Source organism: Biomphalaria glabrata, chromosome 10 (genome assembly GCF_947242115.1).
Source record: "Biomphalaria glabrata chromosome 10, xgBioGlab47.1, whole genome shotgun sequence".
NCBI classification, from domain to species: Eukaryota; Metazoa; Mollusca; class Gastropoda; family Planorbidae; genus Biomphalaria; species Biomphalaria glabrata.
Window position 1 is genome coordinate 33,628,646 of NC_074720.1, and position 138,987 is coordinate 33,767,632.

General features: G+C 34.6%; 10 protein-coding genes and 1 long non-coding RNA gene across 37 annotated transcripts; 7 read left to right on the forward strand and 4 right to left on the reverse strand.

Moving 5' to 3' along the window:
* The first annotated feature begins 3,384 nt into the window (after positions 1-3,384).
* On the forward strand, positions 3,385-46,491 carry LOC106070564 (uncharacterized). Of its 2 annotated transcripts, none has more exons than XM_056044263.1 (12): positions 3,385-3,934; positions 30,824-30,948; positions 32,907-33,078; positions 33,533-33,719; positions 34,052-34,105; positions 34,316-34,454; positions 35,390-35,505; positions 36,421-36,499; positions 40,023-40,164; positions 40,739-40,868; positions 42,037-42,192; positions 43,206-46,491. In XM_056044263.1, exons 1-12 carry the CDS (start codon positions 3,651-3,653, stop codon positions 43,224-43,226), a joined length of 1,605 nt encoding a protein of 534 aa, XP_055900238.1. In that variant the 5' UTR covers positions 3,385-3,650; the 3' UTR covers positions 43,227-46,491. The 2 variants fall into 2 exon arrangements, with proteins under 2 accessions (XP_055900238.1, XP_055900239.1); XM_056044264.1 differs by lacking the exon at positions 3,385-3,934 and adding an exon at positions 23,299-24,035.
* Positions 46,492-49,875: 3,384 nt separating this feature from the next.
* On the reverse strand, positions 49,876-55,759 carry LOC106067690 (uncharacterized). 2 transcript variants are annotated; one of them, XM_056043409.1, is made up of 6 exons: positions 53,829-54,740; positions 52,687-52,790; positions 52,448-52,536; positions 52,140-52,248; positions 50,600-50,725; positions 49,876-50,443 (listed from the first exon to the last, which is right to left on the reverse strand). In XM_056043409.1, coding segments are annotated over exons 2-6 (480 nt in total). In that variant the 5' UTR covers positions 52,688-52,790; positions 53,829-54,740; the 3' UTR covers positions 49,876-50,288. The 2 variants fall into 2 exon arrangements, with proteins under 2 accessions (XP_055899384.1, XP_055899385.1); XM_056043410.1 differs by having other exon boundaries at positions 49,876-50,496; positions 52,687-55,759.
* A 4,903-nt stretch (positions 55,760-60,662) lies between these two features.
* LOC106076895 (uncharacterized) lies at positions 60,663-68,266 on the reverse strand. Its single transcript, XM_056043407.1, has 6 exons — positions 68,108-68,266; positions 67,224-67,315; positions 66,691-66,776; positions 66,491-66,599; positions 65,849-66,061; positions 60,663-61,391 (listed from the first exon to the last, which is right to left on the reverse strand). Exons 2-6 carry the CDS (start codon positions 67,312-67,314, stop codon positions 61,213-61,215), a joined length of 678 nt encoding a protein of 225 aa, XP_055899382.1. The 5' UTR covers position 67,315; positions 68,108-68,266; the 3' UTR covers positions 60,663-61,212.
* A 1,368-nt stretch (positions 68,267-69,634) lies between these two features.
* LOC106076451 (uncharacterized) lies at positions 69,635-72,680 on the forward strand. Its single transcript, XM_056043408.1, has 6 exons — positions 69,635-69,819; positions 70,220-70,320; positions 70,703-70,776; positions 71,067-71,121; positions 71,231-71,353; positions 71,907-72,680. The coding sequence occupies exons 2-6, from the start codon at positions 70,236-70,238 to the stop codon at positions 72,098-72,100; spliced, it is 531 nt and encodes a 176-aa protein (XP_055899383.1). The 5' UTR covers positions 69,635-69,819; positions 70,220-70,235; the 3' UTR covers positions 72,101-72,680.
* Positions 72,681-74,456: 1,776 nt separating this feature from the next.
* LOC106061859 (uncharacterized) lies at positions 74,457-84,821 on the forward strand. Of its 5 annotated transcripts, none has more exons than XR_008780052.1 (5): positions 74,457-74,673; positions 76,253-82,862; positions 83,026-83,080; positions 83,205-83,333; positions 83,972-84,821. It is a non-coding gene; the product is annotated as an uncharacterized LOC106061859 (long non-coding RNA). The 5 variants fall into 5 exon arrangements; XR_008780051.1 differs by having other exon boundaries at positions 76,253-82,601; XR_008780053.1 differs by having other exon boundaries at positions 76,253-79,991; positions 82,305-83,080.
* A 1,281-nt stretch (positions 84,822-86,102) lies between these two features.
* Positions 86,103-101,852, reverse strand: LOC106076754 (uncharacterized). Of its 6 annotated transcripts, none has more exons than XR_008780049.1 (7): positions 101,698-101,851; positions 97,998-98,082; positions 97,519-97,625; positions 90,016-90,098; positions 88,745-88,979; positions 87,385-87,588; positions 86,103-86,635 (listed from the first exon to the last, which is right to left on the reverse strand). XR_008780049.1 is itself a non-coding variant. In XM_056043401.1 (7 exons), the coding sequence occupies exons 3-7, from the start codon at positions 97,592-97,594 to the stop codon at positions 86,385-86,387; spliced, it is 759 nt and encodes a 252-aa protein (XP_055899376.1). In that variant the 5' UTR covers positions 97,595-97,625; positions 97,998-98,082; positions 101,698-101,849; the 3' UTR covers positions 86,103-86,384. The 6 variants fall into 6 exon arrangements, 5 of the variants coding, with proteins under 5 accessions (XP_055899376.1, XP_055899380.1, XP_055899377.1 ...); XM_056043401.1 differs by having other exon boundaries at positions 88,835-88,979; positions 101,698-101,849; XM_056043405.1 differs by having other exon boundaries at positions 88,835-88,979; positions 97,939-98,082; positions 101,698-101,849.
* Positions 101,853-104,365: 2,513 nt separating this feature from the next.
* Positions 104,366-111,701, forward strand: LOC106076083 (uncharacterized). Of its 2 annotated transcripts, XM_056043255.1 has the most exons (7): positions 104,366-104,474; positions 104,768-104,907; positions 105,774-105,868; positions 107,429-107,526; positions 107,670-107,772; positions 107,969-108,157; positions 111,190-111,701. In XM_056043255.1, exons 3-7 carry the CDS (start codon positions 105,787-105,789, stop codon positions 111,480-111,482), a joined length of 765 nt encoding a protein of 254 aa, XP_055899230.1. In that variant the 5' UTR covers positions 104,366-104,474; positions 104,768-104,907; positions 105,774-105,786; the 3' UTR covers positions 111,483-111,701. The 2 variants fall into 2 exon arrangements, with proteins under 2 accessions (XP_055899230.1, XP_055899231.1); XM_056043256.1 differs by lacking the exon at positions 104,366-104,474 and having other exon boundaries at positions 104,710-104,907.
* A 2,726-nt stretch (positions 111,702-114,427) lies between these two features.
* LOC106070565 (uncharacterized) lies at positions 114,428-119,925 on the forward strand. Of its 8 annotated transcripts, none has more exons than XM_056043260.1 (7): positions 114,428-114,509; positions 115,246-115,394; positions 116,408-116,511; positions 116,662-116,756; positions 117,429-117,531; positions 117,924-118,103; positions 119,149-119,925. In XM_056043260.1, exons 3-7 carry the CDS (start codon positions 116,430-116,432, stop codon positions 119,385-119,387), a joined length of 699 nt encoding a protein of 232 aa, XP_055899235.1. In that variant the 5' UTR covers positions 114,428-114,509; positions 115,246-115,394; positions 116,408-116,429; the 3' UTR covers positions 119,388-119,925. The 8 variants fall into 8 exon arrangements, 7 of the variants coding, with proteins under 7 accessions (XP_055899235.1, XP_055899236.1, XP_055899238.1 ...); XM_056043261.1 differs by lacking the exon at positions 114,428-114,509 and adding an exon at positions 114,659-114,870; XR_008780027.1 differs by lacking the exon at positions 114,428-114,509 and having other exon boundaries at positions 115,062-115,394; positions 119,149-119,438; positions 119,837-119,925.
* A 577-nt stretch (positions 119,926-120,502) lies between these two features.
* Positions 120,503-125,674, reverse strand: LOC106062303 (uncharacterized). Of its 4 annotated transcripts, none has more exons than XM_013220567.2 (6): positions 125,514-125,674; positions 125,131-125,260; positions 124,721-124,806; positions 123,579-123,687; positions 123,042-123,245; positions 120,503-122,633 (listed from the first exon to the last, which is right to left on the reverse strand). In XM_013220567.2, exons 2-6 carry the CDS (start codon positions 125,207-125,209, stop codon positions 122,389-122,391), a joined length of 723 nt encoding a protein of 240 aa, XP_013076021.1. In that variant the 5' UTR covers positions 125,210-125,260; positions 125,514-125,674; the 3' UTR covers positions 120,503-122,388. The 4 variants fall into 4 exon arrangements, with proteins under 4 accessions (XP_013076021.1, XP_013076022.1, XP_013076023.1 ...); XM_013220568.2 differs by having other exon boundaries at positions 125,131-125,257; positions 125,514-125,663; XM_013220569.2 differs by having other exon boundaries at positions 125,131-125,257; positions 125,518-125,661.
* Positions 125,675-125,877: 203 nt separating this feature from the next.
* Positions 125,878-130,187, forward strand: LOC106062304 (uncharacterized). Of its 5 annotated transcripts, XM_013220576.2 has the most exons (7): positions 125,879-126,178; positions 127,588-127,650; positions 128,037-128,125; positions 128,358-128,440; positions 128,797-128,848; positions 129,062-129,199; positions 129,660-130,187. In XM_013220576.2, the coding sequence occupies exons 3-7, from the start codon at positions 128,047-128,049 to the stop codon at positions 129,884-129,886; spliced, it is 579 nt and encodes a 192-aa protein (XP_013076030.1). In that variant the 5' UTR covers positions 125,879-126,178; positions 127,588-127,650; positions 128,037-128,046; the 3' UTR covers positions 129,887-130,187. The 5 variants fall into 5 exon arrangements, with proteins under 5 accessions (XP_013076026.1, XP_013076030.1, XP_013076027.1 ...); XM_013220572.2 differs by lacking the exon at positions 127,588-127,650 and having other exon boundaries at positions 125,878-126,173; XM_013220573.2 differs by lacking the exon at positions 127,588-127,650.
* Positions 130,188-132,138: 1,951 nt separating this feature from the next.
* LOC106079659 (uncharacterized) lies at positions 132,139-136,792 on the forward strand. Its single transcript, XM_056043257.1, has 6 exons — positions 132,139-132,348; positions 134,493-134,588; positions 134,826-134,920; positions 135,278-135,380; positions 135,600-135,800; positions 136,226-136,792. The coding sequence occupies exons 2-6, from the start codon at positions 134,498-134,500 to the stop codon at positions 136,462-136,464; spliced, it is 729 nt and encodes a 242-aa protein (XP_055899232.1). The 5' UTR covers positions 132,139-132,348; positions 134,493-134,497; the 3' UTR covers positions 136,465-136,792.
* The last annotated feature ends 2,195 nt before the right edge of the window (positions 136,793-138,987 follow it).

Below are 138,987 nucleotides of genomic sequence, written 5' to 3' on the forward strand. Positions count from 1 at the left end.
GTTAGAATTATTTCCCTTTGATGGTATTAAACGAAATTAATTATTTACCACTATAAAATCACTTTTTTTTTCTAAATTGATTTATGTGTTGTCTTCGACCATAAAAAAATGTTCAAAGTATGAACTTTATTCGATAGTGTGAAGTGAGAGAAACGACGTGCCCAAAATTTGTGTCTGACAGACAGACAGACAGACAGACAGAGTGTGTTGATATGAGCTTTGTAAACAGGTAATCAAGGCATAATAAGTAGATCGCTATAGTATCTCTTATAACTTATACACAGAAATGTACAAACATTTTGCAAAAAATATTGTTTTTTTAAGCGAGAATGGCAAATTGTGTACGTTGATTAAAACGATGCTAAACTAGTTGGACCAGAGTCTACTTAACCATGTTGACTTACTACAAGGACGAGGGACATAGAACGAACCCAATCAGCAATCGATTAGGGTACGACAAAGGTAGTTCTCTCTGACCTAATGATTTATACAGACAGTTGATATAAAGCTCATCTGTTTCTATGGCAGACAGTTAACGAGGGTGTGACCAGCATTAGAGTTGAGTGGACTCAGGGCCAAGGGCCAGGGGTCTCCTAAAAAATCCATAATTTTCAAAATCTGAACCGGTATTCAAACCTCAAACCCCATATTGATTATCATTTGAAAGACCTTATGGGTCAACAATTTTAAAGACCTAAGTGGTCAACCATTTGAAAGACCAAAGTGGTCAACCATTTGAAAGACCAAAGTGGTCAACCATTTGAAATAATAATATTTTGGGCTAGAAATTCAGTCCTAGAATAATATCGAGGTTAGCTTGAATTTCTTTTCATCTCATATTTAACATGATACAAAGTTCCAAACTGAGATCAAAATTGACCCTCTCTCGCAATGCTCTAGATTCCAGATGAGAAATTTCTATATTAGTCGATTCCGTTAATTTTAATTTTGGGATCTTTAGGGCACCTCTGAGTTCACTCAGCTCCGATGGGTAACTGACATTAGTTCGGGAAAGGTAAAGACGGTTGGTCGTTGTTTTGGCCACATGACACCCTCGTTACACGTAGATGACCTTCTAGAGCATCTGTCCCGTAGATCGCAAGGTATGAAGGCGGAACGTTACTTTCTATTCCGCTAATACCAATCCTAGATTATATATATATATATATATATATATATATATATATATATATATATATATTTCAACTTTTTCTTGAATCTTAAAAATACTACGAGACAATTGACTTAAAGCTAAAGTCAGTATTAGTCAAATAGAAACTCTACCTTGTTTCGATGCTACACAAGCTTGATCAGATCAGACTATTATAGCCCAGTGCTGGACGCGATACCGTGAGTGGTTTAGCAATATACCTTGCCACAAGTATATGTGTCAGTGAAAATAAAGCTAAATAAAAATAATTTTTAAAATACCGTCTTTCTAAATTCTAATGGAAACTACAATTCAGTAGGTGCATGCTGAAAGTACAACCGGACTTAAATGAATACTTTATGTAGGCGCGAAAAGTAATTTTTTTTTATCGGCTCCTTACACCAGGTTGATAAACTGCAAAACAAAACCAGTTTAATGGACATGACATTCTTACTAGGTTAGTTTCTGCTTATTTCAAACGATATCCTCCCCTTGTTGGTAACCAAGGACACTTATTGCGTCAGGTTTCGTATTTAAAAAAAAAAGTGTGAACAATGTAACTAAAGCATTCAAACATACGTCAGCGGCGGATTTTTTTTTTGGGGTGGGGGGTGCTGAGTGGGCACGTGCAGGCCCACTCCTACACTATCATTTGTTGCGACGTATAATCTGGCAAAATAAACGATTTGTGTGAATGACTGCATAGCAATTAAAACGTTTAATATATTTTTTTAAAACTATTTCTCACATTTATTTCTAGTCTTTTGGTTCCTCCCCCCCCCCTCTCAAACTCTCTGCAGCTCTAAAAGATTAGGTCAAGTAATATTGGAATCATAAGTCAACATATGCAGTAGAAGAAGTATAAGTAGATCCCCAAGTGTGCAACGGCTTAATCTGCGTCAATTTGACAAAATATATAGGTCGCAGCTAGGTCTGGGTACGCATGTGAAATTATGCAAACATGTTTTATCTTCGGACTCAAAGACAATGCTTTTCATTCTTATTAAATAGATATTTCGTCTCAAGTGATTTTGCTATATTTAAAAAAAAATATATGGGCTGAAAAAATGAGATTAAAGCTCGTAACCTTTTTTTTTTCAAATCTCTTTTTCAAACCTTAGTTCGAACTCAACGATGTGTGGTAGCCTGTTTTATCAAAATGATGTTTATAACATACGTTAATAAAATGAATTCCATTCTTATGCAATCATTTCTCAAAGTGCAAACGCTTTATCGTAATACCAAGAACCCACATACCTTTGAAGATTTATCAAATGCAAAGCTTAACACAGTAATCTGTTCTTTGTTTTAATATTGATTTGTACCACAGGTTTACTATCATCCGAAGGTAGGAAAATGTAGCAAAAGAAACAAAAAAAAAAGAAAAAAAAGCAATATGCAGAAATGTTGAGGCGATATAATGGTAAGGGATTTTCTTATGGGCCTCAAATGTGTGTCAATCTTCGTGAGAGCTCTCCATTTGTGTCTTTCAGAGGCCATCGGTTGCCAGAGACGCAAAGACGAAACAAAAACTTATATCGATTCTTGTGGACAACGGCTATGTGGGCATCAGAAAGGGCAAAAAATGAAGACGGTCGCAACTGGATTTGCGAAGACATGTGACAAACACTGCATTAGTCCATACTCTTCCGGCTCGAAGACATAGCCTTATAATAGAACCCAACGAAATAACATAAGTGTCTATGTTTCATTTGACAAATTAGAAGTCTTTAGTTCTAATTGTTTCTTCAAAACTTTGCAGATTTAAAATAGGTTTAGTACAAAATGATTTCTCTAATATACGTTTAAACAAATTGTATTCCTGCGGTACAAAAAGTTATAATTTTCCATGAAGTATCTCCCCCACCCTTCCGTTTTTATTTTCCATCTTCTCGTGAATTTTGGTATCAACATCTCTTTTATTCATTTTATCTGGTAAAATATTTATAATAAAAAAAACACATATATACCCCCCTCCCCCAATAAATCTATAGATCCGCCTCTAAAACACACACAGTTACATACCGACACTTATGCATGTATTACATTCACACATACATAATGCACATACACACAAATACCCTGGTGTACAAACACATTACAGACTTAAGAGCCGTTCATTCCATCTGCCAAACGAAAGTTGTATATCATTTTAAGATCCTGTCACCGAAAATTTGTGTCTGCCTTTAAATTGCACTATAAAATGTGGCCCAGGTCTTTGAGTTTGTCTTACACTAAGCCAGAGTCGAGGACGTTACCCAATACCAATATTGGCATCTTAATTCTCTCCTATGTGTGAATTCATTGTATTCATATATTGAATACTTCTTCAGAACAAGACTGTTTCTATGTGATGGAATATAATCATTAAATGTAAATTGAGACTATTTTACTGAATACTACTGAGTGTTATTACACCTATACCTATTATTTCAAATCCGTGATTAGAATATTAGACTAAATTACATAGATTGATATCAAGCCTATTAGACCTTAAGAAATGGGCAATCCAAACATTTTTACCATCTCCAACGAAGAGTCCTTCAAAAGAATAGATGACCAGATCTCTCCCACGAGCTTCAACGGCAAAGGGGGTATTCTGAAAAGTTTCCCACCTGCGTCTAACGGCAAGATAAACACCAACCCCAACGGACACGCCGCTTCGGAGAATGGTAAGCTGAACGGCATGGAAGGACTTGGAGCCAAGCGCGTCCGTCACAGCATCGTGTCCATAGCCTCAACTGTGGCCTCGGATTTGACCCCAGACCCTTCATTGTTTAAGAGGTAAGTTTGGTTCAGCAGTTTTAGAAGTGTCGGTTTCCTACGTCTAGCTCCAGCTGGATGACAAAAGGTGTTAGGTTCAAATCTTTAAGGGGGAACAACTCGTAGACGTTAAAGTGGTTGTGTTAATTAGAGCTGTGGTTTCGGAAATAGAAAGGAGTTAAAGCTTCGTGAAGGTGTTTCTGCCTCAAGAAGCACTGACCCAAAATCTGCCGGCTTTACACACTGAAAACATTTATTTTCATTAGAAATTACTTTATCTTAATATTATGATAGGAACAGGTTTTGATTAAACTGCATATCTTTTTTTTTCCCTTTTTCTATCTCTTAAAGAGAAACTCTTCCCGCTTGGGTTGAACTTCAATCTCAAACCCAATACACTGACTGCCGTAACAGACCAAAGACGTTGTATCTAAACTGACTGTAGGCCTACACCATAAGATGTATTAAAATATTCATAGTAAATAACACATTGTCTAGTTGTTTTTTTTTAGCTTAATAAAAATAATTGTATAAAAATATTAGTTAGTTTTAGAATTCACACAAATATAAAATTTTTAATAAAATGATTTTTTTTTTCTCATATTTCTAAATAAAAATTGACTTTAGTTTAAAACTGTCCAGCCTTAGTTTTCTGTACTGAGCAAATGAATCTGTGATTTTACATAGCTAGACTTTGATATATTTCAAATCCAGGTAAAACCTGCATTTGACGTCATCAAATGGTGTGTACTTGTTAGCATGACTTTGTTGTTTTTTTCTCATTAGTTTATCTTTCAGCTTGATTACACCAGGGTCAACGGCAGGGAGCGGCGGAGTAGAGACCTAACGTTTTTATATCAAGTTTAAAGATTCGTTCTGTGCTCTTTAGTCAGTTGTTTTAAACTGTAAACGGAAAATCTGTGACATAACTCGGTTAAGTGTGTGAAATTCAAACTTGTGAGAGGAAATTTAGTTGGTCACTGCTATGAACAGATAGTACTCTATTCATCTAGTATTAAAAAACAAAAATATATATTTTTTATTCATTTTTCCCATTTCCCGTTCATGAATAAAAAAAACCACTAGCCAATTTGTTAATTAATTAGTGGTAATTAATTAGTTTTGTGTAACAGTAAGATTAAAGGGGAGATAGATCTTGCAATATTGAGCAATAGGGCAGTAATTGTGTGATTCTTTTCCTCATATAACCTTTTTGATTAAAGTGTTTTCTATTTTGGTTTTTTTATTATGACGTACCGCTTGCTATGTATAGGTTCGTCATTTCCTGTTAACGTCTTCCCTCTATACAGTCATGTGATCAACCAGAAGGGTCTAGAGACGTTCCGTCGGTTTCTAGAAGGCCTTCGGGGACGTCGGGATATAAAGAGCGAAGATGTCGCAATCAAGAAATCTTTATTGAGAACTGTCCAGACATAAACGAACTAACAGAAACTGTTACCTCATATCTATCATTCTGCGAGGAGTTAACAATTCCAACAAAAACAATACAAGTCTATGGAAACAATAAGCCCTGGATGACCAAAAAAATCAAACACCTTATTACTGAAAAGAAAACAAAGTATAAGGCTAGCAACGAAGAGTTTATAAATGCTAAAAATAAACTGAGAAAAGCAATAATTGAAGGGAAAAAAACATACAAAGAAAAAATTGAGAATTTCTTTGCAAAGAACAACTCAAAACAATGCTGGGAGGGATTAAAGAAAATAACAGGCTGCGCCTCAAAACGAAAACAAATTTTAGTGGCTGATGATGAGAAATTCGCCAACGAACTAAATTATTTCTATTCTCGTTTTGACAAAGAAGATTTTGTTGAACTACACAAAGAACTTTTCAACACTCTGTCCAAAGGAAAACAAGAGCCCTACGTCAATTTTGTAACGGAGGATGAAGTGACATTGTTATTTAAGAGAGTGGATGTAACAAAAGCTTGTGGACCGGACAAAATTAGTGGCAAGCTGATCAAGCTATGTGCGGAGCAAATTTCTTCTATCTTCTGTCATATCTTTAACCAGTCATTGCAAACGTGCGTAATTCCAAACATCTGGAAAACTTCAGAAATCATACCAGTGCCTAAGAAACCAAAAATAGATTGCTTAAATGATTTCCGCCCAGTAGCACTAACACCTATTGTTATGAAATGTTTTGAAAAATATATTCTTAAACAACTTGTTGCAAAAGTCAATAACAGCCTAGACCCTCACCAATTTGCATACAAAGCAGCTAGAGGAACTGAGGATGCCATTCTATTGCTTTTGGACCAGCTTTATAAGCATCTCGATATACCCAAAACATATGCACGAGTCCTCTTCGTAGATTTCTCCTCGGCTTTCAATACCATACAGCCACATCTAATGATAAACAAACTGAGTAACTTAAATGTAAGCCCTTACTTGCAAGCATGGGTTCTAAACTTTTTAACCCAACGGCCCCAGTATGTTAAAGTCAACAACACCAAATCGTCAACTCGAGTACTATGTACGGGTGCTCCACAAGGTTGTGTACTTTCTCCTGTGCTATACACTCTTTACACTAATGACATAAGAAGCATCTATGACTCAGTTAAACTCATTAAATTCGCTGATGATACTGCCATAGTCGGTCTTATTTCAGGAGACGAAACTCAGTATCGAAGCTCGATAGAAGAGTTTACAAACTGGTGCACCGACAACTTTCTAGAACTGAATGTAACAAAAACTAAAGAACTTATAATAGATTTTAGAAAGAAAAAACAAACTATACGTGAACTGCAAATAAACACTACATCTATAGAACAAGTAAAGGCATATAAATATCTAGGCATTATCATCAACAACAAGCTTTCATGGGAAGACCACCTTGGAACTCTGACAAAGAAAACAGCCCAGCGACTCTTTTTTCTATACAAACTCAACAGTTTTAAATTAAACAAGAAGATCCTTGAGACATTTTACGGCGCGACAGTACAAAATCTGCTAACATACGGAATAAGTTGTTGGCAAGGCAACGCCTCATCTAAACTGTTGCAACGTCTAGAAAACATCATTAAAAAAGCATCAAAAATTACACTCACAACATTACCACATTTAAAGGAACTTTTTGAACAAACGTGCCTAAGAAAAATCGAAAAAATCTTGGAAGACAACGGCCACCCGCTCCATCAGAACTACGCCAGGTCGTCGCGAAGTGGGCGACTGCTGTCAATCAAAACAAGAACGGAGCGGTACAAAAACTCGTTCGTACCTCACTCGGTCAGACTCTATCACCGCCACTCATTGATCAGGGAACATGAAATGCACCAAGATACCTGTGTGTAGTCGCTGAATGAACTCTTTATGTTGTCTGTTGTATTTATATGTATTTTTCTGTTGTGTTGTCTTTATATGAGAAACGAGTCCTTGTAATCACAACAAATTTCCGTAAGGATCAATAAAGCAGTCTTAGTCTTAGTCTTAGTCTTAGTCTTAAGAAGGATTGGTTCAATACGGCTTGGTTTATTTCAGTGCGGTTAGGCGGTGTGGTTCAACGGTGTGGTTCCGTACGGCACATTACGACGGTTTGGTGTCGAGTAGACACCTCATGAGCACGGGACGAAGTCAAGACCTATTATCAAGTCGGGCACAAGGAAGTCAATGAAGTGTGAAGTCGGAACAGTTGAAACCAATACAAGCCCGGGACGAGACGGAGAGGCCAGTAGAGCGGTACAAGAGTTGATACAGCTGTACAAGAGTTGATACAGCAGCACAAGAGTTGATAAAGCGGTACAAGAGTTGATACAGCGGTACAAGAGTTGATACGGCGGTACAAAAGTTGATACGGCGGTACAAGAGTTGATACGGCGGTACAAGAGTTGATACGGCGGTACAAGAAATGATACGGCGTAACAAGAGTTGATACGGTGGTACAAGAGTTGATACAGCGGTACAAGAGTTGATACAGCGGTACAAGAGTTGATACAGCGGTACAAGAGTTGATACGAAGGTACAAAAGTTGATACGGCGGTACAAGAGTTGATACGGCGATACAAGAGTTGATACGGCTAAGGTTTTCATCATATGATTCGATTGTACTACAACCAGCGATTGTCATTAATGATTTTTCTTCTGCTTATCTTATCGATTCTGGTAGGTTGATTACTGGTTGATTACTGGGCCCGTCTGCGTCCTCGTTGATAGATGGGCTCTGAGCAGAAAGTTCTTAACTGATAGAAGATTGAGGCTAGCTCAGGTTTGGAAGGATATGTTATAGGCAGTTGGTAGAGGGCTGTCTAAACTGGGCAGTGTTCAGCTGGAGCCAGATACTGGGACGTTGGTGCTGGAAATTAGTAGCTGTGCAGTTTAAAGAAGGCGCCAGAAATATTAGTGGACCTGGTGGTAGAGAAACAGTGGCGTAGCTAGGGGGAGGAGGGGGCCGAATTTGAAAATCTTCACGGGGAGTCCCCAAATGAGTTTTCAAAATTACTTGTTTACATTAAATATTACGCAAAGGGAAGGGGCCCCCAAAGAGGTCAAGCCCCCTGGGTCTTCAAATGATGTCAAATTCCTAGCTACGCCAGTGTAGAGAAAGTGAAGGAGAAGGAGGGAGGTCTTGAAATATTCACTTCGAACGAAGTCTTACCACAGAGATGGAGCAAAACGTACGCACACAGACTTGTTGCATTAAGGGGAGAGAGAGAGGGGGGGAGGGGAGTGGTACCAGACCATACGACGTGGCAACGAGCTTTTGGTCTAAACTGCCCACAGGTTGTGACGTTGCAGGTCAATGCTCCGGCCTTCTATAACTATTGGTCTCGAGTGATATGTGACACCAAAGTGACGATCCGCTGGGGGTCGAAGGTTGTACAGGCAATACGTACATGTGGATCCCGCCTCTCTGGTCAAGGGGCGTTGTGCTGTCTTGATTCCCTTTTGCTAAGAGAGCTGAGCAGGGGAGTGTGGTGTGGTAAGGGTTGGGAAGAGGACAACTTTCTAATAGTGATGAGTGGGGTGGCGAGAGGTATTGGCCTTACTAGAGAGGGTAACCTGACAAGTTATTGAAAGTTTTAAGTTCAATTACTTTTAACTATACAATTGATAGTTTATTATGCAATTCTAACCAACCTAATGGTTAGCAGTTTTGTAATTTCTTATTAAATTGGCAATAATTACTAAAATGGTGTTATGACTATTATTAGACCACTAAAAAATTATTATTTCATCATTCTAAAACAAAACATGGTGAATACATTTGCTGTACGAAGTATAAAAAATAACACACAACTGCTTTATGCTATGTTTATCTATAATGTTCCAGATAACAACCAATTTTTAAAGCAACATAAATGTTGTAAGGGGAGACAATCGAATAAATTTGGGTACACAAGTGGTCGTTTTTATTTCTTAAGGTAACGTCCCCTGTTTAAAATATAACAATCGCATTATAATGAAGCAGTACAAAACATTGCTTGCTGTTCGTCACTTATACGATGTGTATGTTATTGATATTATCATCACACATTTCCTTTTTTTAGAAAAAAAAAAAAAAACAACACCGACCTATATAACCTGATTGATACACACAATCTTTCAGTTGCTCGAGGACTCAAGGAGGGGGATACCGTTATTCTCTTAAACCTGGGCCCACGCGTACCGCATTTGCCACTAAATGGGCGTTTGTAGAGGGAGTGTCCATGGGTTTCAAGACAATACCTTGTCCACCTACATCTGATTGTTCTCATTCTTTGGTCACTTTGTTTTGGTGGTTATAATTACGGCAATGTCTTCGATTTCGTAGAATAAGGATGAGTGGAGTGTTTCACATGACTACACAAAACTATAGGATGAGTGGAGTGTTTCACATGACATGACTACACAAAACTATAGGATGAGTGGAGTGTTTCACATGACTACACAAAACTATAGGATGAGTGGAGTGTTTCACATGACTACACAAAACTATAGGATGAGTGGAGTGTTTCACATGACTAGACAAAACTATAGGATGAGTGGAGTGTTTCACATGACTACACAAAACTATAGGATGAGTGGAGTGTTTCACATGACTACACAAAACTATAGGCAGAGTGGAGTGTTTCACATGACATGACTACACAAAACTATAGGATGAGTGGAGTGTTTCACATGACATGACTACACAAAACTATAGGATGAGTGGAGTGTTTCACATGACATGACTACACAAAACTATAGGATGAGTGGAGTGTTTCACATGACTACACAAAACTATAGGATGAGTGGAGTGTTTCACATGACATGACTACACAAAACTATAGGATGAGTGGAGTGTTTCACATGACATGACTACACAAAACTATAGGATGAGTGGAGTGTTTCACATGACTACACAAAACTATAGGATGAGTGGAGTGTTTCACATGACTACACAAAACTATAGGATGAGTGGAGTGTTTCACATGACTACACAAAACTATAGGATGAGTGGAGTGTTTCACATGACTAGACAAAACTATAGGATGAGTGGAGTGTTTCACATGACTACACAAAACTATAGGATGAGTGGAGTGTTTCACATGACATGACTACACAAAACTATAGGATGAGTGGAGTGTTTCACATGACTACACAAAACTATAGGATGAGTGGAGTGTTTCACATGACATGACTACACAAAACTATAGGATGAGTGGAGTGTTTCACATGACTACACAAAACTATAGGATGAGTGGAGTGTTTCACATGACTACACAAAACTATAGGATGAGTGGAGTGTTTCACATGACTACACAAAACTATAGGATGAGTGGAGTGTTTCACATGACATGACTACACAAAACTATAGGATGAGGGGAGTGTTTCACATGACATGACTACACAAAACTATAGGATGAGTGGAGTGTTTCACATGACTACACAAAACTATAGGATGAGTGGAGTGTTTCACATGACATGACTACACAAAACTATAGGATGAGTGGAGTGTTTCACATGACTACACAAAACTATAGGATGAGTGGAGTGTTTCACATGACTACACAAAACTATAGGATGAGTGGAGTGTTTCACATGACTACACAAAACTATAGGATGAGTGGAGTGTTTCACATGACTACACAAAACTATAGGATGAGTGGAGTGTTTCACATGACTACACAAAACTATAGGATGAGTGGAGTGTTTCACATGACTACACAAAACTATAGGATGAGTGCAGTGTTTCACATGACATGACTACACAAAACTATAGGATGAGTGGAGTGTTTCACATGACATGACTACACAAAACTATAGGATGAGTGGAGTGTTTCACATGACTACACAAAACTATAGGATGAGTGGAGTGTTTCACATGACTACACAAAACTATAGGATGAGTGGAGTGTTTCACATGACTACACAAAACTATAGGATGAGTGGAGTGTTTCACATGACTACACAAAACTATAGGATGAGTGGAGTGTTTCACATGACTACACAAAACTATAGGATGAGTGGAGTGTTTCACATGACATGACTACACAAAACTATAGGATGAGTGGAGTGTTTCACATGACATGACTACACAATACTATAGGATGAGTGGAGTGTTTCACATGACTACACAAAACTATAGGATGAGTGGAGTGTTTCACATGACATGACTACACAAAACTATAGGATGAGTGGAGTGTTTCACATGACTACACAAAACTATAGGATGAGGGGAGTGTTTCACATGACATGACTACACAAAACTATAGGATGAGTGGAGTGTTTCACATGACTACACAAAACTATAGGATGAGGGGAGTGTTTCACATGACATGACTACACAATACTATAGGATGAGTGGAGTGTTTCACATGACTACACAAAACTATAGGCAGAGTGGAGTGTTTCACATGACATGACTACACAAAACTATAGGATGAGTGGAGTGTTTCACATGACATGACTACAGAAAACTATAGGATGAGGGGAGTGTTTCACATGACATGACTACACAAAACTATAGGATGAGTGGAGTGTTTCACATGACATGACTACACAAAACTATAGGATGAGTGCAGTGTTTCACATGACATGACTACACAAAACTATAGGATGAGTGGAGTGTTTCACATGACTACACAAAACTATACGATGAGGGGAGTGTTTCACATGACATGACTACACAAAACTATAGGATGAGTGGAGTGTTTCACATGACTACACAAAACTATAGGATGAGTGGAGTGTTTCACATGACATGACTACACAATACTATAGGATGAGTGGAGTGTTTAACATGACTACACAAAACTATAGGATGAGTGGAGTGTTTCACATGACATGACTACACAAAACTATAGGATGAGTGGAGTGTTTCACATGACATGACTACAGAAAACTATAGGATGAGGGGAGTGTTTCACATGACATGACTACACAAAACTATAGGATGAGTGGAGTGTTTCACATGACATGACTACACAAAACTATAGGATGAGTGGAGTGTTTCACATGACATGACTACACCAAACCTGTAGCGACCTTTATGTTTTTACATCTGATGCATACAAAGTCATTATCTGCCCGGGGGGTGGGTCTCATTTTAAATATATCTTTTACGTCGTTTACAGGGCTTTTCTTTGGGTCTCTAATGTGTGTCCCGCGGCCTTCGTGAGAGCTCTCCAACTCTCTTTCAGGAAGTTTTGGACGTCATAGGCCTGTGCAACGTTGCAACGAACTATTGGTCTAAACTGCCCACTGGTTGGGACGTTGCAGTTCAGGCTATCTATAACGAATGGTATTGGTCGAACCCTCGACATTTGAGATACTAGAGATTATAGTGACGTTTTATTAACATTGCTATTAAGACATACTAATATGTGAGGAATTCTAACTTTAAATAAATATTTCAATCTCATTTCTTTTTGTAAGAAACGTAGGCGTATATCTAGATCTAGATTTAGACTTTGACGATTTTCCTAGAAATTTAACGGCTGATGTATATCGCTGAGAAAAGAATTACTAGCTCGTTGGCCACATGGGTAAAACTCTAGTTTGACCGTTATAATTTTTCAAAGTAAAAAAAAAAATGTAAATTTAGCCATAGTGTTCCGAAGTTATACGACAAAAGAGTAAATTAAAGTTGTTTCAATCTTATTGAAAAAAATATCTAATCTTTACGAATATTTTTTACGTAAATCTAATAAAGATTACATCTAGAAGGAAATCTAGATCAGGACTACATCATACGAGTCCTAAAGCAGAAGTTAAGGTCTAGCACTAGATCTAGATGTCCATATAATGATTATAATTGGAAAGTACTCGTCTAAATACGATGACACATTTGACGGTGTTGACGGTGTTGAAATCACGGTTTCGATATCTGGTATGAACTAGATATTTATTTTTATTTTATTGTATATTTTACTATATCCTATAGCTGTATAAAGGAGGTATTGTCATTAAAAAATGTAACTTAAAGTGTAAATTAAAAGAAGGAAATGTGAAACATTGTGTACTATCATACAGCCCGAATTAAAGGGAAATGACGTCATCTAAAACGAAGCTAAAAACATTTTGACACCAAAACTTCAGACCTAATTACCGAAGCTTGAAAGTATAACCATTGGAAGGTGTTCGGGCCTTGACATAGAGTCACTCTCACAGCAGTGTGTCATCTGACAGCTATCTGATGTGGGGTCATTGTCTGGCTTTCAGGTCAAGACAGACATAAGTAGTGATGTCCTTACCAGTAAGTGTGTATGTGTGTATCTATGCTTAGAGAGTGTGTTTATATAAGAAGAATTTAAGTTTAATGGAGAGAGAGAGAGAGAGAAAGAGAGAGAGAGAGAGTGAGAAATGGGGGAAAGAGAGAATGAGAGAGGGAGACAAAGGAAAACAGTGAGATAGAGAGAAGACAGAAAGCGAAAGAGATATGTTTGTGAAAGAGAGACAGAATAGAGAAACAAAGAGAGAGAGAGATAAAGACAAGACTGGGAGAGCGGGAAAGATATATAGAGACAGTAATAGAAAGAGTGAGAAAGAGACTTGGAAGGTTTCTATGCTGCTCTGTCAAAGGCTATAAAAAATGAATCGGGAACCCAAGTTCACTTAGGCATTCGCTTGGCTCATGGGCCCTTTCACCACAACTTAAATAAGTAACTGCCTTCTCTTTTAACCCCTGGACTGCGACCTTTTTTTTTTTTACCACATACTCATTACATACTACCCAGCGACGCCCCTGCGCTTTCAACTTTAAAACCCTCAATAATCTCTCGCATTTTTTTTCCAGCGTATTTTGTCTAAGGACTAACTAAGGAAATACGTTTTCTAGAATCCTCTTTTATCTAGAGATCTTTAATCTCATCTGCTTTGCCGACATCGGCCATCTTGCACCAGTAGTCTAACGCGGTTCTCAACTCAGACAGGCCTACCCTCTAAAGTCGTTAGGGAGAGGTTTTACCCGATAGAATATCTTTCAGGTTTCAGCGTTAATTTCCGCCAGACTGAGTTGTGTCGTTTTGACTTCATATTTATCACTGACACAGACCGTCCCTTGACATAATATTTTACTAAAAAGCTTATATCAACTCTGTCTGTCTGTCAGTCAGTCTGTTTGGTAAAAAGGTTGCACACGGTATATCTCCCACACCCGATCTCGGATTAAGTTGAAATTTTGCACAATTATTTCTTGTACCTGACAAAACAAGAATACACACAAAAAAAAACATATTAGCTGATTAACTATTGGTAATTAATCATTTTATTTGATATCTCGAACAATGGAAAAGATAAGATCATAAGAGTAATGAGAAAGCTAAAAGAAAGACAACTCAAAGTAACCATCTGAAGAGGCTAGATCTATATTCCAGGTATCGAAAACAGTACTGGATTTCATATAGTCAACACCTGCTCTGAGGCCCCCCCCCCCAACCCTTGTTTGCCCCCCCCCCCCATTGCTTCCCCACCCCTTTTCAATAAATTATTCCAATCATTTTGAAGAAAATGCAAAGGAAAAATTGCCATATGTCGATTAAAAGGGCCCCGTGTCATAATAGCTTAAGAATCTATCTAGTCTAAATAAGGTCTGATTGACAAAAATCATTGCACAGTTCCTCTGTTAAGTGGCGTTTGAGTGTAGCATCCACATGATATCTTGTGCATCCAACTCATCAAGAAGTTATTTCCTTTTTCCAAAGTTGTACACTATATTATTGCTCAACTACGAACATTGATAACAAAACCTGTTTTTAAGATCTGTAAGACGACCTATGTACTATGTCCAAGTCCAAGTGGTACAATAGCTGGGACCACTGCAGCACGGGACGGAAAGTCTGAAAGGTTCCCAAACGCCCAAACAGGAAGGACGAGTGGTGGCAGCTAGACAGAAAGGATCAGGCAATTTTTGCACGCTTTCGCACGGGACACTGTCCGATAGGAACCTACTTCGGTAGGATCAAAGAGAACCAGATACCAGATGTCGTCTGTGTCACATGGAAGACGAGACAGTAGAGCACATCCTCTACAATAGCAGGGTGCTCATAAGTACAATCGACGATACGACTAGTCTGGAAACAGATAGAACTGGTGCTTGCGGGGGTCTTGCCCAGTACGAAGACAGGCAAATCCTGCAGAACACTGTCAGATACCTAGACCGTGCAATAAGGGATTAGTCTCAGCATCAAGCCTCAGTGCACGGAGGTTCACAAATATGCTTAATCCTCGTATTGTTGCATTTATAGGACAGTGGAAAATGATGCGCCAATACAATATAGTTCATCCGATATGAATAAACATTACCATATTGGAGCTAGCATGTCCAATGTACAAGGTCTTGGCCTCTTTGTCCCAAAAAAAGAACAACAAATTAACTATTCAAAACTTGGCATCAAAAAAGAAGAAAAAAAAGGATGTCTAGCCCCCTAGCATCTCTTTTGAAAGCAGATTCATTCATTTTAATGATTTAGAAAAGCAGAAATAAGCATAACAAGTGCTGTTCTCTAAATAGGGAGAGAAGGGATTAGTAGATTTTCAATATTTCATAAGACAGTGTTTCTCAAACATTTACTTAACCTTACCTAACCATACAAAACAATGTCGTTCCGACCTTGGCAACATTTACCGTGGGGGCGGGGTGAGCGCTTACCAACATTTTTCTGGCTGAAACATAATTCTTGTTTGTCTTTAAAGGCGAAATGGCGCTTCCTTGATATTCAATTCTAGTAGCTGAGATTCGTACTCTATAAGATAGAATCATCCTCCAGCAAATGTGCTATTGTCTTTCTGCTGTGGATCACAAAAACTCAAAACGATGTCCCAACTCCCTTTCCCTTCGCTTTGTGCTCAGATGGGTGCAATGGCTACCCTTAGATCTCTAAAGTCATCATTTGATCCTTGAAATTAATATGCAAACTATTTTTTTCTTGATAATTAACTTTTTAAAAACTGGATTAAATATTTAATAAAATTTATTTCTTCTAAAAGGAAATGGAATTTGGAGTTGACACTGGAATGCTCTTTTTTTGTTCATTATGAATTATTTTGTTTTTACTGCTCTGCTCATTAGAAACAATATTTATTGTACTGCCGAGTAATATTTCTTTCATTCAGTTATGAAAACTTGTACATTTCTCCTGTAGGACGGCAGGAGATAGATGCACATTTTTTTCTCTCTTCTCCATTTTAGTACATGTACAAGTCCAAAGAACAATTCATAAGAAACATTTTCAAATATAATTCGAATCGAACCGTGTCATAGCTCTGTCTATAAAATTTATAGTTGTAATAGAGTACGAATTATTTTTACAAAATTTAATTTTCTTATGTACATTGTTTATTTACATTTCATCTTTCCTCATAGTTAGTGTAATATACTAAGTCAATTCATAACCTAAGAAACAAGGCTTTATTTCAATAAAACACGACTGATACACACAATAACACAGTACAGACTGGTCACAATTCACAGACTACGATAATGCGAACACGATTACAAATACTAGCACGATTACAAGCACGGGTAACACACAAGTTCATTTAACGATCACTCCATTCACCCCTCCTTTATTTCTTTCTGGGTCTTAGGTTATAACCATGCGTATGAAGGGAAGGATCCGGAGGTATCTCTGGCGTAGACTTTTTCCTTGCAAGTCGTAACTGTCCTGTACGGGACTCGAGTCAATATTGGCCTCTGGCATTGGGTGGCTCCCCTGTGAGTCACTGATGACTTCTGGCTGGTTGTACATCATTGGGGTGGGACTCTGTGAATTACTGATAGTTTCAGGCACGTAGCGACTCCCTGGTGAGAGATCCAAAGAGTCACCGACCTCTTGAGGCAGAATACCGTTCTCTGGTTCGAAATAGTCGTTCGTGGAACTTTCCTTTGGCGCCAGGTGCCTAAGCGACACTGTCTCCTCCCGGCCGTTTGGAAATCGTATATGGGCGTACTGTGGGTTGCAGCTAATAAGTTCAACCTCTTGTACCAATGGGTCAAATTTTGAAGATCTTACAGGGGATTTTAGTAATACTTTGCCTGGGTTCTGTAGCCAAGTAGGCAAGGATGTTCCCGTTGGCGATCTTCTGTTGAATTTGAAGATCCGTTCGTGTGGAGTTTCATTAGTAGAAGTACACAGTAATGATCGAATTGAGTGAAGTGCCTGGGGCAACACAGATTCCCACTGTGATAGTTCCAACTTCCCTGAGTCAACTGCTAATAAAATAGCCTGCCACAATGTTTTATTCAGCTTTTCTATTTGCCCATTTCCTTTGGCATTATAGGGCGTTGTCCTGCTAGTGGCTATGCCCTTAGAATGTAGATATTCTGTAGTTTCTGTGGACATAAATGATGTGCCACGATCAGAGTGGATGTAACTGGGTGTTCCAAAGAGGAAAAATAACTGGTCGAAGCACTTTATTACTGTCTTAGATGTCATATCAGGACAGGGAAAAGCGAATGGAAACCGCGAATATTCGTCAATCATTGTTAACAAATACTTGTTGCGAGTAGCTGATGGCAAAGGACCTTTAAAGTCAACACTTACTCTTCCAAACGGCTGTGTGGCCTTTATGAGCGTACCTGCAAATTCCTTATAGAATTGCGGTTTAATTCTATTGCAGGTTCTGCATTGTTGAATGGTCTGTCTGACCTCTTCAACCGAGAAGGGTAAGTTCTTTGACCTGACATAATGTAGAAGTCTAGTGACACCTGGATGACACAGGTAGTCATGGTACGTCTTCAGGCTACTTTGTTTCGTCATGGTTGCACAGTGCCCTCTAGACAAGGTGTCTGCTGCTGTGTTGGCGTTCCCAGGTCTATACTGTATATCAAACTTGAAGCTTGCTAGTTCCAATTTCCACCTTTGTATCTTATCGTTTTTAATTTTCTTGTCATGAGTGTCTTTAAATATGTATGAAATAGACCGCTGGTCCGTAATAAGGGTAAAATGATTGCCACACAAATAATGCTTCCATTTGCGTATGGCTTCAATTATTGCAGTGGCTTCTTTCTCTATGGCAGATTGATGCCTTTCAGTAGGTGAAAGAGTTCTAGAGAAGAATGCAATAGGTCTTCCCTCCTGATTTAAAGTGGCAGCTACTGCGATGTCAGAAGCGTCAGTTTCCACAATTAGAGGATGGTCATACTTTATGGTGAAAATTGCTGCTTTCTGCAATTCTTCTTTCAAGTCTTCCAACGCTGTTTTTACTTCTGTGGGTACAGGAAAAATTTGATTTTTCATTATAGGATACATTTTGTCGGAGAAATTTGGTATCCAGTGAGCATAATATGCCAAAAGTCCTACAATCCTTTTCTGAGACTTCAGATCTTTTGGAGGTGGCAAATCTCGCAGAGCTTGAAATCTATCAGGGTCCGGCTTCAAATGCCCTTTGGATATTTCATATCCAAGCAGCTTTACCTTCTTAGTAGCAAATACACTTTTACTTTCGTTGAAAGTTATTCCGTATTCCAGAGCTACCTTCTGAAAATGCAACAGATTTTTGTTATGGGAGTCTACATCTGTACCACATATTGTTACATTGTCGACATAGGCAAACGTGTCAGACAACTTTTCTTTTTCTATAATAGTGTCTATGGTTTTCTGGAAGCAAGCTACACCGTTAGTGACCCCAAAGGGTATTCTGCAAAACTGGTAGATTTTACCACAAGCTTCGAAGGCTGTGTATTTCTTTTCGCTCTGTTGGATAGGTATTTGGTGATAAGCACTCTCCAGATCCAATGTGCTAAAGATTTCATACATGGAAATTTTCTCCACCATTTCATCCACTCTAGGCATGGGGTAAGCGTCCAGGTAAGTGAATCTATTTATAGTTTGGCTATAATCAACGACCATTCGCTTTTTGTGCCGCTCATTGGTCGTGACAAGGACTTGAGCTCTCCAAGGTGATTTGGAAGGTTCAATGATACCGTTTCGTATCAATTTCTCAACTTCAGCTTTAATAAATTGTGTGTCTTGGAAGGAGTAACGACGAGATTTAGTAGCAATAGGTCTGCAATCAAGGGATAAATTTGCAAACAATTGTGGTACCTCTACCTTCACAGCATTGAGCGAGCAGACATGAAATGCAGGTCGACCACCGTTGAATGGAATTATCAGTTCTTTGTGTAATGCGAGGAAATCTAACCCAAGCACTACATCAGTGCAAAGTTTATCTAGTAACGAAAGTTTGAATTGATTGTAAACTTCCCCTTTGTATTTTAGCGATGCAAACGTGTGGCCTCTTGTGACGCTTGACAGTTGAGATGACGCCATAGAAATTTTGTGCTTTGAACGTGTCACTGACCAATCGTACTCTCTTGGTATGTTTGAAGAAATGTAGCTTTCCCCGCTACCTGTATCTATTAGGGCTTTTAGGTTCACGCCATTTACAGAGATGTGTACTGTTGATTTAGTTAAACCAGGTACAGACGAAGTAGCAATTAGTGATGTTAGATGTGTAGAGTCCTTAATGCAGCTACAATCTTTACAAGATTGTCTTTTAATCTCGTGGCTAGGAGATGTTTTGACTTTTGTTTTGGTTATAGGAGTGTTGCGAGACCTGCAAACCTTTGAAAAATGTCCATTTTTCCCGCACGAATGACACATGCAGTCTTTGGCAGGGCATTTCGCTCTGAGATGCCGACTACCTCCGCAAAAGAAACATTTAGTATTCACTGCTGCGATTGTTTCTGAGTCCACCATTTCTTCGGTTGAGATTGCCGATGACGAAAGAGATGACTCTACCAATTGAGACCGAGTACTAAACGAACTGGATTCTTTTTGGGCCATAGAAAAAGAAAAGTTGTCTGACACGTTTGCCTATGTCGAGAGTCTTGGCAATATCTAAAGCCATTTTCAAGTCAAGGGATCTTTTCTCAAGTAGCCTCTGTCTAATTACACTCGAACGCATGCCGCTAACAAAGGCATCGCGAATGGCGTCCTCTTCATTTTTGTCAGCACTGACAGCTCAGAACTGACAATCTCTGGCCATCACTCTCAGCTTGTGTACAAATTGATCAAGACTTTGATCGACTTCTTGTTTGCAAGTTGCAAGCAAATGTCTGGCCAATGTTTCATTAGGGGCCTTCACAAATAAATTCTCAAGAATAGATTTTGCTTCTGAGTATTTAGAACAGGTAGAAATATACTGATATAAGGATGGAGACACAAAGTTGCATAGCAGGTCAAACTGTTCGCTTTCACTAGCCCCTACCTTCGTTGCGAATCTGTCAAAACAAGAAATCCAATGTTTCCATGTAACTGAAGCATTAGTTGAACTAGGATCAGCATCCAGTCTATTGGGACGCAAAAACTTGTCCATTTAAGAATGGTTTTATTGAAATAAATTGTAATATACTAAGTCAATTCATAACCTTAGAAACAAGGCTTTAATTTCAATAAAACACGACTGATACACACAATAACACAGTACAGACTGGTCACGATTCACAGACTACGATAATGCGAACACGATTACAAATACTAGCACGATTACAAGCACGGGTAACACACAAGTTCATTTAACGATCACTCCAGTTAGTTACATTATTTGAAAGTTAAAAGCAACAAGTTCATCTCCATCGTAAATATACATTCAAAACTCCAAGGTCAATCTAAAGATCTCGCCTAGTGTGAGTTACAAACATTCCTTTGTCTTGTCGCCAAACTGGATTCTTTTAGGGGGGGGGGGGGGTAGCAGGGGTACTCAGTGTTAGAAATATTATAAAAGGGGAACAATAATGTCAAAAGTCTGGGAACCACTCTTCTATGGAACCGTGGTCTGTAGGGGTAATTTCGAAAGGAGCTGTAACACATAATATTATATGAACAATTTGGAAAGGTCTATAATAGCCCCATGTGTCATGCAAGAAAGATTGAGATGGATATGCGTCACTTCGCTAGAGAGAAGATTTAGTATTTCATTGAAGCAATGGGCATTGTAGCCTGTAATGAAGATTTAGCATAAACTTTGGCACAATGCTATATTAAAGATGATTTAAAACTATCTCAGCCTCTTAAGTCACACAAGAAGTTGCACAGGGAAAAGATTGTCTCTCGAGACGTAAAATGCCACAGAGAGAGAGAGAGAGAGAGAGAGAGAGAGAAAGAGAGAGAGAAAGAGATAGAGAGAGAGAGAAAGAGAAAGAGAGGGAGAAAGAGAGAGAGAAAAAGAGAGAGAGAGAACTATCTCTAATATACAAGGACGATTTTATGGGATCTGATCATGTGTGACGTGGCTTTCCGACCCAATAGTTTTATACGCAAGCTTTCTTAACACTATCCGATGTATTCAAATATAAACACAAATATAATGTCCAAAGGATCCGGGAAATGGAAAGCCAAAAATAGAGGCTTAGCATGGCGGCAAATCTTCGTCTAAAATTTTTTCCAATTGTTTCCTCCTAGTCTGATGGCTTTGATTGATTAGGGAGTGACGGCATGAATTTAGTTTTAAAAAGACGTCTTGAAAAGTTACAAAATAATTACCTGTCTATTAGTTTCTAACCCGATGACGTATTCTTGGATTGTATGACCTAAAGATTGATATGCGGATTAAACAATTGAGACTAGAAGCTTCTAGGGCTTTGATTCGCAATAGAATAATGTGTTCCTGGTTTCCTGGTAGAATACGTCACTCTTGACCTTCGTTGACCCTAATGCAGTGTGAGACCAGGTAACCTAGTTATAAAAAGTTTTGATTTTTTTGATTGTTTATTTTTGGTCATTAAAATTAAATCGAGTCTTTTCTAACATGAAAAAATATCGAAGATGATAATAGGAGACAAAATAATACTGAAAATAATATCTTATCTTATCTTATAAAATACAGACGTTACTTCACAACAGAAGATGATTTCGTCCTACTCGTGTTCATAGGTTAATCTAGTGATGCATGTTAACTAATGACTTAAATTCTGCCAAGTCATTGGTTTTCCTGGCTAGCTCAGGCAATCCATTCCATGCTTTAATAGCGCTAGGGAAGAAGGAGCATTTGTACAAATTTGTCCTATCATTTGGAACGAGGAATGGGCCTTTATCTTTGTGTCTTTTTGAGTATTTTATTAGACAGAAGCTGAATCTATAACTCTAATGGACTGTCCACTGTCTAGACAATTGTTGTTTTTTTCATTCCTGATTTACATATAACGAACTGTGTCGTTGTCTACCTCCAAATCACGTCACCAAGTCCATCTTGTTTGACCAGTCACATTGTAGACAAAAGGCAATCTCAAGCAAAATGTAAAAAATCCTTTAAAAAAATAAAACTAAGCTTATCTTAACGTAGGGACTCCACACTTACAAGTATATCTCTCAATAATGTAGAAGTTATTTCCCTAACTCGACATTAAAGAAAATCATTAATGACCAATAGTTAAATGACTGATTGGTTCATTTTTTTTTTAATTTATTCCGGTTCTGTTAAATTTTCAACTTGATCTGAGAATGGGTGTAGAAGAATTAATGTGTACATTTGTCTCAGGGGACCAAACCCTACTTATAGATCTGTAAATAATGACTGCGGTGTAGATCTCAGAAGTGTCCGAGCTCTTTTATTATTATGGCATCTGCGAGGCACTTTGGTAAGTGGCTTGATCTCTTACAAGTTTCATATTTTCAAGGATATTTTTTGGTCTTGATGTAAGATAATAAAAAATAACGAAAACAAATATTCGGAAATGAAAGTCGCTATTAATTAAACCTTTTTTTTTTCTTTAAACGTAAAAGGAATAATTCCGTTTCCCACTCGTGTTTGGCAGATTGTTTCAATCAAAACACACCGAGATTGTGGTGATGCTAACTTTGTTAAATATAGAATCGGGAAGATCCGAACGTATAACAATAGAACGTGTAATATTTATTTACCAACGTAACATAAGGAGTCTAATAAATGAGCCCTGTCCAAGAAACAGAGTGCCTCCTATAGCACAGAGATTTAATACACATTATTCACGAGGGGGGCACATTTTTAGGTAACCAGGGCGGAGAGAGAAAGACAACTGTATCCTAGAGCAGAAATGTGTGTGACCAGGTAAATAGCAGGAGTATCACTGACCAGGCGTAAATGAGGACACAATAATACAACACTCTTTTTTTTTTATTTGAAGGTATTTATAAGTGACACCATGACTACTTAAAAAACAAACGTAAAATAAAAGAATAGGGGGAGACGGGGGAATGTAGTTTATATTGTCAGGGCAGTGGAGGAGGAAATGAGGGACACACTTCATTGGAAATGAGGAAACAACGAGAAGCGGACAAGGTGAAAGACTATAGGTGATCAGGTTGGGGGGGGGGAGGATTGTGTCTGTCAGTCAATTTTTCATCTTTTACCCTTTTTTTATTTTCATAGAGAACAAACTTTCCTTAAAGCTTGACAATAGTTTATAGTGCTTGGTGTGTTTGAATTCCATTAGTGTTGCGGGTATTTCCGAGGATATATTTATCTATCTACCAAACAGACATATATAAAAGAGAGACCCAATGGAAATGTCTGTTTTCAAAAGTGTGAGTCTCGATTGTTCAGTGCTACTAGGCTCCAACATAAACTTTTGACAATAGTGATATAGTTTAAAAATCATTGACTAGTGAACCAATAGATCGAAGTTATCTGATTGGCTGTTTGTTGATTTTCTCAATGGGGAACTCTAAACGTAACATTGACCACAATAGAGAAAAAAAGAAAAAGCGACACTGTGATACAAAGTGAGTATAAAACTACAATATCAAAACAAGATATCTTTACAAAAATATCAAAGCAAGATATCTTTACAAAAAATATCAAAGCAAACAAAATACAAAAGTAAGATATCAAAGTTAAATATCAAAATCAAGATATCTTTACAAAAATATCAAAGCATAGTTTGAGATCAGCGCGGTGGCTTGGCAGGCTTTGCTAGGATGTAGCACGCCGGCTCCTGATTTTTCCTCAGGTTGATTCTCGAAACCTTTCCCTTATTTGGGTATAGCTGTAAGACAGCAGAGGTTTGAATCCAGATTAACTTCTAGGTGGTTAGCCAACCAAGGCTAACAAGTCCATCTATCTATCTATCTATCTATCTATCTATCTATCTATCTATCTATCTATCTATCTATCTATCTATCTATCTATCTATCTATCTATCTATCTATCTATCTATCTATCTATCTATCTATCTATCTATCTATCTATCTATCTATCTATCTATCTTTCTTTCTTTCTTACTTTCTTACTTTCTTTCTTTCTATGTGTGTGTGAGTTATAATCAACAGAGACCCCACAGTCTGAATTATATAAGTGTTTCTGTGTCTATGCCTCTCGTTTCTTGTTAAAGGATATAGCTCAATTTAAAACTTCTTTTCTTGCTATGAGATATTATTGCTGTATTTAAAAATCTAAAATTCTAAACAAACGCTTTAAATCTAATTAGAGCTACGTTTTCAACCTATAGTTTTCATGGCTTAAAACATCTAGGAACGCGGTGGTGGATTGGTAACGCTCTTTTCTTGCGAGGCTGAGGGTCCCGGGTTCGAATCGTGATGAAGATTGTTTTTAAATTGAAACAATATGATATGCTCCTCTTTCTGACCTCTATTCTACCTGTCTACTTTGTATAGTTACAAAAATTTAAGGTAGTGACCAGTTGACCTAAGGCGCCATTGATGACTTCCTTCTTAAAACATTTTGTGCTTCTAATAAGAATCTGAAAATTACCGCTAGATATAGATAAGTAGATAGATAGAGATAAATAGATAGATATAGATAAGTAGATAGATATAGATAAGTAGATAGATAGAGATAAGTAGATAGATATAGATAAGAAGATAGATATAGATAAGTAGATAGATATAGATAAGTAGATAGATAGAGATAAGTAGATAGATAGAGATAAGTAGATAGATATAGATAAGTAGATAGATAGAGATAAGTAGATAGATAGAGATAAGTAGATAGATAGAGATAAGTAGATAGATATAGATAAGTAGATAGATAGAGATAAATAGATAGATAGGACAAACTAAAATATAACAGTCTTACAATTGTACATAGCTTATCTTCCCGCTGCCCTGTTACCGTTCAAAACGTCTTCACTACACAATAGACAGCCCTAGGAGCTGACAAAATGACAGATTGACCGACTGTCTGTTGACATCTACACTGCACATTCCGAATACACAGTAAATAACTTCGACCTTTAATGTTTTCTTTCGTTCTTTGTAGTCCTCGTTAAGCCTCGGCTCCTCACTAAACAAGATCTAGTTCTTACCAAACGAGGAGTGAGAAAAATACTAAGATACAAATAAATCAAAATATATTCGTAGATAAACAATTACTAAAAAATCAAGCAAATATAAGGCTTTATTAAAAGATTTATTTTTTTTACAAATCAAACAAGAACATAAAACAAAAATGCTATTTAATTTTAGTTAGGCCAATATTAGAAGATACATCCTTTGTTAGGGATCCCTCGGCTTAAGAAAACTTAAAGAAACTTGAAGAAATACAAAATAAAGAGCAGTGAGATTTATAAAAATATTTCAATTTGATTAGAGTAACACCTTTTAGTAAAATCACTAAACTTAAAGACACTTCAGGACAGAATAAGAAAAAGAAAAATAGCTATGACATATACAACACTAAACTATGACTCACAAATAGAAATGCGAAATCTAATGAAATACTCTGAAAGATACAAATATTGAGTCACATTTATTATTCTGAACGCTAGAACTAATTGGTATAAGTTTTTCTTCCCTAGTGCCATTAGAGAATGAAACGGCTTGACATGTGTAGGACGTAATATTTTTTTTTAAGTAACGTCTTTAACGTGTAAGATACGATAAGATACAAACCCTCGGAACACTTGTAGAAAAAAAAACAACAACCTGTGGGATGGTAAAAGTACAATTAAATGTTTTACCTCCCCTGGAAATTTAATGTTTTCTAAAATGGTGTTTATATATGTGAATACCTAATGTAGAAATATTAATATCTTAAAAGGCCTACTCTCGTTGTTAATCAATAAGTTACATCGGATTTTCAAAACAATTTTGTCTGATTTGGATCTAATATGATATTGTCTCATCATCAGGAATAGAAACGTTTAAAATTCTCAATGATAAATTAGCATTTTATTGAAACTTCATTTTTTGGTATTTATGTAGGTTTTTATTGCAGACTATACTGAAGTAGCTTTCGTGTACTGAACAGTGAGCTAAGGATCCTTGGTCTGAAGTGATGTAGTGATATATGTATATAAAAGGCTTGTCTTTGAGTCCTAAAATTAATAAGGAATTCAGTACCCCCAGCTGTGACATACATGTTTTGTCACACCCAGCGCAGGCATAATCATTGTCCGCCGGTTTGTTAATTTAGATTTTCTTTTCGACGTTTACGTCTGTCCTCGGCAGCGGATATTCTTTAGGTACCGAAAATGTATCCCGCGGCCTTTGTGATTGACCTCCAGCTGCCTCGTTCTGAAGCCGCATGCTCTGTTTTATGTCAGTTAAAGCAAGTTGGTGCCTTTTTTTTTTTAAACTCCCATTGCTATCTTTAATACTATTAGAAAATGACTGTTGTTTCTTGAAGTATAAACACATTTTATACCATTAAAACAGCCTGACCTTTGCTAACAGCAAGATATAGCAGGATATAGAAACATAACAAAGTAAAGATTCCCTTTCAGATCTTGCGGTCTATAGGGCAGATGATGTAAAGGTCATCTGTTTCTGTGGCCATCAATTAACGAGGTTGTCATGTGGCCAGCACAAGGACCAACCGCCTTTACTTTCCCCAACTTATGTTAGGTATCCATCAGAGCTGGGTGGAGGCGCCCAAAAATCTCGAAATAAAAAAATCCCTTTGTTCGGAAGCCAAGCGCTTTACCGCTCAGCCACCACTATCCTTGTTAAGGGAGGTAATTGTTAGTAATTGATAGTAACATGGACAACTTACATTGTCAACACAGCCAGTCTAGAGTTTCTTGCATACTTCTGTGATACATATCTTATCCTATATAGAGACATGCAACCAGATGCTCTCTTCTATGTCAGCTAAGGTAAATTGGCGCCTAAGCTGGTATTTAAAGCGTTTCCGTGGGGTACCTCTGTTACGTGGAGCACCTTTCAGCTCACCAAAAAGACTGCCTTTGGCATACGTTCGTACCCCATACGGCATACGTGCTCTGCCCACCGTAACTGTCGGACCATTAGAAGTCCCTCTATACTGTCCATACTGGCGTTCGCAAGGATATCGCTGTTTATCGTGCGGTCTTGCCACTGCATGCGGCCTCAAACGAGACGACTGGAGCTCACTCACAAAGGTCACTCGGGACACACATTTGAGATCAAAAGAAAATCCGCTGCCGAGGACAGGCGTAGACGTCGAAAAGTTAATCTTAATCGACCATCGGCGGACAATGATTATGCTTGCCCTGGATGTGGCAAAATATGTAGGTCGCAGGTGTGACTGCTTAGCCACGGGAAATACTGATTTCCTTTTAATCTTCGGTCTCGAAGACAAGCCTTATTATAGAGACATAGAGTTTGAATAGTATTCGTAGTAAAGAGTTACATTGCATGTGGCAAGAAAAACCCAGTTGAGACCTACATACCTTGCATTATTCAACGCGGAAAAGTACAGTGACATTATTTTATAATTAGATTTTCAAATGTAGTATTTAAAAAGCAGATGCTATATTTAGAACAACTATTCTGAAAATATTTCAGTTTCATCTTAGTGACTAAACTATTATGTTGGTACTTCAGTGTCGGGACATTCTGTCAGCGATTATGTTTACATGTAGCTAATAATCTTCTTAAGAGTAGATAGAGCTTGATTAAGGAGCTGTGACAAACACGTTAATTAGTTTACTTCCACTAGGAGACACTCTTTTCACAATACAAAATAAGGATGAGTTTCTAACGCTTCTGGGTTGTTTACCTTTGAGATTCTAGTTTAAAACATGTGCAAATGGTCCGAGATTGAAGAAAACTTTTGGACAGGGCAACTAATTACAACAAGTTAGCAGCAATTTAGCATGGATAAATACCAACAAATTATTTGATGTGTCAACTTTGCATATGGTTAATAACACTTATAAGCTTTGTTATAGGGAATGGTGGCCGAGCGGTAAAGCGATTGGCTTTCGGGACCTAGGGGTGTCGAGCTCAAATCCAGTTAATGACTGTGTGACTTGTTTATTTTGGATTTCATGAAGCCTCTGAGTACCTAAACGTTAGGGGGGAAAATGTGGATGGTCATTGTGCTGGCCTCATAACAATCTCGTAAACAGTCGGACATAGAAACAAATTCGGTTACAGAAGGACCAAATGCGATGTTATAATTAAAATGAAAGATTCATTTTTATAAATAAATAACGTTTTTTATTCTGTGTGAGTAACGATGCTTTTGTTTTGTTTTTGTACCGGCCACACAACGTTGTTGGTAACCGTAGGTCAGCAGTATCATGCGAACAATAATTGATTTAACAATGACTTCTAGGGTCTTCAATGTTACCTTTTTTTTGTTTTTCTGTTAAATACATGTGAAAACATTACAAGATATCATTATGAAACGGATTATCATGTGTACAATTTTCATTATTTGTACATTTTCATTACATGTACGCTTGTAATTATCTTCTCTTTTGACCAAACTTCTGTAATAGAATAGATAAGCTAAGATATACATACTCATTATATGCACAAATACATTATATTAAAATGGTATTGTTCGTAATTTTTACATTTCCACAATTAGTACACATTAACTATCAGTACCTTTTCTTAAATCTTCTATTATTCTAAGACCTTCTATTACTTCAACAATGCGGACATGTGTTTTTTTCTCAAAATAGAATTAATCGACCTTCACCTTAGTGTAGAGCCTGACTCATTTCTTTATTAATTTCCCGAAAGAATCCAGTCCACTAATCCAGACCTCTTTTCTTTTTTTTTTTTTTTTTTGTATATCGTTAACATTTAAGGAAACCATCAGTTTGACTTAGGACGCCATGTAGTACTGTGTACAAACAGGTTCACGACTACTCCAAGGGTTTCCCGAGTTAACGTACTGACCTGACCCACTGAGAGAGGTCCACCTGACAGACCTGGACGTGTGGCCTGGAACGTGCTGTTTGAAATGTAATAGGAGGAAAAAAAATTCCATCGCTAAAATGAAAACAAAAATATGTTTATAATAAAAAACTAATGAAATGTAGGTCTAACATAATTGTACAGTATTGGAAACTTTTCGCGAGAAACAAATCAAAGTCAATGACAGAGACATAGAACTTCAATGTTGTCAGTTAGATTTGTTTTTAAATTTGAGCTACTAAAAGCTTGGAAAATTAAATTCCACAGAGCTAAAATATGCACACAAATTACTATTTCAGGGTATAACTTATTAACACTTTCTGTACACTATGTGTTATCCATTACATTATGTTACAAATGTGAACATGTCGTTTGTGTAGTTTGAAGAACAAAAGATTGATCGTTGTGTTTGCCACACGATACCATGGTAATTATGAACTTAAAACAACAATATATCAGGGTGAAATCTGTAGATCGGGCTTGATTGACGAGTGATATATAATAATACTTTTTTTTACGGGGCTTAAGGTTCGAAACCTCATGAGAGTCTGAGGTCTGTTGTTTGAGATGGTGATTAGTTGTTTAGTCCCATGACACTCTCTTTCTAGTCACAATAACATAAGCGCTCGTCTTCCTCAGGAAAGTGCTGTCTCAAAAGGAAGGTTTTGAACCGTAATGAGTGGCTATATTCCTTATCCTTTATACAACCACTTTCCATAGAACAATTTGACTTTGAGAAATCGAAAAAAAAATTCCTTGTAACCTCAATGACACAAAAAAAAAAAGAAAAAAAGATTGGCTTCGCCTCTGATCATGACGAATAAAAGAAACAATTCTCTTTTTTTAAATGAAACATAAGCTTATATGACCTCATCGTATGTCTTTGCTTGTAGCATTCTCTTCTGACCTGAACCCAGTACAGACATAGGCTAGAACATATCACATGACTTTCACACTCGATGGCCTGCTGCGCTTAATCTTTTCCAGCGAGCTCATTGGTCTAAAATACATGACGATTTTTTTTAGAACCTTTTTTCAAAATAGTTTTACTCCGCGCGTACTCTAGTGTGTTTATGTTTTCGAGTATAAGTATTTACAGCAAATAGGGGCGTCATACTGTTTATATTACTAAAGTAATAAATATCATGCATATAGAACGATCTTAGTTATGCAATTTGGACGACCAAATTAAAATCAATAAAATTACATTTATTCGTTTCATCACTATATTTTAATTCGTACACTACACACCATATCAAAATAATCTTAGCTGAATATAGGGTTTAAATTTCTAGAGACATTGAACTGTACAAATCTGTCTAAAGAATGCATTTCTTAAAAATGTTGGTGAAGAGGGTATTTGACTTCTGCTGTGTTCACCGGAGTATGACTCTAAGAGTTGCTTCCCTTTTTCTCAGATGCCAGAAGAGGATGTCCATCCTGCTACATACCCACGTGGTGCTGATCATCGTCAGCGCTCTGGCCGCGCTGGATGCCATCTGCGTTATTGGTCAGCTGATTTGTGATATTCTTATCATGAGAGGTATGTGCTATGTAGATAAATTACAGAGAATCATTTTGAGTTGTCAAGCGGGGCTAGGGTTTAGCTCTTTCAGGGGTATTAATAGATTTCAATATATTCATTTAGAATGTGGGATTTTAGGCTCTTAAAGTGCTCGAAGAATGAAAGAACTAATTTTTGGAGATGCATGTAACGATGGGATTGTGTAGATCAGTGATGCTCAAACTTATTCGGACTGCGGGACATTTTAAATTCCGACAATCGTGTCGCGGGATACACACACAAAAAAAAGAAATTAATAAACTATTTTTAAAATATATTTTTGTTAAATTTCTTTTTAGAGGGGATTTTCTACGACAAATTTTCGGAGGGCCGGATAGAACCAAGTCGCGGGCCAGCTGTTGCCCGCGGGCGTATTTTTGGGCAACACTGAGGTAGATCATACGATGTGATTGCATAGAGTATGATTGAAATTGTTATGTTACAATTATGTTTATCATCCCTTCATAACACACTGTTTGATCTCTGAAACAGCATCGTAATGCCAGAGATACTTGTTTTAAGTATGAACTCACACAGAAATACTTTTAAAAAATAATTACAAAGTATTTATACTTGAAATCAGAATCAATATAAGGATAAATAGACAATATTATTGATATCACTGAGGTCTCGAAACAGTTAATGCATCTCCTTATAAAGCCTCTCTCTCTCTCTCTCTTTGCTGAAGCCATCTCAGGCATTTTTTTTTGAGACATATGGAAAATTCTTATGTTGTCTAACTGCTACCTACTGTAAACATCTTATTGTTGCGCAATTACTCTATCTTCTCGAAATAAACTAGTGACTAGCAAAGCTAGTATAGTTTTAAACATACGACCTTTACGCATACATTACAAGACATTACACCTAGGACCTGTTGACGTAACGTTACTTAACACAAAGGTTTATTTTAGTAATATGAATATGTTGCACTTTGTTTAGTTCTTCGTAATTCAGGTCAATGTTTTTAAAAACAATTTTAATAACAGTGTTAATAAAAATAAAATAAAAATACATACGTTCGCGCCCTCGTTTCTTTAACAAGCTTTATCGAAGGGGGTTTGGGGGGGGGTGGATTTATACGAGACCAAGAGTCATAGAAGGCCTGAACACTGTCCTGCAACGTGGCAACCGGTGAGCTGTTAGACCACGTCACAGGTCTGTACGACGTGGCAACTAGCTATTGGTCTAAAATGCCCACAGGTCGTGACGTCGCAGCTCAGTGTTAAGTCCTACTTTTAAATTTTGGTCCTGATTCATGGCGCTAAGTGTCTTTCTGCTTCTGAAATTCTTTGGTCTCTCCTATTAAGAAGAACGCAGGTCAAGTAAAGGTGTATGAAGAAAGGGGAGGGACTAAATACTAAATTTGAGAGTTATGTGTACGTCAGTAAAACGATGATACGTCACTTGGAAGAAATGTGACCGTTTTGAAATATAACAGACGTTTAGACGTTAAGATATCATATAAGAGTCTGTAATTACATTGGCGAAGACGTCATCTAATATCTTCATTAAAAGAGTTTTATGAACCGATCATATTTCAGAAAGCTATCATGAAAACACTTTGAAACGACCCACTTAGAAGATAAAATGATAAAATAAACTGTAACAATTAGTATCTGTTGAACACTTGTAATATGTTTTGTACTCGATTATTACTTAAATGTGAATTGATTACTACACTGCAATTAGCATAACAGGGAAATGTAGCGGGCGGTGTTCGAACTCGTAATATTCGTGGTGATAGCTTGATGTTCACACTATCAAAACCATCAAATCGACCATGTCATACTTTTGAGAATGTGTGTGTGTGGTGTGTGTGAGTATAAGTCTACGCCTTGTTCACGTTTTGGAAAGAGAAATGATATACCAAATATTAATATATAACAACAAGAAAAAGGTTAAACCTTAAACCACGTGACTGTGTCTTTCTTTAGAAAAACTTTACCACTACGAGCAAGTGGAAGAGAAGTTGACAGAAGAGCTGTTTGATTACATCCCTTGCCTGAACAAAACTCTCCACGTTAAGTGGAACCTGGACGCGATCTACGCAGTTCTGACTGGAACCGACTCTCATTTTAGCAGCACGCCACTGCCTAAACATTGCAAGTAGGTCCTCCGATACTTTGAGCTGAAGTTAAGTTATTATAAAACTATTAAAAATATTGTAAATTGTACTTAACTCTTTCTCTCCGTAATTATTTACCACATTCTGGTGGAATCAACGCTGGTATCGTCAGTTAGGAGAGAAAGAGTTAACATAATTTTGTCCATTATACAAATAATCGATTAGGAAATTACTAGCTGTAAAGTTGTAAACTACAATCGAGTGATCATGAATGTGGATAGTCAGATGGTATATATTAAAACAGACGAAAACAAAGCACAACAGAAGAACAACGCTTAGAAATTAGCTTTTCAATTACTGTAATTTTTTTTTTTACAAAGCGTGCTGGATTAAGGATATATTACTGGGTTATAGGACTACATTTGGTAGGTAATAGTTTTCAATGATAGTTTTGATGTTGACTTACTCTGATTACATTGTATATTTGTTGTGCAGTTACTCGACAACAGATACACTCGACTCTAGCGGATCACTCTTGTTGGACATGGTCACTGGACACAGGGCCAAGCGGGCCATAGAGCCTAAAGTACCAGGTCATGAAGTGGATCATGGAATTCGGTACACTTTGACCCACATTTTTCATTTGGGCAGCTTGGTTATTTTGTCTGCACTTCTGTTAGAGGTAAGTTTAACTCTCTCTCTCTCTCCCCCCTCCCCGTCTCTCTTTCATTCTTTCACTCTCTATCTTTCACTCTTTTTCTCTCGCTCTCTTCGTCTCTGTGCAATTTTAAAATGTTTTATACCTCTTCCTAGCCAATAGCATCTATCTGTCTATCTATCTATCTATCTATCTATCTATCTATCTATCTATCTATCTATCTATCTATCTATCTATCTATCTATCTATCTATCTATCTATCTATCTATCTATCTATCTAACTATTTTAGATACTTTCTAGATACTTGTATTCCTGTATAAACTTTGTTGCATACGTTTTATCTTTCTTTGTCTAGACGTTTCTAAAAGTGTTCGCCATGGGCATGAAGCTTAAACATCATAAACTTGAGGTAGGTGACCAATTTTTATACCAATATATTTGAAGTAAAGAAAGATTATAACATTTATTAACAACATGTAGAAAATATTACACTATTTTAAAAAATAACAACATAATTATTTCTTTATTCATTTGAATGTTAAGAAAAAAATAATTAAGTAAAAAGAACGTGGAATACAATAAATACGCAGGAAGTTGATTTTTTTGTTTTATTCTTCAGGTGTTTGATGCAATAGTTGTGATCATCTCTTGGTGTTTGGACGTAGCGCTTTGGGAAGGCATTTGGGCACATCCGGGTACTGAAGCAGCAATGCTACTGATCTACTTGTTGCCGTGGAGAGTTATCAGGATAGTCAACAGTGAGCATTTCTTTACATTTCATGTCGAAATAAAGCAATCTTTACTTCTTGATTTTTTAAACAGGTTATTAATCAAAGATGCAATGTTGACAACACATTTCGCATAAACTAATTAAAAGAAATAAAACCCTGTCTAGAATTTCGACTTCGAATTTAGAGTAGTTAATATAAACTTTGCCTCCTGGGAAGACTGCAGTAAATCACAGAAAATCTTGATATAAAGTGCAGGCGCGAGACTCAATGAACACTCCCACAAAGCAACGGTAGAACAAGAACAGACAAACATAACAATAAACAATTATTTATACAAGGAACAGCTACAGTTTCATGTTGTCCAGGTTTCTACCAGACTATCCGGGTTAAAAAAGTATCAGGACTGAGCCACTTGCGAATGCAAGAAATGCCATCCCAGAATCTCTGCCTCCCATCTTTTCTATTAACTGGTAATAATCTAATACGATTGACGAACAGCTTATAAATGCAATAGGAGGCGCTGCGGCTGAGCGGTAAAGCACTTGGCTTCCGAACCGGGGGTCCTGGGTTCGAATTTAGGTGAATACTGGGATTTTTATTTCGGGATCCTTGGGCGCCTCTGAGTCCACACAGCTCTAATGGGTACCTGACAGTAGTTGGGGAAAAGGAAAAGCGGTTGATCGTTGTGCTGGCCACATGACATCCTCATTAACCGTGGGCCCCAGAAACAGATGACCTGCATCATCCACCCATCATCTGCCCCATAGATCGCAAGGTCTGAAAGGGGAACAAAGGCAATACTGGCCAATAGTAACCTTGACATCTTCTTCTTCTGTGAAACATACAATTTCATATTCTCTATGTCTGAATTCTAAGCCTTGTTTTCGTTTGACAAAGCGGTGTGATTCTTTTGCACGCTTTGCATTTCAATAACAAATTTAAACGTACTGTCTGCGTTTCAGGTTTCGTGCTTGTGATCCAAGAGAAAGATCACGTGCAACTCAAGATTGTAAAACAAAGATTGAGGCAGTCATTGAAGAAGAACAAAGAGTCGATAGACAAAACATCAATGTACAAGGTGAAGGTCGATCTATTGAATTTATTTACAATAACTATAGCATGTACTATCATTGGTAGTTTCATATACTCAATAGCAAAGTGTTTATTTATAACTGAGTAATATATCTACTGTATTCATTTATTTTATGAGTTTTGTATCTCTGATGGAATTTCCAGAGATTTGAGTTTATAATGAGTGCTAAATATGAAACTTAGTCGCATTTTATAAAAAAAAAAAAATTCTTTTTTTTTTAACGTGATTTTTGCGCCATGGTCTCAAGAGATGTGTAAACAGGGAGTTTACTTACACATTGACATCGCGAACATCAAAGTTTTTAAACAGAAAATTAGAGAATGAAAGGGAGATAAATAGAAATAAAAAGTTGTAGGTTTTTATTCGAGATGTTATCAATTTAAAACATATAAAAAGGGGAGACAAGTTTATATCGTGGTCCTTAAAATCGATAAGATTCAAGCTTTATATTAAATATTTTTCTGAACCTATTATTTTAATTGAGTTATATTGTATCTTCGGACTCGAAGACAAGCCTTATTGTATGTTCTCAATCTTTTCGTGATTTCTACTTGGATGACTAAAGTATTTTATTTCGTTAAGAAGTTTTCTTTTATTTCTAAGCCTAATTTTTATATTTCTGGCATACTTTGGATATTGGGTCATCCGGTATGGGAGGAACATTAATCACTAACCATGTCATTGTTACATTTATATACGTAAAATCCTTAGCCAAAACTTATGTATAAAAATTGACTAAATGTTTAATTTGATGGATTGATACCTATGCCAACTATTTTTAAAGATATATATCTACTGTTGATAAAATACGCTATGTTTAATGGTATACAATACAAGTCATTCTCTAAAACCAATTCGAACTTTTTAAAACATTCACAAACAATTTTGTTACTCTTGCAGCACGAATTGAAAGCTCTTGCAGGACTTTGTCGCAAACTTGGCGCCTCGGACTCAGAAATAAACGCTTGTTCCCCTATGGGTATGTGTGATGTTTTCATAATAATGAACTAATAAAACAAAATCATGGCCATTGCAGTGCTAAAGAATAACAAAGCACCAGGACTAGACATGATATCAGCAGAAATGCTAAAATATGGGGGACAGTGCATTGTTAACAGAATGACTGATCTTTTAAATCTCTGTTGGCGAACTTCAAAAGTCCCAGAGGACTGGCAAAAGGGAGTGATTGTAAAGCTTCCAAAAAAGGGCAACTTGGCAGACTGTAACAACTGGAGGGGCATTACTCTCCTCTCTGTCCCAGGCAAAGTTTTCAGCACTGTTTTGTTGAGACGGCTTCAACAGTCTGTAGATGAAAGGCTCAGAGAAGAACAAGCAGGTTTCCGAAGAGGCAGATCATGTACAGAGCAGATTTTCGTTTTACGAAATATCATAGAACAAAGTCTTGAGTACCAACAACGGCTAACGATCAGTTTCGTGGACTTCAAAAAAGCGTTTGATAGTGTCCACCGAGAATCACTATGGAAAATAGTTAGAGAATACGGTATACCAGAAAAATTCGTCCAGATCCTACGACACCTTTACAGTCAGTCTAGTTGCTGCATTAAAACAGAAGAGGGAACAACAGAGTTTTTTACAATCGAGACAGGTGTTAGACAGGGGTGCATCTTATCTCCCTTCCTTTTCCTCCTAGCCATCGACTACATAATGAGGAGAGCAATGAACCAGACTGCCTTTGGTATTCCATGGCATGAACAACTCCAATTGACGGACTTGGACTTTGCTGATGATGTTGCACTACTCGGGGCTACAAATAAATGCATTCAAGAAATGACGGAGAGCCTAGACAGAGAGGCACCCAAAATTGGCCTCCGCATAAACTTGGATAAGACTAAAATTATGCGAGTGGGATATAAGGCAAAGGGTGTCCCCGTCAGACTTGGCGAGTCAAAGCTTGAAGAGCTGGACAAGTTCACGTACCTTGGCAGCATCATAACAAATGATGGAGATGCTTACCATGATGTAGCGTGCCGAATAGGAAAGGCAGGGAGCATTTTCCAAAGGCTGCAGCCTATTTGGACTAGCCAAGCCATTGGACTCGAGACAAAAATACACCTTCTCAACACAATCGTCATTCCAACTGCTACATATGCATGTGAGACATGGAAGTCATCTGTCAAAATTGAGAAAAGACTAAATGTGGCTCAACAGAGATGGCTGAGACGGATTTTGGGAGTCAGTTACACAGACCGGATCTCAAACAAGGAAATCCTTTGCCGAACTGGGAGTCGAACACTTAGTGAGGTTGTGACTGAGCGTCGCATGAGGTTTGCGGGACATGTTCTACGTCAAAATGAATTACGCACACCAAGAGTTGCGATAACATGGAAGCCAAAACGAGGAAAGCGCAAACAGGGACGTCCTCGTATTACCTGGCGACACACCTTCATGGAGGACCTCAGAACAGTGGACACCAGATGGGAAGAGGCTTCAGACATTGCCAGTGACAGATCATTATGGAGACAGCTTGCCGCCCAATGCGCCGAACGGCGCGGGAGGACCTAAGTAAGTAAGTAAGTAAAACAAAATCTGCATAAAGTCTGCTAACAGAGAACACTTGGTTTTATAACTGTAGAAGTAGAGAAGAAAGAAAAATATTGACATGTATTATCACCTTGTCATGGCAGATTGTTCACGTTGTGTAGCCTCAGGCTATGTTATGTATGGAGTTACCTTCTAGATTAGCTATCATCAAGTCTTCGCGAGTACATCTTTTGAGAGCCACCGAAAAACATTTACCGAAAGATCTATTATAAATCAATATTTTAAAGATTAAATGCCAACCTGTTACTGAAATTCCACTACCATCCTCTAAATGATAACAAACAGAATGTCACATTATTCGCTAGTAAAGAGTAAATTTAATATACAAAACAAATTGTTATTTCTTTAACAAACTTGATGAAACTTAGCTTAAACATGCCATATATCGTTGTGGATACAGTAGTATATTCTAGAACCATCCACAATACTATATGGGCTGCCTTGTCGTGTGTTACGCGCTCGACACTGTCAATGGTCCTGGGTTCGAACCTTGCCCGCCAACGTCCTGTGGGAGGCTTGAGCTGGGATGTAATAATCTTCAATTTTAAAGGAACATCCGAAACATGTCAAACAAACAAGCGAAGGACGTTCTCGATCATTGATGCATCTGGAAGGATAATATTTGTGTTTTTATTTGTTTTGGTTTTCTGAGAAAACTTACATCATCTCTCCCTGCCGTCTGTCTCTCTGTCTGTTTGTCTGATAAAATATGTGCACATGTTATTTTCCACAGCCATTCTCGGATTTTGAAACTGCACAATTATTCAGTGGTATAGACAAGAATGAATCAAAACAAAGAAATTAAACAATTAATCAATTAATTACTATATCACCAAGGGAAACTAATCGTTCACTATTCACAGATAGGGTTAAATATGTGGAGTTACATCCCCATGTTATTTCTCCTACGGTCCTACACACATTATCTGATCAAGTTGAAACGTTATTGTAAAATTTATTCTACGGTTTCTAAAACATGAACCCAAAATTAACTTATTATAAATTAATTATTGGTAATTAATTATTTTGTTTGATATTGAATAAGAAAATGAACTCCTACATTATTTAGAGATTTTTTTAGTTGTAAGTGCAGAGTTCTTACCCTTAGAGAATTTTTCTTTTTTTTAGATATTTTCTATTTTGCTTGTTTAAAAGTTTTTATCACCAAAACAAAAGATGTTATGAACATCCTAGTCCGAGACATTTATACGCCGTGTCATATCAACGTCTGTACTGCGTCGCAGTTGTCGCATTGACCTAGATACAAACCAGGGACACCGGACTAATTGAATCGGATGCCTTTTTTTTTTTTTCGCTGCTTGTTTTCAGTTATAAATAGACCAGTGTGATGTTTACAACCAATAAAGATCGTACCCTACAGCTGGAGGAAGTGTCTATAAATATGATGTCAACTCTAGCTTCAACTGCGTCTGATCATGCCCAAATTTGCTTGACTTCTTCAAGTGATTTATGGCTCTTGGTTGTCAGGTTTAATTTCTGGCTTCCGGTGTTCAATGATTAGGCAGAAAAATAAAAACAAAGGTCATTTAATGTCGTTCCGAAGACAAAATAGGGTTGTTTTGTTCAGTTGATTTTCGCGATATTTTATATGCAGCATAATTTGAAAGTTTATTCCCCCAAAACATATCCAATAAAGATGAATAAAGCAATCTTAGTCTTAGTCTTCATCTTAGGTTTTGTTTATATGGAATATTTTACAAAGCTTACATCCCTTCAGTTTGTCTGTCTGGTACAGTTTTGTACACGTTAGTTCTCCATATTTCCCATCCTCAGATCATGTTGAAACTTTGCACAGTTATTCATTGTCGATGACAACACAGTGTCAACTCTTGATCCCAGACTTTGTAATATCTGTCCCTTTGCACAATGTTTCAGCATGTCAATTTGATTTATAATTAGTTTTGTTGTCTCTTTGTCAGGTAAAGCAGCGAGGAGGGGCAGCGTCCAGTCTGTTCTGGAAAGGGCAGCGTCCCTGACCTTCATTTCCACCCTTTCGAGCATGGGCAGTCAGCCGAGCCTCTTTGACATGGGAGACATCAGCTCCGAGGAAGAGGACGAGGGGTGAGTTTTATTCTGTAAAATTAGGGTGGGGGAGGTTATTTGTTTAAAGTCATTTTCACTAAAGTACAGTTGACAGTTCGCAATGCACTTGAACCTTCGTAGCTACCAACATACAACACCCTAGCACTACATAGCTACCAAACTATTACAGCTGAGCACTAAATAGCCAACAACATTAAACACCTTAGCACTACATAGCTACCATCATAAAACACTTTAGCACTACATAGCTTCCAATATATAACACTTTAGCTCTACATACATAGCTAACAACATGTAACACTTTAGGATATAACACTTTAGCACTACATAGTTTCCAACATATAGTTCAACATGTATCACATTTTTTAAAACAGTCTTAAATTTATATGCGGATCATAAACAGTTATTTAGAGATGAATTAGCACGATATCATTCCATTAATTGTCAGTTTTTAATAGTGTCACAATATAGACCATATGTTTTGGGGGTAAGAATTAATTTTTGTGATACAGCTTCTGTATTATAAGCTAGACTTTGAGCCCAATTATTTATAAAAGTAATCGTATTCTACAAAATGACATTCCAACACCAGGAAACAGCACGAAGCCCTGGATAGAACAGCCAGCCATAACCCCACCATCAAAAGTGCAATGAGCAGCACCACCATCGACTCTAACAGTGCTGTGTTTACATCAGATACAGAGGAAGGACAAGGAGTTGATGTAAGTGGTACTACTGTTGAACACCCGAAATTTGGAGTCTTCAAGTTTTCTGAGCGAATGGTATTGTTAGATTTGTGCAGCCGGTACGCTTACCAGTTATTGCCGTCCTAATCAAACGTTTTATACAAAGCATTGTATGTTAGAACTACGAATTTAACAGTTTGTCAAATATACTTATTTGATGACAACAAAAACTGGATGTTCTCATTCACTTCTGTTTACCAAAATCTACGACATCCTGTTGAACAGAAGAATATTTTTCATTTGGCTTTCTTTTTTTCTCTTTCCGCGATCTCTTTCTTCCACTCACTTCATTTCTCTTTTCTTCTACATAACCTTTTCTTCTTTTCTTCCTTCTTTTTTCTTCACTTGGTCTCTTCCTCTTTCTTGCTTTTTCTCTCTCTCTCTCTCTCTGTCTTAATCTCTCTGCCCCTCTCTTTTTTCGTGATTCTTCAGCTTTTTATTAATTCTGCTATCTTTTGGAACAATCCTCTTTAAATTCTTTCTCTCCTCATAGATATCTTAGTTCTCTCTTCCACCACCTTTTTCTTGCACAGACACACATTCACTCACTCACACACACACACACACACTCCCGCCATCAATACAATAATAAACGAATTCTTTTCTGTTAATAAGTGCCAACAAATATTCCGTTTTTTTTTTTAAATTATATTATTGTTTTCTGCTTACATTTTCTTTAAGTTCTTTTAAGTTCTTTTAAGTGCTGTTTTACTTTAAAGTGTTGTTTTACTTTAAAGTGTTGTTTTACTTTAAAGTGTTGTTTTACTTGTAAGTGTTGTTTTACTTTTAAGTGTTGTTTTACTTTAAAGTGTTGTTTTACTTGTAAGTGTTGTTTTACTTTTAAGTGTTGTTTTACTTTAAAGTGTTGTTTTACTTGTAAGTGTTGTTTTACTTTAAAGTGTTGTTTTACTTTTAAGTGTTGTTTTGCTTTGAAGTGTTGTTTTACTTTTAAGTGTTGTTTTACTTTGAAGTGTTGTTTTACTTTTAAGTGTTGTTTTACTTTGAAGTGTTGTTTTACTTTTAAGTGTTGTTTTACTTTGAAGTGTTGTTTTACTTCTAAGTGTTGTTTTACTTTGAAGTGTTGTTTTACTTTTAAGTGTTGTTTTACTTTTAAGTGTTTTTTTTTTTTCACGTTTTGTTACAGAACAAAGGTTTCAAAGGCAGTCGCAGCAGTTCTCTGTCTAGCAAAGAGTCCACTGTGATCCAGGTTGACCCTAATGAGGTCAAAGTCAGTGACCTTGACAAAGCCAAGAATGACATCAATAAGAACTATATGAATCACCCGGAAGTGGCGCGCACCGTAAGTCAAACAAGTAGAAACTAGATGCTCTAGGCTTGAAGCCGACAAAGTTATTTTAGTCAGTATGTTATGAGTCCTTTATTATTAATATTAGTGTATTCAACGAAATCGGATTGTTCTCACACAAGAGTCTTAACAAACTTTGACATAGTCAATATAGACTTATTGATGTACCATAGTACTTCTATTTTTATTATAATTCTTACCAACTGTCAAAATTTTAAAAAATATTGAGCAGATAAACTACTTTATTTCTTGACTACTTCAATGTACACAAGTTAGACTGTTCTCAATAATCTAAAGGGTCAATTTCAAACATGTAAAATATCATTCTCAAATGAGTGTGACAATCTTGTGTACACATTTCCGTCTGGAGACCTTTAACACTTGGTATAAATGATTTGATTTTACATATTCAAGTTTAATGTGTAGATATCCAGCACCTACCTTGAGTGGGACATAGACTAATATTCTGTACTTACTATAAATATATATATATTATAAATACTATAAATAATTTTTTAATTACAATCAATTAAGGAAGACACGGTCAACCAATACAATTCTTGGAGACATTATTTGTATTTCTAATGTACTCTTTGTTCTATATAAATCGTCATATCTCATTATTAAATTAGTAATTTTCCTAAGCTATAAATAACAGTTGTTAATTGTAAAAGCAATTGGAGGTCTATAGGGCAGATGATGATGCCTTTACTTTTCCACAACTAAGATCAGGTGCTCCTTAGAGCTGGGTTGACTCAGAGACGCCGAAAGATCCCGAAATTAAAAATCCCAGTCTTCACCAGGATTCGAACCTACACCCCCGCTTCAGAAGCCAAACGCTTTACCGCTCAGCCTGCGCGCCTCCTAATTGTAATAAGCGTGGACAATAAAAAAAAAAACAAGGTTTACTTAGTAATATTGATTAAAGATTTTTTTATCTGAGTAAAAAAATAAATTATGTTTAAAAAAAAAAGATCTCAAATATGTTTTATATATTTTGTCCACAGGACAGTGCTACAAGATTATAAACTGGGTGCAAATCTCCTCGCGCTACACGAGTGCACAGTAAAATCCAGTTGGAGTGTGTCTACAGAAGTATGATTTGGGCCAGAAGTTATTAAATCCACCATTTCATTTTATATTTATATTGTATGTAATCATTAATGAGACTAAGACTTAATCTGTTGTCATACTAGCCAAAGGGAAATAACTTATGGAAGCAAAAGTTTCTTTAATAGAACAGAGGATTACTTTCTCTTGTCTGCTTGCTACCGCCAATGACTCAGAGACAGACCAATCATTAAACACGTGTTAGGATTTAAATTTCTTTGTAAATATGTAAAACCAAGTTTTAAACACATCAAATACTTCGAGGCTGTCTTATTTTTTGTTTGTTTTTTAGTTGTATTATTTTCTAATGCCAGAGAGAATGTCAACACGTTGTTTCACATTTAAACCAATTTCAAATATTTTTTTTTATTTTAAAGTGCAATTCACTTTAACGTAAACATTTGGGTCACGTGATACAAGTCATCTCTTCATTGGTTAAAATTTTTATTCAAAACCTTCCTTTTTTTTCCTTCTTACGGATTGTTAAAAAAAGTGAACGATTAATTTCTCAAAGTTTCTCTAGTGAGACTCGGCTCTTTGGGGTGGTGGTGTCCAGGGCCGATTTCCAAGGTCCAGCGCCTGAGAGCGCCTTGGCATAAGAAGATTCCCTTGTCTTCATCTGTCCATCATACTACCACGTCAAGCATTCTAATGTGCCATAACGATTTATTAACGACTGAAATACAGAGCAAAAGACTTATTCATATTAAATTCTCCAAAACAAAGACTTGTTACTCAATATTGTTAAATCCTTTCCTGCATCTTAAACCAATTAACACAGGCACTAGTATCACAAGCTCCAACCCACTTCGTCTCTGGGAAATTTGGTCTAAGATAAAATAAGTTCCAAATCTGAAAAATGTAAAAAAATTTTAAACAAACATTTTGAGTTAGAATTAACATTAGACCTCCTTAAAAGACACTTGTGGCAGTGTGTTCTGCTAATTAAGACCGCCTTTAGGGAATATATATCATGTCATGATTTTTTTAGTCTTTTTGTACCTCGACTTGTAAAGCATTCTCCGATCATTGGGCTGTCTCACCCAGCTCACAGTGACTATCTCAGAACAATCAATTTGATTGGTTCATTTATATACGTCTCATGGTACGTGTGTTAAGTATATGCGTGTGTGTGTGTGTTTATAGTTTAGTTATTGCTATGATTCAGCCAAGAGTGATGTTATATATCTTTTAATTTCATTTTAATATATGTAATATAGTATTGTAACAGTATGTATTATAATAGAGACATGTACTATGTATAGACTCATACTGAGTTTTTATGTATATAATGTTGTCGTCACTGCATTTTGTCTTTCAACATGTTTCAAATGTTAGAGTTATGATCACATTAGTCTATGAATGTAGAGTTATGATCTCATTAGTCTATGAATGTTAGAGTTATGATCACATTAGTCTATGAATGTTAGAGTTATGATCACATTAGTCTATGAATGTAGAGTTATGATCACATTAGTCTATGAATGTTAGAGTTATGATCACATTAGTCTATGAATGTAGAGTTATGTTAGAAGCAGCTCAGTGTTCTAGCTTTTAGAGAGGTTCAAATTTTTAGTGATTTTAAAAGATTGAATGTGGCCAAAGACCTTCTTTCTATAATAAGAAATGAGAAACCCTGAGCCCATGTAGAAACTCAACTATAACTATTAACCAGAGGCAGTTTTTTTTTTTCTTCTAATTTTTGTGGAAGATTTACTTCACTTTAATGTCTCTGGCTGTGCACGCTTGAAAGTCAGTCTCTTCCCCTGCAGCTTCTAGTGTGACGAAAGAGACCAACACTTGATACACAGCTTAGGCATCTGTAATCATCCTTCTTTCTACTTCTGGTTTGTATGTTATCTGCAATCCGGGTCCATTCCTTTATGCTTGCTCTCCAACGCCACCTTTTTCCCATTTGTTAGAGTCGATTTTTAAGAGCTTCATACATATCTAAATCTGTCTTCATCGATGTCTGCTGCATCATTACAGCTTGTAACGTCTGCCTTGAGGTCCTGAGTGACTGTGCAACGCCTAGTTATACGATGACCTCCCTCCTCATATTCTTTTCGCATCGGCCTACATATCCTATACCCTTACTATTTTCACTGTAGTCACTTGTTATCTAGTAAGATTTAACAGCAGGACACTGTCAAAATATTACAATTTAAAGTTTTTCAAAAACTTCACTTCCTGTATTCTGACTATTACTCCGGTGCCTTAACTACAGTCAGCGGGCTAAGTCGTGCTATCCGGCCTCTTGAGACTCTGCCCTTATTGCATAATGACGCCTTAAAAGCTTGGCTCCCATTTGTATTTGAATTTGTACACTTTTTTTATACTACCTCTATTCAATTTAGAACTTCTTGGAGAGTGGTTGGACGGAGGGTGGAACCTGGACGCTGATCTCAAAAAAGGCTCCAGCAATTTTTCTAGAAATTTAACAGTTGATGTATATCGATGAGAAAATAATTACTAGCTCGTTGGCCACACGGGGAGATCTCTAGTTTGGCTGATATCGTTTTTCAAGTAAAAAATACAATACATTTAAATTTAGCTAGAGAACAAGATCTAGGTCTAGATCTGACATTGGTTTTAAAAGGACTATCGTGTTCTTGAAAGGACTATTTGGAATTTTCGAATGTAAGGCCTTATTGATTCAACTATTGCGCGTTGTCTTCTTAGGGTCTATCATTGAAATATTACAAAGTGTATAAATCTATACATTCCCTTCTTTCTCGGTTAGGTTGGGGTGGGTGGGGATGAAGATGTATCGGTCTGAAAAATGAAATGTTTCATTTTTTTAAATCTAACATTCATTTGTTATTCAAAGAGAAACAGTCGCTCTATAAGTTGTATAAAAGAGGAATTGTCTTTTTTTTAAGTTTTTTTTTATAAGTTGTAAAAAGTATTTTAAATGTTTATCTTCTTTAGTTTTTAGTGCTAATATGTTGTTTATAAAATTATTTGGTATTTGCTATTGTTGCAATTTTAAATATATAAGGATTTTCTCTCGATATGTTTGAAACTAAATATTTGGAATAGAACATTTGGATTTGTAAATATGGTATCCATTTTAATAAAAATGAAAAGTTTTAATGCTTTTATATGTCATTGTATATTAAAAATGTCACATATGAATAGGATTCCGCGAAGTTATTTACAATGTACAGACCAATCAAAGGATTACAATGTTGTGTTTTTTTTTTAAACTCTCGTGCTGTTTTGTTGTTGTTTATCAACCTACATACCATGACCTGTCAGTACTTTCGTACCCGTTACAACGTGGAAATAAAGGAGACAGTAGCAGACTCACAGAGAGCCCACAGCCAGACCATCCTCTGCACAAGGGGAGCTACAGGAAACAAAGTCTTACAGACACAGGTTTCTTGACAACAATTAGCACAAAACACAAAACTAGTTCATAGATAATAAAAAAAAACAACAGAAAAAAAACAAACATTTACACGTACGCGATAACTGTAAGGCTCAATTTTAGGGCCCTGTGCTGAATGTGGCGACCCAGTGACGGTCATCCGTTTTGTTGAGTGCAGTTTCATTTCGGTGACTGCAAGGTGCCGAGCAACAAGCCTTACTCTCTACTTAAGTTACTCACATTTACTTGCTATAAATGAAAGTACAGGTGAAGACCTAAAAGAGATTTTCACAAATTATCTATGCACTAACAGCTGGATATCACTTGAAAAAGACTTGCTAGTGTGACAATGTGAAGGATGGAAAGAAAATGAGTTCATTGGGCCCAAGCCTAAAGGCCCGTAATGCCATTGAAAGCTACTTGTTTGTTACCTTGTAGAAAACTTGCAATTAGGAAGTGTAATGAATGATTTGGTATGTCCAACTATAAATCTACCTACTTGGCAGCTAGATTTATTTTTCTTAACTCGACCTTCTAGAATACTCTGATGTAAAAAAATAATACAGGTGTCTTGGGTAACTTAGACTTAAGGAGTCAAACTTATGGAAAACATGAACACATTATCGGTTGGTTAGACCATTGAGATTCTCATCTATATCACTCCTTCAGACAACTCGTGCAACAAAGTTGGTGCAACACTTTTTGCATAACATTTCTTTGCTTCAAACTAGTAAATGATCTGAATCCATCATGATCTATTGTCTCTAGAGCCAGATATAATAGTCATTATAGGTCGTGATTCGTACTTTGCTGGTAACATATACCAAAAGAACCTAATTATCACTACCCTCTAGAGAAGCAACAATGTGGTAATTATTTTAAGATTGATTTACTGTATATCAGATTAGGATCTTTGGATTTTACTTTCAGTCCAGAGAATTTAACAATATGAATAGACTACTAACTTCGATTCATAGCTCTACACTCAATAATCTATGTCCTCGAAATGATATTTAACAGCAAGGGGCATAAGTGATTCGAACGTTTAAAAAGACCAAAAGAGCAGTTATTTCCCTTGTATTATCTTTTTTTTAAATTAATTTTAAATATGTTTATTTACTATCCTGTAAAACTCAGTGGCTTAATAATACTATGGACTATATTCCCTCACTCACACCCCATAAATTTATCCCCCCCCCCCCTGATTTTTCTAAGTTTCAAAAACAAAATTGACGATGTCTTCAGAAATTAATTTCGACATCATTTTAGGAGAATGATTGATTCTATTTATTTGTAGGAACTATAAACGAGATAACAGCATTGTAACTTAATGAAAACAACATCCACTGGAGCAATTAATTACAATTAAAATAAGATTACAAAGAGAGTTAGTGTCATCACACAAACTCAGAGGCGGCCCGGGTAATTTTCTCCCATGGACCAGGAATATTCAATCCATGGTCTTAGTCTTGCGTTTAGATGGTTTAAAGTAATAAGATTTTAAAGAAATCAGTTGACGTTATTTTTCAAATGAAAGCAAACTGGACAACACGCCAACTATGCTGGGAAGAGAAATAACACTCTAAATGTGACAGCCACTCTGATCTCCTCTGTTTGTATATATAGTAACTATATTTGCGTCAAGCATTTCCTGTGGGACATGACCTGCTCCCCAGCAGCGGCAGAGGAGATTATAGAGTTCAGGGAGCAGTAGTGTTTAGTTGATATTAACTACTTTCGTTGGAATGCCATCACTCCCTGCATTGCGATGTTCTCTGTAGGCAATGAAAGGGTGGCACACATGAAACAAGACAAGGTAAATATTATTTGTGCCTAATCACCAACCCATGCTGCGCCGGAAGAGGAAAAAGGTTCTTCTAGGCATCTCAAAGTCCGATCACCTCTATATTAACGGAGATTTTAATGCCCGAGATGGTGCTGAAAACAATGCGTGGCCAAAATGTTTGGGACCTCATGGTATTGGCAAGATCAATGACAATGGTCGAAGGCTACTTGAGTTCTATAGCTTTCGTGAAATGTGTATAACATACTCATACTTCTCTGGTAAGGAAAGTAAAAAAACCAGCCCTGGGTCCAACAGTGTCTAAGCCTGCACCCTTCTATCGAAATCTGGAGAAAAATTACGGATCAATTCAAGGAGCTATAAAGATGGACAGAACACTATCTCGATGTCTATGACACACAGAATACAGTACACGATGTCGCCCTGGCTTCTCTACAAGATTTTACAGTATTGGAATGCTTAGATGAGCATCCGAGCCCTGTGATGACAATAAGAAGAGGCAAACAGTTAAATTAATTGTACATTCATGTGTTGGTAGCGAGCGTACTGAGTATTTGTGGGACATACAGAGGATGACTCGCATCACGTTTTCATCAAGACTTAGATTTAGATATCAAGTTGGATAGCTTTTCCAGTAAGAAGAATGTTTCTCAATTTTAATAGTGGCTTTCCCTCCACCCAAAAGAAAATACATTCGTGTCCTCGATCAAGGTAATGGTTCATCAAGCTTTTTCCTGCATTGTAAGCTTCTGAAATTCATTACTTTACTTTTAGAAAGAAAAGCGCGTCATAGTGAAGCTTGTTCCAGGTTGATAACGAATTGTGAGATATATTCTAAGCATTTGAGAATGTACGCTCGTAATATGTTTGGTCGAAAGATCCTACTGGTGTCCAGATTCAGAAAGATGTCTTGCCTAAGTGTTTGCTTAAAAAAGTGTCCACTGAACAATGGTACGTGACTCGGAAGTAATGTAACGGTTCTGAAGTAACTGTTACGCAAGAAGGTAGACCTACTTGCTATAAATTTAGTCTTTTTAAAAAGATCTTTATAAATTGATCTTGTTGCAGACGTCTCTAGCAAAAACAGTTTGAAAGGTTCTAATGAAAGGATAAAACGACTTCACTTAATGTGATAATTTCTTTTTAAGCATTGATAATAATATCATTTTTACTTGACTAATACTAAAATCTGGATTATAACAACAGTTGTTTTTTTTTTATCTTAAAAAAAAATTCAACCAACTTCGCGACCCTTTGTTAGCATTCGAGGAGGTGGGGAGGGCCCACAGTTTGAGAAACACTGGCCTCAGAATTTGATCAACTTACTAGAAAGGAGAACTTACTAAATTGAAAATAAAAATTGATTGTTGAGCAAGATGAGCAGAAAAAATGTCTTTTTATTGTTTATCCAATTATTTTAGTGAACTCTTTTATAACAGTTTTATTCATCTGTTTTCCACTAAATTATAATCTAGAATCAGATTTGTTATTATGAAATCGTAGATGCATATTTTGTCAAACTCACTTTTTATCTTCCATAGACACCAATCAATTTATCTCTTTCTCTCCGTAATTATTTACCACATTCTAGTGCAATCAACGTTGGTATCGTCAGTTAGGAGAGAAAGAGTTAATGCATATTTATTGCTTACATATGCAGAAAAAGAATACATTTAATTTAAACCTATTAGAAATTTTACAATTTTGCTTGAAATTGATTCCATTTAAAGTTCACACAACAGATACAGAAATAGAAAGTAATTATTTGAAACATATTTTTGGCTTTGAGATCCACGACTGTTTTTAAGTACCATTCATGTTCCATGATATTCCAGTAGTCGTTTCCAAACTGTGAAGCACTGGTTCTTTAATGATTGTAAAAACATTGATATATCCTCCCAGGCTTGCGTGTATCTCTTCAACAATACTACTGATATTATTCTCTCGAGTGACTCCTCCTTTTGACAAAAATACGATATTGCCAGTTAGTTTACCTTACATCTTAAGCTACCTGTTAAATTAGAATAATACTAATTAAAATAATTGTAACTGAAGATTTATACTAAACTTAAAGCAATAAAACAATTTATTGAAAGATAAATAGAAACACTTACCTCTAAAATAATTACATAGAACTTTAATCTCGGCAGAAGCTAACAGGGTAGATGTGTCTAACTCAGTCTCAACAGTCTGTTCGGAATTTGATTCATCGACAAGAGACATTCCTGAATCTATATTTACTGAACCATGTTAAAAGAGGAAGACGAACATATTGATTCAAGCCTACAAATATACAAGTAAAAAAAACACTGACGATGTAGACTGTAATTTTTAAATAGTATTTATTTCTTGTAAAGTTTCAACATTGCAAAGGTATCTTTTCATTGAGCTTGCACCATCACGTTCTTGTATTACAGTCTAGAGCTAATTTTTACTAAATAATAAGGCTTGTCTTTGAGTCCGAAGATAAATAAGGAATGCAATATTTTCCGTGGCTACGCAGCAATATTTGCATCTTTACATAAAAGGTGAGAGAATTTTTCATGAACATCTATTTTTTATTTTGTCGAGGGCGGGAAAATCCACTGAATGTTAGTTCAAAGTACCTTAATTAAGTTTTTAGATTGTATTTTGAAAAGTTGTAACGAGCCCAACTACACATGTTCTTATTATTAGTTGTAACGTCTTGTGCAATGTTTAGATTGAGTCTTATAGAAAGTTTTTGCAATTTATACATATATTGTCTGTATTAATATATATAAAAAAAAAGACTTGCCCAAATTTTAATCTCACTTACATTTAAAGTATTGTTTCAAAAGAAGAGTACATAAAAAAAAAAAAACTACTTGCCTATTTAAATATAGCAAACATTGAGCATTGCGAGCCAAATATTATGGTGAAATTCAATAGATTTTCAAGATTTTGCGATGTAAATTTGACGTACGGACAGGCAATAACCCAAAACTAATAGCAGCTTTTCTCCTAACAAGACGCTGGTAAAGATGAAGAATCTGTCTCTGATGTTCAGCAAATTTTAGAAGATTTAAATTTTTGGTGAAAAAGAGATGGCTAAAGTTTCGTTCTAGTGGTAATAGTTTATCCTATTTTTAGCGGCCTCCGAAAGAAAAACAGTTATTTGAACGTGTGTTTATATCTGTCTGTCCGTCCGCATGTCTGTCTATCAAGTTTAAATTGTTTAAACTAGGTAATTAATCATCCACGCATTTTTCATCAAAATATACATCACTTAAAACAGTACATTAATGCAAAAGGAAGGGGGAAATATATAAAAAGAAAAAAATAATTGTATAAAAATATAAACATATATGTTATTAGCAAAGTCCGAAATCCTGCACTCTATAGTTATTTTAAAGAATGCCTAAAACAAAAGTCAGGCATAGTAAGAAATGAATTCTCGATTTCTATTTAACCAATGACTTTTATAGAATGAAAACAAGACCCTGGCTTGCATATTCCTTGTCCGCAGACGGATCCTTCGAGGGTCGACACTTTGTAACCTCGTTTCATTTCTTACACTAATTTAACATATCTTTTGGTTTTTTGTTAGTTTTGTTTTCTTATCAGGCAGCTCCTGACTATTATATTAGTAATTTAATCAATTGTAATAAAATAAATAGTCTTAACTTCATGTACCTGCTACCTCAATGTCTGACAGTTTGATCTTCATCTTTTCTTTGCACACTCCAGACACTTTAATTTTACAGTAGTGCTCCTTGGTATTGTCTTTAGCATTTATGTTTACCTATGTAAAGGGGAAAAAAAAGATCAATAAGAGATAAGATGGTTTATATGTTAAGATTATTTAACCACTATAAAAAGTAATACTGACAAACTCTTCAAGCCAAGCAATTTATTACACATTAAAAAAGATGTATATGTTTAAATGTTATAAATGAATAAACAAATACAAAGAATAAATACTAGTTTCTTCAATATCTTACTTTTCTTTCTGCGTTATTCAGAGAGGGACCAAACTCCTGATATCGCCAAAACAGGCTGTCTTCAATATAGCTTAGTCTCACACCTGACACTAAAAATAGTTCATCGTATTAAACCAAAGTGCTTAGGGTTATTTCCTTTATCAGAACATTTAGTATTTTTTACAAGCTCTCGGATTATATTCAAAACAGTATTTCTTGTTATATGTTAAAATTGTTTAAGTATTCAAGTATGTACTTACTGTTGATTGTACCTCTTTCATCGAATGTTTTTGAAAACCAATCTAGGCAGACCTTGTCTGATTCTATTATTCAGTTTTGTGTGGCCATCTTGTCCTGTGAATATCTAGGTTTTTATACATGTAGGGCTTAAAAAGAATCTTGAAAAGTCTTGACAAACAAAATCATGTCAATGACGATAGACCCGTAATAAATTTGAAATATATTCTTACAAACCAACTATGTTATTAGTTTAGTTCTGTACTTATTTGGAAATATCCCAGATATGCATGAATGTGTCAAAATTAGTATCTCCTTCTTTTTACTAATGCCGTGTGAAATCTTTTTGTGTGTCACCTACTGACACACGTGACTCAGGCTAAACACACAGGTCAACGGGTGTCAATGGACAAGGGAAACGCAAACAAATATGACCCGTGTTATGGTCATGTGATCGAAAGCCTTCTCGGACGAGAGACAGTGTGTGAGAAAAGGAAGTTCAGCCCAGGACAGCAAGGCAGTAAGGACAGTGCGGTACAGTGTGAGTCCAGGACAGCTAGGCAACAGGGACGGTGCGGTACTATGTGAGTCCTCAAGAATTTAGCTGTGCGTGTCCCGAGAGACTAGAATAGTTTGGTACAGCAGTTCGGTTGTGTAGCCAAGCATTTGTAGTTAGTGTAGCCAATTGTGTTGAATTGGTTGTTGATGTACTTGTGATTAAACCGCCACATTGTTACTTGAAACTCTTGTTGTCAAGTTCTTGTGTTAGTGTCACGGCCTTAATACTTGTAACGGCCTGGATGGTCCTGGATTGGTCTGCTCCTTGTGTGATGTAGATACCTCTTCTTGTACTACTATAGTGTTCTTGTCTTCTTAATTAAATACTTTCACGCACGCACTAGATTTGCTGGTGCGTAAGAATAGTAACGTACTGAGCTCTCCGACAACAACATCATAAATAAATTAATAAACTCGATGTTAGCAGACATGGTTTTTATTTACATCAATAATATATTATATATTCCACAAAAGATATTGGCAACTTCAGCCATCATAAATTATACGTCCCGTTTCACATTAAATTACTCCAATGAAATATACACTGTGTACACGTTAAACATTACTTTAATACATACATTAACACAATGGCAAATATGTAACGCACCTCTCTCTACATGAGTCCAAGATCAACTGACGTGTTCACCCCGTGGTAAGTTACCGACCAAGAAAAAGTCTCGTGCTAACTGCACGGAATAGTCAAATGTCACTAAATGTCAGAGGGGTTCTAAAACTGGTGTGTGCCAGTTAGATGTGCTGTGTTGTTGAGCTATAAGTTATAATTATTTTCACATCTAAAACATGTAAATTATTTTACAAACAAACATTTCGGAATAAAATTAACATTAGACCCCATAAGAGACACCTACGGCCCCATGTACTGCCTAGTAAGGCCGTCTTTAGGTTATGGAGACTCAAGTATTTTATCCATCCAAATATATCTTAATGTTTTTATTTTCGTACATCGACTTGTAAAACATTCACCGATCACTAGACTGATTCACCGAGCTCACAGTGAATATCTCAGAACAATCATTTTGATTGGTTTATTTATATACGTAATTTTGTACGTTTGTAAGTTTAGGCGTATGTGTGTGTACATGCATATATATATATATATATATATATATATATATATATATATATATATATATATATATATATATATACATATACATATATGGTCAGCTCGTCTACCACCAAAGTGAAAGCCACCTTAACCTGCCATATTTGTGGACGGGAGTGTCTCTCCAAAATAGGGCTTCACAGTTACATGAAAAAGTGTTCGAGATGAACCATAGTCGTTTTAATATGTACTTACATCTTATTTGAAATACGTTAGCTAAATGTGTATTCTGTCTTTTAATTCACGTTTGTACTATATTTACATTTTATTTTTTACACTCACAATTGAGAATTTATAACAATAGTTAGCGATTTCTGAAGCGAATTTTGCGAATAAAGATTTTAAATTTTGTTATTGTCTTTTTACATTACAACGTTTCACCACAAGCTTACTAGTTGTTAAACTTGTGACTGATATCAAATTGCAGTCAATCAGAACATCGACCTGTTTTTACACTTGTTTATTAAAACAAAAAAATAAGATTGTTCACAGATGTATGTGGACCCAAAAAACGTGAAAGTTTAGCTGCAAAGTTTCTAGCTTCTGACACCGGTGAAAAAACTTACTTGAGGCCCTCTTTCAGGTCATGATTTTCTTGGAGGTATGTCCCATGAAGCTGAATTAGCATGAAATAGTGAACTGAGGGTATTTAAAACTGTTCTAATTTCTCGACGTCTTAAAAAAATTACTTTTCAAATTCCACTATAAAGGAGTCCAAATAATTCTTGTACTTTTTAAACATTTCACTAGAAATAGTTTCACCTTTTAGCAAAGGAAAATGACAAAACCTGTTTTCAGTTGCTGACCTGAAGAAATGGGAAAGCTTTATTTTTTATTTTAAAATATTTAATATGCACATATATTTCATGAGCAAACAACCCATTGTAATATCTTCAATAAAAAACATGAAGTCTGCCTTCTACTCTTGATTAGAAATATACTAAAGACGGTCACAGTCATACAAATCAAAGGACATAACTATTTCTTCCTTGAGAGTCTATATTCTTCTCACTTCTTTGCCCATGCTATACCATCGGATACTACTGTGTTACCCCGAACATCGAAATGTTCTATTTCCTCATTTTCAAGTAAATCTTGGCTAAGACTCCTATTTCTAATAAGTTTAGATTACTGAAAATATATCTTGAAGAATAGGTTTGATATTCAATGCAGCTTAGCACTAACATTCCAGTTAAGAATTTCTGTCATACTGACTACTACATTTACCCAAAAATAATGTTTACTTTTTTTTTAAAGAGAAAAAAATCTATTTAGCATGCATATAAGTTGGACATAATTTAAAACAACAACAAATAAGTAGGTTTTCATATTATCGCGTGAACTGCAGTGCAGCTACAGAAACATAAAACACTTAAATAAAGGATTTTTTTTTTACGGAAATGTTTTTTTTTTTTTTTTTTTTTTGAGGATTTGAATTGATTGATCTTTTACAAAGCAATTAGATCAATTAGATATTCATTATAAGACATCAGTTAGGCCAGGTTCGCATTTAATTTCACATTCACTTTCATCTATCCTTTGGTCTGCTGGACCATTGGGGGCACCACACAAGATCTGTCAACCTTCTTCCTCCATTCTTCTTTGTCATTTGCATTTGATAGAATTTCATTCTGATATTCTTTCTGTAAATATTGAAGCCTTCCTTTTTACCTGCCTGAGTGAACCACTTTGGGGGCCGATTTTGAGTTTGTGTTTCCACACAAAATGTCTTTGTAACCTTGTTATTGTTTAGTTTGTGAGCACACCTAATTTCTGTAGTTGTCCGCGGACCGCATCACAACGGGTACTAAACAGCAATATAAATTAAACTGTTCTTAATGTCATGCTTTCCATAGACGGTTTTTCATTTTAATCTAAAGACCGTTTTCAGCCCGGATTTCGTGTTTGACGTTAACATATGCACCAAATCAATCTTATAATCATTACTTCTAGAAAAGTCTCATCATTCACTATCATAGTGTTCTATAGTTATAATCTAAATCGTAGCCCAATATATGTTATAACAACGAAGGTGCTGTACTTGAGTTATGTAGAACATCCGCTTACTGCGCCTTGGATTTGACATTTATACTGACAAGAGACTATAACAAAAAAAAAGACGACTAGCTTCCTTCCGAAGTTCCATATTGTCGAAAGCTGACATACTGCAAGGGGCATAAACGATGCCAACGTTTACAAAGACCAAAAAATCAGTTATTTCCCTTGTATTAATATTATTTTTTAACTCTCCTGTTAACTTCGGTGGCTCCATTATAAAGGGGATTACAGCCTCCTCAAACCATCACTGTTCACATTTATGTCCCATTCCGTTGACGTTAAAAAATAATAATTAGGGATGACCTCCCGTCTGTATTTTTTGAAAAATATTTTTATTTTTCTTTGTAGGAACAACTGTCAAACAGCTTGCAACATTGTTACGTACTAACAAAGACAGACAAAAAGACAAGAAAAGAACAACAAAGTTATGCATTGTGGGGAAATTTTGATAATCTTAAGAAATATGATAAATAAATATATACCGCCATGGACGTAGCAAGGGTGGGTCGTGTTCAACCCCCCCCCTCCGAAATGAAATTGGAGGGGGAGGGTGGGTCGCGGATTAGTGGCTGATTTTTTTGTTTTGATTTTGTTTATTTTAGGTGAGAATTTAATACTAAACCATCACTTGCCCCAGCACAGCCAAGGTGGTTTTGAGTTTAAAACCCCCTACCAGGCAGGGGCGTAGCTAGTGATTTGGGTCCCTGGGGGATTTACCTGTTTGGGGGTCCCATACATTTTGACATTCGACATCATGACATGAGATAATGTACTTAATAAACGCATGTCTACTTTCAAATTGGTACAGTATATCAGTAAAATTAGCAAGAAATAATTATTAAGAATCTTTTAATGAATAATACCGTTGTTAATTGGCGAAATAATGCACAAGTGACAAATTTCAATTCATATTGCTTCACGTCGTGCTTTCTGTGCATCAAAGAAATCTATAACATCGTCGACATCGATACTGTCTAGTATTTGTGACTCCACTGACATTAAAACCATGCTAAGCCTTTTCTTGCGTCATTGTGCTCCTGAGATAGTTTTTGATGAACTTGAGCTTTGAGAATAATCTCTCACAAGACGCAATAGAAGTGGCATGAGTTAGCAGTACTCGGACGGAATTTGCAAAATTTCAGCACACATCATTATCATATAAAGCCAGGTTCCTCAATATGTCAATTAGTGATTGTGGCACTGCTTTGTTAATGAAAGTGCTTGTGCATCAAAAACATAATTTAAAACAAGCGATTTGCCTGTATTTCATCAAACAGGAAAAAGTAACAGTTTTTTATCAGTGTGTCAACATCCATATACTCCAAGGAGGTGTCTTGATTTAAGAAGAAACCTGAAGGTGTCCACATTGTTTCCCACCCTTTGGAATCTGTCCTTCAAGAAGTCTGTCCAGCACTTCTGTCGCAACACGTTTGAATTGAAGTTATATTGACAGTCAGAACTCAACTCGACATCAAGTCTTTTCTTTCTTCTGGTTATTTCGATTACAAGAACTCAATAGCATTCACTATCTTCTTTTGCGATGGATTGGGTGATCAGTTTCGTCCGTTTCTCATAATTTTGCAGAAAGCATGAAAGGGTTTTAATTTCTTTAGCAAGCAGCAGACGTTTGTAGTTTTTTCTGAACTCTATTAATTGGGAACAGGAGATTTGATCCGAATTCCAGATAAGCAAAAATTCATAATTTTCCACTGCATAAAGTGTCCATTCTTTCAGTTGTTGATTCAGAAAGTTTCTCCAACAGCTTGATGATTTTGTCGAGATGCAAGGAAACTGCCGACGTAGCTTCTTTTCTTGCGGACCATCTTGTATTACTCTCCTTTTTAAACTCCCGGCTCCAGCTTCTTTCAGTTTGACCCATCTCTGGGGTGAATTGGAAAAGTTGAACAATTCATGTACAGTTTAAAAAAAAGTGACAATTGCTGGATCTATCTCAGCAGAATGAAGAGCTGCCAGGTTCAGAAAATGACTATCACAGTTTAGAAATGCTGCCACTTTTGGAGAAATTGATTTTGGAAGACCATCACTTGACTCATCTGTATCATTTACTTCAGATGTTTTCTCTAACTGTGGTAAAAGGTATTCCCCTGGAGTTTCCTCAGCACTACTTCTGTCATCAAGAGACATTTTCACTTCTTCGATTGCTGTATCTTTGTATGAATCATCTGAATACTGATACTTTTCTTCCACACGTTCATGGTCTTCTTTGTTTTAATTGCTCTTATCAGGTTTCTTCTTCAATGATATGGATGATGAAAAAAATTACCCTATATACCAAGATACACGGCACTAGTCAGAGCTATGGAAGTTGCTCCTTGAAATTGAGAGTAACCCCGCAGGAAAGAGTTAATAATCTGTGTGGAATACATGCAACAGGGTCACTGACTTATATAACAACGTGAAAAGAAAGATTACATGACAGTGACGTAATATTTAATTAATTTGAAAACAAATTTCGGACAGTCATTTGGGGGCCTCCCTCAAGTTGGGGCCCGGGGGGATCTTCAAGTTCTACCCCTCCTCCCCCACCCTAGCTACGCCACTGCTACCAGGGGGTTTTGCAGTTGAATTCCCCTCTTCTATAAAACAAAAACAAACAAATAAAATGCAAACGACCACCCCCAAATTCCAAGAGCAAAGCTAAGGAAGATTTTGATTTAAAAAAAACCTCCAAAATTTATGATAAAACCCCTTCTTCAATATATAAAAAGCAAGTTACACACTCAAAATTCTTTGAGCGTAGCCAAAGGGGTTTTGAGTTTAAACCAACCTTTAGAGTGGTTTGAAGCTAAAAATACCTCTTCAATAAAATTTAAAAAGCAAACTACACACTCAAAATGCTTTGAGCGTAGCCAAAAGGGTTTTGAATTTAAACCCTCTTCAGCGGGGTTTAATGCTAAAAAATACCTCTTCAATAAAAAAAAAGCAATTGCATACTAAAATTCTTTGAGCTTAGTCACGTTAATGGGGGTTTAAGTTTCAACCCCCTTCCTCTAGATGGCTTTTTTTTTTAAATTTAAAAACCCCTTCAGATGATTTTGAGTTAAAAATCCCCCTACAGATAATTTTGAGGTTGAAAATCTCTCTCTTCAATGGCTGCCTGGTCGTGCGATTTGCGCGCTGGACTGTCGTTTGGAATTATCGATGGGCGCCGGTTGAAACCCTGCCCGCTCCATCCTCCATCGTCCTGCGGGAGGTTTGAACTTCAACTCTGAAGGAACATCCGAAACATGTAAACCATTTTTACAAACGTAGTATTCTAAAGCAAACTACAGTCAACAGATTCTATAAGCGTAGCTAAATGGAGTTTTGAATAAAAAAAACAACTCCAGAGATTTTTTTAGTTTAAAACCCCCAACAAATGATTTTGATGATAAAACTTCCCTTTTCGATATAAAATCTAAAGCAAACTACAGTCACCTAATTCCAAGAGCGTAGTCAAAAGAGGTTAAATATTTCTACCAGTGGTTGGGCTCCATTAATATAGTACTGTGAATAGTCATATGCCGAAATTGAAAAACACTGAATGTGGCTCAACAAATATAGCTAAGACAGATTTTAGGAGTAAGTTATAGAATCGGGTCGGAATCAAGGAAATCCTATGCCGAACTAGGAGTCGACCCCTTAGTAAGCTTGTGAAAGAACGTCGCATGAGGTTTGCGGGAGATGTTCTCCGACAAAATGAATTACGCATAATAAGAGATGCAATGACATCCTAGTACAACTTGGCGCCACACTTTCATGGAGGTCCTCATAGCAGGTGGGAAGAGGCTTCAGACATTGCCAGAGACAGATTTTTGTGGAAACAGCTTGCCGCCAAATGCGCCGAATGGCGCAGGAGGGTCTAATTCAGTAAGAATAGCACATTAGGTTTTTGAAATAATAATAGCAGGATAATGCACTGTAGATACCTCAGAATATGCATTTTGTTGGCTTTCAAAACCGGAAATTGTGCTTGGCGGCGGGGTTGGGGGTTAACTCCGGGAAGAACATATTCTAGGGCAAAATAAAAGTCTACCGAAAGAATAAAGGGTCAGAATGTAATAAAGAATATTAATGTAGGCCTACACTTACTCATACATTTTTATCTGGCCGGGGGGGGGTAGAAAAAAAATCCCCCCCCCGAAAAAAAATCCTGGCAAAGCCAATGCCGTAGACACCAAAATGCTAACTATTTATATTCCTCCGCCTTAAATGAAAATCTTCAATACAAAACAAAGATAATCTCAAACTACCCAAAATGCTTTTGACTTTATTATTCTTATGAGTATGAAATTGCACTTTATTATCATCGTATTTTAACTTTAATTCATGAATACATCTCTTATCTTTCAATGACTAACCCTTTCATCCTGTTTGATACGTTTTCACTAAAGTTATGCATAAAAAAGTATTTAACATTTAGTTTTAAGGCCTAGGCCAATATTAATAACCTTGAAATTATAAAGACAAAAGAACTAACAAATAGCTTATTTATTAAAAATTCATGATAACAAACACATAATGAGATGCAAATAAAAATAGTAATTTTCTACGCATGTAACATTGCATGTAACAAAAGTAAAACGTTGGAAGATAAGAAGTTAAAATCAAGCTAATTTAATTCTTTACGTAGTACGTAGCCTATACACAATAAACTGTAATTTATAAATTAGAAAATGAATAAAACTGCATCATTACTTTCAGACTTTTAAATATATATTTGTAAAAAAACAAAAACATTAATCAAACACAATATCAAACACACATATTTCTGAAGCATTCATCACAAACTGCCTGTAAGGGGACTCTAGTAGTGCCAAGAGATTTTAGGCTTAGATGCCCAATTGAAAGTACAGGTTCCGGTCATACCAAATTGGGTTGGTCCGCATCCCATTCTGCGAAATATTTCTTCAATAGTCTGCTCAGGATAACCATAAGACAAGCAACGGACTATGCCGCTAAGCTCCAGTGTAAACCAGAAAGTAGCTGGAAGATAAAAGTGAATGGATCTTCTATTAGTTTCCGCACATCAAATGATACGTCTTTCTAGTGGATTTTAATTCTCACCACGAACACACACACTCAGATACATACATATATATATAGACAAAGTAAAAGTAAAAAAGTAAAGTTCTTCTTTCAGACCTTGTGTTCTTTAGGGCAGAGGATGTTTTGTGGCCTATGGTTAACGAGGGTACATGTGGCCAGCACAATGACCAACCGTAACCGTCTTTACTTTTCCCCTACTAATGTCAGGTACCCATTAGAGCTGGGTGGACTCAGAGGATGTCAAAGATTCCGAAATTAAAAATCCCAGTCTTCACTAGGATTCGAACCCGTTACCGCTCAGCCACCGCTCCTCCATAGACAGAGTAGTTAAATTAAAATTGTTTCTATGCTTATCAAGTATTTTAGAAATTTAATGTACATAAGATTTGATATTGCCTACAAAACAATTGACTTAATTTTTAGATTCATGCCTGTGACATAAACAATGGAAAGGTTATTTGAGACCTGGAGTTGGACCATTCTGTTGCTTAAGGTCAATCGTCATCAGCCAGCTAACAATCAATATATAAAGGATATTAAAACAAGATTACAAAAAGAGTTTGTATTATCACATAAACTCAGAGGCGGTTTCCATCGAATTCACAAATGGATAAGAAATATTCAAGCCATATTCTTGTTTTGATCGTTTAAAGTAATAGAATTTTAAAATTATTTGGCGCTATTCTTTAAGTAAAAGCAAACAGGACAACAATTAGTCTTTGATAAGACTCTTCTAACTCTTCTGGAATAAGTAGAGTAACGTTAACTGATCACCTAAGAACATCATGGAAACCTCCCATAGAGTGTCGTTGTCAACTGGTACGGTAGCTCAGGGTGTCAGCCCTCCCCATCAACTTTTAAAAAATAAGTTCCAATAAACACTATAGCTAGTGTGACAAGTCAAAAGCTCGCTGTCAGAGTCACTCAAATTTATCACAGCATTAATTATTATTATTCATTAGTTATTTATTTTATTCTAGTTATTTCCCCGTCCTATCCCCAATTTCTTCACCCGCCCCACCGTTTCCTATCCAGGCTAGACTGAGTCCACCACCTTGGCGGCCTTTTCACTTATCTTCCCTTGACCGGGGTAAAGATAAACACATTCTCTTTGATCGTACCGGCCCGATGTCTGACGGGCGAAGTTGACACCACCTTGTGTGGAATGCAAGTCACTCTTCCCCCCCTCCTTCTCCCACGTCTCTCTTTGATCTAGGAGAGCGATCGGACCAACACGCCTCTCGACGCTTCAAGGTGCGACTCCCATCTCAAGTCCAATTCACCCACGTGTAGGATAATTCTTAGCCTAGGACATTTCCTGTTTCCGCCCTCATTTTCCAGGCCTATATATAAGGTAAATAAAATCAAACCAGACCCTCTTATTTCTCTATCGCTGTCAATCGAGTCTGGACTATATTATCATTTATTCTTACTCCTAGAGGAATACCTGGTGGTAAGCCGAACTTAATCACAAGTTCCATCTTAGTTACTTTGTGCATATTTCTCACTGGAGATTATCATGTGTATTCTATGATTTCATTTACATTAATTAGTGCATTGTGTATTTCTCACTGTCGTAAGTAGAAAACATAAACCTGGCATATGTTTGTATATTTATGTATTGCATTAATCTATTAATGCTACATTGCTCAGTTGATCGTTGATGCATCCATGTATATATTTGTACATCTTATTTTATTTCCTTTATCTCGGCTGACCGCCTTGATAATTTTACTATCGCACTAAAACTGCGCTTAGAAGAGAGATATGAGTTATCTCCCCTGTAGTCATTTTACTCTAACGAGAGTTGCGCCCCTTGAACGGACACTCTCCATTCAAGCGCGCTCCATTGTTCTCGGACGACGGTCATATGTAAACAAACCGTCAAGGTCGCTGACCACCGCCCTTTCTCCCCCCCCCCCTTTTCTCTTCCAACTTGTGTTGCTTATTTGATATTATTTTTCCCCTTTTATGTATATTTTTATATTGCTATTATCAGCCATCTATTTTCCAAATCCCATTTGTCATCATCTCCCCATTGTGCTCTAAAGCAATTTTACCAATCTGACGAATGCACCTCAGTCGAGGGCATCGATAAGATGCATGAGAGACATGTCCTAACTTGTCTTTATTTATCCGCAGCCTCCCTCAGGTGTCTGCCTATTTATGTGCTTAGTGCTATTCAGCAATGTATTTGCTATCGAGAATCACCTATTGCCTTTGTGCTTAGTGCTATTCAGCACTGCACTTGCTTATTTATCGGATCACTTGCCCACTTGCTATTGAGCATCATCTACTGCCTACGTGGATCTACTCAACTCTACTACTTGGCGCTATCGGCCTTGCCCGCCTATTCCTGTCAACTTATTAGGTGCGACGTCCCTATAGACCCAGATCTGTGCGAGACGTCATAGCTACGCCAAACCTCTGCAACTAACTGGACCTGTCCTGTTAACTACGCTGCCCACGGCAGATCAGCTCTGCCCGCAGTAACCTTGTGCCCACGGTAGCCGGCCAACCGCCCTACTGTACCCACTACAGATATCAGAACTTTGGATTGAGACTCCACAAGAACTGAATCACCGGCGTCCCTCTATCCGCTAGAGCGCCACCTCCAGCTGCAGAACCTCAAGCCAGGATCACAGCCAGCTGCGAAAACAACAGGACAACCAGCTAAGTTCAGAAGACAAAGTGACATACTCTCTTATTAAGTGCAAGAGTGATGATTAGACATAGTATTCACTAGAGATAGATGCAAACCCTTCCCCTTTTTATTCTCATATGTAAATATTTATGTAAATAAATATTCTTCATTTTTAACTTTGTATCTTTCTTTCATTGCTTGTCTCGTTGCGTGTCCGCTCCCGATTTATATGCTGACGGGTTGGTGTGTGATAATTTAAAAAATAATCATCCCCTAGACACTAAAAGCACCAAACACACGTCACAACCCCCCACCTGTCACAGCTAGTTAGTTCTTTTGTTGAACTATTACAGTGAGCTGATTACCTACTTTTATTGATTTGTACTTACAATAAGTTTCAATTCTATTATAAAATTCCATTGATTATCATATACATTCAGATGTCACTGCAGATTTTACAATGATATTTAATTAAAATAAGAAACATAACAGGTTTCCAGGTGCTAATTGGTGATCTGAAATCCAGAATCTAGATGTACGCAAGAATTGGTATGGCTTTACAAGTTAATTCTTAAGTTACTAGATCTAGATCTAGGATTAGTAGGCCAACTATTAGGTAATAGTGAACTATGCTGTTCGCATCTGATTCATTTCTTAATTAAGACCTAATTGTTTAAAACTTTTTTAGATTAGTTTTTGATTTCTGTTGTGTTTGTGTTTGTAATGTTATTACAGCGCCTTGAGCCTACATTTTGTTTGTTAACAGTGCTTTATAAATAAAATTATTATTATTATTATTATTATGTGATACTAATGTTTACATACTAAATAAATCAGCACCACTAAAGCTAATATAAGCTATTTCCTTAATAACTTATAGATGTTAATTTTGTTTAAATTGTTCAATGCATTTAAATCTAAATCTAGATCTACATCTAGCTTCTATTTAGTCTAATTTAGATTGTTGTGAAGTGTATAATGAGGATATGTAAAAACTGTGTGCTGTCATCGACTATGAATAATGCTGCAAAATTTCAATTTGATCTGAGAACTGGAAGTGGGAGAAAAATAGTAAAAGTATCAAAAAGTTTTACATTTGTCGAAATTATGTATCTTTTAAGTTATATTTTATTAAAGGGAGTAATATAATTTTACTATAACTGTTGGCGTCCTTCATGTGACTATAAAGCCTGGCGTTATTTGTGGTCGGAACGATATCAACCACAAATCAGTTACTCCTTTTCCCCACAGATGATGTGTCTCACTCTAAAGGAGCTCGATATTATACATATATTTTGGGATCAGTGGAGTCGCATGTTCTTTCAGCATGCAGCATTATATGCTGCTAGCTGCCTAAAGATCGCCTGCTAATGAGATGTTGTTTTTTCTTAGCTTGACTTCCAAATTCTTCCCCATGTTTGGGTATAGGCTCAAGGCAGCAGAGGTTTGGATTTAGTTTTTCTTTTCCTAGGTGGCTGACCAGCCAAAGCTAACGAGCCCCTGCTTCCCGTAACGACTATAGCATGGCATCTAAAAGATCTCATTTATTGATGTCCTTAAAATAGACAAAAATATCTAATTGCAGAACTAGTACTTAATAAGAAGTATTCGCATTTTGAATATTTAAGAGATTGAAATTATATTAGTATTAGCCAGTTCTTTACAAATATTCTTAAGGCATTGTGATAAATAAATATTAGATTTCGCTATGGGAAAGGGACATTAAAATAGTAATCGATTCCTCACGTACCAAAACAATGGTTGGGCTGGTCTACAATCTTGGCATTCTGTTGCTTTTTGTTTGTTGCATGTTCTTCAACATTACCGGACGGGTCTTGGGTCGCTAAGATATTCACCTCTTGACCAATGTTGACTTTCATGGATTCACTGAACAGACGACACATATCGCCATCTAGCACATTAGAGTCTAAACTGAGTACTATTTCATTTTTATCGTATAATCCTGTAGAGTATATAAAAAACATTTCACACTTTTAGAGATGGAAAGGCATGTGAAGTTGTTACAAATCAGTGTCTTTTTAAAAACGGTATTCTTTGCATAAAGGCAGCCAAATCTACAGCACTTTCTCTACCAAACAGTTGGTCAGCATTCCGTATAATCAGTTCCCCTTTCAGACCTTGTGATCTATAGGGCAGAGGATATAGAGAGCATATTACTATGGTCACCGTTTAGTAAAGTAGTCATATGGCCAGCAAAGAGCATTTACTTCCCCATCTAATTTCATGTATATATTAGAGTGGGATGGGTTCAGACGCGTACTAGGAATCTCTAAATACCAAATCCCAGTCTTCATTAAGATTTAAGCATTAGACTCCCCCCCCCCCTACTCTTACATAAGAGAGCAAACATTTTGGAAATGTTTATAATTACCTCTTACGAGCAAATCTGTGAATTTCAGCTCTCTTTCTTTCTTATTGGTTTTCGTAACAACTAGATCACTGAGAGTGTCACTCGCTCCAGGGGCGTAGTTTACGTTGATCTGAAAATTTTGTAAACAGTTGTTTTTTTAAAGTAATCATTTAAAACAGTAAAGCATGGATATATTTTTCTGTATCTAAAATGCATCTTACATTTCTGATGTAAGGTTTCGATTGGCTTGCTGTATCGTCTCTCCATCTGACATCATACCATGAGACATGAAGTCTCTCCAAACTTACTATGAAAAAAAAAAATTACTCATATAAAAGATGTAGATACAAGGAAGAATTAAGTGTTACTTTGTAATAACATTCGTGGAGTTAAAGATGTTGTTAAAGGTGTTGTTTACAGTCTTGTTGACCATGTTGCTGAAGGTGTTGTCGAATACGTCGTTGAAGGTGTTGAAGATGTTATTGACTTTTTTTTTGACAATGATGTTGAAATTGCTGTTAAAATGGTGGCAATTTTGTCGAGATGTTGTTGAAGATGGTTTTAAAGATGTTGCTGACGATACTGTTAAAGATGTTTTAGCAATGTTGTTGAAAAAACGTTGTTGAAAATGTTGTTGGAGATGTTGTAGAGGAAAATAAAGTATTCTAACTATACAATACGAAAGCGATAGTTTAAAGAATGTTTATAATGCTTCTATTTTATTTACAGTGTGAGGCAATTAAGGAAATCTCACCTGGAGAATCTTTTTGGGCTAAGTCACAGACATAAAAATATTCACGACATATTGTTTCTATGTCAATAATTTTTTGAGGTAAGGTTTCCATTCTGAAAAGAAATCAATGTTAATCGTTGCACGAATGTACCAATGTATATATATATATATATATATATATATATATATATATATATAGATAGATAGATATAGATAGATAGATAGATAGATAGATAGATAGATAGATAGATAGATAGATAGATATAGATAGATAGATACATAGATAGATAGATAGGTAGATAGATAGATAGATAGATAGATAGATAGATAGATAGATAGATAGATAGATAGATAGATAGATAGATAGATAGATATAGATAGATAGATAGATAGATAGATAGATAGATAGATAGATAGATAGATAGATAGATAGATAGGTAGATAGATAGATAGATAGATAGATAGATAGATAGATAGATAGATAGATAGATAGATAGATAGATAGATAGATAGATAGATCAACATTTTAATACGTGTTGTTACCATTTAAAAACAATCTTTTAAGTCTATAACCAAATGTCTAACGACTTTTTGCTTGTTTTTTCAATTCACTTGTTTCCTTTATTATAAAGCTCATCTTTATGAAGGCATAAATCAAACAGAAAGATTACTTTCAATTCTGGTGCCTGAAAATGAGCTATTGGCTTCCTAAAGACGTAGATCAAGCCTCAACACATTAACGTGAATGTAAGTCACTGGAAAAATAACTTAATTATAGAACCATCTTCCTCTGGTAAAAGTATTAAATATCCCTTAACCAAATTAAAGATCTAGATATATATATAATATTCTTAAAGAATGTATTTTATTATTATTTTAAAGAATTTGTATTTAAATTATCTTACCTTGTGTGGGTGTAAAGGTCCAACAGATGTAAAATGGATGAATTTTAAATTCCACACTTATTGTTGAAACAAAAGAATTAAACTGGACTCCCGATGTCCAAGTCGAATGTTTTTATACAATTCGTCATGTTGTCACAATGACGTGTTTACAGAAAGTAGGTTTCGGGATCTGTAAATTGGAAATAGACAACAAATTTGGCTGAAATTTCCGAAAATGTCAAAAATTAATACGCTTTTTTTTTTCAATTTATATCTCTTAAAGAAATATTCTTAAAAAAATAAATGTCATATGTATTTAAAATATTAAAAAATATAGATGTTTGAATTTGTTTAGTTAAATCTGAAAAACCCGATGCCATGTAATAATTATAGTACTATATATTTAAAAACCAAATACGATTATCATACAATGGTATCGATACTTTTTTTCTGTTGGTAAACTAACGAATTCAATAAAAAAAAAGAATTGACATCGTAATAAAACTGCGAGTGCTAATATCATTTTTTTAAATAAACAGTTGCAGTTGTCTCTTTCTGTCCACTTGTCACTTCTTAAAACTCATTTTTTACAAATTGTGTTTTAAGTAGCATTATGGGTAATTAAGGTAACGAGTAAATAAATTGTAGATATAAATGTTGTTTAGAATATTTCATTTTTTAAAATTACCTTGCAGCATTATGTATTTTTAAAACGCTTTTCTAAAAATATATACAGATATTTTATTGAAACCTTTTTTGGTTTTAATCTCAGATTGTAATGAAAGCTTAAAAAAATAAATTTATTCCAATATAATGCATTTTCTTTTTAATATGGCTAACAAAAGCATAAAAATATGCTTTAAAACTTATGAAAACTCTCAAACACTTATCGATATAAAAAGGAATCTTCATTCTTAGTTTTTTTTTAGTTTTCTGCATGATTTGTGTTTATACTTGGTTCCTTTAATCTAGAAAAAATAAGCTTTAAAATCGTATTTTTAACAAGCCAGTACATATACAGGATGACATACTTAGACTTAGGCTTAGATCCAAAAAGATCTGTCCAAATAAAAAAAAATTAATATATCTCTTTGAATATTCATTTAAAATTATTAATAGGTCATTTAAAAACACACACAAAGAAAAGGGATTAGTTGTATAATTATGAGTTGTATTCATTGTTTTAATTTATTAACTTTTACCAATGATTTTAAGTTAATTAACGTAGTAGGAGATTACACGTTCGACCTTCTTCCTTTTATCATTTACACCTTTATATAGTGAATTATCGCGTTACTTCCAAATATTACACTTTAAATAGTCTGTAACAATTTTTCAATTCACTATTTCGCCATGGGAGTACTCGAGTATTGATTTGGTAATCGAAAAAAAAAAAACGAAACAGATTTTTTTCCCCTCTATATTAAGATCTAAAATAAATTTAAAAATCCAAGAAATATTTTCTAAATATATTATAGACATTAAAAATGTATTATGAATTTGACGTGTACAGTAAACTTTCCAGTGAGGCGCTCTGCTCATTACGTGTCTAGTCCGCCCTGTCACTATCGGGAAGTACCTGACAAAGTCTATCCCGAAACCAATACGCTAGCCACGTAATAGGGCCTGGTTTAAAAGCTGAGACTCTACCCAATCTTTAGACATTTAACCCAAACGTCTAGATAAGATATTATTTTAAATTCATTTTCTATCTTTATTTCACGAATTTATAAGTAAGTTTGATAGTTATGTTTATTTTGTTATTATTCTTTTTTATCTAAGCTAGACATAGAATGCAGTAGTATTGACGTTGAATAGGACTCTCGTTCTATTTTATTTATGAATATATTCATGTAATTTTCTTTTCTTTTCTGTAAACATCATGGTGTCTGTATTATTTTAAAATTATATTATAATTAATTTACAAACTATTTGAAGTATTTATAGTATGTTCTAATATGAATTTAAATTTTTTGTAGCCGATTAAAACGATCTCACACATCTACATCTGCTTTTATTCTATTCTCTTGTGTTATAAATGATTTGTGTTTATAATAGGGTACACTAATAAAATCAACTGTGAAGCTTTAATAAAAATCAAAGACCAATAATGTTACGTCTGTTTTGATTCAGGGCATTAAGGAACAAAATGGCTTCAGAACAAAAAGGTGTTATTGACTTGAATGAGATTGTAAACTCCTACTTCAGTGAAGTTAAATCCAAACAGATTGCTGGTAAGCGAAATGTTAGAAAGCAATAGAATTTCTGTTTTGATACTTATGAAATACTTATACAAATATTTGATTGATTACATTTATTCCATATTCATCTGTAGACTATTTTATCTTTATGATGAGAGCTTTATCTCAAAGACGTCTTGCTTTATTACAAATAATTATATGGGTTCATGTAGTTCATATAACATTTAGGCTTCATTTCTAATTTCTTTTTTTACGACATTGTGTTTCTTTTTTTACTATAAGAAAAATAATTAAAAAAAAAAAAGAGCTCTAAAGGAAATTGAATTCGCAAATGTTCCTTATGATCTAAAATTGTTTACTCAATGTTTATGCAATTGTAAACAAGTTTTATTTTTTTGTAAATCTGTGTTTAAAGGTAAGCCGAACCTAGAAAAGTTGAAGATGACAGTGGTAGACAAGAAATGGACAGGAGAAAGAAAAGACCCTAGGGTAAGATTGTTGTTAATATCTTCTGAATCTGTATCTATCTATCTTTCAATCTATCTTTCTATCTTTCAATCTATCTATCTATCTATCTATCTATCTATCTATCTATCTATCTATCTATCTATCTATCTATCTATCTATCTATCTATATATATATATATATATATATATATATCTATATATATCTTTCTTTCATTCTTTTTTTTTTAAACTGTTATGTTTATATTATATTGCTATTACTTATGATGTTTATATTATCAATGTCACACTGATAATGTCCCTCTTGATTTTAGACCTCCAATGCTGATGTTAATATCACATTTACAGTTACCAAAGGCCAAGTTAAAGGTAAATACAATTCCAGAATTTTAATGCTATTATTGTATTCCAGAATTTCTGTAAATCGAATGACCTTCACCCCCTTTTAGCTTTGTCTTCACATTTTGTCGTTATTTAGGTTTCAACAAAGAACTTGAGATATCTCTTCCAGAAGGTCTTCCAGTGAATAGTTTGAAGTTTAACCCTGCTCAAGAAAAGACAGAGAACAAATCAACTAACTCACCAGGATCAGCTTTTACAGGTACAATTGTTCTTATTGGTATCACCGTCACCTTCACCAATCCTTTAGTGTGTTGAACTGTCGGGGCACCACACAAGATCTGTCAACCGTCTTTCTCCATTTTTCTCTGTCCTTTGACTTAGAATTTCATTCAATGACAGGCCTGTCAATTCTTTGATGTTGTCTTCCCATAACATCCTCTGTCTTCCTCTTCTTCTTCTTCCTTCTACTTTTGCCTGAAGGAAGGACGTTGTGATGTGGCCATACAGTTTGGGTTTACGTTTTTTGACAGTGATTAGCAGGTCATCCTGATGTCTAATTGCTGTATTAATCCTGTTTCTACACTTGTCATTCAAGATGCAGTCTTTGTTAGTGACACCTAGAATCTTAGAGTCTTGGCATATGAGTATATATATATATATTAAATTGTACTATATTAATCTCATGTTAGTTAACGATAAAAGATGCCATGGTAGCTTCAAGTTGGTCTAATGGAAACTCGTATTTTAGTTTGCATTTCAAAACAATGTTTATATAATTATTTATTTACTTTTTGTATTCTGATTTATTTTAGCACAAGTGTCTTTACGAGTACAGTTAAAAGGAATTGTTTTACTTCAAGACGGGGGCCAAACCACTGAGACAGAATTTGTACAAATGATTGCCGATTTACTGAAAAAAAAATCATATCCACTGTCAGTTATTGAGAAAAAAGAAATCCCAGACTGTGTTGAATGGACAATCGAGGGGCATGTGAAAATACAATAAGTGGCGTAATATAATTTTTATAACAATAAGATGTTGTTTAAATTACTGTTTGTATTCCACAAGTTGCAAATGTTTGGCATTAACTTTATTGTTATTTTGTCTCATTAAGATATATGCAATTAAAGCGTTGGATCTCTAAATGTAGAGCACATAGCGTTTTTTTTTCTATTGTTTATTGTTTACTCAATGAAACATTGTCTAGAAAATGTTTCTGTTTTTAAATTTTGAAAGATTAGCTCTTAAATACTTTGTTAGTGTTAATTTAAAATAAATCTACATTTATTTATACAATTATACACTTCATGTACAGAGCACAACATATAAATTTACACTTAAATATTTACTAATGCATTTTTTAAAATTAATAAATAAGACTTATATAAAAAAACTTTCTCATGTAAAATTCATAATATAAATTTATTAAGCCCTAAGCAAAATGTTACGTTATTGTGACATGGTGAGTTATTGTGGTTGTTGACACATACTAATTCAAATACAATATATTATTGCTGATATGATTTTAATAATCTCATTTTCTTATGAAATTTTATCAATAAATTTGATATATTTTTATACAAAATCTTGAATTCGTTTTTGTATTTTTTGTTGTTTGTTTGTTTTTTAAAAAAATTTATAAGCCCATTAATAAGGTGTTAATTTTTTTTTTGTTGTGACTTGATTTCACAACTACCAATGACTTAAGATTGAAAGAGGTTTAAATTACATCTAGGGCTGATCAATGTAGATCTGGTTCATGTATCCTGTATCGTATTACGTCTCAAACACTAGACTTATTATTACATATTTCTTCAAAGCTGCTTCCGAAGGCGAACACGAAAGTCCACATTATTCACACTTTCAGCTCATTAAAATGCAAATATTATTATTGCATTGTTAAATGCAAACAAATTGTTTGTTACGTATTAAAGAACACAAATATCTGTCTATATATGCAGCACAAGCGCTAAAGTATCTTAAAGTTGTAATAAATTTTATTGATGAAAAATATAGTATAATATAAGGTGACTTTAAATATAAATATTTCTATACAAAATAACATTTTTAAAAAATTAGACATAAAATTTAGTTACATAGGAAAATAATATTCATAACTCGTGCAAAACATGTGCACACAGCAAAGTGCGCATGTCAAAACAGAAAACCTTTTCTTTAACTAATATAGCAACATAATACAGATTGTTGATAAATGCACACATACAATAAATAGTTTATAGTTATTTTTACATGTAATATATTACTTCGCTGACTAAGTAGAACCATTCTTATACTTATTAAAAAAAAACTATTTCAACGTATAATATTTATAATGTGCATACGACCAACACAGTAACGCAATTATGTATTTAAAATAAAAAAAACACTTTTGATCGCATACGAGCCTGAAGAGATAGGGTTAACAACATTGATATCTATAAAAATGTACAGTTTTTCTTCCTCTGGGTGTAAGAATCAACTACGAGGTAGCCACGTTTTGTTATCAATGATAACTCCCTACTTTCCTCAGATAGTCATTCTTTTCGTGGACCCAACGCTTCTAGGTTCGCCAAGTTTCTCCCTCAAAAGTTACGATTTGTGTTTTTTTTTACAGAACACAGAGAAAAAGTTTGGAACTCGCTCTTCATCGAGCTCAGACAAACAGCATGTCTCGCTACATTCAAAGCATATCTATTTTCTATTTTAAAGTTAATTAGATTATTTAGTCATTTTATCTCTTGTATGTCTGTTATGTTATCATGTAGCCCTACGATAGCCGTTGACATTGTTATGCAAATTAAATTATTATTATTATGTTAGAAACGAATGAGTACTTATTCTCTGGCGCTGCAAGGGTCGAGTTTCGTTAAAGAGAAACACAATCCATTGTAGTTCTTTATCAGTTTCTACTGAGGAATTTTTTTTTGGTGATGTGGCAGGTCTGCATCAGTACCGTCCTCTGGCAGGCAACGAGAATGCTCCTAGGACTGTTACGGGCCTTGAAGGTATTATTATTATTATTATGTTTTAAATGGGTGTTCTAACATGTTTATGTGTTAATAATGTTCTACATAAAATTTAAGTAACCACCCCTTGGAACCTTTAAGGCATTAAACAAGTCAAATCTGAATTTCCCGTAAAATAAATGATTACAAAATTTAAGTCTTTTTAATTTCTAACTGTAAAAAATTGTTTAGCATTAGCCTTTTTGTTTCAATGTTTAATATTGAAATTTGTGTTAATAAATTATTAGATTTAATTTTTAAAAAAAAATCATTTTTATGTTAAAAACGAAAATTCCCGAAATCCTTTGGAAAATGTAATACAAGTTTAATTTAAATTAATTCTAGATACTAAGATGAGTATCGATACTTCTTTTTTCCGAAGTTCCCATAAATAAGTAGCATTACGTGTTTACGGACTTCTACTCAGTTTTATATTTGTGTGTCTTAAAACCTTAGAATTCATCAGAGAAAGCAAGAAAATTAAAGTTAAAGCATTCATATCCATTTATTAACATTAAATGGTAGTTGGTTGCTTGAACACAGCTAGAAGACATTCACTTTTTTCATAAGCAGGTAATCGAACATTAAATGTATCTCTTATGTACATTCTAAAAATATAGTTTTAAGATTAGTAAACCTAAAGCACATTTTTTCTTTTATACACTGTACCCATACAATTATTATTAATATTGACTGTTGTCAGGCTCGAAAAAAAATTACGTTTGTAAAAAAAAAAATACCAGTTAGAGTTGTCCAATAAAGCATCGATTTGATAACTTGAGTAGCCAAAAAAATAATTCCAAAGAATATTCAGAGGAAGGTCAAGATTCATTGTAGTTTCCATTAAGGATTTCATACAAGACAAGTGTTACTTGTTCAATGTTCGTTGCAAGCTCGTTGAATGTTCATTGTAATTTAATGTTTATTCAATGTTCATTGTTTATTTGTAGGTTATTATTAAATTGTCATTCTGCCAGTAATGTTACCTTCTAGCAATAATATTTAAGCACTAAAATGTAATTTGCTGTAGTTTATTCATCATTATCCGTCAGTAAGACACAGTGGCCAACTATGCCTCAATGGCTAAAATAATTGGCTACCAGGCTAAGCTCAACAGAGCTATTGGTCACCTCCAATTGAGAGTGTGGTCGAAACAGCAGGTCTCTTATACTACAAAAAAAAAACAACACTTATTCGACTATATTTTTTTATTTGGCTTTAAAGGCTTTAAACTTATTCTTAATCATGAGCCCACCTAGCTCTAATGGGTACCTGATTTTAGTAGGGGAAAGTAAAGTCGGTTGGTCGTTGTGCTGGCCACCTGGCACCCTGCTCGCTAACCGTTAGCCAAAGAAAATGATAGTTCTGTACTATATATATTTATCAATAAGCTTATTTCACAAAGTAGTGGTAATTGTTAATGATTTCGTTATATTAATTTTCCTGTTATATACATTAGTGCAGTATCTAACCCTAAATACACGCATGAATTAATAACGTAGTTGCATTAATTTCAAAAGGACTATCTTTGTAGTTGATGTATAAATCAACTGTCGGCTTACAATAATAAGGTTGCATGTGTAGATAACACTTGTGTTACGTAAAATAATACTCTCCCTATATCTTCAGACTCTAAGACTTTATTTGTTAATCCTATAATTTTTAAGTAGTTTGTTTAGTGCTTTAACTATCTTTTTTTTGGCAAATAAAATGGCTAAAATCTTTACAGGGTTAATTGTTTTAAGCGTGAACAGAAAAAAAAATTGAATGTAAAGACAATTTTACTTCAAAGAAAAAGATACTATAGTAAAAATAGAACTTAGGTTTGGATCTCAGGCAGCTTAATCTATATTAAAAGCCTTTTGCTGGAACGATTCTAAAAGAAAGCAAATTTGTTACGATATGTAATGACAGTATTTTGATTTTTTATGCTAACGTGAATAAGGATTACATTTCGATTGCATGTGTACTAGCTGAGATAGACATCTTGTATTAAACAGGAGTATACAGAAAGAGATAAGGAGACAAAGTTATACTAGTAGAAAGAAAATGTGTAGCTATTATTATCAGACTGGTATATTTTTGTTGACTGTATAAGTACCCACTAATATGTATAGCATGAACAAATGTTCTATATGATGTATTCTTTCAGATCATCATGCCTAATGTAAATCAAATTGTTGATGACATTTTAAAACAAGGGGGCAACTATTCTAAATATGGTAAAAATTACGTAGATAATGTAATACTATTTTATTCATGAAAGAATAAAGCAATATTATTTTATATTATGCTTATATTTGATCACTCGTTACCTCCTCCCTATTCTCATCAATAGTTCTGTCGATCTCTTACCTCTCTCTCTCTCTCTTTCTGTCTCTCCACCCCTCTCTCTCTCTCTTTCTGTCTCTTTCTGTCTCTCCACCCTCTCTCTTTCTGTCTCTCCACCCCTCTCTCTCTCTCTCTCTCTCCACCCCTCTCTCTCTCTCTCTTTCTGTCTCTTTCTGTCTCTCCACCCACAAAGCGGCAACATTCCGAAAGAAGTATTACGAAAACATTCCATCCAGCCAAGTTGATCCGCAGACAACCATCAACTCAGAGAAGGACTTCTTCACTAAATGGCTCGCATTCGAGAATGTAGAGAACACTACAGCCCGGTTCACTAAAGTCCGGTCGACTACAGCACAGTTCAGTGTGGTTCAGCGGTGTGGTCTGTACGGAGCAATACAAAGGTAAAGTACGGAGTACTGTCTTGTACAGTCAAGACGAACGCGTCTTGATCTTGGTCTGCGATCGAGTCCGACACAACGAGCCCAGTGTGTAAAGTCAGTCCTGAACTGTTGAACCCAGTGCAAGCCCGGAACGAGACGAAGAGGCCAGTGCAAGAGTTGATACGGCGGTACGGTCGATACGGAGAGAAATTTGTACAGCCTATGTTACGTGTTGCCAATTGTACAGTATTGGCTGTAATTTATTGAACATAAAATTGTTACGTTACTTTGGAGCCCTGTGTCATCCGATTCTTTAAGTTGATGGTGTGTGTTGCAGTTTGCAGAGAGCCTGAATAGTGAGATTATCTGTAGAGAATCTTGGACATCATGCGTTTTCTCTTAAAGCAAAATATGGAAATCCGCGGGCATCACGAACGAGTTGAAGAAGAATTGGCAGTACAAAATCAAAGAAAAATCCTGGAGTAAAATTAATATCTAATTACGATCCATTCCCTCAGAGACCGAATACGTACATGTCCAACAAAATAAAAACGAATTTATTGTAATATAAAAACTCATGAAAAAAAATATTACAGAAAGTTTAAACAGGAAAGATTTCTCGATGATTTTTCACAGTACACTTAACATCTAAAATCGGATCAAAATTTTATGGTACATTTCATGCAGAGCCTCAACAGCGTATTGGCCACAACAAAAAAATTGCCAGGTGAAAAAAAAATAAAGATATATTTTTTATCAAGAGCTACTGATGGAAACATTTTCCTTGGACGGTATTGTTCAAGAAATAATAACCCCATAATAACGTCATGATAAATATGAATTTTAGTCGCCTTTATTGAATCCTAAGATGGACATTAATCTCGATGGTTCTTCCAGAGACATAGACAAAAACGAATTTTGTCTGGGGGCTTCAGGTAATTGTCGCACTTTCCCCAGAAGTTTCCGAACTTCCAAAGCAAGAATCTATTGAGTTTTATAATAAAAAAACAAAAAATTCAGTCCCCGAATATTGCCATTTTGATCCACATATTTTTTTTTATTATTGTGGTAAGTGTAGCAAGCAAGCGAAGTTTTTCCAAACTTACTTTGATGAAGAAATACTTACAATCAACGATGTCGAGTTTACGACTCACTTCTTTGGCAATTTCGTCTATTGAACAAGACTTAGTGGGAAAACTGATATGATAAAATCATCGATAGTTTGCCGGCGATTCATCGTTTTGTAAATCGATTCTTGCGAAAAAGCAATGCTTAAATAATGAATACACTTAATATCGAAATTAGAACCTTTTCGCTGTTTTAAAACTTTTTTTTTGGAGGGCAACATGAGGAACTGCCACACAGAGCATCAAATACCCTAGCTACGCCACTGGAAAAGTAACATGTGTAAAGTAACCCTAAAACAAACTTAAGACCATCAAAAAAAAGATGCCCAACTCTATGAAAGTATTACTATTTCATGGATCTAGGTCATATAGTCATGTTTACATGACACAAGACCGAAATATCAAGCAAGCGCGGAACAGAAAATCTCTCAAAATCTAAATCTAGATTAGATCTAATTCTAAGATAATAGATCTGATCTTCGCCAAGAGTTCCTTAATTTAAGACATGAACATAAAAATCTAGTCCATTCATTTCATTAATTAAATTAACCTACACATTTTTGTTTCAAAAGCATTTTTTTTACATTAATTCGTTCTCTAATGCTGCGACTAAGTCGTCTTGTTGTACATTTAATAGCCATTTATGATATCGAGCGCTTCTTACATTACTCTACAGAAAGTAAACGCATGCGCAGGACATAACATTTTTACATTCACGCATTCGCTTTATTTATAACATTATTATTTTATTTTATTGTTTTTAATACACTATATCAGTGGCAATATTAGTGATACGCAAATTAAGACAAGCGAGCCGCGGGTAATATCTAGCTAGTTTTAAATAATTGAGAAATCGTGCCTTAGTTCTGTCTTTAATCTAAAGCTTTTAAACAATCTAGTATTCAAAAGTGATTAATTTTTGTTTTATATATTGTTCTAACTCTGATGGTGGTGCAGTTAGGGGTATTAGTTTGTGTGTAGTTAGCCAACTTCAATAGCCCCAGGCCATCGGTTGTTAACAGTGAAACATTTGTACAGTCGGTATTTCGTGTTGCCAATTGTACAGTTAATTTATTGGACATTAAACTGTTGCGTTACTTTGGAGCCTTAAGTTTTCAAGTCGAGTCGGTAGTGTCGTGTGGTGCAGCATGCAGAGCCTGGATAGTGAATGCCGTTACAGCACAATGATTATTTAAGCCAAAGTTATCTAATCACGATACATGAAATGGCAATTAATTCTTTTTGTAAATGTGTTGTCATTTTTAAAATAATTATATATATATATATATATATATGTGTGTGTGTGTGTGTGTGTGTGTGTGTGTGTAATAATGATAATTATCTACATGCAAAGAAATATTTTAAAGTTTAAACTTTAATTTAATACATAAAATGGGAGTTATGATATTTTATTGTGTAGAGTCTAGATATATGAAAGCTATATAGCTAAAATTTTATTAAAATGTATTACATGATCTAGATCAATAAGCCTAAATTGAATTAAGTGATCATGTATGATAGTAAAATATTCTATGAACGAAATGATAAAATCTCATCATCAACAACAAAAAAGAGACTCACTTTTCACAAAAAAAAAAACGATTGAGCAAATACAAATGTTTTCGATCTACGTGTTTTGTTTATGATAAATAAGGGAACGACTTAACGTGTATCCAACCGGTATGTTGCTGCCTGACACGTAATAATATTTATCTGGTATCGATATCAAAGAATATGTATTTACGATACTTGCTATGAATACTCGATACTTGTGTGTTCGAATTTTTCCCTTCAATGATTTTCCAGGCCCTTGCTAAACCATTATTGGCATTTCTCCGAATCTAAATTTACTAATCTTAGTGTTTCTAAACACATAATAGATAATATTACGGTTAATTCCAAATTAATTACTAGTTAAGTAATTATTTTTCGCAAGTATTCTTTTTTCTTATAATAATAATAATAATCTTCGCTGCCTGTCAGAGGACGGTACTGCTGCAGACCTGCCACATCACCAGAAAATTACTCAGTGGAAACTGTTAAAGGGACTATGGTGAATTTTGTTTCTCTTTAGCGAAACTCGACCCTGGCAGCGCCAGAGAATGACTACTCGTTCATTTCTAACATAATAATAATAATCTTTATTGTCCGTATGGAAATTTGTCTTACATTAGAATATTTATATAAAGCATTTCATTTTTAAATGTTCAAGGGCCATGAAAATTTAGTAACATAGCTAAGAAGGGGGGAAAGGGGTTAATTTAAAACCCCTTTAGTAAGGGGTAGTTTAACATTAAATCTCCTCTCCAATAAAAAAATTAAAGCAAAACAACAGCTAAAAAATATCCCCTCCCACACCACTGGGTTACTCCCATGCTTCCTAGAAACAATGGTAAACATAACTTGTTGAACTCACAAAAGCCACGAATTTTCAGGTTTCTTTTTTTACACTTAAATTTTGCGTGTGGTTAATAAAAAAAATTAAAGGAAAATAATATTAGTTCTTTTTGGTTAATAGATATAAACGTTGCATTTTATTTCATTGATGATTAAAATTATGTGTAATATATTCAGGTCTATTTTATTTGAGAATCACCTCCACTGTGGAATGGAAGTTTCTCGCCACTTCATAGTCGTACATTTTACATTGATATCAGTTGCTCTAATTCCCGGTATTAAACAAAAATGTAGACTGATTAAACTATCATTTATGCTTACAAGTTATATTTCTGCTAATTTGTTTTTTATTGAGGTTTAAACAATTAAAACTAAATTACATTACATTTTTCAGCTTGCAAAGCTACTTTTTGTTTCCTGAAAGTAAAAAAATTTCCAGAAAATTTTGTTAAATATATATATTTTTTTTCGTTTTATAATGGACGAGCTGCTAATTATTTACAAATAACTTCCTTTTAAAAGTGAGAGTACATTTGTAGGCTTATAATAGTAAACAGTTTAAACACCAAGAGTTAATAGCTCTATTAAATGTTATTTTTATTGTTATTATATTATTTATTATTTTCTTATTATTTTCTTATATACTGGTGGTCTATCACAAGTGTCTGTCAGAACACTTGACAAAATAGGACATTTTTATTGATCAATTTAATATTATGTTATATTGATTAATGAATGATGATTTGTTTGGAATCAATGTGAAGAAGTGTGTATGTAAAAAAATAATATTTCATTACTTCTTTCAAGAATTATATAATAACTTATTTTATAAAATACAGACTTCACTTTAAAAAAAAGATGATGATGACCTCCTACGCGTCATGCATGTTAACCAATGACTTAAATTCTGCCAAGTCATTGGTTTTCCTGGCTAGCTTAGGCAACCCATACCATGATCTAAAAGCACTAGGGAAGAAGGAGCATTTGTACTAATTTGTCCTAGCATATGGAACGAGGAATGTACCTTTATCTTTGTGCCTTTCCTAGTATTTTTTTATAGATTTTTTTCTTTGTTTTTGTATTTGAAGATTATGGTTCAGTGTTTTATTTATAATTGCTACTTTAATTTTAAGTCTTCTATCCTTAAAGCTTTCTAAATTTAGTGATTTTACTAAAGTGTTATTACTATACAATTTTTTTATTTGACATTAGTGTAATACTTTCATATAACAAAAACCATGCTAACTTCTAAAGCTCTATTACGCTGAATGACGACAATAACTCCACACTTAGTAAAGAATAAGACACGGAATGTGGTAAGTACAAACTCTAACGTGAATCCACCAATGTAAACAAACACTTTGGGTGACAATAGATAGAAACAAATTCACGACACTAAGATACTTTGAAAAGATATATTGAGTAGGGGTGATTTGGGTGACACATCTCGCATTGACGCAGGTATAGTTAAACAAATGAAGACAAGACCAGCACCGAGCACTGGTCGTTAGTGTCATGCGTCTAGCGATCATAACCTTGGGACTGGTCATTACCTGTGACATCTATCACGCCCCCGCTCTTCTGGGCACATTTCAGTCCTTGTATATACTCTTTCCTCCACCCTTCCCTCTCTCACGCGTAAGACGATAATCTGTCTCTAGCACTCCTCTTGACATCCCTAGGTGCGAATTTATTATCCTTAATCTTAAATTCCGAGAGCGGCCCAATGTCTACCCCTCTCTTTCAATCTCTTCGCCCCTACGTCTTTATATGCTCGCCTAGTTTGGACCATTCACTAATCATTTTCCAGCACGCTGACAGACTAGAAAAACTTTCGCCATTTCATTCTATTATATTTTTATATTTTTATATTTTTAACTGAAAACCTGTGGCATTCTATATAAACAAGTCTACATGTATAGTTTATCCACGATACAAATTCTTAAGATTGATTACTATCTACCAACAGTATCTATAGGTCAGTGTTCAAAGATAGAATCATGCCACTTCCAGAATTATACGCTGGAAGACCCAGTGCGACAAAAAAGAACTCGAGTCGTCCTCTTTGTATCAGTACATTTACAACGAGACACTCAATAGCACGCACTACCTTTGACAAGTAAAATTACATAACACTCAAGGATATCTACGTAATAAACAACTGTCTTTCAATGAAAATCGTGGGCCTCTACTAGTCATGATCCCCGGTGTAGAGAACCTCTTCGCACCATACCTGATCGCCACTGTCTACCAATGCTGAGTTCTTGTAAGTTATATTGTTAGAGGATATAAAAAAAATAACTAAATTAAGTTCAACTAGTCTCTTATTTAACTAGTTCTCTCTGAAGTGAACCTTACCATCTACATCGTGGCATGACATCTGTTGTTCCCTTATAAGCCATTCTGTACACAGCTTTTGTCAGGCACATGTGGCCTCGAAGACGATAAAGTAAAACACAGTTTCAAAAATAAGTGTACGATCATATATAAACATCAAAAATGGAATGATGAGAGAAAAGACTCAAGGGTAAGATTAGAGACTGACACTGCTAAAGTATACATTAGTTTTATTGTGAATCTTCTTTTTGAGCTTTGAAACGTGTATAGGTTTACAATAAGAATAACTCGCAACTAGTTAGAAACTCTTTTGATAATCATATTGTTGTTTTTTTTTTTGATAATATCTTTAGACTCCCAATACACATGTCAATAGCAGTTTTACAGTAACCAAAGGTCAAGTAAAAGGTAACAATCTATTTGTTTAAAGATAAAATAAATAATAAAGATGTCAGCACATGTTAATCAATATTTTAGGTTGTTTTATAAATTGTGTTGACTTCAATGTCTCTTCTGTACATTTTGGGATTAGGTTGCAACAAAGAAGTAAAGATTACTCTCCCAGAAAGACTTCAGGTGAAAGAACTAAAATTCAACCCTGGTCAGGAGAAGACCGAGAATAAATCTGATGCGAGAACTGCATCGGGCCAATCGTTTACAGGTAAACTATTTGTGACTGCATAAATCTGTGATGTTGTACCAGGTATCTAATCCAAACTCATCGTGAAGGAGTATGAATTATTTGAAAGCAAATACAAATTGGATGAATTGAGGCTTTCCATTTTTTTCACGTTAAAAGAAACTCAACTGTTATACACAAAATCAATACCAGAGATTCGAAGTAATAATAACCAACATACCAATTGAAATGCAAGATGTTATAGGATTTTCTGTTATCTTTCCGCAATTCAACTCGGTCGAATGTAATTTCTATTGGCATTTAGTTTCAATAGGTGTTTGCTCTTTCCTCAACCATCACTACCTATTCAAGCACCGAAACTACAGTAATTAATAAACTGGGTGCTATCCATCAATGTCTAATAATAATTTTTTAAGCTGACATTATTACATCATGTTCTCTAGACACGCTGCAGTGCACTATTCCTTAAAGCTATATAAGTAGTTAGGCAGCAAAAAGTAACAATATCTTTCTGCTGATCTTGTCATGTATTTGCTTAACAAACAATGAAAAGATGTGAGGGACATAGACATTTACTGAAACCGTCTTTTAAATATAATGAATGAATTTTAAGACTTTGTAGACATTTATTTCATACTATTTTTAAACTCTTCTTACAGGCCAAGTGTTTTTACAAGTCCAATTAAGAGGCATTGTTTTATTTCAAGATAAAAGCACAATACATGAAATTGAAATGATACAAATAGTTGCTGATTGGCTGAAACTGGACAAGAAACTCTCATGTCCACTATCTGTATGTAAGAGTAATCAAGGCCTTCCCGAAAATGTAGAATGGACAATAGAGGGGCATGTGAAGGTTTATTAAATGACTTTCACTGTTTTCTTTTTTTGTTTTGTTTTGTTCAATCCCAAAAGAGAATGTCCAAATAAATATACATGACTCTCAATCGTTGTAAAAAAGCCATCATGTTTCTATGTGATATTATTTATAAAAAGAGAGCTTTTAAATATGTTGTTTTAAAGTCTTAATATATATGTATATAATTATATTTTTTTTTCTGTTGGCATTTCTTTTTTTTTAAATAGTAATTATACTTTAATATTATTGTTGTTGTAATCTGTTTTCAACACTATTTTTTAAGTATCAAATAATGTTATGTATATTTTTTTATATTATACATTGACAATGCATCAACTATTAATATTACACACATTAATTTTCATTAATGTATTTGCACACATGTATTTAAACCCTCATTCTGTGGGGTTTGAAGCTAAAAACACCTCTTCAATATGAAAAAAAAAGCAAATTACACGCTCTAAAATCTATGAGCATAGCCAAATGGGTTTTTAGTTACAACCCACCGCCAGAGGGTTTGAAACTAAAAAATACATCTTCAATTAAAAAAAAAAAGCAAATTACGCACTCAAAATGCTATGAGCGTTGCCAAAATGGGTTTTGAGTTTAAATCCCGCTTCAGAGGGGTTTGATGCTAAAAAATACCTCTTCAATATAATAAAAGGAAATTACACACTTTATTATTATTTAATTATAATAATATAATTATATAATTATTTGAGCGCAGCCAAGCCAATGGAGGGGTTTTGAGTTTAAACCCCTCTCCTACAGATGGCTATTTTTGAAAGTTTAAAACCCCTCCAGATGGTTTTGAGTTTAAAATTCCCCTACAGAGAGTTTTGATGTGGAAAACCTCTATCATCAATATTATTCTAAAGCAAACTACAGTCACCAAATTCTATGACCGTAGCTAAATTAAAAAATAAAAAAACTCCAGGGATTTTTTAGTTTAAAACCCCCAACAGATAATTTTGACGATAAAACTTCCCTTTTCGATATAAAATCTAAAGCAAACTACAGTTACTTAATTCCAAGAGCGTATTCAAGAGAGGTTACACATTTTTACCAGTGGCAGGGCTCCATTAATAAAGTGCAGTGAATAGTCATCTGCTGAAATTGAAAAACACTTAATGTGGCTCAACAAAGATGACCAAGACAGATTTTAGGAGTCAGTTATAGAGATCGGGTTTAAATCAATGAAATCCTATGCTGAACTGGGAGTCGACCCCTTAGTAAGATTTAGACAGCGTCGCATGTGGTTTCCGGGACATGTTCTCCGACAAAATGAATAACGCATAATAAGAGTTGTTTTTTTAATTAAATAACGGGGATTTCACAGATTTAAATCTTCATTTTATATCTTCATTTTATATCTTCATTTTATATCTTCATTTTATATCTTCACAATTCCTCCAGGGATAAAAAGAATAGATGATAAAGTAACCAGGAAATTGGGGGAAGGAGAAAAAAGATTACATGAAAAGGGATTAAATGACCAGTGGATTAATTAACAGGGATTAAGTCAACTGGGAAAAATTTTATGTATACTAATGATTCTATTGAGCTATGTATCTCTCTCTCTCTCTCTCTCTCTCTCTCTCTCATATATATATATATATATATATATATATATATATATATATTGTTCGCCCATTGTGGTTCGATTGGAAGACTCTTGCCACCTAGTGGGTTGAGGGCTTTTCACTGGGGTTTTGTGCCTCCTCAAGTGTCTGACGAGACCTATGTAAACCCGGAAAGTTCTGCTACACACTGGTAAGATTATTCCTGCCTGAGCTAGTGTCATCGGCGTTGCTTTTTGTTTTCGTTAAAGCTTTTATTCTGCCAGCGTTGTTCTGTTGTTCTCTGCAATTTGTGTGCCAGTTTTCACAGCGCGCGGTAATGAAACAAAAGAAACAAAAAAGGTTAAGGTATTCATATTTTTAGAACATATTTTATTAACTTTAGTCAGACACATCAGAGAGCAAAATATTTTAATTGATGCAGTGGTATGCGACATATGTCAATAGCAAATAAAGGGGGGGGGGTCATCATATAGGAGATCCATCTTAATATTAAATCAAAATATTATTTACATTTTAATTACATTTACATGAATGTTTAGACAAATAATTTATTACAACATACGTTAAAACTTATAAGCTTATACATTTAGTTAAGAAAGTTTTTTTACTTAATAATTTTATTTGTGAATTCTATGTTGCATCGTTCGACATTATCTCCATGTTTGAAATCCATGTCAGTTCACAGTTACCAGACATTCTCCATTCAATACCATCAGGTACATTAAAACCGTAATCGTTTTTTTTATAAAAAACGTCTATAGCCTCCAAACGCATCTGGTTCGTAACTTTCAAATCTCGTACTATTTGCCCAATATTTATGGAATCCCAATAACCGTCGAAAGCTACATCACCTCTTAAAGTAGCTGTACAATGAAACTGTCCTGAAAGAAACCAATTAAGTTCAAATTAAGATATTTTTAAAACACATTCTTAAATATAAACTAAAGCAAACCATAGCAAAGTCAAACAGTGGCTCATTTATTGTTCTCGAACTATAATCTTTTCATTTAATTTGATTGTTGCCAATCATTCCATTTGAAATAGTTCAATCATTAAATCCAAGATATCCCAAGTATAACATCTATTATAGTTTAAAGATTCATCCACATAGTATCAATGATTCAAACAAGCACTGATACAGAGCCAGAAAGAGCTGCAAAAAAAGGAAGAACTCCTCATACTGTAAAAAGATGAAAGTTGAGTTAGTTCCGTAAAATATGACCCATTGTTAAAACATTATTCTTCAAGGAACAGTGGAGGGAGGATAAATAAATGTCAGTCCAAAGAAAGCTGCCTGGACTACGTAAAAGAGTGGACCGGCCTGTCTCTTGATATCCTGCTAAGAACATCTGCTGACTGTGAAAAGTGGAGGGATTTGGTTACGTGAACTGTCTCAGCACCCCTATGACGAAAGTCAAGGGACAGATTCAAGAACCACATTTTTAGAATGTCATAAATAGATAAGATATACATTGTACTGCAGGTCAGACGCAAACAGTTTAGTAGCAAAAGTCTGTTTTAATAATACTTTCTTTTAACATGTTGATGAAGACAAAAGTACAATATTCTTTTAAAAAAAATTGTCGAATATTAAAAACTTTCCCAATCGTATCTTTAAATTGTCACTTACCTATATACTGATTCTCAAACATTTTAATTGTAGCTGAATCGCGAATGATTCCCTTATTTTCAAGACTATTAAACGCCTGTTTAGGAAGACGTTCAAAATGTACATCCTTTCCAGGATCTATCCATAAATAGTTCCCAAATATAGCTTTCGCCTCAGCGGGAAGTTGACTATTATGGCATATCAGTAGCTCTTTGTTTGGTGTACCTATAATATAAATTTTTAGCGGCCTTAAAAAGGGAAAAAGGCAGCTACTATTACTATTTTGTGTGGACTGTCTTTCCCTCCATCACATTTAGGTCGAAAAAAAGATATTGAAAAAAAAATGTTTTTACAACGTTCTGAAATTTGAATCGCCTATTTTTTGTCTTCAAAAAGACAAGTTTTTCTTCTAAATTAAATATAGTATAAATAATTCTTAAAATTAACCATTTTTAATCATTACATTAAAGACATATAATGTTTACTAATAATAGTGCTTTTAGAGGTAAAAACCGTAAAAAATATGACACAGAATCTGTATCTAACTGGTTTAAAGAGGTGTATAAAGAAATATATGAGGTCACACGTTGGTGCAATGGTATTAAGAAATAAAGTATACAAGGAGATAAGAGAACAACTTTTAATGGCTCATTGTTAAAAAAATTTGTTTCCATTAATTAAAGTAATTGTTAAGTAATCTGAAAAACTAGAAGAGATAATTAAAATCCGATTTCTTGATATGTTGTAGGATACAAACTTAATTAATTACTATTCTTGATCTTCTCAAAATTACCGGGTTTTTTTTTTGACTTTTGGCATGTAAGCCCATTTTTCATTAAAAAAAAACATGTTCTTTATTTTTACCATTACTAGTAAAATTAAAATGTAAGGGGGAGGCTATATCTTGTAAAAGAAGAGATAATTTAGTAAATTTTTAGATCATTGCATTTAGCTCTGTAAATTCTCGGAATAAAGTTTAATGAAATTAAAAATTACTTTAACCCGTTTTACAGGTCGCATCACCGACAAAAATAAAAATCGTCGAATTCAAGTGAAACCGATTTTTATAAAAGGCTTGAACACTGAGCAGGTCTGTATAACGTGGCGCAGAGCCGTTGGTCTGCACACATTTTGCGACGTTGCAGGTTGACGAAGAGACTGTCTATAGCGAAAGGTCTAGTTCAACAGAAAGAAGCCGCTTCAGCTTTATAATGCATAGTAGGCAGAGATTTTAAGGGGCCATATAGTACCGCATCTAGAGCTGGATATGGTCTCCGTGACATAGTTGTGGCATTATTGATTAGTTTATTACATGTAATTAGGGGAAAATTATTACTGATTATTTTTTGAACTACATTTGTAATCGTAATTCAATTATTACCTATCAAAAATTCACAGAACTAAACTTTCAATCTGTTTGTCTGTGTAACTCTATTAAACAATCTTTTAAAGCGACAAATGATCCTGCTACCTGGCATGTCGAAAGATGTATTTGCGTTTCTTAACCCTTTGACCAACAGCTGCAATAAAGTCACTTTCCTTTTGGCTGCGAAGTCTTGAGACGCACGCAGATCATAAAAAGCGTTTTGGTGACGAGGTTGAAAAATGATGTTCACCTGAATGACAATTTGCCTTATATTAATCAATATACATTTATTCATTATAATTTAATACATTTTAACTGGTATACATCAGCATCTGCACCGGATAGTAGCTCCGGCTCCGGCTCGTCGAATATTCACCTTTTTTGACCCTTCGGTCATATTCGGCACAGGCCAAATATCACTGCAGGATACTTGGCCGAAAGGAATTAAACCTTGCACCTATTTAATATGCATAAAGTGGACCTCGTTCCATTAATATCTATTATGGAATGTATTGACGTTTATATTTAAAACATAACAATGTGCTTAATAATAGAACCTATATGAATATACCCCAAACATGTTTTATTATAAAGACATTGCGTGTTAATATAAATATAAATGAATTTTTACATAATAAATATGCGTTACATACAGATAAGAAATTGCTGGCACATTTTTTTCATTTAGTCATGACCCTTGAGTGGTTTAGTTAACATGTTAAGATGTTATATTCCTTGACAACGCGATGCTGAACAGACGTCTGTTTAGCTGTCTAATATCTCCAGAGGTAGAGATTAACAACTCCCACCCCTTTTATTTGTTTAGTCTATCCCATTGAGTTCATTGATAGACAGGTCACAACAAGTCAGATACGATGGACGTGGGCACTCTCTAGAGGTAACACTTTACGAGGGAACTAAGTTTATTTACTTGGTAGTAAATCCTAATTAAAGCTGCACAGGTAACCTGACAAAGAGTTTGCTTATTTGGAGAAAAAAGGAGAGCTAAACACCTCCTACTCCTTATTTTATTAATAACATTTTGCCCAACCACTAGGACATATTTCTCTTGATCGTTGGTTAAACAAACCAAATCAGATCTTTTCAAAATCCCCTCCCAATTTCCGACTAAGGAATCCATGAAATCCAGTGGACAAGTGGCACTCAGCTAACACAGTTCTGCTTGAGTCGGGGGTTTAAACTCGAGCTCTTTTGTATAGCGAGTCAATCGGCCAAACATTCATTATAATTTTTTTAAAATATAATATAATAATAAAACATATTACTGTTCTCGACATGTCTAGCTGTTCATGTTTTTTTAATAAAGTCATCCATTCCAAGTCTTTGCATGAAAGATGTAACTTTGAGACTAAAAAAAAAGAAGATAATAATTAATTACATACATACATATTTTTTGCACTTTCAATAAAACTGCCCTGTAACCCCCATCCCCACCCCCATTTTTAAAATGTTTGTAAAATGTTTTACATGTTTCGGATGTTCCTTCAGAGTTGAAGATAATTTACTTCCTAGTCCAATCCTCCCGCAGGACGAAGGGGGATGACAGCGGGCAGGGTATGAACTAGGGACTGTCAATGTCCGAACGACAGTCCAGCGCACGACCAGATAGCCATTTTTTTCGACCCGTTCTTTAAAGACTTACATTTTAGTCTGTTACTTCTAGTTGGCACGGACCGCTTTGTAACGGTATCTCTCCCAAACACTTATTTTTGCCAGAGAATTTGATAAACAATATCCCTTATTTTACCCCCCACACACACATACACACACACAAACACACACACAATCTTCGCCTTCAAAAATAGTCCAACATACAATGTGCGTATTCTTTAGAAATGCTATCAATTGTTTAATCAAAAATCAACTAAGGATCGAGGTTATAATACCGTTCCAACTTTTATGTAGATCGAATTATTATAATTTTAATTGTGCTGTGAGAAACGCTATTTGTAGTAAATATAAAAAAACAAACTCGCGCAATTGTTGGACTTGAACCCCAGACACTCGGATTTAAAGTCAGAGGCTCTGCCGATCTAGCTAAACCAGTGATACAAATTTTTTAGTCAACTACGGACAAAAAGTAAAGTTCTTAAAAACCGAAGTACAATCTTGTACACTAGCTCTATAATAAAACAAAGTTTAGATCTACATTAATGTACCTCATATTTACTGTGAAACCACATTGGCTTTCAGATGACCTCGTTCACTAAGGAGTGGGTTAGTCGGTTGAGCTACACTCGAGCAAAGATCTTTCCTGCTACTGACAGAAGTGTAATGCCTCAATAGTTGGAACAGTTAGACTTGTCACCCTTTTGTATAGGGATATGATTACGGAATCTCGAAGTTCAGGTAGGACCACGCATTTCTTACAGCATAGAGCGAAAAAGTCTGTTAGCCTCTCGGTTAGAGCGACACCACTCATTTAAAATATTTCAGCGGGAAGTCCATCAGAGCCAGGTGCCTTGTGTTTTTTTAGTTTAGATATTGCTGCCTCAATTTCCTCAGATTACGGTGGATCAGAGACGGTAGAGATACATCTGACATGATATTTGTTCTGTGACAATTACAAGAAAAATGCAAAAAGCAGAACTTAAACCTATTCACTGCCTTTGTGGACCTTACCATGGCTTCGACACGGTCAGTCGCGATGGTTTGTGGAGGATTTTGGCTAGGCTGGGATGCCCACCTACATTCCTATCCATTCTTAAGCAGTTTCACGTGGGACAAAAAGGCCATATCAGACACAATGGTGCCCTTTCTAATCACGTCCCAATAGAAAATGGAGTGAAGCAGGGCTGTGTACTTGCTCCTACTCAATTCGTTGTCTTCTTTGGCGTAAAGCTGGAACAAATGAGGCAGCGATTGCACGAAGGCATCTACATCTGGTTTCGTTCTGACAGCAATGTGTTCAATCTTCGACGTCTACTATCTCATACAAAAACAAAGGAGATGGTCATAAGCTTTTCTATGACCATGATTGCGCCCTGTTAGCTCACAATGAACATGACCTCCAGAACGCGGTAAACGAATTTGCATACGCATTCGGTCTTTCTATAAACCTCGGGAAAACAGAAGTCATGTTCCAGAAGTCACTCAATAAAACATTCTCAGCCCCAAGAATCACCGTAAACGGGCAGCCCCTTAACGTGGTAGACCACTTCACATATCTAGGTAGTATATTGTCAAATGACGCTTTACTTTCAAGGGAAGTTCATAACCGTCTGGCCAGTGCCAGTAGCGCTTTTGGACGCCTTCAGGCAAGAGTTTGGCGAAACAAATCGCTCCGCCAGCCTACAAAAATCAATGTCTACCAGGCAGAGGTTTTTTCCCTTATATATGGCTCTGAGACATGAACATTATACAGAAAAGAACTAAGATTTTCTTGCTTGCTTTCCATCATGGACATACAGTGGCAAGACCGCACTACAAACAGCGATGTCTTTGCAAACGCCGGTATAAACAGTATAGAGGGGATTCTTAAGGTCCGACAGTTACGCTGGGTAGGGCACGTATTCCGTATGGGGACGAACGTATGCCAAAGGCAGTCTTTTTTGGTGAGCTAAAAGGTGGTCGTCGTAACAGAGGCGTCCCACGGAAACGCTTCAAAGACCAGGTTAGGCATCAACTTTCCTTGGCTGACATAGAAGATATCACCTGGTTGCATGCGGCCTCAGAACGAGACAGCTGGAGGTCACTCACGAAGGCCGCGGGATACACATTTGAGACAAAAAGAAAATCTGCTGCTGAGGACAAATGCAGTCGGCGAAAAGAAAATCTAAATCGACCAACTGGGACAATGGTTATGCTTGCCATGGATGTGACTAAATATGTAGGTCAAAGCTGGGGCTGGGCAGCCACAGGAAATACTGCATTCCTCACTAATCTTCGGACTAGAAGATAAGCCTTATTATTATTATTATTTACTGTGAAAAATTTTGGTTGTTTTTTTTAGTTTTAGATCTATAATATACATCCATCTAGATCTTTTATTATAAATTACAGACGTTCCTTTCAACAGACGATAGACGTAATAAAATAGTACTTCAGGTGCCAAAGACTACTTTTCTAGATCTTTATTGGGTCGAAATTAGGTCGAAATCATGGTAAACCAGTAACACAGACTAAAAACGCAACATACATAGGTGTTATAATAAATGAAAAACTTACATGGAATCTCCATATTGATGAAACTATCAAACATTAGGGTTTATTAAAAGAAATTTCTATAAATCAAATAAGAACATAAAACTAAAATGTAATTTAACGTTGGTTAGATCAATAATAGAATATGCATCATCTGTTTGGGACCCCTTAACTCAAGAAAACAATAAGAAACTGGAACAGACGACAGACACAAAATAAAGCAGTGAGATTCATAACAAAAGAATATTCACATTTGACTAGAGCAGTGGTCTTCAACAGGGGCGATATCGCCCCCTTGGGGGCGTTTTCGAGATTTTGGGGGGCGCTGAGAGCCAAAGGGGCGGCAGGGGGGCGCTGGGCACAAAATGGGGCTGTAAGGGGGCGCTGGGCATAAAGAAGAAACTTAAGGTGCTCTGAAACAAAACAAATTTTAAAATTGTTCAACATTAAAGCTGGGAAACTAAATATAGACAAATTATAGTTAACTTGTTTCTAATTTAAGAACATAAACAGCGTTAGAAATTGAGTTCGGGAATCCCATTTTCTATTTTTAAATTCTTACTCTTTTGCTATGATTGGAGAGTATCTATTGTCCTTGAATCTTTCGCGTATAAACGTTTAAGATTTGATCAACAAAGTAGGTAATACGCCTTTTAGATTATAGTTTATTTTATCTACATATGTTAATATATTGAAATGTAAATGTTAATTGCAAAAAACATTGAAGGTAACATTTAATAGAATAATTTAACTTTTTAAAAACAAAAAACATTGATAAAAACTTATTACGAAAACTCACTGGTATGTCATGTAGGCTAATATTTCCTTGAGATTTAGTGAATTGTCACTAGAAAAAAAGTAAGTTCTACTTTGATGGCATTTTCAGATGAGGTTATGAAACCAAGTCGGCTTCACGAACATATAGCGATATCCAAAAATAATTTAAGAATATTCATGAACAATTATAAAAATCTACAATTTAAACAATATTAAAAACAAAAAACGGCAAAGCAGGATATGTTTTAATGGCTTCTTAGAAAAATGCATAGTTTTTTAAAAATTCGTATAATATTGAAAAATTGATTAAAACTAAATTTATTTTAAAACATATGTAACACAAGAAGACTTTTTTTTCTGTTAGAATTGAAATATTATTTCAAAATTGTCTAGCTATGTAGCTTATGAGGACATATAGGAAACCATCAGTGGTTGGACGCTACAATGACTTCATAGGTAATATAGAATAAAGAACAAATCTATTCACTATTCACATTGTGAGTTATGATACACAAGAAAAGTTTAGCCCGCAATTTCATTTTTATTTGAATCTAATTATAAAACTGTAAATAAAATACAAACCCATGCCGAAAATAATCTCATCTTTCAACAGTTTTATGAAACAAATGATAAAAAAGGTGTTAGACTCTTGTTGTAAAATGAATTTCGCTAGATTTCGAAAGGGGTTTGTTAATTGTTATGGCTCGTTTTTTTAAGCTTTTAAATAATAATTTTTTTTTTTGAGAAACGGAAAGATTCAACGTTTGGCAATGACTTAAAGCAGGCTAAAAAAATTGTTTTACATGGTAGGCATTTCACACAAGTGAATGAAACCAACCTCTGACTGCTAGGAAAGAAATTGACTTTTATTAATATCATTTTCTTCTTTTATCGAGATATTAAATCTATTTTAAAGAGTTTTACAATCTCACATAATTTGTTTGTTAACAAATGAATTACTGCCCAAGGACACCGATATCTATGCAATTCCCATAACAATGCTCTATGAAGAAATTAAGATTCGCTTCTAAAATTTAGAAAAAAAAATATAAATGAAAATTATTAAACATCTGTTACTGACGTTCAAATTGAGTTGCATGAAAAAATAGATTTACAAAACAATGTCTTCAGTAAAAAGAATGTAAACATAGGAGGCACACAGTGGCTTAGCTAGGGTGGGGGTAAGGGAAAATTGAAAATCCCACGGGCCCCCATTTAAGGGAGGGGCCCAAATTAGTGCTTTTTTAATTAATTAAATTAAATATTACGCAAAATGCAGCGGCCCCCAAAGATGTCAAGCCCCCTGGACCCCAAACGATGGAAATTCCTAGCTACGCCCATGGAGGCACAACAGAGATGTGGCTGCATTGAAATGTTTCAGTAAAATTCCAAAATTGTGGTCGAAATTGGAATTATGTTTTAGCTTTTCAGTAAACATGGTTAACCTAGATTTAGTGCATAACAAAGTTAATGAGTAAGCAAAGAAATAGACAGGATGTAGCGACTAGAGGAGACCTTCGCCTTGCTTTGGCTAAATTAAAGCTGGGAATTTCTAATATTGTCAGACCGCAGGGGACACAAGGTTCCCATTAGCTTAATTTCATTTTGTAGTGAATTCTGCAATAATAATATTTATATTAAAATATAAAACTAAATTTACAATTAAACCTAAAAACAGTAGGCCCTAATATTCAAAAATTTAAACGGAGACTTTTCTTAGGATTGGAAAGAAAGTCTTTACAATTAATTTTTGTGTGTAATCACTGCAAATTATTTGACAAAATTTTTGCATAATGGTAATATTGGCTGTTATTGAAGATTACGGCTGAGTCCACTGTTTCACATAACTACGCAAACCCAACTGCGACCTACATATTTTCCCGAATTTTTATGCAGACAAAGCCGTTGTATGCTGGCTTTTCTTTTTTGAGTATCAAATGTTTGTCCCGCAGTTTTTGTAAGAGCTCTCGAACTGTTTCTCTCAGGGGCTATCTGCTGCCAGAGAATGCTGCCAGTTACTTTCCTCTATGCCAGTGAGAGCGAAATGGCGCCTGAATGCCTGAATAAATCTTTATAGCGCTCACGGGGTAGGGGGGCACCTATGTAACTCAGTCCTCCTTAAAGCTCGTCAGTCATAGGCCAAGGAGTTCACAACAATCGCCATTGGCATGCGGTCGTCTCCAAAGCTGGATAAGTGTTATTGACAGCATACAAATTAATAGATAGATGATATTTTGTTCAAATTTGCCTTCTCACGCTTCTTTATAACTGTTTTTCTTAGAGGGGGGCGCTGGCGGATTTTTTTAAAGAAAAAATTCGAAAAGGGGGCGGTAGGCCAAAAAAGGTTGAAGATCCCTGGACTAGAGTAACACCTTTAGTAAAATCACTAAATTTAGAAAGCCTTCAGAACTGAAAAATCAAAAGTAAAGTAGCAATTATACATAAAACACTGAACCATAATCTTCAAATACAAAAACAAAATCTAATAAAATACTCAGAAAGACTGTCACAGTCTTAGTTGACATTGCATGATCTAAAGTTCACGTCATGTTAAGAGTTTAAAAGACACGTGGAATTCCTGATGTAGAAAACAGGAAGTAGAATGAATAAAGTTAGACTTAGAGGTCAGTCAGTCAAGTAAAGCAGACAAGTGAAGTCAAGTTAGAAGTCAAGTGTTATTCTTTAGACCGAGTGGTCAAGTATATTTTGGTCCGGGATGGACAGTAGCGACTTAGAAAAGTCTGTAGTAATTTCAGTTAGAAAGTAACTTGTGGGCAGTTGTTGCCAGTGGTCTTTTGAGACATGTATTAGTTGATCTATATTTCTACACAGTGTTGCCCGCTGAGATACGGACGTGATTTGTTGTTAACGTATTGGATACTTTTGATACCGCTGTTATGCGGACAGGATTGTTTATTATTTCTTGACTTGTAGCACTAACAAGGAGTGCAGTGTATTGTTATTATTATAGTAAAATAAACTTCATGTTTGTCTGCTGAAACGGACGTAGGTCAGTTTGTACTATTTGTCTTGTCACGTGTCAAGAGTACCTCAGGAAGCAAGAACTCAGTATTACACGACATTCGCATTCTGCAACCTTACGCCATTCAACCTTTCATTGACAAAGACACAAAGATAAAGGCCCATTCCTCGTCCCATATGCTAAGACAAATTTGTACAAATACTCCTTCTTCCCTAGTACTATTAGAGCATGAAGGGTTGCCTGGGCTAGCCAGGAAAACCAGTGACTTAGCAGAATTTTGGGTATTAGTTTGTATACATTATTAGATGCATGACTTGTAGGACGTAATCATCTTCTTTTTTTTTATCTACCGTTGTATAAGAAATTCGAATAAAAAATCATTTTTAGTAAATTAAACTGCTGCGGTTTCGGTCGTGAAAGCTCCTTAGTTGTCCTAAGCACCCGAAAAATAATAACTAGTTAAATGTTCTTATTTTTTCGTCCACGGCAACTGAGAGTATTAGAAATATAATTCCATCAATTAAAGCCCTTATTTTATTCATGTTTGATATTCATCATTCCTTAGTAGGCCCAACAAAGTTTCTGTATTAGGTTATCAGACGTGTTTTCACTAGTTCGTTCGTTAATAACTTAAATATCTGAAAATATTTACGAAAACAAAAACAAAATCAAATAAAATTCACAGAAGCAAAACTGATCGTATGAGCATTATAATTACATAATGCTTTAGAAAATTATCCTAAGTTACAATACACTAGACAGACATTAATTTTAATTAATCTCTTGTTGAATTCGCAACATATATACATATTATATGTTTTACCATTAATTTACTTTCATACATCTCTAAAACAAAAAAACTTACCGTTTACACCTTGAAAATGTTTGCCTTGACTATTCAACCATCTCTCACATAGATTTGGCAAAATTATCGTTTGCATCGTTAAGTCCGAGTTTTGATCCAACAATAGTCTTGGGGCATATATATATATATATATAAAGACATTGTGGGCATACATAATTTATTTTAATACATTAACAAATTAACATAAAGTCGAGTGTCAGTTAAAGTAAACATAGGTAAGAATCTTATGGATTCTAACATTTAAAACAATTGTATACTGTGACGAATTTAGGGCAAACAATCAGCGAAGGATCAAAGTGAAGAGATGAATGATGTTTATTTTGTTGACAACTAATGAAAAATGATTACACAGATATAAATGTCTCAAGAAAGATAATCTATATAAGCTAACTGGAATGTCTTCCACTGACAGAGACGAACCTATACACAGATGCCTCACAAGACTTTGTTCAGACGAGACAACCTACGCTGCTTCTCACCTGCTGACCACAATGACACTGATCCCCTCTACAACTCAGGCGGTTCTAACCAATCTCTAGATCTGTTTCCACTGACACCTATGCACTCAAATGATGATAAAAAGGAGGACAAGGCCTTACAAAGGACAACAAAACAAAGACAAAGTAAACTGTAAACACTTTAAGAATATAATTTAAAATTTTCAACATACGATAAAATGTTGCATTCATCCAAAATCTGTCGAAGGAATTGGCTATTTGTAGTAGATTTTCATTAGTACTAATATATAAGTGAAACTCCAGGTAGGAATTTTCTTCAAATATTCTTTGTGACAATGGTTTCAGATGGTTCTTATACTGTTCTATTCAAAGCAAACATTTTTGTCTATGTCCCATCAGCTTTACAATCAAAGTGCTGAAAAACTTCTGTGAATACTTTCTCTACACCATGGTTACTTGGATAAGTAACGACTCCTAAACAGCTATTGTAACTCACCTAATATTAGTATTGTTATAATTAAGTGGATTTTATTAAAGCTTTCGATCAAGTGTAAAGGCCTCCACTAAAACTCTTCCCCGGGCCTCCACATACTTAAATCCGGTCCTGTAGCCACCCTTACCGCAATGGTCAGAAATATGTGAATCAAGAAAAATGTTCAGGACTGAATCATCTAGCCGATATCTTTTTTTTCCTCAAATTAATCTTAAGGTACCTTATTTCAGGAAGTTTAAAGGTTTCTGAAAAAAACTGCGACAAACCGTTGAAGCTCTTTATCTCCAGATGAAATGTTTATGTTCAATGTCGCTATGAGCACTATCTAGATTGATTTTAATCTGATGATCCAATAGTATCCATAATATTGATTACATTACAGAATTACAATGAACTTTTTAGTAATTTAAAAAAAAAACGCCTCCCCTCCCAAAAACTAATTTAATGTGAAAATATTTATGTCACAGTCATTGTTCAGTGGTCATTAAAATTTACAAGAATCGGTAAATTCTTTTCAAATACTGAAACTAAACAGAATGGTAATAAAATGAAAATAAACAATGATAATTATCTAGAGACTAGAGGTATATTTATAAAAATCTGGATCTAAATGGAACTAGTGTACTATCTAATAAGGTACAGAAAATGTACTGTTTTTTTTTTTTTTTTTTTTTTTACAATAGTCATATCTTTAAAAACAATACATAAATGATATAGAGACAACAGCATGGGCGTAGCCAGGATTTTAATCGGGGGGCGGGGGGGGGGGGGGGGTTGGGGGATATTTGTTTACTATGCCCTAGAATGTTTCTTCTTGGAGTTAGTGGAAAAATTGTAGACTCTCCGCCATTGCCAGCAAGGGGGTCTGGGGGAGCGCTTAAAGCCCCAGTGCGGGGCGGCGAAGCCCCGCCGCCAAGCAGTATTTCTGGTATTGAAAGCCAAAAAAATGAATATTCTGAGGTATCTACAGTAAATTTTCCTGCTATTAATAAGTTTTATTTCAAAAACCTGAAATGCTATTCTTACATCCTTACTGGCGCCAAGTTGTACTAGGATGTCATCGCACCCCTTAGTATGCGTAACTCATTTTGTCGGAAAACATGTCCCGCAACCTTCATGCGAAGCTCTGTCACAACCCAATTCGGCATACAATTTCCTTGATCTCTATAACTGACTCCTAAAACCTGTCTTACTTATCTTTGTTGAGCCACATGTTGTGTTTTTCAATTTCGGCAGATGACTATTTAATGCACTTTATTAATGGAGCCCCACCACTGGTAGAAATGTGTAACCTCTCTTGAATACGCTCTTAGAATTAGGTGACTGTAGTTTGCTTTAGATTATATATCGAAAAGGGAAGTTTTATCGTTAAAATCATCTGCTGTGGATTTTAAACTAAAAAATATCTGGAGTTCTTTCTGTTTTTTAATTCAAAAATCCATTTAGCTACGGTCATAGAATTTGGTAACTGTAGTTTGCTTTACTTTAGAATAATATTGAAGATAAAGGTTTTCCACCTCACAACGCTCTGTAGGGGGATTTTAAACTCAAAACTATCTGAAGGGGTTTTAGAAAGCAATCTGTAGGAGAGGGGTTTAAACTCGAAACCACCAATTGGCTTGGCTAATTTTAGTGTGTAATTTTCTTTTTTTATATTAAAGTGGTATTTTTTTAGCATCAAACGCCGCTGAAAGGGGGTTTAAACTTAAAACCCCTTTTGGCAACTCTCATAGCATTTTGAGTGCGTATTTTGCCTTTTTTATATTGAAGAGTTATTTTTTAACTTCAAACTCCACTGGAGGGGAGTTTAAACTCAAAACCCCCTTTTGACTACACTCATAGAATTTTGAGTGTATAATTGGCTTTGTTTTTAATATTAAAGAGGTATTTTTTACCTTAAAACCTCTGAAAGGGGTTTAAACTCAAAACTGAGTCAAAACCCATTTAGCTACGCTCATAACATTTTAAGTGCATAATTTACTTTTTTTTCATATTAAAGAAGTATTTTTAGCTTCAAACCCCGCTGAATGGGGGGTTTAAACTCAAAACTGAGTCGAAACCCATTTACCTACGCTTTTTTTATATTGAAGAGGTATTTTTTAGCTTCAAACCCTACTGAAGAAGGGAAGTTAAACTCAAAACCCTTTGGCTCACAGAATTTTGAGTTTGTAATTTGATTTTTTTATATTGAATAGGGGGTTATAAAATCAAAATCTTCCTTAACTGTGGTCTTGGATTTTGAGGATTGTCATTTGCTTTTTTTTTTTTAGAAGAAAGGGATTTATTTAACTGCGAAAACCTCTGGTAGGGGTTTTAAATTCAAAACCCCCTGGGGCAAGTGATGGTATAGTATTAAAATGTCACCCACAATAAACAAAATGCAGAATATAAGGCGTAAGTATGTATGTATGTATGTATGTACGTATGTAGGTATGTTTGTATGTATGTCCCGCATAGAATTCAAAACCATTTGACTAATCTTGATGAGACTTGGCATAAACGTTCCTAAGATTATGACAGACACCACACCGTATGTATGTTTTAAAGTAGTATATTTTTAATGTAACCTCACGAACGGAGGCTCTAAAACTACAAGAAAATACTTACATTTATCTCTATTGAAGATGAAACTTTTTAACAAATCGGGTAAACAAGTTTTCATAATATTTTCATAGTATTTATATTTACTCACATGGATATGTTGGATAGACCTATTTTCATATTATGTTTTTTATTATTGTGGCTAAATCGAAATGTGAAGGGAACATTTGCAATGTTTAACGTAGGTCCAAATTCAAAACACTATATCAGTAATACCGCATCTAAGGCCCGCTGGCCGTGGGGAAGTATTTAGCTAGTATATATATATATATATATATATATATATATATATATATATATATATATTTCTTTACATTGTCAGCTATATTAGATACAAAAAGTTAATAGGAAACGTATATTTACGTTTAAAAAGGATGAGAATGCAATTTGTATTCAGTAATACGGAATTGAGGCCTTATAAACAGTAATGACTAAATGTGGTTTAAATACACTACACACAACGAATCAGTACTTTGTCATATAATAATGCTGCACCCGTAAAGTAATCTGTGTTCAGTAATGTACACTTTGGATTTAAATACAGTTATCATTTTATAAAGAAATTAGTATGAAACGTGTTTTTATATAGATTGTTAAATTATAATTTACTAAATACTATAGACTTACATTGAAATAAGAAAGAAAATCTGTGCAGACAATCTGACAGTTAAAACAGTAAAATTAGAATGTACATTGATCTTGACAAGAAAGGCTGAATTTTGATTGGTTGCTTAGATACTATGACGTGTAATTTTTTTTATATTTTTTTTTAAAGTAACATATTAAACGAATCGAAAAACAATTCGCTGAAATTCCCGAAAATAAATTTTTAAAAAAGTTTTTTTTTTAAAGTTATATTTAATGTTTCTTTTGTTTTTTTTTAATTTGAACAAAATAGATGGATTTATTGAGAAAAAGTCAATATGCTAATTATTTTAATTAAATAAGGAATACCCGATGACATGCAATAATTTTAATGAAGTACGAATACCAACAGTGGGTATCGATACATTTTGTAAATGGTAATCTAACGAATCGAAATAATTTTAAAATAGTAATAAATAAAACAACTTCTTTTTAAACTGTCTGGTAGACTTTTTGGTGTACACATTTTTTCCCATTATTATTTTTTTCCATAATTGTGACAATTTTAAAAATTAATAATTTAATATTTTTAAATAAAATTATAAACAAAAATGTTCAATGTTGTTGTGTTTTTTTCAGACCTACTGGCTTAACAACTATAACTGCAAAGTTATTGAAAAGGATAGTAAAGTAAATTTACTCGACACGTAATAGTCTAGATATAATATAATTCGATTCCGAAGATAAGGATGAGTCCAGTGTTTCACATTGCTTTACAAACACAGTTTTAACATGCAAATTTTTTCACATCAGATGTAGATAAAGCCTTTGTCCGCATTGTGGTCTATTTCAGTTTTCTTTTTCGTCTTTCCCTCCTCTCTTCAAGACGGGATTTTCTTTTGGCTCTCAAAAAAGGTCACTGCGCTTATGGGTACCTCCAACTGACAATAGGGCGGAATATCTCCCTTAACAAAAATCAATGTTTAAAAAGCAGTGTGCTCATTGCACTTTTGCTGGCTCTGAGACCTGGATGCGCTATTGAAGGTATCTAAAACTTCGACGAATTAATGGGCATTCGTTGGCAGGAATTGAAAAAAAAACAAAACATTTTCTGCTGGAGACTTGTGAGGACTGTAGAGAAGCACTAATAATCATTCAACAGCCGTATTGGGTCCGACAATTATCCCACATGGTGGACGACAGCATGCCAAAAGCGATCATCTTTGGTGAGATTAAAGGAGGTGCCCCCCAGCAAGCGCTATAAAGATCAAGCCAGGCGTCATATCGCCTACACTGGCCTACAGGAAAGTAGTCGACAGTGGATAGCCTCTAAAAGAGACAATAGGAGAACTCTCTAAAAAGTCTAGATAGTGTGCATACGTCTTCATAATTTCCCCTTATAATTTTGTATTATTATATTTGTAAGTGACTTTGATATAATTATGTTTTGTTATCCCGGAAGCATTTGTAGTTACAATTACGATTTCATGGTTCATGTACTTTTATTGACAAAGTCTTATGAGTCCATGAAACAGTATTTGAATAAAACAATTATAAGAATTTCATTTTGAAATCTTCTTTTTACATTCTTTGTATTTCTATATAGCATTGTCTTTATTTTATGTTTTGCATTTTTTCAACTTTATTGTTTTATGCTAATTTTTAATCTCATATATTCCTATGACATGAATAAATTTCAATTCAATAAAAAAAATTAAAAAATGCTGGAATAGATCTTCGCGATTAACTCGTCTGGTCAGTGGTTTATGAGTATATTGAAATTCAAATTAAATAATGTAAATCTAGATCTAGTCTACGTTGATAATTCGGGCATTAGGTTTCGTAATAAAGATTGTTTGGTAATAAGGACTGTTTTATAATAAAGATTGTTTCGTAATAAAGATTGTTTCGTAATAAAGATTGTTTCGTAATTAAGATTGTTTCATAGTAAAGATTGTTAAAAATCTTAAATAATTAAACGAGATGTTAGGTCCAATAGGTAAGTGCGTTTAGTTTCAAGCACTAGTTTACGAAGGATGTTCCTTTATCATGAGCCAGAATTCGAAACCTTGTTCGAGCGATTTTTTTTTTGTTCGATTTGTATAGCGCAACTTTAATGCTTACGCATGCTCAGTACTCCATATCATAATTGAATCTATTGGGGAGGGGTATATATGCGGTTTTCATGCTGACTTTAGGTGCTCAGCAAACACACACTCTGCTATCAAGAAGGCTAGAGTTAAAATCCAAATTCCAGAATTTTTGTCCATACGATGATAATTCATTAAGTTTTGTGTTGTCTGTCTGTTAGACTTCCACGCTAAGACTGGGCATGAAGATAAAAAGAATATTGTCCAGTTTTGTTTTAAAGTGAAAAACAACGCCAAACGATTCTTTTTAAAATATTATTTCTTCAAACAATCAAAATAAGATCATGGCTTGAATATGCCTTATCTATAGGCGAATTCGGTGAGGGGTGCCTCTCAGTTAGTGTGAGATAACACAAACTCTCTTTGTAATTTTGTTAAATTTTTCTTTTGAAAAACAAAGAATACATTTTGATGCTTTGATTAAGAAAATCATTTTACATCTGATAATGGTTAACAGTTGTTTCAACTGGGGCATATCCAAAGACAACGAAACACGTTCCAAAAGATGAGGTTGAATCGAAGAATGCGAAAACAAGGTTGTCCACGTCTAACGTGGTGTCGCATCTTCTATGAATAACTAAAATCCGTAGACACTCTCTGGGAAGAGGCTATGGAAGTCGCTTGTGACTAATTTCTGTAAATGGAGCTTGCCACAGAATGTGCCAAACTGTACGTCTCCAAATAACATTATTTTTTCCACATTGATTAATCTTAGCAATTAGTATTGTTTCCATTCTAATACTCACTAAAATATTTCGGGTAAATTTTCTATTGAAAAAAAAAAGTGAAAGTTATTTATAGATTATTTTTTTTGGGGGGATGAGGGGTGGAGGGTAAGTAAAATAATAACGAATCCATTGAGAAAATCTTAGTCACTACCGAATTTCACTTTGTTTCAATATTTTAAATTTACATATAGAAAAAAACGTATTTAGCTTTTTAACATTTCCTATCATAACTAGATTCTTTAGGTTATCTGGAGGAATCGGGAAAACACTGTGCTATATAAAAGAATGGGATCTAAATGCCACGTAATGTGGAGAAATCGGCCATTTTTTTCTCTCTGATCAGAACAGTCCACACATATAATATACCTCTGCAGGTAAAGATGTTTATAACGTATTTTTAATTGTAATTTTTTTTTTACCTACAAATATGTATGAGATGTTCAGAGTCGTTCCATCGTACAAATAAACAAATTTCCGCAACGAATATGCTTTTTCTGATTTCTACTTGATTTATATTTCGATAATTTTGGCCAACTTTATGGGACCTTCGAGGCGAATTAGTAGGTAACGAGTGTGACTGTTAATACCCTTGCAGACTCATAAATATTAGAGAAAGTTATCCAGGCCTAAGGAATCTATTAAAGTGTAAAATGGGATATTGTCCAGTTGATTCCTATTTTCCACTGTTTAGGTTTTTGCCTGTCCCAGACTTTCGATGTCACAGATAGGGAAATTTAATATAGAATCTAGCTCCTGACGTATGAAAATATATCACCACCTGGGTGCAGAGACTGAATGATGAAACCTGGCATTCGAAAACGAGGGTCTCGGGTTCGAATCCCGTAAAGACGTGAATTTTTAATTTCGGAATCTTTATGACACCTTTGAGTCCACCCAACCCTTTTTCCATTTTTCTGGTCTAGACAAGTAATAGAATCATAGCGTAATGAGAAAGCTAAAGCATGAAATCGCGCTAAACAAAAGCAATAGGTGTAAATATTTCTGATGGCACAGATTTATTGTTTTTGACCTAGAACTATTACAAACGCAATGGCATGACAGTTCAAAAGCTAATTGATACAACTAGAATTCATTTCAAGCTTTCTTTTGTTTTTAAATATTTTTAGTTATGTAGTTTTCAAACAAAGTTCATATAATTGCAGCTGGTGGTAGTAATTTTACGTTTCTTCCTTTTGTTTTGTTCATATATAAATATATATAGGTATATAATTTTTTTAAGGTTCCTGACAAGCATGGGAAGTATTGATTTAAATAAAATTGTTGAGTTTTACTTGGATCATTCATTGACATATTCCAATCTCCTTCAACAAAAAGGTAAATTAGAGTAATGTACATTGTTTCTTAGTTGTTGTTTTACATCTAGATAATGAGACATTTAGTATAACTTTTCTTTACAATTCTTTTCGTTGAAAAAATTTTGATGAATAAATCTTACGGCCAGACTATAATCTGGGTTTCAGAGCTTATATCATGTAAATACTTAGCTTTCACTTTACCCTTTCAAACATTAGTGCTGACTAGTGCAAATAAATAAGCCGTTATAAATTTTAGAGGAAAAAAAGATAAAGAAGTTACTAAAATAAAGTTTTGTGATTTCTTCAATACAATTTTAAAGGTACTCACACTTTGCATTGTGCTTACTTGACCGTCATGTTGCACATTAAATGTGTTAAGCAGTGATGCCTAAATTCTACCCGAGGGTCAAATCCGGCCTGCGATGTGGTTTAATCCTCCTGCCGAAACGTCTGCACAAAGTGTAGAATAGGTTGAAAAATTTATCTTTACCCATGTTAGGGTCCTGACTTTTTCTCTGATGAATTGGTACCATACCATATGAAATGTGTAGGTTTATGAAATGAGAGAGCCGAAGAAACTACAAGTTGACTGAATTTAAAATCATACCAGGAAAATTGAACGGATCTTTAATTATTTTTTTTTGGAACATGATAATAAACCAACATGTTTGTTTTGTAAATTGTAGCTGTTTTAAAAACAACAACATCTATACGGCTTTATAAAACAAATATGACGTCATTCTTGGTTTGAGCCACGAATAAAAAGTTGTTAAACTGCGCCTAGAAATTAGAGGATCGATATGAATATTTACCAAAAAGAGACAAGAAAATGAGTCGTTGGTAAAGCTAGTTACAATGTTGCTCACATTTTAAGAGAGAAATGAAGCCAGTTAATATCCTATTAATATCCTATTAATTAATGCAAGTATTAGATCCACTGGTTTCTAATAAAATTCTTTTAGGTCAATTTCATTTCGTTAAATACATTTTCGGTCATGTGGCCCGCGACACGAGTGACGGAAATAAAAATGGCCAGCAGGTCGAATTAGGCTGAGCATCACTGGTGTAAAGCATTTATAGTATTCTTGGTTTGGTTGTATTCTGGACTACTTTCAAGCTAATAAATTGGTGCTGCAAAATCAGGGCCGGTCTTACGAATTACGAGTCCCAATTTAATGTATGCTTGCGAGGCCACTCTTCTAATTTTTTTAACAATAAAAAACTTATTACTATTAATTAGACCATTATATCAACTTTTATTATAAAATATGCATAGGAAGCAGCTCAAACGCAATAGGCGCGGTGGGTTAATTAAATTTACGTCAATCGTATGAGACACTAAATATGCTTGCTGTTTAAGTCATGCATCTTTAGAAGTATGTGGTAAAAGTTAAAAGCGGGGCCCATGCCAGGCGCGGGGCCCAATTTGAGGCAACAGGTCAAATTAGCCTAAGGCCCCTACCCGGCATTAATTTTTAAAATTAGAGAGTCACTTTGATTTTTTTTTCGGTACATGTTAAACTATAAGAGCACTTTTCATCGATTCTTTTGCCATACAACCCCATAAAATTTGTTTTAGGACGACCACAAGCATCATTTCACAAAATCAATTATAGGGTGCTGAATGATACTCTGGTGTGGACAAATGAAACAGTAAAACCATGTCATTTAATAGAGGTAAATAAGTTTCTTACGTGTTGACTATCATAGAACTTTATTTTGTGTGTTTGTGTGTAATAAAACTGGAAAATGCAATTTACAAGTATGTATGATGACTCCATCCTGTTTTAACATGATTTTGTGAAACATTTTACTAATAGGGTCAACTTCCAGTACAAGAATGGAACTCCCTTAGAGTATCAAATAAAACTCATGCCTTAGAAGATCGCAGTTGTTTAACATTAAATAAAGGTGTTATTGTTGGTAAGACATAGTTGTAAAAACGAATTAGCTATATGTTATTTTTATTTTGCCTAGAAATATAGGTATGAATATTGTTTTAATGATTATTAATGTGTTACTTGTGTTATTATTTGATACGAATGGTGCTGTTATATCATACGTTTAATGTAATGCACTGTAATTGATTTTCTGTCATGATATTTGCTATATTTTTAAGGGTATGACAAGCCAGTAGTAATTAGTGCTCCTGATTACTTTGGTTTTAACAGCTTCATACTCTGGCCAAGGCAACAGAAGACCGAAAGTAAAAAGAATGTAAATGCAACATTAAAAACTGGTCATAAAACGACTGCATTTGAAACTCCGTCACAAGCTTTTCTTCAAGTTAAAAAGACTGTCTACGAAGGTACAATAATTTAAAGTAACTGTGTAGTATTTAAAGCACTTTAACTCATTTTGACTCGTACTCTATGAAGTAGTTCCAAATCAAGGATATTCTGATATTCAAGTTAAAAAGAAGTGTTAATGTTATCGTTATTTATAACTAGTAGTAAAACATATCTTAATATTGGGCTCTATAGAACACAAAATATTAGGCTAAAAGAAACAAATAAATAAAAAAAAAATAAGAAAAACATTTTTTTAATTTTTAAAGACAATACCCCTTAATTGAACTTAAAATATAATAAAATAGTTTTTAAAATAAATATAATAATATTTCATTCAATCCGGGTTTTTGCAAATTTTTCCTGTTTTGGCCTGCGGGCAAAGCATACTTGTGCAATTATTTTTGGTATGTTCATTATACGAACATTTAGATCTAGCACTAGGACTAAAGTTCTAATTTAGAACTGTTTAGATCTAGTCTAGATCTACTTCTTGATATAGAATCTACATGTAATTTAAATTAGATCTACGTAAAAATATTGTATAATTCCAATGATAGGTCTTTAAATCTAGACTTAGAAGACGATGCGCAAAAATTTCCTGAACATTAATTTATTATAATCTTGAATCAAACTTGATAGTCCTTTAAAGAACGCGATAGTATTTTCAAAACCGTTGTTGGATCTAGACCCGGGTTTAGTCTCTAGCCAAATGTGCATTTATTTATTTTTTACTTAGAAAAATTGTAACGTCCAAACTAGCTTTCCCCATGTGGCCAAAGAGCTAGTAATTATCTACTCATCGATACACATCAACTGTTAAATTTCTAGGAACATCGTTAGAGCAGTATTCCAGAACCGCATCTACCCAAGTCCCATGAAGGGATGACTTGAATCAGGGGCGTGGCTAGAAATTTGGAAGGCCCGGGGCATTGACCTCATTTGGGGTCCGTCGCATTTTGACTTTCGACATCATGACATGAGATAATGTACTTAATAAATGTATAAGCCTACATTCAAATTGGTACAGTATATCAGTAAAATTAGCAAGAAATAATGATTAAGAATCTTTTAATGAATAATAACGTTGTTTATAGGCGAAATAATGTATAAGTGACAAATCTCAATTCATGTCGCCTCACGTCGTGCTTTCTATGTAGCAAAGAAATCTATAACATCATCTACATCGATACTGTCTAGTACTTGTGACTCCACTGACATTGTGCTCCTGCGATACCTTTTGAATAACTTGATCTTTGAGAATAATCTCTCACATGTCGCAATGGAAGTGGCCTGAGTTAGCAGTTTTCGGATGGAAGCTGCAATGTTTAGCACACAACATTATCATATGAAGCCAGCTTCCTCAATAAGTCAATTGGTGATTGTGGCACATGTTTGTTGATGAAAAGCGCTTGTGCATCAATGACATCATTGAACAAGCGATTTGCCTGTATTTCATCAAGAAGGCTTTCTAAATTTAGTGATTTTACTAAAGGTGTTACTCTAGTCAAATGTGAATATTCGTTTGTTATGAATATCACTGCTCTATTTTATGTCTGCTCCAGTTTCTTAATGTTTTCTTGAGTTGAGGGGGTCCCAAACAGAGGATGCATATTCTATTATTGGCCTAACCATTGTTATATACAAATTACGTAATACACAATGGTTATCACGTGACAGTTTTTTTTCCGTTGTTTTATCAATATTATTACGTGGCTAAATGTTATTTGTTTACGATTGGTGAATGAGGTCCATTACAAAAACTCTGTCACCATATTTGACTATTCTGTTTTAAAACGTCATGTTTTTGTCTGGAAAGAGGAAAGGGCGCTAAAGTGAAAACGTTAATCCTCGCTCCTATTTAAAATTTCTGCTAATGATTGCATTTGGTATTAACTAATAGGGGTGGGGCGACTCGATATAAAAGAATTTAATTTAAAGCATTTATAAATTATATAAGTGTCTTTTTTTAAATTGTGTAATTTCTTAACTAAAATACAAAAAGCAAAAAGTATTGGTTTGTCCGATGGGGGACTGCATGTATCGCACCTACCACCTGGTAAAAACCTTTTTCATTTTATATTTACTAATGATAAAATTTGAGATCAGAGTGTTTGTGCGATATTATATACAAATGGGTTAAAACATCAATATGTAGCTTATATTATATACATATTAAACTAATTTTGTTCACAAACTATGATTTCTCCATTAAAATAGGAAGCAAACCCCCCCCCCCTCCCAACTGAGAGGGCTAAAAATAGGTTGAAATATAAATAATTAGTAGGCCTATCTATTATTAACATAACTAATAAATTCGTATACCAATTGTGTGATTTCTTTACTAAAATTCGTACCCTCCCCCCTTTGGAGGGGGCGATCGCCCCTACCCCCCCCCCCCGATCCGCCAGTGGGCTTAAGAGTGTTCCGGACTAAAAAAAAAAATACCCGCCTTTTTAATCGTAGCTTAGCACGGATACTAGCTATTATGTATATAATACTTATACAATTTATTAATACACAGAATCATTACTATATCTCTAACTAGATCCTATCCTAGATTAGACTAGATTTTTTATTTTTCCAATGCTGTATCTTTGTTACCAAGCTACAATTTTCAATACTTTGTTTAGATTTATACATTGGCTTATCCAAGATTTTTTTAGAGGGTGGGGGGGGGTGACTTCACTTCACTTAGGTCCTCCAACGCAAGCGGTCTCCACTAAGTGCTCGATTCCCAGTCTGAGACTCGATCTGTGTAACTGACTCCCAAAATCCGTCTCAGCCATTTTTGTTGAGCCACATTTAGCCTTTTCTCAATTTTCACAGATAACTTCCATGTCTCACATGTATATGTTGCAGTTGGAATGTTTACAAAAGGTTATCATCTCCACAAAAGAGGAAACTATCTTAAAATTGATTTGATTTTTTTTGTAAATTAATTTTCCTATTTAAATACTGAAAATCGCTAATTTTGAAATATTATTAAACTTTTAGAATTATATAGCCTCTCTTACGTTGCTCAAAACTAGCATTACTCTTTAATCTACAGGCTATTTCAGTGCTCAGGCACGACTAAGCGGAAATGTGATTTTCTACAACGGCTGCAAATACAATAATGACTTACCAATATCGCACATTGTACAAGAATTAAAAGAATACATTTCTGAGCTAGAACGTATGAACAATGTTTCAGGGGTATTAAAGGCAGAAATAGATGAAATTAGAGACGTTCAAAAGCTAAAGATTGAAAGAGATGAACAGGACCTTACTGTTTATGCAGCCTGGGAGATGCAAGGGAAAGCTACTATAGCTTGGGATTCCTTATACGTAAATTGGCTGTAGAACATTTTCTAACTGAAATGTAAATAGTTCACAGCTAAATACTTCTAAAGTAAAAAATAAAATGATATAAGCTTCACTAATTTCTTGCGAAATATCTTTGATTCTATGTATTTGATTGTAATAGCATTTGCGTTAATGTTGGCATCTCGGATATTCAACATAATAAGATATAAATCCTTTCGTTTGTTGTTTTTTGTTCTCAATAAATATATATAAATGTGTGTGTGTCAGTGTTTATTTAAAATTTAATTTAAACTAAAATTTGGGGGTGACACCCAAGTGGTAAAAATAAAATCTTTTTAAAAGCAGACACATCAAAAGAAAATGTCTAGATACATACCCAGAGATGCCTAGGGATATATAATATATACTGTGGTAATCTAGATTTATATATTTACTAGACATATATTACGCGCTGCCCGCGGGTCTTAACTTGCGTACTGCTGATATAGTCACATATGGTGCATTAAAAACAATTAAAGAAAATAATAATGTTATAAGTAAAGCGAAGGCATGAATTCATAAATAAAAAATATTATGAATGGAGCTAAAATAGCTAATTGACCTGAATCCAATCTTTTATGAAAACATAGGCTTGTGTATTGATCTATATTTAGAAGCACGCAATATCAAGAATAGATATGCACTCAAGGCGTACGAATGTATGTGAAAATACGTTTGAAAAACAAATTTGAATGTTAATTTGATCAAAATATGAAATGAATTGACTATAATTAGTATGTTTATGTGTTTAATTATAAAACTATCTTTGCGAAGAGAAGTTCTATCATCTTAGAGTTGAATTAGAAATTTATACCTAGGAATAGAAAGATGTGTAACATTACGGTATTGTCTAGTGAGAGAATGCTCATCAGGAATTCTACATTCGCAGATATAAGGACCGAATTTATGTAAAAAAATGCTTTTGAAACACAAATTTGAAGGTTAATTTTATTAAATAATGAGCTCAATAGACTATATTTTGTATTTTCATGTGTCAAAGTAAAAAACTATCTGTGCAAAGTGTAGTTCTTAAAATTAGATCTAGATCCTTTTGATCTTTTCTCATGTAAACATGGCTTAGATCGATGAAGTTGTAATGCTTTCATAGAGCTGGTCAACTTTTTTTTTGAGGGTCTTAAGTTTGTTTTAGGGCTACATTACATACACTACGGTCTAAGTTAGTACCCAATGAGCATTTATGCCAGGTTTTATCAAGATTGGTCAAACGGTTTTGATTTATATTCGGCACATACATACATACATACATACATACATACACATACATACATACATACATACATTATACTTTATAGTATCGATTAGGTCCATATGTACAAATTGTTATATCATCGCAAAAGGGGGTCTTTCTTTTAAAAATTCGGATGTATTTGTATTTTTAATTATACTTTTTATTATTAATCAGAAAAAAATGGCATTATTACCAAATTTTAAGAAATTAAATTATTATTAAGTTTAGGGACTTTGTTTCATCTTGTAAGTAGAACCTTTTTACTTTAGTAATAAGATTGATTTAAAAGATTTTTATGTTTACAAGTGGGGGAAGGGTATATCCGGGAGGTTTTCCGTGCTGCCTTTAGGCGCTCATTAAATATAAATCTGCTTGAATCCGGTGTTGCCCCTTAGATTGGCAACCAAGCCAAGCTCAAGCTTACTTTGCCTCTCTTTAACACATCCCCACACATTAGTGTCTTTTGACCATTCTGACTATTTGAGAATAATCAAGTCAAAAGAAGAAGATTTTAAATGTGTTCTTCAAACAGTTTCTAATCGATATTGTTGCTTAAGCCTCCTACGAAAACGGTAGACATATTTAAAAGGTCCTTTTTAGACGATGATATGAAATCTTTAACTTACAATATTTAAACGTTTTAAACATTGATAATAATGTCATTTTACTGGGTTAGTCATCATGGATTGATAACAACAATGAAAATATTAACTTTTTATTTTAAAATAATTTGTACGGATTTGCCCCTCATTCGTAAAGACGTCGCATCCCCCTCCCCCATGAATGAATCTTGCCCCTCCCTATTAGTTGCCCCTCACAGACTGAGAAAAACTGTAGCAGATCATGAAAATTTGTAAAGGACTTGTTTAGCAAGACGTCTTGAAGCGGACCTGTTCTGTTCACGCAAACAAGAAAAATGTTCATAGCACAATGGTACCTTACTCGGGAGAAATGAGTCTGTTCTGCCTTTAAAGGGAGGTATACTATTGAATCGCGTTGTTGAAGAGCCATTAATCATGTTGTCTTTACAAGAGATTGAACCATAGCGCTCTGAGCATGCTATAAGCATGAAAGTAGCGCTATATAAAAGCCATACTTTATTTATTTTTATTGGGAATACATTGTATGTATTGATTGACACGAGGATATTATCTCTATATAGAATTTACTTTAAAGGTATTTTAAAGTCACTAAAGTTTGAGTGTTTATTTGGTTATTTTCTGCGTTAAATTATATTTTGTATAGCTCGTCATCGGATTCTACACTTAGTGCGCAAGGGTTAAGGAGTATCTGGAAGAAGATTCAAGCACTTAGCAAACATTTATCAGCTTGGGGGAGCTCTCATATCCTAATATTTCGAACTCGGGTCCCATTAGTATGTTGCCAACCGATTGAACAACCCAGATACATACTAGTCTGAAATATAAACATCATAAGCACGCAAGATTAAAGATTTCTGGTCATATAATATCAGTATCGCATAGTTTCTAGGGTAAACAAATCTGGACACGCAAAAAACCAAAAGTTTCCCAAAGTTATTTTTAACTGCAAAGCAGCTTAACGTATTTTTTTAAAATATGTATTTAGTTATATAAATATATTGTCTATATAGAAACTTGATAAACTTGTTTACATATCCAGAAAATGTATATTTCATCTAACATTCAAATGACGTGTAACATACTCCGGCTGTTCGACTTGTGGTATCGGGAAATCACCTCCCACTGTAAAAGACACGTAACTCGCCACGTAACTCTAGTAGTGTATTCGTAAATGTTAGTGGTTCTACTTCTGCTTTGAAAAATCTAGATAAATCTATCGTTTAATAGCTTAATTCTCGTTTCATTTCTAATACTTTGAATTTCTTTTATTCAGCAAGTATTTTTATTATAATATATGCTTTCAATTAATGATTAGATCTATCATAATGACAAGACATCATTAGAACATTCTCAATTAAACAATTCATGTCTCTATAACAAGAAACATTTTGGTGTTAAGTTAAAAAAATTGCAATTTGCCAGTGGAAAGAAAATTTTTAAAAATTTGTAAAGGCTCAATAGAAATCTGGACGGCCAGGACCCATTCTGTACAGTGGTTCCCAAGTTAGCTTTAGGAAAACTACATTACAGTCATGTAAATAATAATTATATCATAAAATATCTAGCTAAAACTTTCTTGGTCTTCGAGAAAAGAGTACAAAATGTATGTTAAGGAGTTTAGTTTATGAGCACGCTTTACAATAAAAATTTAAATCAATTTAAATATTCTAAATAAAAATCTAATTTATTATGTAATTAAGAATATAGAATGAAAATCGTGTTCAATGATTTTGTTTAATTATGACGATTTACTGGGTTTTTTTTAAAGACAAATATCATATTGAAAATTCCCGAAAAGTGAAAGGAAAGCAAATATTTTTGGAATAAAACATTTGATGTTGTTTTTTTTAAAGTATCGATACCTCGTCTTCGGTAAACTAACAAATATTTTTATTTCTACTTCAACCAGTGTTTTGAATTTACACGTTTCACAAGCTCAGTGTTTTCAATTATCCAAACTACTTTTATCAGAGAAATTCTTTCGTTAATAAGTGTTTTCCGTTTTACTTTTGGAATAGTAATAAGAAGCTAACACATTAAATTTTCTGAACATTTTTGGTAAGTATTATTTGACAAAATCTGGCTACTGAACTGGTTCCAACTGGTTCATCTTCTATGTTGTAGTACAAACTGTATAAATACAAATTGTGAATGTTTTTTTTTTTTACTTTGATATCGAAGTCCAAAGCTAAAATATATCAATGATTTAAAACTTTTAAAGATGCTGTGTAAGTTAATGAAAATACTACCATGTAGATACGTGTATTACTGGATCTATTGTTTGTGAACATAAACTGTGTTAATTTCATATTGCTTTTTTCATGATTTTATACCCTCAACACTAGAATCTACTCTTATGACCCATGATAAAAATTAAAATTGTATAATTGTTTGTTCAGTATTAGAAGTAAAGAAAAAAAAATGAGGGGTGATTATAAAAACAAAAAGATTTTGGCCTGCACCTTAAAGTATTAGGATTTGGGATGACTGCGATTCAAAACATTTTTTTTATTCATGAAACTATCTTTTTTGGGGTAAATAAACAAAATTTTACAGATATATAGAAAACAGGATAACATAGTGGACTACTTATTTATTTTAAATTTCATCACTAATAGTAATAAATACTTTTAAAAAGTAAAGTTCCCCTTTCAAACCTAGAGATCTATAGGGCAGATGATGTTAAGATCATCTGTTTCTTTGGCCAAAATTAATGAGCAGGTTGTCATGTGGCCAGCACAACGACCAACCGCCGTTACTTTTCCCCAACTAATGTCAAGTACCCATCACAGCTTGCTGAACTAAGGGGCGCTCTAAAAATCCCTAAATTCAAAATACCAGTCTTCACCGAGATTCGAACCCAGGACCCTACTCAGCCACCACGTAATAAATATTGAAAGATAATTTTGTATGTAGATCGGGAGTCTTGTAAAACAAAAATCTAAAGACCAGCTAATGATTGCTTGACTAGAGTATGATCTTAAAGAAAGGCAGCCTACACTTTTTCAACAATGCAATATAAATATTATATTTTAAAGGAAACTTACTGCGTTATTATTTTGAGTTACTAGTTCTTGCAGATTCTAAAGAAGAATGAGCACAGTCGACTTGTACAAGATTGTTAATTCGTATTTAGATCTTTCACGGCCAGAAAGCAGAACATTAACTAGATTTGGTAAGGGACATCAAACTTATTTTATTTTATTAAAGCTAATACTCTATACAAGCCTTCTGTTTACTCTTACATATTAGTAATGTTGTCAATCAAAATACATGGATATTTTACCAGGTTTATTTTGTTGTTGTCGTTGTGTTTGTTTTTCAGGAAAACCTCAGATTCTGTTAAACAAGTTACAATGTCATGCAATAAGAAACACAGAAAAGTGGAGTTCAACGATTGAACCTGTAACTATCTCAACTGTAAGTGAATTTACATTCTGTGCTAAACATAAACAAATCTTAAGAAAATTTTGTTGAAGATGTGCAGTTCCTCAGTATTTACTTGACCACTTTGACATAGAGAAGTGTGCCTCAAATTAGTGGAACAATCAGCCGTTTCATTGATATATGAACTAAGTAATAACTTTCTAGTTTCTAAATAAAGAATAATATAATCGATTCCGATTTATCGGACCACACTAGGGCCGAACAATTTTTTAGTCCTATTAACTGGATATTTCAATGATTATACGAAGATGTCCAGCGTTACAATGATCTCGCTATTTTAGGAGGTGTGTCCGATGTACAATTGATCCATATACTGCTTGGCTGGAGTATGAATACCGATTGAGTTGCATGAGCACGCGCAGAAACCTCCTTCCAAATACCTCCTTCCAGATACCTCCTTCCAGATATCTGCTAGCTCAAAAGGTTGAAAAGGCTAGTGGCAGAGATGTTTGCAAAAGATATAATTAAATGAAATACATACAGCCATCATTGGGTGATCAGCTCTGTAAGCGTAGGTGTTTAATGTTGTAAACTCAAAATTAACTTTCAAAGCCAGGTACATGTACAATAATTTCATAGCTGGTATGGCGCATCTGTGTATGCTGCATTTCGACAGTGACATGTTTCAATATTCATGATCTTTAGGAACCTTGTGACGTCTATAGGAACGGCGCAGAACGTGCAATTGATGAAAATAAATCTTCTATCATAGGAGAGTGCTTCAAAATAACGAAAGGTCTCGCTAAAGGTACGTAACATCTAAATTTAAGTGAAAAAGAATCAGTTGTTATCACGTTCAGTACTTAAAGACTCTAAATCTAACATTGCAAAAGAATAATGTAGAATTAGAAAACGTGAAACAGAAAAATTCAGTATGTATCTTCAACCACAATTTATAAATTAGCCTACGTTACTTACACATATGTTTGAAGCTAATATCAGATTTTTTACAACTTTTGCTTTCACTCACCCATGAGATTTAATTTTTTAACGATCGTCCAAGGAAGCTGTGTGTGTTTAGCGTAAAACAAAATAATAATGTAATGAAATTTTTATTAAAGTTTTTTTTTTCTCAGAGAGAGTTCCCAAATGAAATTTCATACATTTGTTTACATGTTTACCTTATCATGATTTTACCAGGATATGAGAAAAGCGTAAAAATACAAGGACCTCGGGAAACTGGTTATGAAAAGGTGAAAATCAGACCTGGTAAACAGGAAACCGATAGCACTGAAAAGTTTGATATCAGACTAAATGCGAGCCACAGAACAAGAGGCAGATCTGAAGCTGAAGTTAGTGAGAAGGAATCCTGCTACATAGGTACTATGACATTGACTCAGTGAACAATGATGTATGTGTCAGTGGATAACTGTGCTATATATATGCGTTCTAATATGTTTATTTAAATTAGTCCTTTATTTTTGTCTACGCTTTAGAGGTATTCTAAGATGGTGTCATCCTGTAGAGTAAGATAGACAGATAGTCATATAATATATTCATGATAGATAATTGGTTACCTGCTGAAGAGAGGTTCTTGTAAAAAATGTGAACAATAAATTAGAAATACTTTTTGAACAAGATGTGTAAAAATACAAATCTTATAGCACAAATTGATTTACATGGTAACCTACATCTGAATCCGTTTTACTATAATTTTACAAAGCTCAAACAGATCTTTTCTGACCAACTTATGAAATTTTATATCATTACTTAAATATTTATAAATTTATAAAACTGTCATTTCCCTTTTGCAACTTCTTGTCTTACTAAAGAGATCAATCCTTGATACACAACTGCTGTCACAGGTTAAGCATCTAATCACAGGTGGTGTTGCACTTTCACCCTTCTTTCTACTACTGTTGAGTATGACATATGCTATTCGTGACCCTTTCATTAAGCTCGCTTATGGATCTGTTCAGTGCTGCTTTTTCCCAACTGTTAGTATCAATTTTAAAGAGCTTCATGTCGCGTATACATACATCAACATACCTTAAAATTAGACGACTAGTGGCTTCCCTGCCTTCTGTTAGATCACCATACATAATGTCTAGTGGAAGTCGACCGTATGCAGTTTTAAGACCTAAGACTAAGACTCCTTTATTGATCCTTATGGACACTTGTAGTGATTACAAGGACTCTTTTCTCATATCAAGACGACACAACAGAAACATACACATAAATACAACAGACAACATAAAAAGTTCATTCAGCGACTACACACAGGCATCTTGGTGCATTTCATGTTTTTTGAAACATTACCATATATAACTATCATAAGAAGTGTGACTGTGTGTCTTTGTGAGTATTTTTTATATCAAGGCTTCTTTAAGTTGTTTGGTAATTTTTTTTATTTTTTTTGTGACAGGTAACTTTAAAGTTGATGTTAAATTATACGGCATGGTGAGATTTTTGAGCGGCTCTGGTAAATGTATAGTCGAGATGCCCTTTCAGCAGATTGTGGCAGACTTAAAAAGAACTAGAAACCCTGGCGTGTCCATGCTTCACGTGGACGAAAAAGATGGTCTTCCCTATTGTGTTACCTGGACAATAGAGGGCGAGGCTCAAATTCACTGGGATTACACGCTTACTGTTGATTGGGTGTGAACGATCACTAAAAAAACATATCGTACATTCCATTGTATCTTACTTTATTAAGTATGTTATTTATTAAATATATTTTTTATTAAATATCTTTTTATTAAGTATATTTTTATCAAGTTTTCTTTTTTTTTTTATTAAGTATTATATTTCATTAAGTCCTAATGAATACAATTTGCAAAACATTCATATTAAAATAAGAGTGAGTTAAAACACTATTATAAATAGTTTGACATTAATATTTTGTGATTTTTGAATGTCTTATCTTCTGTTTTGAAGTAAAGTTTGTAGTATATAAGATAAGAAAATAAGATTAATAGAGAAGACTTTTTGATGACATCTTTTTCTTTTAAATGTTAACATCATTATTGCAAAAACGTCATTGCTTAATTGACGGTGAAATTTTTTGTAAATTTCCAATAATTACTACTATTGTATGTTTATTTATTTTTCAGAAACTTGTTTAAGAAATTGAATATATGCCTTGATATTTCTCCACTGCAACTTTTTATTTAGTTTTAAATAAATAAAAACCCTAGTTGTTGTTGTTGTTTTTTTGTTGTTTTTTTTTTGTTTGATAGAAATACATAATTTCAACAATATTGAATTTAAATTATTTTATGTTTGATACTTTAGTAACTTGAAATGATTGAACTTAAGATGATTGAGCTTATAATGATTGAACTTGGACTGAACTTAAACTGATTGAATTTAAAATGAATGAATTTAAAATGATTGAACTTAAAATGATTAAACTTATAATGATTGAACTTACAATAATTGAACTTAAAATGTTTGAACTTAAAATGATTAATCTTAAAATGATTGAAGCATATTTATTCTTTCAAGTATGAAGGCCTTGCGGCCCAAACGTTTTTACGTGGTCCTTCGTGATTATCCCAACTCTATATTTTCTATACATTCGTTCACCCCCTGCAGCAGTAAATCTTTGTTTATTATTCTCTAAAGACATCATTAAAATATTTAACAATGTTTACGTTAAAATATTTGCAGCTTTTAATTATATTATTTGAATAATTTCATGATCATTAGTATTAACGCTACAAATATTTTTGAAATAAATTAGAAACTAATTATTAAATAACAAAAAACAAAAATGCTGAGATTCAGAAATTTATTTTCACTGGAGAAGAAAAACTCCTGGTCTTACATGATCCAATATTATACATAAATGAATGTATTTTAATGAAAAATAAATGACTATTCAAATGAAAATGTTTTATAAATAATAAAGAGATACACTTTTAGTTATTAGTTAAAAAGGCAATTAATTGCTCTTATAGATAATTTCAATGATGCTGAGAGAGAGAGAGAGACAGACAGAGAGAGGGGGAGAGAGAAGCAATTTAGCAAATTTTATAAACATATTAAAACAAATGTTAAGTTGTTCTGTAATTTAATACTAATGTAAATGGAAATAAGAACTTAAGATTTGTGCAAGAAGAATATAAATCAATAATAAAGAATCTTTTTCCCTTCTTCCACCATAGCTCTATAAGAAGTGCAAAAGATTGCAAAGTATAAACAATGTGTTGTAAGTATCATGGGCGTAGCCAGGATTTTTTTTCGGGGAGGGTTTTGGGGGGGGGGGGTCCCCCACCCGACCACCCCCCCCCCCCCGCGAAAAAAAATTATATATATATGTGTGTGTGTGTACATAATTAATCTTTATTACATTCTGACCCTTTCGGAAGACGTTTATTGTTTATTGTAGACTCTCCGCCCTTGATAGCAAGGGGGTCTGGGGGAGTTCGCAGCGGTCCCCCAGCGCGGGGCGAAGCCCCGCCGCCGAGCACTATTTCTGGTATTGAAAGCCAACAAAATGCATATTCTGAGGTATCTACAGTGCATTATCTTGCTATTAAAAAGTTTTATTTCAAAAACCTAATGTGCAATTCTTACTGACTTTAAACCTTCTCGCGCCGTTCGGCGCATTTTCCGGCAAGCTGTTTCCGCAACATGTCCTGCAAAACCTCATGCGACGCTCTGTCACAATCTTACTAAGGATTCGACTCCCAGTTCGGCATATGATTTCTTTGATTTAATTCAAAACCCCATTTAGCTACGATCATAGAATTTTGGTGACTGTAGTTTGCTTTAAAATAATATTGAAGAGAGAGGTTTTCAACTCTAAACGCTCTGTAGGGGAATTTTAAACTCAAAACCATCTGGAGGGGTTTTAAACTTTAAAGAAAAAGCCATCTAGAGGAGGGGGATTTAAACTCAAAACCCCTTTGGCTACGCTCATAGATTTTATAGTGTGTAATTTGCTTTTTTTTATATTGAAGAGGTACTTTTTAGCTTCAAACCCCAACTGGAAGGGGGAGGGGGTTAAACTCAAAACCCCTTTGGCTACGCTCATAGAATTTTGAGTGTGTAATTTGCTTTTTTTAATATTGAAGATGGGGTTATCGTAAATTTCGGATGGGGTTTTAAAATCAAAATCTTCCTCAACTGTTCTGTTGGAATTTGGGGAAGGTTGTTTGCATTTTTTTTGTTTTGTTTTATAGAAGAGGGGGATTTAACTGCAAAAACCTCTGGTAGGGGGTTTAAAATTCAAAGCCCCCTGGTAGAGGGATTTGTATCTCAAAACCCCCTGATAGGGGTTTTTTAAATCTCAAAACTCCCTGGTAGGGGGATTTAAACTCAAAACCCCCTGGTAGAGGGTTTTTAACTCAAAACTGCCTCGGCTGTGCTGTGGTAAGTGATGATTTAGTATTAAAATCTCACCTAAAATAAACAAAATGAAAGCAAAAATCAGTCACTTAATTCCGCCCCCCCCCTTTCGGGGGGGGGTGAACCCCAAGAACCCCCCCCCTGGCTACGCCCATGGTAAGTATACAATATTTGAACTAACATATATAAATAGGGGTCTTATATTTATTCTAAACTGCATCGATTTAGACCTTGAATAAACCGACAAGTGAATTGCTTGTAAATATCAACATAGATATTACATGTTCTTTTTTTCAATAAGTCCAAGTCATCAGTTCCATTCAATGTATGGTTTAGGATTCCAGGTCAGTTCGCATTCTCCAGCCGCAGACCAACAAATGCCTTTTGGAATAAGTCTATTTTTTCTGTAATCTTTTACAAGACCAAACATGTTCAGGTGACCTCCGGTCATTGTATTAATTTCTTCCACGATTTGTCCAATGTTTGGGTCCTTTATTTCCCCGTTTGATTCAAATATAACATTTCCTGTTAGCTGAAGTTTGCAGTCAAATCTTCCTAAATAAAAAAAAATAGAAACATCCAATAAAATTGTTATAAAACCATTATCCAGGTAAATTTCCCCTATCCGACTTTGTGATCTATAGAGCAGGTGATTTAAAGGTCATCTGTTTCTGTGCCCCAATGTTAACGTAAATGTAGCCAGCACAACGACCAACCGCCTTTACTTTTTCCCAACCAATGTGAGGTACTCATTAGAGCTTGATGGACTCAGTGGCGCCAACAATTTTCATACACAGACATTCTTCTTTGGGACGTTAGGTGTGGGCCGATCAAAATGAAATATACATTAACTTTTTGCTTTGCCCCATAGAACAGTTCATTAGGGTAAGAATTAGTTTTTTTTTCCATAATTTAGTCTTTACCCCTAACTTGCCCAAGCTAAGCTTAATCAAAATTGCCAACCTTTATAAAAGCTCTCAGATGTTTGTATGTCAGCTTCAACGTTGACATTGTCAGATATGTCTGCATGTTGCTCGTTATAACTTGGGGAAAATATTTTCTCATCTTTCTGCTTGCCAGGATCAATCTTTAAAGAGTTTCCAAAAATACTTATAACTTTCTCAGGTACCTCGTCGTCGAAGGGTATCTCCACACTCTTTGATAATCCTATTTTTGTAAAAGAAATGACACTTCTATTGAACCACTAGAATCTAGAATGTAGGCAAGTAACCAATAGATAAAAGAAAACAAAATGTTTGAAGTACCTACTCATATGTGATTGCTTTGTTAGGGGACCGTGGTGACATAGAAATTAAGAAGAAGGATGTGAATAGGAAAATAGAGATGTTGACAGAGAGAAAGAGAGAGAGGGAGAGGAGAAGAAAGAGGCAGAGAGATAGAAGGAGAGAGAAGGAGAGAGAGGGAGAGGAGAAGAAAGAGGCAGAGAGATAGAAGGAGAGAGGAGAGAGAAACAAAATAATGTACATAGTGTACTGTTACCTTTGACCACTGTTTGTGAGAGAGTTACGTTGATTGAATTACTGGATGATGTTGTAACCGTTAAGTCACACGATGGGTCTCTGTGGTGATCTTGAAAGTTGACTATCACCTGAAGTTGGTAATTAAAAAGTTCAATAATTATAGATTCAGCAATCCCTGACACAAAATATATTGTTATTTGTTAATGAGTGTGTAATCGAGTGTCTTCAATGGTGATGTTTTTATTTTATCAAGTGAGTTAACTAGTTATTTTGTGTCAGTGGGGTGTTATCGTTTTTTTTTATAAATCCCTCTATTCAACTCATACCTTCGTGGAACCTTCAGGCTGGGTGGGTTTAAAAAAACGGCTCTTACGATTTTCATTAAAAATGGACAATTATATTGTTGAAAGAAAAATTAGCTCATTGGTCACAGGGGAAAATTTAGTTTGACCGTTATCAGTTATCAAAGTTACAAAACAAAAGATTTGATGGGAGGACAAGATAAAACTTAGAACAGTGATTAGTTATTTAGAAAAAAAATAATCACTCTGTAAATTGTGTAAAGGAGGATTTGTCCTTTTTTATTTTTTTATGTATTTTAATGTTTTTCTTGTTTTCTGTTAATTAACGATTACGACAGACTTTTTTTATAGAGTGTTGTTATGAGCCTTTCTTCGAATGTTATCACGTTTTAAGTTTTACATCCTAAGTGTGGCTGCATGCGATTTACATACTGATCGTGTGGTTGAGTAACATGCCCTACAATTAATTGCCCCCTGCACTGTAACTGTTGTAAAGTTAATTTTAAATTGTCAGATTTGTTATCGTGTTTGGTGTCTGTTTACTTACAGTTAAATTCACAATGAAATAATATTATGTAAAATGTGAGTAGCAGTCTTATGCAGTTTGAATGTGGATCGAGAAAGAACAATTCTGAAAAGGGATTATTTTATCAACTAAAGTGTACGATATCAATAGTACCAGTGCAATATGTGGAAGGAAATTTTTAATATAAAATTATAATAAAGCGTATCTACTAAATGTATTTGCTTTTTCTTAGCTCAGTTTCCAAAAAAGTAGTACTATCTTGGTTGAAAAATATAAAATAATTTTAGATTTTAAGAATTATATTTTACTTAAGAAAAAAAAAGTAGAGTTTACCTTTCTTGAGGTGTCATACACCTCCGGTCCTCGGTCCAAAGTAGACCATTCACAATCACCACTTACAGATAGTTTGAGCCTTGAGACTTATGACATTAAAATATTTTGATAAAATTTTCAGCAAAAATATAAAATCCTTTCCATTTCTAAAAAATGTACATAATATGGTAAATTAATCTGTAGTGCAGTTCTTATTAACATTTTTTAAAAATATTTACGGTCCCTGCTGTTTGATGCCAATAAGTATGAACATCAAAATAAAAATGTTGATTTTTTTACTGCCATAGATTGTCTTCATTCATTGGTTTGAAGGTCTACTTAATAACGTGCAACAGAATTACACTTTCTGATTTCAGACTTATATTTAAACATTTACACATAAAAACGTTCTTCCATTAACTATATCTCACCTTTAATCTTTTGACATGGGACATCGAATTTTCGCATATACCATTCTTGACAAACTTTGACAATGTCAATGTAGTTCATGTTAATATTTCAATAACCAAAACTGTATACAATATAGAACAGCTAGCTCTGCTGAAACATAAATAATAATGGTAAACAGATGCTATCAAGCCTTAGGTTAAAAGCACACAATATTGAGCTGATAAGTAGTAAATTTTATAATTTCTCTTTAATTAGAAATCAAAATACTTATTTAATCTCACAAAACAAAAAAGGTAAATAAACCATTTAAAGCTTTGCATTGAGCAAAAGAATATGAAATATTCTAGTTAACGCTATAATTCTTTTTAGGCTACAAATATTAATGAAAAAAATATAATTATACTTAAATTTTTAATTCGAAATATTATTTAGGTGATAGTACAAAAACACAACACTATCAGAGCAAAGCTCTATATCAAAATCCAGGAATTCTAGTTGCTATTTTTATCTTCCAATAATCTCGTGACGAATAAAGACATTCTACTTGAAGATTTCAAAAGTAAATTAAAATATTCTTTACATATTTTTTTTTCATTTTTTATTTCTTTCCATACGTTTTTTTTTTTTTTTTTTTTGTAATTTGTAATTGTTGTAATAAAATGACGTGTACACTGAAGTTAGTGGGAAAGACCAATCAGTGGTATCGCAAAACACGTAACTCGCCACGTAATATTTTATTCGGTATCGATACTAATGGTTTTGGATCGTTTTCAATATAAAAGTTGAGCCTATCAAAGTAGACCAGACTTACTTTCTCTGTTTTATATTTAATTAATAATTTAGTACATGGCCATATTACCGGGGGGCCTCTGGCTCGCAAAGATCTTTATGTAGGTATCAAGGATAAAAAGAAGCAAAAAATTCGATGGGAAGACAACATCAAAGAATGAGCCGGCTTGTCGTTGAAAAACATTCAAATCAAAGCAAAATACAGAAAGGGACGAAGAAAAATAGCCGACATGTCATGTCTGACGCCCCGCTGGTCAATCAGACTAAGGGCTAGGTGAGGTGAGCACATTATAGTCATGTTGTCTTTAACGATTAAGTGCAATGAGTGTTTATCGTTAAAGAAAGGGAATTAAAAGAATCTATTCTTTAGAGACAACCTCTACATAAAACAAAAACATTCACTTCAAAAATAATTGTTTTAAAAATCTTTATAAAGACAAAAAATTATTGAATAATTCTATGCTACTCGAAAGGAAGAAATAGGCCTAATGTAAGGTATTTATTTTCTGAGTTATCTATTAAAACTAAAACACTAAACATACTCAAAGTCAACTATTTGTATTGCTGATTTCTTTGTGATTTTGTAAACAGAAAAATGTCACTGAAATAGAAGAAATGAATGTTATTTTTTTAAATTTTAAGCATAGTGGTCAAAACATAGCGCCGCAAGTTTATAAACTTATTTATTAAGTCTTAAAGTATTTTTAAGTTAACCCTAACAATTCTTACCAGAAATCAACTATATTAATTAGTTGGAGTTGCGTGTGACACATTTTATTAAAACTAGATAAACACCTTGATAGTCAAACGAATTACATATTCTTAGCCCCGGATATACATTGTCTGGAAATGATTATTCAAGTGAAAATGTACTGTACTAAGTAACTCAGCAGCGATTGTATTCTCAGTCACCTTAATTTTTTTACCTGTATTGAACTTAACCGTCCAGTAACACCCCTAATACAACTTCCCATTTGGTTTTTAATGGTAAACGATTTTATTATTCATAGATCTAAGTATTACTTTAATGTGAAGAGTTTATCAAATCTGTATATATAATACCAGCCACTACTACACAGAAATAATAGTCATCAGCATTATCGCTTTATTTAACTTCAAACAATTATCTTCTAATCACTGGGGTGGGGCGTAGCTGGGGTAGGGGATGGGGTCGGGTCTAAATTGGAACCTCCCCCCTCCCCGGCCCTCACTTTAAAGGTTCCCCCAAATGAGTGTTCGAAATTTGTTTTGAAATTAAATATTACGCCATTATCTCATGGCATGTTGTCAAATATCAAAATGCTGGGGCTTCTAAAGAGGTCAAGCCCCCCTTCCCCAGGGCCCCAAAATATCTAGCTACGCTACTGATGCTACTTAGATTATATTAGTGTAGTTTTGTTTATGTAACATATAAAGTCATATTAAGACTTTGAAAGAAACCTTCTTAAAATAATTTTTAAAAACAAGAGTTTTGACATTCGTTGCTTTACCAAACCTGTATTCCCTATCGGCCACGTAATGGTTTGGGGGATTTTTAGAAAAACTGAAATAAATAAAATAATAATAATGAATAAATTGTATTTCTTGGTACATGATTAGCTGTATTTTTGAAAATCTACATTTTCTTACGTGTCCAAACTATTTTCTGAACTGTTCATTTTATTACATGTCTCTAGAGTAGTCTAGAGCCACGCAGTTATCGGGAAACACCAGACAGCGCTATCGTGAAACCGGTAGACTTACCTCGCCACGTAAGTTTTGTATTGGATATCGAGGACAGTGTTAGTTGTACTGAATCCTCTGACACTTTGACTATTTTACTAAACATATTTACTTAAAGCTATTTAAATTGTGAACCATTAACTTTGAGTCCAGTTAACTGGTAAGTAAAATTTTTATCTGCCTTTTTAAAATCGCATTGTTTTCAAACAGCAAAGTGAATTAGATCTAGATCTATACATTTTGAATGCTGTATAGAGAGGAGTGTAGTATAGATCTACTAACTAAAATGTTTATATAAATAAATGAAACAGTTTTAAGTTCCAGAAGTAAAATACATCTATTTTAATGATGTGTATTTGTTTGAAATGTTAGTCAGTAAAAAATCTAGCAGTATTTTCTTCTTCTCCTCCTTTAGTAAGCTCAAAATGACTACCTCACTTGATGTTACTCCAATTGATTTCAATAAAATTATTCAAGAATATCAGAATTTAAAGCAAGTTCAGGGTAAGTAATGCTATTTAACAGAAACCTGTACACTAAAATCTTCTTTTAACACATTAAGTCTTTTTTTTTTCAAATGATAAGACAATAATTCGTTATGTAAACTTGCACAATAATTCTGACCGTTTTACCTGTGGTATAGTTCCAACTACAAGGTTTGTATCGATGTCTGCAACTTACATTATCTTGGTAATCTATATATCTACTTTAGTAAAGTTTGTTTTATTGTCTACAGGGGAAGTCAAACTGGACAGATTAAAAGTGAAAGCAGTGAAAGACAGTGTTAAGTGGAAAGAGCATGGACACTCTAATTCACAGGTAAATTAGTTAAGTGGACAAAGCATGGACACTCTAATACACATTAGAATTAGTTAAGTGGACAAAGCATGGACACTCCAATACACATTAGAATTAGTTAAATGGACAAAGCATGGACACTCCAATACACATTAGAATCAGTTGAGATAATCGGACAGAGCATACTGCACAGGTAGATTAGTTCACAACTTTAACTGGCTTGTGCCTTGCACTTCTGACCATTGCAACACCTGTTTAACTAGCTCAAAGTGAGCAAAGATCGAACTACTTATTTAGCTAAATTCATACATTTCTTCGGTCTAAGATAATGTCAAATATTCAACATAATCTCATACTTCCATATTTTTTCTTTGCAGGGAACCTCAGATGTGCATGTCCAGTTCAATCTAGTTGAAGGCTTAGCTAAAGGTACCGAGGAAAATGTCTAATTATGTAATCACATTTAATTAAGTGCATTATGTCCAACTTCTGTTGATACATACTATCTCTGCAATATTTTTTTAAACCAAAGAAGGGGATTTCAAATTTCTAAGTACTACGCAGTAATATTTTAGTCTTTATCTGTTGAGTGTGAAAAGCTCTTCAATGGAATCTTCTAAGACAAACATTTTCTGTTCACAGGTTTAAATAGAGAGATAGAAATCTCACTGCCCGAAAGAAATCTCCCTCTTTCAAAGATCAGTATCAATGTAGCACAAGTGGAAACCAAAGCAACAGTTCCAATAGAGAACAAAGAGTTTGGACAAAGAGAGTTTACAGGTAATTTGGTTCATATCATCTGTGGGACTTGTACGTTAATCTCAATACTTCTGAACAAAATTAATGTCAATTTTTGTATTTACTGTAAACATTTAATGTTCCTTAATTTATAAAATGTTAAATTGTCGAATTCTAAACCTCTTGATTGTTAACTGAGGGTGTTGAATTTAAGTTCAGATATATTTTAAAAAAAAACCTGAGAGTTCGATGTTTGATGAGGTATTGGTACGTGTCCTTCAAAGTCTATCAAGATCTAAATTGGGGACTTAAAGAAAGAACTGTTTTCTTCTTGTTGCATGAAACAGAAAACAAAACTCCCAATCACCAAATATTCTGTATCTTCTTCATGGACGTGTTGATATCTCACATGATATTCAATAGACATAGAATTATTAAATTATACTTACTAATATATAGGCTGTAATTGGTTTTATTATAATATTTATTTCATTGTCTGCAGGGGATGTAGCTCTGGTGCTCAGACTGACTGGATACGTTCTGTTTCAGTCAGGGAAGGGTTTAACTGAAATACCATTCTCTCAAATCCTCCAAGATCTCCTGGAACATTATTCTAAGTCTCACACAAGTCTACCGAAATACATCAGCCCCTTGACAGTGGAATGTAACAATATGAATCTTCCAGTCGAAGTCAGGTGGACACTAAAAGGGCATATCAAATTGCTCTAAATTTTTCATTGTACAAAAAGTTGTAAATATGTGAATCTAATCATGTCAAAAACAAAAGAAGAAGTTATAGCCCATAAAATGTTTTTTCTCTGCACAGCAGTAGAGGCCAGTGTTCAAATGGGAAAGACAGACATCTTTTATAAATTTAATTGTGTATGAATGGAAGATTGCTTGAAATATGGAGACCATTCATGTGACATTGTATTAACATAATTCAATACTATTAACATACAAAAGTTACTTTATATTTTTTTATTCACATTTGTTTTAGTACATACTAAATAAAGTGTAACAAAACAAATCACGTTGTTTTATAGTTTCTATTTGCTTTGTTTGCTGTCCTTTCTGCTTGTATTTAAAAAATTACAATTCAGTGCTTAAATAATAAATGTTGCAACTTGTTCTTTGCATTCAAATATTTGCTTCAAAATGACCTGAAATTTAAAAACAAAATGAAAACAATAATGGCAATATTAATTCTAAGAGCAATTTTTCCCTTACCAATAAATTATCAAATCAATGTCTGCAGCATAATTAAAGAATTCATCTAACGGAGTCCACAGATACTTTCATAATAATGAGAAAAAAAAGAACTATCTAATAAATAAAACAGACAAATAAAACATTCCACTAATATATAATAGACAAAATTAAGGGATTACTAAATAAGTCGATATTTTAAACAAAATATCACAGTATAAGTACATCCGTTATTACATCTTCAGAGCGTACAATTGCAAACCTAATCCTAATATTGACTCCTGTCAACTTGATTTCCTCACACAACAAACCAGTTAGAAAATAAAGGTTCGTTACTAAAGTCGAGATATCACATTTTCTAATTAAAATTAATAAAAGTAATAATCCGTTTGGGGGCGCGCTGGCCGAGTGTTTAAGCGCATGGCTTCCAAACATGGGGCCCTGGTTCAAATGTCGATGAAGACTGGGATTCTGAATTTTGGATTTTTAGTGTGCCACTGAGTCCCCCATCTCTAATGTTGGGTAAAGTAAAAGTGGTTAGTCGTTGTGCTGGCCACATGGCACCGTTGGCAAAATAAAGAAATGACCTTAACATCATCTGTCCTATAGAAAGAGAAATAATAATCTGTTTAATTTATTGTTCTTCTTGCAAAAACAAATAGGCCCTATGTGTAATGAATGCCGATCAACTGCTAGATGCCTTGGGTTTTTAGTACTCGGTGTTGGATCACCTAATCGCCTTGACTTGGAATAAAAAGACCTGTGAATAAATGAAAAGAAGCATAATTGGCCTGGTATAAGGTGAAACAGTTTCAAGAATTTCATTAAAAAAAATAGTCTTAAAGGACAAATAAAGGTATTGTTTACTAATGGAGATACGATGGCTAAGTAGTAAAGTGCTTGGCTTCCGAAACGTAGGTCAAGAGTTCGAATCCTGGAGATGACGGGGATTTTAATTTTGGGATCTTTGGGTGCCTCTGAGTCCACCCAGCTCCAATGGGTACCTGACATCAGTTGGGGGGAAAGTAAAGGCGGTGTGTCGTTGAGCTGGCCACATGACACCCTCGTTAACAATGGGCTTTATATTATCTGCCCCATAGGTATGAACGGGGGACTTTTTTTTAAGCTAATGAAAATTGAATCATTAATTGTTATGTGGAAATTTGCATTATAAATAAATCAATAAATAACAAACTATATTGAAAGTAAAAGGTCAGGTACAACAAACACTAGGATTAAGATTAATGCCAACATTACAATGTTGTTGTTTTTTTATATTTGCCTATAGGGACAATATATAGAATCAAAAATATTTTTAACATTATAGGTAAGTTTAAATTTGTCAGTTTAATAGAACCAGGAATCTTAAATAACTAATTACATTCTTGTAAACTCAAGGTTGTTGTTCTCCCCAAGCAAGTGTTCACATTTAAGAATGTAAATAGATTTCTTGTTGTTATTTTTTAATGGAGTCTAGGAATGACTAGTTTTTCTGAATTTTGAATTTCTTTGTAATAGCGTATGTGTGTATGTTTGTATATGCTGCATGTGTGCCTTCAGAATAGTTTGGATAGAAAAAAAAATTATTTGTGAACCTTTTGGTAATTCCCTAAAAGAAAAATTCCCGATAAATATTTTTTTTTTCTCTACATGTTACGCAAATTAAAATTGACTTTTAAAGTATTATAGCTAATTTTGGATTCAGTTTGTTAATTTGTTTAATATTATTCTATTTATTTCGAATCAGAAACGCAATGACGTTACCTACTTGAAATAGCTCATCGGAAAAATCACTCTCTGTGTTTAGCTAACAGTGAAACTACCGCCACGCAATGCTAGGATTAATCCAAGGTTTGCACTATATATACCATCTAGAAACAACAGAACTGTGTGAGTTTTGAATCATATAGGTTGTTCTAAAGAACTTATTGTGAGATCCTAGGACCTTGTGAAACAGTTTAATATAACTGGACCACTATATGGTAAGTAGTATTTTGTTCACTTATTATTATTGTTTGTTTTCATGTCTTCCTGTTACACTTTCTATATTTTTAAAATATATGAAAAAATGTAACTTGAGTCTAAGAGACTGAATCTACTTTAAGTGTAGACTCAGTAAATATGTTTAGAATATTTTTTTTTCCAAAATATATTTTTAGTTTTGATAAAAATGGAACGATTCAGGTCTGGGTGCGATTATTGTCTTGATTTATTCCATGTGAATATCATTCCTAGATTTAAGATAGAAGTAGTGCCTGCCTCTAGACTTGGTCATTTCTAAATTCAGTTTTCATGTTCTTAACTTTTGCTTCCTAAAGTATGCTAAGGTATTGTATGATAAGCACACTGCTCAAGTTTATGTTTGTTTGTTTTATTTTAAAACTAGTTATGAACTCACGTAGTGAAATGTAAATTTTAGACTGTTTAAATCTAGTTCCCTATACATACAAAAAGCACGAGTGTGTAGATAGCAATGCATCTATGGCCATATTTGGCCTTACTAAAAACTTAAAATGTGTTGAGTTATATCGTTTTAATAAAGATAACGTCTGTGACTACATATTAGAAAATATCATAAAATGAGATTCACGTATGGTGTTGCAGGCACCTAGAGATTCATAAACTTCCTGTAAAAATATTTTTAAAAAGTTAAGTTTCCCTTTTAGACATTGTGGCAAACAGTTAACGAAGGTGTCATGTGGCCAGCACAACGAAATACCGCCTTTACTTTCCCCAACTAATCTCAGGTACCCATTAGAGCTGGGTGTTTTCCTCAGAGGCACAACTCAGCACAACAGAGCAAATCCTAAACCTCAGAATACTCTGTGAGAAATATCTCCAACACCAAGAGAATCTTTTCCATGTCTTTATTGATTTCAAGAAAGCTTTCGATCGAGTATGGCACGGAGCACTCTGGGCGACAATGGAAAAGTACAACATTAATAAAAACATAATCAAAGTTATCCAGAACCTCTACAAGGATGCCACCAGTACTTCAACAATAATATTGGGGACTGGTTCAAAACCACAGTTGGAGTAGACAAGGCTGCCTACTGTCACCAACACTCTTCAATATCTTTCTGAAAAGATAATGGAAGATGCCCTCGAGGGCTATGAAGGTACTGTTAGCATTGGAGGAAGAAGAATTACTAACTTGCGATTCGCAGATGACATTGACGGCCTAGCAGGGACAGAAGAAGAACTAGCTGACCTGGTGATGCGCATTGACAAGACTGCCGCAGCATATGGCATGCAAATAAATGCCGAAAAAACTCAAATTATGACCAATAGCCATCAGGGCTTTAAAAGAGGCATCAGTATTGGAGGTGAAAAGCTAACTAGTGTTAACAGCTTCAAATACCTCGGAGCTATTGTCTCAGATGAGGGAACAAAACCCGAATTATTGGCCCGAATAGCACAGTCCACAGCAGCCCTTTCGAAACTTAAAATAATATGGAAAGATAAGGGCTTAGCCCTCGGCACCAAAATCAGACTGATGCGCTCTCTGGTCATGGCCACATTTTTATATGCTTGCGAGTCGTGGACGTTGAATGCAGAGCTTGAGAGGAGGATCCTAGCAATGGAATTGAGATGCTACAGAAGGATCCTAGGCATCACATTCAAAGACCGCATCACAAACCAAGAAATCAGAGACAGGGTTACTGTAGCGATTGGAGCCCATGACGACCTGCTAACTATTGTGAAAAGACGAAAGCTTAAAACCTTTGGCCACATTAAAAGATCTACGGGGCTCGCAAAGACCTTCCTTCAGGGAACAGTGCCAGGGAATAGAAGAAGAGGCAGACAGAAAAAGCGATGGGAGGACAACATTAAAGAATGGACAGGCCTGCCATTGAGAGAGGTTCTAAACAAGGCAAAAAAAGGGAGGAATGGAGAAAGACGGTCGACAAATCTTGCCTGGTGCCCCAACGGTCCAACAGACTAAGGGATAGGTAAAGGTAAAAGATAAGGACTCAGAGGCGCCCAAACATCCCGAAATTAAAAATCCCAGTCTTTACTAGGATTCGAACCCGAGACCCTTTACCGCTTTACCGCTGAGCCATCGCCTCTGCCTGTAAAAATATAAAGTTAAAAAATACTCAAAGATATGTACTTTCTGTTTCAGCCATCATGAATTACGAGGTAGATTTAGAAAAGATTGGCAGTGATTTCCTTGATATTAGGAGACAAAGGAACCCAAACGATGAGCTGCAGACTTATGGTACTCATTTTGTAATTCTTTTCAGTGTCAAATTATTCTAGTACAGATAATAGATAGAATACTGAATAGAATACTGGATAGAAATAATAGTTTTTAGTATGCTAAACACATCAGTTAGTCGTACATTTAAAACACATTTTCTAACGTTTGAAATCTCTTACAGAAAAAGTATTTTAAAAAACTAGAAATTCATTGAAATAAACTCTCTTATATTTGCACTGTAATGCTTATCTCCAGGTAAACCTCAAGTTGTGTTAGATGCTCTCAAAATCAACGTCAAAGGTGAACCCCAGTGGTCGTTGCAACCGGTGGGAAACATGAAAACTCAAACGGTAGGCCAGGAATTTATTTTTTAATGCATCAATGAATCATTTTTCACAAATAATTTTGAAGCTCAACATAATGATGACTGTTTGATATTCAACAAATTACATACAAATGAAACTAGCAATGGTTAACATGGTAAGCTAAAACAGGAAAATACTGTGTAGCTAGACTGACAGCAAGCTGCGTTTATTCCGCAGCACAAACTATGCATGAAGGAAAAAACATAGTTGTCTAAGTATACTAATTCTTCACATTGGTAATCTACAAGCAATGCAAGATTAAATGTTGGAATAATGTTTTTTCTTGTTTGTTTCTTTATGAAGCTCAACATAATGATGACTGATTATCTCTGAACATTTTAGGTCAACTACGATGCCTATCGACGAGATCTGTACAGTGAATTAACTGTCAGCAATTCTTCCGTCCTCGGCAACAGTTTTACAATAAGGCGAGGTCTGGTCAAAGGTAGGAAAGAACCATCATTCCATAAACTCAAAAGCAGACGATGGTTTTGGGATGATTACATGTTTTGAATATATTGTAAATTCTATGCGAATCCAACTATTAAGCTATTTATTTTATTCAAACCATATATTAATTTATATTGAACTTTGGACGATTAAAATTATAATTCACACTGATCTGTTTAGTTGTATATTAATTAAGAAACGTATTCATTCACAGGTATTAACAAAAAACTGACCATCCCAGTCACAAGGGATTGGCAAACCAAACTTAACCAGACATTTGTAGACTTGTACCCAGGCCAGACAGAGACAGACAGTAAACAAAATGTGAATCTCTCCTTGGAAACATCCCATCAGATCAATGTCATGTCATCAAGATCTGTCGCTAAAATTGATGTCACTGAGAGACATTTCAAAGGTACAGAAAATTATTAAAAGTAAAATGTAATTGTTTCTTTTTGTTTTATTTAGTTTCTCACTCTAAATTGTATTTTTTTACTCTAACTCCATTGGAGTGAGAGCTTGATAAGTTTAAATTCTCGCTTGAAAAAAAAACTGGACAGATACCCTGCTGTTGTGCACAATGCATTTATCTAACCATACAGGTCAAGAGCTTGGGGCTTCCCAGATCTCTCGAAACGAAAATCAGCAAGGTTAGTCGAAGTTGGTCTGAGCCCTGAGAACCAGGAGCCAACGAGACACTGTCACGTCCTGCTATGTGTTCTAGTAGCTTGCATCACTCAGAGGCGCGGTCAGGGCGCCAATGTTTTAAAAACAGAAAAGCAAATTGCTCCCAGAAAATAAATTAATGAAATGTATGATTTACTATTTTTATTCTAACAGGGACTGTATCGTTCAGAGTACGTCTAAAAGGGAATGTTCTATTTCTCCGTGGAAGTGGTTCACCGATTAGAGAGCTGGACATATCACAGATGGTTAAAGAAGTTCAGCAAAGTGGGAGAAGTAGCGCCAATAATGTTTACGTTGAACACAAAAAAGGACTCCCCAAGTACGTCTGCTGGGATATGGAGGTCAAGGCTGACATTCTTTGTGATTTTGAAGAAAACCTTAGATTGAACTAAACACAATGGACTATTTTTTTAATCGCATTCTTTTTATGAGAGATTTAATGTTGAATTTAACATTTAGTGTATTCTCAGGAAGTCATTTGCCTAGTCCTAAATCTGTTATTTTGTATCCCTAGTCTAACAGATTAATGCACAAATAATTATTTTTTTTGAAAAAGTGGGGGGCATGGGGTAAATGTCTTCTATGTCTAAAGGGTAGAAGAATGTTTTTAGATTAGGTATGTCCAAGACTAGCCATTTGATAAAATGCAAAGTATGATACATTGTAGAAATTGCGTGGTGCATTTAACTCTACAAGATACGAATAACAGAATGAATAAATATTTCATTGAAATGTGTTTGGTGTAAGTAGCAATGCATTTAGATCTTTAATATGGAATAATTTATTCACTTTCAATTATTATCACCTTGTTGCTTTTTTTTTTTACATTTACATGAAATTTCATTAATTTTTTTTTTTCAGAAAACAAAATAAATTTATAGTTATAGGGAAATTTCTTACTAATTTAATTACTTCAGTTGTAATTTTATGCATGATGTTGTCTTCATTTGTTATAGCTGCTTTGGTATGAAACAGTTAAAAAAAAGTAGTATGGTGGATCTCGTGTATGGTATAATTGACTGAATGAAAACTTTTTAATCTATATTTATAAATGAAATTGTAAGATTGGAAATGGAAAACTTTCAGCTTTTAATGTACTTCATAACAAAATCAATATAAATGAATTTTGTTTTCTTGTATAATATGTACACATGTGTTGTATAATACTAGATCTAATTAGGGATCACTTTGTCAATGAAATAAATTTTTATTAAAAAAAAGTTTTTTTTTTATTTTTTCACTTATCATTTTAAATGTCAAATCTCATACATTCTAAACCAAAGATTATTTATTAAAAAGCAAAATGTAAAAAAAAAAAAAGAAAAAAAAAACATGAGTTATAGCATTCATTGCTTTTATACAAATAAAAATGTTTTAAAATATTGGAAATTTTTTTTTATTATTTTGGAGGAATCTATTTATGAAGTCGATAACCGTGAAACAATCATCAGAAACAATCATAATGTTTAGCTCAGACATTATCCCTCCGGTTTCTGTTAAAAAGGAAGTTTCTAGGCTAGTGACTTAATCAGACTGCTGGTAAAGCCCTGGAAGAAATAACTAAAGATTAACCTTCTCTTCTGAAAAAAAATTTAGATTTTGTTTTCGTAGTTTAGTTTTGCAGGTGTCCATTTTCTTGTTGTTTTTAGAGTTGTTTCGTTGTATTTACACTGTTTAACTAAAAGCCTGTCCACATATTTAAACAATTTTGTATTCAAATTTGGATTCGTCATTTTAACCTAACAGCAAACAGGTCAAGCAAATGTTTTTAAGTTTAGTGGAAGATAAAATTCTGAAATGCGATGGGCTCTTTTACAACAAATATTTAGTCACAGAGCCAATCAAAGATTCTCATAATATCGTTAGGCAAAATTCACCTCTTAACCGACTCCAAGAGCCAGGCATCTAATTAAAGCGAATGGACTAGAGCTTTTATGCCCATATCCTTTTGCTCAGCTTACTCAAACCATACCAGCTACTTAGATTTTCGCTTTATGTAATTTTTGTCCCTTTATTACCGTGAATTGACCATGCAGACTTGTCACCAGAAAATATGTAAAGTTGTACAATGACTTGTCCTTTAGTCCACTGTTTCAATTTCAAAGAAAGGGTGAAGAGTTTTCTTTACTCTCAAATTCATTGCACAGTCGCAACACACTCACGACACAAGTCAAGATTAAATCATGAAGATGACATACCAAGACTAAGAAAGTTGGAATGACTGCGTAAAGTAAAATTACAATACGGAAAACAAATTGCTAAATCCACCACAAAAAAAATTGTGAATAATAATTTGAATTTGGGCATTAAAGGAAAACCAAATTTTAAAAGTTATTTCTATTGTTAAAAAAACTATCAATTTATCTTATTTCAATGTGAAAGTAAATTTAGAAACAAATAAGATGGATAGCACCATAAAATCTTATTTATAAATAAAAGACTTGGCAATGAGAACTAGTTTAAAATCAGAATCTTCTATCAACCTATCTACGACTAAATAGTTCTTAGAGAGTCTACATAGATATTAGATACTGTGCATATCGGCTCATTTTATCACACTTAAAATGAAGACACGCTCCGACCAGGAGATGCACATTATGCGCTGCAACCGTGCCCTTGATTCAGTCCCAATGCTATTCTGACACAGAGATGACTACGTTGGCTAGGACATGTCATCCGCACACCAGTTGATAGAATTCCAAAGGCATCCTCTACGTTGAGCTTTCGTAGGGAGCTATAACTAAGCGCCGCCAAAGACTAAGCTATAAAAATGTCTTTAAGCGAGATCTTACGACTACGGGCATCAATGAAAGTATATGGGAGGAAATAGCCCAGTACCTGACAGCATGGAGACAGACTGTGCGTGCTGGTTAGAACCTCGCCGAAAGCAAAAAAAAACTGAAGCGGCCTTAGTA

Excerpts from the sequence above, each read along its gene's own strand:
- LOC106079659 (XM_056043257.1), top strand. The coding sequence starts at position 134,498 with ATGAATTACGAGGTAGATTTAGAAAAGATTGGCAGTGATTTCCTTGAT. Across the intron at positions 135,381-135,599 it reads AAGGCGAGGTCTGGTCAAAG|GTATTAACAAAAAACTGACC; the intron begins GTAGGAAAGAAC and ends ATTCATTCACAG. Across the intron at positions 135,801-136,225 it reads CACTGAGAGACATTTCAAAG|GGACTGTATCGTTCAGAGTA; the intron begins GTACAGAAAATT and ends TTATTCTAACAG.
- LOC106062304 (XM_013220572.2), top strand. The coding sequence starts at position 126,130 with ATGTCATGTCTGACGCCCCGCTGGTCAATCAGACTAAGGGCTAG. Across the intron at positions 128,126-128,357 it reads GAATTTAAAGCAAGTTCAGG|GGGAAGTCAAACTGGACAGA; the intron begins GTAAGTAATGCT and ends TATTGTCTACAG. Across the intron at positions 128,849-129,061 it reads AGTTGAAGGCTTAGCTAAAG|GTTTAAATAGAGAGATAGAA; the intron begins GTACCGAGGAAA and ends TTCTGTTCACAG.
- LOC106076895 (XM_056043407.1), bottom strand. The coding sequence starts at position 67,314 with ATGGAAACCTTACCTCAAAAAATTATTGACATAGAAACAATATGTCGT. Across the intron at positions 66,777-67,223 it reads AGCCCAAAAAGATTCTCCAG|TAAGTTTGGAGAGACTTCAT; the intron begins GTGAGATTTCCT and ends TTTTTTTCATAG. Across the intron at positions 61,392-65,848 it reads CCAGCCCAACCATTGTTTTG|CTACTTTCTGGTTTACACTG; the intron begins GTACGTGAGGAA and ends TTTATCTTCCAG.
- LOC106076754 (XM_056043404.1), bottom strand. The coding sequence starts at position 97,594 with ATGCAAACGATAATTTTGCCAAATCTATGTGAGAGATGGTTGAATAGT. Across the intron at positions 90,099-97,518 it reads ACATTTTCAAGGTGTAAACG|TCTCAAAGTTACATCTTTCA; the intron begins GTAAGTTTTTTT and ends CTTTTTTTTTAG. Across the intron at positions 88,980-90,015 it reads AGCTAGACATGTCGAGAACA|GTGAACATCATTTTTCAACC; the intron begins GTAATATGTTTT and ends ATTGTCATTCAG.
- LOC106062303 (XM_013220567.2), bottom strand. The coding sequence starts at position 125,209 with ATGAACTACATTGACATTGTCAAAGTTTGTCAAGAATGGTATATGCGA. Across the intron at positions 124,807-125,130 it reads CCCATGTCAAAAGATTAAAG|TCTCAAGGCTCAAACTATCT; the intron begins GTGAGATATAGT and ends TAATGTCATAAG. Across the intron at positions 122,634-123,041 it reads ATCTGAGAGCTTTTATAAAG|GAAGATTTGACTGCAAACTT; the intron begins GTTGGCAATTTT and ends TTTTTTATTTAG.
- LOC106067690 (XM_056043409.1), bottom strand. Across the intron at positions 50,726-52,139 it reads GTCAGACATTGAGGTAGCAG|TAAATATAGATTCAGGAATG; the intron begins GTACATGAAGTT and ends AACATGGTTCAG. Across the intron at positions 50,444-50,599 it reads TCTATGTAATTATTTTAGAG|GAGGAGTCACTCGAGAGAAT; the intron begins GTAAGTGTTTCT and ends TTTTGTCAAAAG.
- LOC106070564 (XM_056044263.1), top strand. The coding sequence starts at position 3,651 with ATGGGCAATCCAAACATTTTTACCATCTCCAACGAAGAGTCCTTCAAA. Across the intron at positions 30,949-32,906 it reads TGATATTCTTATCATGAGAG|AAAAACTTTACCACTACGAG; the intron begins GTATGTGCTATG and ends GTCTTTCTTTAG. Across the intron at positions 35,506-36,420 it reads ACAAAACATCAATGTACAAG|CACGAATTGAAAGCTCTTGC; the intron begins GTGAAGGTCGAT and ends TTACTCTTGCAG.
- LOC106076451 (XM_056043408.1), top strand. The coding sequence starts at position 70,236 with ATGGCTTCAGAACAAAAAGGTGTTATTGACTTGAATGAGATTGTAAAC. Across the intron at positions 70,321-70,702 it reads TAAATCCAAACAGATTGCTG|GTAAGCCGAACCTAGAAAAG; the intron begins GTAAGCGAAATG and ends CTGTGTTTAAAG. Across the intron at positions 70,777-71,066 it reads GAGAAAGAAAAGACCCTAGG|ACCTCCAATGCTGATGTTAA; the intron begins GTAAGATTGTTG and ends TCTTGATTTTAG.
- LOC106076083 (XM_056043255.1), top strand. The coding sequence starts at position 105,787 with ATGGGAAGTATTGATTTAAATAAAATTGTTGAGTTTTACTTGGATCAT. Across the intron at positions 105,869-107,428 it reads CAATCTCCTTCAACAAAAAG|GACGACCACAAGCATCATTT; the intron begins GTAAATTAGAGT and ends AATTTGTTTTAG. Across the intron at positions 108,158-111,189 it reads TAAAAAGACTGTCTACGAAG|GCTATTTCAGTGCTCAGGCA; the intron begins GTACAATAATTT and ends TTTAATCTACAG.
- LOC106070565 (XM_056043260.1), top strand. The coding sequence starts at position 116,430 with ATGAGCACAGTCGACTTGTACAAGATTGTTAATTCGTATTTAGATCTT. Across the intron at positions 116,757-117,428 it reads AACCTGTAACTATCTCAACT|GAACCTTGTGACGTCTATAG; the intron begins GTAAGTGAATTT and ends CATGATCTTTAG. Across the intron at positions 118,104-119,148 it reads GAAGGAATCCTGCTACATAG|GTAACTTTAAAGTTGATGTT; the intron begins GTACTATGACAT and ends TTTTTGTGACAG.